General features: G+C 45.6%; 1 protein-coding gene across 2 annotated transcripts; it reads left to right on the top strand.

Annotated features, from left to right (window-relative positions):
• Positions 1–22,724: 22,724 nt before the first annotated feature.
• On the top strand, positions 22,725–133,777 carry Rhobtb1 (Rho related BTB domain containing 1). Of its 2 annotated transcripts, XM_041656357.1 has the most exons (12): positions 22,725–22,869; positions 26,292–26,384; positions 70,976–71,026; positions 94,042–94,243; positions 95,022–95,125; positions 111,542–111,727; positions 115,243–116,213; positions 118,236–118,354; positions 123,717–123,867; positions 128,153–128,241; positions 130,949–131,054; positions 131,565–133,777. In XM_041656357.1, exons 4-12 carry the CDS (start codon positions 94,052–94,054, stop codon positions 131,732–131,734), a joined length of 2,088 nt encoding a protein of 695 aa, XP_041512291.1. In that variant the 5' UTR covers positions 22,725–22,869; positions 26,292–26,384; positions 70,976–71,026; positions 94,042–94,051; the 3' UTR covers positions 131,735–133,777. The 2 variants fall into 2 exon arrangements, with proteins under 2 accessions (XP_041512291.1, XP_041512292.1); XM_041656358.1 differs by lacking the exons at positions 22,725–22,869; positions 26,292–26,384 and adding an exon at positions 68,907–69,036.
• Positions 133,778–144,179: the final 10,402 nt, after the last annotated feature.

The following is a 144,179-nucleotide window of genomic DNA, read 5'->3' as shown; positions in this document are numbered from 1 at the left end:
GAGGGGGAGGGAGATGGGAGGCTGGGAGGAGGTGGAAACTTGTTTTTTGTTTATGTTTTTTTTCTTCTTTTCTTAATAAAAAAATTATTAAAAAAAAAAAAAAAGAAAACACTATCCTAAGTGAGGTAAGCCAGACCCAAAAAGAGGAACATGTAATGTACTCACTCATATTTGGTTTCTAGCCATAAACCAAGGACATTGAGCCTATAATTAGTGATCCTAGAGAAGCTAAATAAGGAGAACCCAAAGAAAAACATAGAGGCATCCTCCTGAATATTAACCTTCAACAAGCGATGAAAGGAGACAGAGACAGAGACCCACATTGGAGCACAGGACTGAAATCTCAAGGTCCAAATCAGGAGCAGAAGGAGAGAGAGCACGAGCAAGGAACTCAGGACCGCGAGGGGTGCACCCACACACTGAGACAATGGGGATGTTCTACTGGGAACTCACCAAGACCAGCTGGCCTGGGTCTGGAAAAGCCTGGGATAAAACCGGACTCTCTGAACATAGCGGACAATGAGGACTACTGAGAACTCAAGAACAATGGCAATGGGTTTCTAATCCTACTGCACGCACTGGCTTTGTGGGAGCCTAGGCAGTTTGGATGCTCAACTTACTAGACCTGGATGGAGGTGGGGGTTCCTTGGACTTCCCACAGGACAGGGAACCCTGATGGCTTTTCGGGCTGAGAGGGGGGGGACTTAATTGGGGGAGAGGGAGGGAAATGGGAGGCGGTGGCGGGGAAGAGACAGAAATCTTTAATAAATAAATAAATTTTAAAAAAAGCAAACAAGAAAAGAAGGTCATAGAAACATTCAGAAACTTACTAGCTACTCTATAATCAAAGAGGAATATTGGATGATTGTTTAGTTGGTTCATTGATTGATATCATCTTTTATCAGGAGGGCTGTTATGTTCTAATTATTTTAATTCATGTGTTTCTAAGTCAGTGATTTCTGAACATTTCTGAAAGGAGATTCCATCACTTTGAAATGCTTATTATCTATCTTCAATATGTATTCTCATTAACTCATCAACCAAATCTCTTATTGCATTTACCAGTGTACATTACAAAACACATATGGATGAAACTGCCTAAAAAATCATTTAATGATGACATAAATCATATTTTTCAGTCTCTGACTCTTTCCTGCTTCATATTCTCTTTCGTGCTTCTCAAAGTACAACACAAGGATCACTGTTGTTGATGTAAATCTATGTTTTGAATGTCTTACTCCAGTGGAAAGGGATTCCTGAATTCTCTTTAAACCATGTTAGGCAGACAGATCTTCAGTGCTGTGCCTTCCCAGTATGATTCATAATACAGATGTATCTACTTCGCCAATATCCTATTGGTGTTTATTTTTGTCTTGGAGTTAGCTTCTCCACCAAAACACCCTTAAGATCCTTTCTTGCTCTGTGACCTCCAAGGTAGTTAAAACTAGGAAATAGTATTTTCAGTTCCTGAAGTGGACACACATAGACATCAAGGAGATACAATATAACAAAAATGAATGACTCATAGAAACCACATTAGCTGCACCCAAGCCAGTGTGGCAAACATCCCAGCATTCCCCTAGGTCAGCTGACCCTTGGCTAGCCAGGCTGCTGGTGCCCTGGTACATATTTGTGAACAAATCTTTTCAATAAGAAATAAAAACGGCAGCGCTGGTGTCTCTCCCTCATAGCCTGCTTTAGAGGTCACAAGTACAGGTTCTCGTGCGAGATAAGCAAGGCAATTACCCAAAGCATCTCACCTGTGAGTGTGGTGGGTCAGGGTGATGGGCTAGGCACACAGGTGCATGTGAGTCCTTCCATGTGACCAGTGAGATCTTCTGGGGAACTTCTGGAGTGAACTTCGTTGGAAAATTCCATTTCTCGCCACGGTGACTAACTCAATCTTCGTCCTCTGAGCACCAACTAGCCGTGACCTCAGAAAGCACCACCAACAGAATCTGCACGATGGAGTAACATGTTCAGAGCGAGCACTCGTTCCAGTCTCAGGTCGAGATAAGATTAATCTCAAAACTTTAGTTATCCTGGGAGGCACTGCCAAGACCTGATTGATGATTAAAGGTCACACCACTGTGCTTCTCAGCCGCCCTGGGGACCTTTAAATGATCAATGATCCTTCCGCCTGCTGTAGTCTGGATGCTAATGGAAACAGCTGAGCTCCTTGCTGTGTTTTTTCTTTATCTTTATAACTTGTCTAGTACCGCCTGAGCTGCCATCACGAAACACCAGAGGTGAGGTCCTCAAACTAATGTCTCTTTACATAGGGTCCCACTTTTACGACCTTCTACAATCTTCATTACTTCCATAAAGGCTTTATCTCCAAACATAGCCATATCTAAGGGCTTAGACACAGGAATGTAGGAGACACACATTCAGCCTGAAGCATAGTTGACAAGATTTTGACAAGTATTAGAGTACCTTCTCTGTAACTGGCATCGCAACCAGATCACAGCTCTTCAAGGTGATTTGAAAGAAAATGGCCCCCAAGAGAGCTGCACTATTAGGAGGTGTGGCCTTCTGGGATAAGCATGACCTTGTCAGAGGAAGTGTGTCATTGTGGTGGCATGCTTTGAGGTTTTATATATGCTCAAGCCATGCCCAGTATCTTAGACCACTCCCTGTTGTCTGCAAGTCAAGAGGCAAAAACTCTCAGCCTCTTGAACATCATGCCTGCCTGCTTACTACCTTGCTCCTCACCAGTCACTAAACATCTGAACTGTAAGCTGCCACCTCAATTAAATGTTTTCTTTTATAAGAGTTGTTGTGGTCATGGTGTCCCTTCACAGCAATAAGAACCTTAAGACATTCTCATTCCTAAGAATACAGCAGGTGTGTGTTTACATAGGTGTGTATGTGCAAGTGTGTGTGTGTGTGTGTGTGTGTGTGTGTGCATGCAAGCACAGTTCTGTCTGTGTGTGTTTAAATTCATATTCTCAGGCACATTAAAGGGAAAGCTAAACTGGGTGTGGTGCCTATTGAAACACAGACAGGAGGATTTTGAGTACAAAACCTAGCTGAGATATGAAGGGAGTTTGAGGTCAGAGGGCACCGACAGACATAGGAAGGGGTGACAGGGCCATCTTGGTCAACCAATGAGTTCATTAGGGTAACTTACAGGAATGTGGGTGACTCAAGGCAGCTCTGCAACTAGAAATCTCTCTGAGCAATTTATAGGCAAGTATACTACTGGGGGATTCCCATGGAGAACACATGATAACGGAGTGATAAAAGAGTCCCAGAGACAATTTGCAAGTCACTAAACCAGAGAGCCTTACTCATAGCAATGGCCGGCTGTTGACATAACTTTGGGGAAGAAAGGGGGTGTTTAGACCTCATGAGCCTCCTCCTCCAGCCTCACTGAAACTTCTTGAGGGAAAGTGAGCAGGCCCAGACTCCTGAGGCTCCTGTGTTCATGATCACAGTCACTCCAATTCCAGATGAAATTCACAGCCTGTCCAGAGGACACGGCTACTCAAAACGGGGCAACATCTATCTCAAATTGGAAATGGGCCTGGAGATACAGATCAATAGAAGAATATTTCCCTACCATGAGCTACCACCAAACTAACAAACAAAAATGAGGAGGGAAATAAAGTGAGTTGGAAAGGCACAGGGATGTGGGCTCTTTCAGAATACGGCAAGATACCTTTCTTTCTTTCTGGAAAAAAGAAAAACTTAGAATGGATGGCACTAGACACCAAGAAGCAGGGGCATGAAGACTGAAGAGGCTGGAGGAGCCAGAAAAACTATGGCAAGATGTAAGAGGGGTCAGAGGGACACTGCTGTAGAAAGGGGCAGAGGCCAATGTCATCTGTATCATGTCAGAGAGCAATGGGAGACTGATGCCTGTTCCTTAGGGCAGAGGAATACATAGAGTTTCAAGACATCACCCAGTCGGATATCTGACCTGCAACTGGAGGACAGATAACAGGAAGCCAAGAATAGCTAAAGATGCAGCCCAACACGGGATCACAGACGTCATTGAAATGTTACGAGAGTTTGGGAAATGTCTACATCCATACCACCCTGAACGTGCCTGATCGTGTCTGATCTCATAAGCTAAGCATGATCGGACTGGAGAGAGTTTGGAGTGTTTCTGTGTTGTGTGGTTCCTAAGATGGACTTTGTAGAAGACACCTGTTGCAATGTAGAAAGGTTGGCCACACCCACGTGCCTGCTGCATGAGTAACTGACCGCCAGGACATGACCAAGAGTAAGACGGCTAAAGGAAGGGATAAGGACCTTTCCCACATACCTGAGTGATTCAGAGAGGTTGAGAAGACAATGGTCTTCATGAAGCTGGGATTTAAAATTCCCTCTGAAGCTGGAGTCACCAGGCTTTCCTTGATGTGGGATGCCCCTCTGTATGCTCTGAATATGTTTTATTACCATTGGTTAATAAAGAAGCTCCTTGGCCTATGGCAGAATAGAATCTAGCTAGGTGGGAAATCCAAGCAGAGGTACAGGGAGAAAGAAAGTGGAGTCAGGAGATGCCAGCAGCTGCTGGAGGAGTAAGATGCCAGAGCATCCCTGGTAAGCCACAGGGCACATGGCAATACACAGATTACTAGAAATCGGTTAATTTGTATGTAAAACTAGCCAGTAATAAGCCTGAGCTACCAGCCAAGCAATTATAATTAATATTAAGCCTCAGAATAATTTTTAATAAGCAGCTGTAGAGATCAGAGGGCAGGAGAGAAACCGGTTCAGCAGGACCTGGGTAGGACACAGAAAAAGCTTCCAACTACATTTCCTGATGAAATTGCAAGGCCAGTTTGGGCTACAATACATCAAAACCCTGACCCCTCCCTCTTAAAAAATGCTAAGTATTCAGAAGATGAGCTAAAATGTGTGACATGCATATGATGTGGGATCAGGATATATATGATATCATAAAAAGGATTCCTCCGCCTCCAAAGGCTGGGGTTGTAGGGATACACAGCTTCAACTGGAGGTAATTCTTGTAAGGGTCTTACTGTTACTGCAGGAATGGATACACAGGCACTCGTTATACCGATGAAGATGGTAAAACTGAAGAACACGTGTGAGTTGACATAATTTTGGAGGCACCAATGACTGCAGCTGTGCTCGCTCGTAAACTTTTACACCGGTTGTTAAAAGCTCTTCAGATTGGTTATCTTGCATCTTATTTCCACCTCTCCTTCCTACAAGAAAATGTCTAAATATAAAGAGGTGAATAGTGTCACCTACGTAAATACTTAGTCTCTACACCAGACTGATAGCGAAGCAGAAGATTTGCATGGGGGTCCATTTCTACTTGTTTTTCATTTTTGCTTTTTTTTCTTAAGATTTTTTTTTCACTGATTGAACCAGGTCCCGTTTGTTTGTTTGTTTGTTTGTTTGTTTTATTGAGCTCTACATTTTTCTCTGTTCCCCTTCTTTCCTCTCCCCTCCTCTTCTACTCTTTACCATGGCCCCCATGCTCCCAATTTGCTCAGGAGATCTTGTTTTTTTCTACTTCCCATGTAGATTACATCCATGTATGTCTCTCTTAGGATTCTCATTGTTGTCTAGGTTCTCTGGGATTGTGATTTGTAGGCTTTATGTTTAAAACCCACTTATTAGTGAGTACATATCATAATTGTCTTTCTGGGTTTGGGTTACCTCATTCAATGTGATGTTTTCTAGCTCCATCCATTTGCCTGCAAATTTCAAGACATTATTATTTTTTCTCTGCTGTGTAGTACTCTATTATGTAAATGTACCACATTTTCCTTATTCATTCTTCAGTCAGTGGGGCATTTAGGTTGTTTCCAGGTTCTGGCTATGACTAACAATGCTGCTATGAACATAGTTCCTTATCCATTCTTCAGTCAAGGGGCATTTAGGTTGTTTCCAGGTTCTGACTATGACAAACAATGTTGCTATAAGCATAGGTGAGCACATGTCCTTGTGGTATGATTGAGCATCCTTTGGATATATACCCAAAAGTGGCATTGCTGGGTTATAAGAAAGGTTGTTTCCTAATTTTCTGAGAAATCACCATACTGATATCCAAAGGGTCTGTACCAGCTTGCACTCCCACCAGCAATGCAGGAGTGTTCCCTTTACCCTACATCCACTCTAGCATAAGTTGTCATCAGTGGTTTTAATGTTGGCCATTCTTACAGGTGTAGGATGGAATCTCAGAGTGGTTTTGGTTTGCATTTGATTCTCTGATGACTGAGGATGTTGAGCATTTCCTTAAGTGTCTTTCAGCCATTTTGGATTCCTCTCTTGAGAGTTCTCTGTTTAGGTCTGTACTCCACTTTTTTTATTGGATTATTTGTTCTTTTGATGACCAATTTCTTGAGTTCTTTGTATATTTTGGAGATCAAACCTCTGTCTGATGTGGGGTTAGTGAAGATCTTTTCCCATTCTATAGGCTGCTGTTTTGTCGTGTTGACCGTGTCCTTTGCTTTACAGAAGCTTTTCAGTTTCAAGAGGTCCCATTTATTAATTGTTTCTCTCAGTGTCTGTGCTACTGAGGTTTTATTTAGGAAGTGGTCTCCTGTGCCAATGTGATTAACAATATTTCTTTTCAGATCTTACATTCTAAATATTTTATTTATTTGTGGTCATAAAGAATGTTCAGACCTTTCTTAATTTATAAAGATTTTATAGCATAAATAAAGTATATTACTAATATTGCTGGAACTTTCTTGCCCTCAAGGGAAGTGTGGTTCTTAACTCCACCAGAACTTTACCCAGACTCACTTTGGAAGGAACCATGTACCTGCCGGGTTCCCCTGGAATCTTACAAATGGACAGTGGACACCAACATAGGTTGATGTCCAAGGGCCTCAGGGAATGATAGCAAGCCTTAAGCTTGCTGGGTCAGAATCTGGGCTTATAGGTCCCAGAAAGGACTTGAAACATGGTGGAGAGGGGCAGTCGGAGGAGAGGAACAGGCAAAATGGGCCACGATCCAGGGGATTCACTGATTCGAAGATGGCAGGGAGTGGGGGTGGCAAAGGCAGATGATATTAGGAAGCCTAGTGCCAGTCTCACCTCTGAGGTTTGAGACTTGAGGTCCCGGTACAGCGGGGCCAGAGCAGGAAGATTAATATGGCCGTCATGGGCTCTGCCCTCAGCCCACCCATAGGCACTGCAGAGTCTACAGCTCACCCCACGTGTATTCCCTTGTAACCCCTTGCACCCTTGCTCATCCCTTCACAGCCTTGCACACCCCCATCCACCCCCAAGCACACCTTCACACACCCTCGAACCTCCTAGTATGTATACCATACTATACATAGTATGCACCCTCTTCGCACCACCTTGAACCCTGTGCACCCCTGAGGCACGCAGGCTCTGTGAAATCTCCATCCAGGGCCACTAGATCCCCAACAGGGGGACTGTTGGAACTCCAGGGATGAAGTTAGCGTCCCTGGGAAGGGATTATTGTCTGGACTGCACATGGGCTTCCCGCACTGGGCAGAGCACTTGCGTGGCTGTGGCTCCTTTTGTCAGGTGTTCAGGTGACCGTGGGGAGATTCTTCTTGATGTATTTTTTAAATTGTTTTTTGTTTTGTTTTAGCAATGGGCTCTTGTGCTGACTGGTTTTGTGTGTCAAGTTGACACAGAGGAAGGAGCCTCAGTTGAGGAAATGCCTTCATAAGATCCATCTGTAAGACATTTTCTCATTAGCGATCAATCAAGGAGGGCCCACTTCATGGTGCGTGGTGCCATCCCTGGGCTGGTGGTCCTGGGTTCTATAAGAAAGGAGGCTGAGCAAGCCATGAGGAACAAACCAGTAAGCAGCACCCCTCCATGGCCTCTGCATCAGCTCCCACCTCTGGGACCCTGCTTTTTGAGTTCCTGTCCTGACTTCCTTCAATGATGAACAGAGATGCTACAGTGTAAGCCAAATAAACGCTTTCCTCCCTGCCTTGCCTTTTGGTCATGGTGTCTCATCGCAGTCATAGAAACCCTAACTAAGACAGCTCTATAAAGATTTTGGTCAAGAACTCGATTTTGATTCCCTGGAACCTGTGCCCTGCTATGAAGAGGTTCTGTCTAGTATCAGGAGAAGAGGTAGGTGCTGGGACTCATCAGAAGTTGGAAGTCCGCTGGGGATACAGCACAGTTGATATAGTACTAACGTAGCACACAAGACCACCAGCCGGAGCATCACCAGTGCAGAAACTAGGTGTGGCAGTACACACCTCCAATCCCAACACCTACCACACCAGGGGTAAAGGCAGGGAGAACAGAAGACCAAACACATCGTCAGTCACATAGTGGGACTGAAGACAGTAAGTTTGTGATACATGAGACTCTGTCTCAAAAAGGAAAATAAAGGAAAAAGGAAAAAGAATACATAAAAGTGAAGTGGCATTTAAAGAATTTATTTTTTTAAACTTGTGACTATCTGTGTATATATACTTTTGTGGGTATGTGTACAGGCTTGCTATTTATGTGAAGGACAACCTCTAGTCTCAATCATCTTCCCCCACCTTGTTGTGGACAGTGTCGTTTGGTCTTACTTGCAGCTGCCTAGGCCAGGCTGTCTACACCTCCCATCTCCTCTTAGGAGCGAGCACTTGAATGGCAGCTGTGTGCAACAGCATCCTACTTCATATGGGTACCAGGGATGCAAACTCGGGTCCTGACCTTTGTGATGCAAGATCTTTACTTACTGAACCATATCTCCAGTCCCTAAGCATGAAAATTTTCAAACACAGATGATAGGAACTCTCTTTGTTGGAACAAAGTTTGTATTTCCACATAAATGCAGATATGAATTTTAAGAGGCTGGGCAGTGACTGATTCCATAGAAGTTCAGCAGGTATGTCATTGTTAAAATTAGGAGAGTAGACCTCTTGATCATCTGTGTTTACCTGGGTTGTATCCCTAGGAACTGTTGATGTTGGGATACCCATCAATTACCTTGATGGTGGTGGGGTTGTCTCCTTTGGTGTTGTCACCTGGCTTGTGGCATAACCCAGTGTATACCTTTTTAATAATTGTTTGGGGCATATGTGATCCCTGTCCCTTCACAGTCCTCTCCTTTACCCTCTGGCTAAAAGGTAACTTGAGAGAAAGGAAAAATGGGACAGCCCTTCTCCATTAAAATCTCCACATCATGGCCATTTAAAACTCATAGCACTTCTTTTAACCACCTGTCAGACTCTAGAGATTAATGAATAAAAGCTTTGTAAAATGCTTCCCGAATCTAAAATTCCATAAATATGCTAAGCAGTAATAATCCACCCACTGTTAAATTTCTGTCGTCTCTTCTGCTGTGCACACGAGACGATTTAGATGCATGCTTCTTCTCAATGAAACAATGAGTTTAAAGAAAATAATGGGACCCATTCAACGTATGAAAGTTGAAAGTAAACTTCTCCCATAGGGCAGCTGGGTGGGGAAGCCTGAAGTAAGCAGCATTGCAGAAAGCTAGAAGGAGCAGCGTTTGCATTGCGGATGGGAAACCCAACTTGGGGACCAGTCAATCCTAACTCATACGCACCTACCTCGTGCCTAGATTCTAAATGTTCCTCCGTATTAGGGGTAAGCCAGCAGGAAACACATGCAGTTGTGGGACAACCCAATAGCTCTTTCACTTAATCTATGAAATATGCCTCTTGGTATTTCAGAGCTAGAGTTCAATCGGTGGTTTTGCTTAGAGGCAAGGAAGAAAATCTCCATAGTTCCTCTGATCAATTATTTATTCTTCCAATAGCATGGGATGGGCTTTTAAGCATCTTTAACACCAAGCTATTATTTTAATATCCTGGAGATAATTGCCTTGTTCCCAGTGGACTGAGTGACACGTTAACATAACATTTCTTTTCTCTCTTAGCTTGTTTTTAATAATGAAGTGTGTGATTGTTTGCTGCTGTGGCTCCATGAAGCCTGTTTCTCAGGTGCTCACTTGAGGTGTTAATCCCGACATGACTCATCTTTTCTGATTTGTGAGAAGCTCTAAACTTCTCCCCAGTAGCCTGGGCTGTGAGTGAAACTGTGTGCACTTTCCAGCAGCTTGGCATGGGTTAGAGCTCAGCAAGGAGCAAATGACCCTGGGTTTGTTGGGGCAGCCATGACCCACACAGCATGGTGCTACATCATCTCACGATACATCTCCCATGGCCTCATGAGGTAGAGCATGCTGCTTCTGTCCCACCAAACAAAATCCAAGACTCAAGGAAAGGTTTAGTGCCAAGAATAGAGGCAAGGCTTTATAGTGATTCTGCATCAAAATCTCTCCATGAGAAGAGTTGCCGTTCTAAACTGAAGCTTAGCTGAGTTCTCCATTCACTAACTTAGTCACTGTTTTACCCATAGTTCCTGAATTTTTTTCATGCCTCTGGCTTCCTTCCTCTAGTTTTAGAATAAGTGGTCTCTTGGTGATGGAAGGGAATGTTCCAGAATGTTGGTACCAAACATGTAAGCTTGTTCTTTGTGGCAGTTTGAATAAGAATGGTTCCCATAGGCTCAAATACATGGAATAGTTGGTCGCCAGTTGGAGAAACTTTTTGGGGAGGATTAAGAGGTGTGGCCTTGTTGGAGGAGGTGTGTCACTAGGGGTGGAGTTTGAGGTTTCAAAAGCCATTACCACTTTTCTGTCTCTCTGTCACCCTTGCTCTCACTGTCTGTGTGTGTGTGTGTGTGTGTGTGTGTGTGTGTGTGTGTGTGTGTGTGTGTGATGCCTGTGGATCAAATGTAAGCTCTCGGCTATTGCTCCGGATCCATTCCTGCCTGCCTGCTGCCTTGGTTCCACCATGGTAAGCATGTCTCTCTGGCAGTGTGAGCTCCAATAAATATTCTCTTCTGTAAGTTGCCTTGATCCTAGTGTCTTTGCAGAGACAGAAAGTAACTAAGATACACTACGGGATTCTGGATTATGTCGTCTTGCACATCCCTTCTTCCCCCACACACCCATGACCTTCTTTTCTTCCTGGATCTAGGCAAATCTCACCTCCTTCCAAAGCTTCCTTCTGCTACTTGCTGCCATCCCAACACCCATGACCCCTCAAGGAACTGATTGTGAAGGGATGCTGTTCTCCTTGTATCTGGGTGCCCAGAATCACATTACACTCTTCTGAATGAGTAGGCCTGGGATCACACCCAGATGCCTGCCTTCTCAGCACACACTTTTTTGACCTCTCAATCAAGTGGCTGATGCTCTCACCTCAGAGTCCTCTGATAAATTTAATATGCTTTTAACATCTTCAGTTTACTCCTAAGGGGGGTATTATAGAAAAAAAACGCATGAAAAGGAATTCAATGTATTTGAATCTATCAAATAGAAGAGCTCATCAAACTGATTTATTAGATGTAACAAGTATGTTTCCTTAGTATACACTAATAAAAGCTCTGTGTGGGGGGGTGTGTGATGTATGCAGTATGTGTATTGTGTAATGTATATGGGATGTGTGTTGTGTAGGCACTTCATAGAACACACACGTATACGTGTGTGCTGGTTAGCTTTAATTGTCAACTTGACACAACCTAAAGTCACCTGAGAAAAGGCTTAATGAGGAATTAGCTAAACCAGATTGGCCTGTGGCTTTACCTTGATTCTTAATTAATGTTGGAAGAAAGCAGTCCACGGAGGGTGGCACCATAGTATATGCTGGTCCCAGGACTGTAGTACCGTAAAAAAAAAAAAAAAAAATTAAGAAGCAAGGATACATTCATCTCTTTGCTCTTGGCTATGGATGTGATGTAACAGTTGCTTGTGTTCCTTCCTTAAAGCTGTAATCTGGAATTGTAAGCCAAGTAGACCCTTTCCCCTACCCCTCTTTGTTGCTTTTTGTCCAGAATTTTATCACTGCAATAGGAATTACACTAGGACAAGGTGTTACAAAGTCACAACATAGCCCTGGGGTGACAGACCTAAATGAACAACATTTACAATGTTTCTTTTCTACAGAAAAAAAAAAGCAAAACACCAATTAGCAGTAAGAGTTGAGCATGAAGTTCATGAGATAGCAGTGATTTTCCTCAGCCTCCAGCTACATCTGTTCCGTATAATAGATAGAATAAATATCCAGGAAACACACAAGGGCGAGTCTGCAGTGCCAGTAAAGAATTTCCAGCGCACAGCAGTGGGGCCACAATGTGCTCGAGTCTTTTGTGATGTTCTGTTTGCTAATTCTGGCAACTAGGCCAAGCAAACATTGGATTGAATGTCAACCGTACCCAGAACCAAGGGGTGCACAGCACTCACTTCAGATGCTGGTAAGGGCCCTTAAGATGCACAGGCTGTTCTTCACTTGAGCCCCATGTTGTTGAAGCGCTCAGGGACAGGGCTCATCTGCAGGAGTGGGCACCCAAGGCAGAAGTACAGCTTGTGGGTAGGTGGCCCACAGGGTGACTTAGAAAAGAATCTGAAATGGGCCTATAAGAAGAAGATTAAAGTGGATATGGACTAGCTGAAGCTTTGGGAGGCAGACCCAAGCTCTCAGACCTCCAGGGTAGTATTACCTGCAGAATATGCAGAAATGATCGTGGGCAGATTAAAGGAACAAACAAGGGCCAGATGGTTGACTGTGGCATTTCCTACGGAGTGTGCAGAAACTGTGGGCAGATGAAACAAACAGAGGCCTGAAGAGTTTAGAGTACCCGTGTTGGAAACAGCATATGCTCTTGAAAGTGTCAGTTAGGAGAGAGGGCAAGATTAAAGGGGAAACTGCGGGGGACCCAGCTTCAGTCCCAAGGCCTGGTACCAGCTCATCTACTTACAAGCAGGGAGAACATAGTCCTGGAGGCAACCTTCTCTTGTGCAATGAACTGGAAATAATCTCAGAAGTTATGATTACTCAATGACTATTTTTAATTGGTGATATGTTTTTGTGATCCGACCGAAACTTTGTACCATATTCTTCACTTGTCTCTGTAGCAAACCTAGAAGCTCTATCAACACTACGTAGATACACACACACACATGCACATATACAAGCACACATACATGCATACACATACATACACACATACACACACACACACATACATGTGTTTATGTGAGTTACAAGGTGCTTGTCATTACATGAGACTGGCAAAATATTTAATTGATGATATTCAAAGCTACCATTGCTCCTATAATTATGAGAGGGGTCTCTGGCAGCATCCATCATGAAGAACTTCAGAGGGGTGAAGAGAAAGAAAAAAATGAAAGCTGGGGTGGGCAGTGGTGGCACATGCCTTTAGTTCCAGCACTCAGGAGACTGAAACAGGTGGATCTCTATGTTCAAGGCTAGCCTGGTCTACAGAGAAAGTTTCCGGACAGTCAGAGCAGTTACACAGAGAAACATGTAACTTTGTCTTTAAAAAAAAAAAAAAGAAGGAAGGAAGGAAGAAAGAAAGCTGAACTTGGGATACATGCTTGGCATCTAAGCACCCAAGCATCCAAGCACTCAGAATGCAGAACCAGTAGAATTGCAATTTCAAGGTCAGTCCAGGCTGCCTAAGATCCCCCTTCAAAAAAAACAAAAAATAAATAAAACAATCATTAAAAGAATGAGTTAGCAAAATAATGTTTGTACACCCGAGACATTTAAAACAAATCTATTCAAATTCTGGTCTCTGAGAGAGAGTACTACAGTTATTGCAATAATTTGCTCTAATCCAAAATCAACTACAGTGCTTTTAAAAACTGGTATGTGTTACTTTTGATCACAGATAGTTCATCGGATTTGCTTTATTATATCTGATATTTAATTTAATTGACATGCCATTATCGCTCACCCTAGCCTTTAACCATTGAAGGAAGGCAAGTTTATCAGAGATAAAAAGAACCAGGCTTCTGCAACGTACCAGCAGTGTTAACATCGGTATCTTCAGGGTTCTCCCCAGAAGCTTCCTGATTCAGACCATTTACTGTGCGTGCTGGGTTGCTCTCTCTTACTGTGACAAACATCATGACTAAAGCCACTTAGAGGAGGGAAGTGTTTCTTTGGCTTACACTTCAAGGTCACAGCCCATCATTACGGAAAGTTGGGGCTAGAACTCAAGCAGGAACCCCAACGTTGCTTGCTGACTCATGCTCACACAGAACAATGTGGCATGCCTGGAGAAAGTGCCACCCAGGTAGGCTGGGCCCTCCCACATCAATCAAGACAATGCCCGTGTGGAGGTAATTCAGCTGAGGTTCACTCTTACCTGATGGCTCTAGGTTATGCCAAAATAACAATAAAACTGACAAGCCCTTGTCCAGTCTCCCTTTACCCTGTCTGGAAGAACAGAGAAGCAGGACCAATCCTTCCCTCCAAGGCTGTGAATATCTTCGGGCAGGTGCTTAGTACTCTGTATGTACAGTTTCGTGACCTCAGCCACGGTAGTATGGCTAGTGCGTGATTTCCTCAATATTCCCATAAAGAATTTAGCACAGGGAAAGATCTAAGAATGTGGAAGCAATTTATGGCCTTCCGTCACATCATAATATGTTGATTTGCACGACCAGAGCTACTCAGCACTTTCTCAACCATTAGAAACAGGCAAGCTGCCTATTTCAAGGAGGCTGTTTCTTCCTCCTGTTAATCTACCTTCAATTTTTATGCAGAGGAAAGCATGGCACCTCTCTGAAGAGTTTTGGATTTGGGTTCATGCTGTGTGTTAAAATATCTGGAACTAACTCATAAGCACGATTAGCTCATACAGGAAAAAAAAAGTAAAGGTCAATTTAAGGTAACTTGTGTTTTATGTATATAGTGTATACTTATACCTTCAGGGCATCTCCAACAATGTCTTAAAGATGGTAAACTCTCAGGGCTGGCAAGATGGCACCTCAGGTAAAAATACACAGAGAAAGCAAGATGAGACTGCCTCGCTGATAAACGGTACCAAGTCACGTGGCTGACACAGGCAAGAATTGTGGGCTAATTTAAGATGTAAGAATTAGTTAATAAATGAGGACTACTGAGAACTCAAGAACAATGGCAATGGGTTTCTGATCCTACTGCACGTACTGGCTTTGTGGGAGCCTAGGCAGTTTGGATGCTCACCTTACAAGACCTGGATGGAGGTGGGTGGTCCTTAGACTTCCCACAGGGCAGGGAACCCTGATTGCTCTTTGGGCTGACGAGGGAGGGGGACTTGATTGGGGGGGGGATGGGAGGGGGCGGGGAAGAGACAGAAATCTTTAATAAGTAAATAAATAAATAAATAAAAGAATTTGTTAATAAGAAAACTTTGCCAACATTTCCAGGTAAACCCAACCTCCTGAAGGCTACCTGAGTGTGATTTCCATAACACATGCAAAGGTGGAAGACTCCACACGGTTACTTTCTAACCCCCACACATCTGCCAACGTTGCCATATGTATGTATAAGTATAACATTACTGAATTTGTATATAATGTAAATAAACTGTATATTTACTTACAATTATATAACATAATTCTTTTAATTTTAAGAATGGTAGACTCCATTTTATTGAATTTAATGTATAACGAAGATCAATGAGTTTTAAGACTGAAATATTGATAAGGCATCTGCCATATACACATTTTCCTATGAAAATAAAATTTTTTTCATGCTTCTGGCTCTTATGAATAGAGCAGCAATGAACAAAGATGAGCATGTGTCTCTATAGTAAAATACAGAGTCTTTTGAGTATACGCCCGAAAGAAGGATGGTTGGAGCTTAAGGTAGGCCTCCAGCAGCTCTTTTATTTTTCAGGATTGTTTTAATTACCCCATTTTGGGATTTAAAAAAAAAATAAATGAAGCTGAAAACTGCCATTTTAATTTCTGTGAAGAATCTTGTTAGAATTTTGATAGAGTTTGTGTGGAATCTATAGAAGGGTGGCCCTTTTCATATTAATCTTACTGGTCCTTGAGCCTGAGAGATCTTTTGATATCATCTTTTGATATCTCCTTTGATATATTTCTTCGATGTCATAAAATTTTTATTATAAAAGTCTTTCATTTTCTTGGTTACAGTTACCTCAAGATATGCTTTGAGGTTATTGTGAAAGGTGTTGTGTCCCTGATTTCAGTCTGTTGGTCAACTGTATACAGGAGGGCTACTGATTTGTAAATTTTGTATTGTGCCACTTTGCTGAGAGTAACCAGAGAAGCTTCCGGTGAGGTTCCTAGGGTCCTCTGTGTATTTATATTCCCTGCTACTTGCAGTCTCTTGATGTCCTTCAGTTGTCTCACCACTCTAGCTGAGACTTCAGTTATCACATTGAACAGGTATGGAGAGAGTGGCTAACCTTGTCTTGTTCCTGATTTCAGTGGAAGACCTTTGAGTTTCTCTCCATTTAGGTTGACATTGGCTGTAGGCTTGCTGCAAATCAAGTTTATTGTGTTGAGATATATCCCTTACATCCCCAGTTTTTCCTGGACTTTTATCATGAAATGATGCTGGATTTTGTCAAAGAGTGTTTCTGTATATAGCGAGATTTTCATGTGTTTGGGTTTTTCGTTTGTTTGTTTTGTCTTTCAGTCTGTTTATGTGGTGGATTACATTTATCAATTTATATATGTTGAACCATCCCTGCATCTGTGGGATGAAGCCACCTTGATCATGGTAGATGATCTTTTTAAAAAAAAAAAAAATGTGTTCTTGGATTCGGTTTGCAGGTATTTTATTGAAAAGTTTTACATCTATGATCATAAAGAAAATGGGTCTGTAATTTTCTTTCTTTGTTGGCTTTTTGTGGTTTAAGTATCAGGATAATTGTACCCTCATATAAAGAATTAGGCATTGTCCTTTCTGCTTCTATATTGTGAAATAATTTGAGGACTGTTGGTATTAATTCTTCTTTGAACCCATAGGTCTGGGTATACTGTGTTTCATTTTCAGTCAAGCCTAAAAAAACATTTATAAGTTCTTTTTTAATTTCTGTTTTGGCCCATTTTTCATGCAGTAGTGAGTTGATCAGCTACTATGAGTTTGTAAACTTCCTGTTGTTTCTGATATCCAGCTTTAATCCATGGTGGTCAGATAGAATGCGGTGTGTTATTTCCCTCATCTTGTATCTGTTGAGACTTACTTTGTGTCCAAGTATGTGGTCAATTTTGGAGAATGTTCCATGAGGTGCCAAGAAGAAAGTGTATTCCTTTGTGTTTGAGTGAAATGTTCTGCAAATATCTCTTAGGTTTGTTTCATTTATAACATGATTTAACTCCAGCATTTCTTTGTTTAACTTTTGTCTGGATGACCTATCTGTTGGCAAGAGTTGCGAACTGGAGTCTCTCCGTATCACTGTGTGAGGGTCAGTATGTGATTTTAGCTGTACCAGTGTTTCTTTTATTAACTTGGGTGCCCTTGTGTTTGTTGTAGATATGTTTAGAATTATATCATCTTGGCGGACTTTTCCATTGATGACTATGTAGTGTGTGTCCCTACCTCTTGTAATTACTTTTGGATTAAAGTCTATTTTGTTGGATATTAAAATGGCTACACCTGCTTACTTTTTGGGTCAAGTTGCTTGGAATATCTTCTTCCATCGTTTTTACCCCAAGGGTGTATTTAGCATTGATGGTAAGCTTGGATGCAACAAAAAGGTGGATCCTGTTTTTTAATCCAATTTGTTAGTCTGTTTTACTGTGTTTTTTTTTTAAATTTATTTATTATATATACAATGTTCTGCCTGAAAGTATGCCTGCAGGCCAGAAGAGGGCACCAGATCTCATTACAGATAGATGTGAGCCATCATGTGGTTGCTGGAAATTGAACTTAGGACCTCTGGAAGAGCAGCCAGTGCTCTTAGCCACTGAGCCCTAGTCTGTCTTTTCATTGAGGAATTGAAACCATTAATATTGAGAGTTATCAATGAATGGTGTTTGCTGATTCTTATTATTTTGTTGTGGTGGAGTCGTTTTCTTCCCTCTCTTTTGATTTGCAGGTCTGAGATAATTTATTTCTTCTGTTTTCTTGAGTGTGGTTAACCCTTCAGGTGGAAGTTTTCCTTCTACCACCTTCCATAGAACTAGATTTATAGATAGATACTGTCTAAATGTGGTTTTACTGTCAAAGAGTTTTCCTACTCTGACTATTGTGAATTATAGTTTTGTAGGGTATAGCATCTAGGTTGGTATCTGTGGTCTCTTAGAGTTTGAGAAAGTTTATGTTAAAGCAGGCCTGGCCTTCCTTGGGGGTCTTTGAATTATCATCTTCCTCTCATAGAATGTTCTTTGCCTAGATCCTGAATAATCTTATTAAAAGTCAGCTCCTCAGAGAACTCTTTCCTGACTATCCAACCCCACTTATTTATTTTTCTGCTTTTATTATTTTTATTTTTTTACTTAGTCTACAAAACCATGGGTCTCTAGAGACTTTAGCACGTACTTGTCATGTCTAGCCTGTCACTTTATTATAATATGTTGTCATCTGATTAATTCCTACCCTCCTCTCCACTGGACGGGAAGTTCCCTGAAGCCATGGGTCATACTGGCAAGCTTCCTTCTATCTTCCCAGCACGTCTTATAGAACCTAGTACCTACCCAACAAACATAGGCCAGTCAGCTGAATGAGAAAAGCCGAGATCAGAAGGTCTTACAGGGTTAATGTACTGCAAAGCATTTTTTTTTAACTTTGGGGGTCAGATTTGCCTTTCAGAATTGGATTAAAAATTTGAAGCCCTCTCATATGACAAGTTGAAGTACACGATTTTTATAATAAAAGTTTAAAGGGTCCGTGGAGCTTTAGTTAAGAATTAAATATTAAGAACATCTAATTGTACTTGGGAATAAAAAATCACAAAAATAATTACTATAAGTAGCAGTGTTTTAATGTTTATGTGCTGATGGTAATCAATTATACGTTGCCCTTGGAATATTTTGCGAATCTCCATAGTGGGAAAGGAACTACCTATAAATGTTATATATTTTATTTATATCCAGGAAAGGATTTAAGGCCTGCAGAGAAGGACTAATAAAAACACATACTGCAGTGTAATATAAAATATATTCCAAATAGGTAGAAAAAAATGAGTCTAAGGAAAAAAAAACTAAGGCTAAGAATACAAGATAGAGCCAGGGGAGAGATTCATATTCAAAATTTATGACAAGAAATTCAACACCCTTTCTGGAAAGATGGTAACAAATTTTATTCTCAGGTTTGCAGCCACCAATGTAGAGGAGAAGAAAAAGAATCAGTTATGCCTTACAGAGAATCGTATTTTATGTATGCGTCAGTATGAATACATGTATGTGTAATTTAATAGAAAATGCTCTAAGAAGGGGCCTGCATGCCATGCTAAAAAAGCAGGGAGGTGATAAAAAGTAAGAAGGCTATGTTTGGGCGTAGCTTCTGCTCCTGCGCCTCAAACAAAACATACAGATGCCGAGAATGACCAGGATTTGAGGCTTTGATAATTAACAGGTCATGATTTTCTGTGCTGTTGTCAGCAGTAGATATTTGGAAACTCTTAATTAAGCCAGTGGAGTCAGACATCCGGTGTTCCCAAACAACCAGGGGTCTCCACATCTCCATTTATTACAGCCCCATCCTTTAGCATTTGATTTGTTTTATGGGTGTGTGTGTGTGTGTGTGTGTGTGTGTAGGTGTATAAGTCGCAACACGTAAGAGTGTGTGAGGTCAAAGGACAAGTCTCTGGTTGTCTCTCTCACCCCCTTGTGGGATTTGGGGGTCAGACTCTGGTTGCCAGCCCTCCATACAGAAAGCCTCCATACATACTTTGTCCTATATGCAGGTACACTCTATTTCATGAAAGCCTTAGGGCTCTTTCTCCCTCCCTTTAAAGAGAAACACACCTTGGATGCTGACTCTCAGGACCTCGCCGGAACCTTCTCAATCAGAGAGACAGTACAGTCACCACCCTTTCCTGACATGATACTCATTGGTGGCATTGAGGTGAGATACTGAATGGGTCACACCAATGGCTTGGTTTCTTTCTTAAGTGGAATGTGCTTCTCACCAGCTCCTTTGTACTAAATTCAGATCGGGCCACATTTCTTGTTTCACTGTGGTTTTGACTCCCGTCATCCCAGAAGTGCATTCAGGACTTGTCTCCTTTGCAAAAAAAAAAAAAAAAAAAAAATATGTCTTTTCCAGGCTGGAGACTCAGTAGGTTTGCATCTCGGATGTAACGAAGCAAAAGTAATTTATGCAAGGTTTCAGTTTTGCCTTGTTGTTGAGATGCTTATTCAGTTACTAGAATTCCACCACCATATGGAAGTGGAGACAATTATATTGCATTCTGTGGGAAGGATGGTGGAAGCGAGGAAACAGAAAGACATCCCCAGAAGAGCGACTTCAGCACATTTGAAATCACTTCCCGCCTTTCTCTCCCTAGCAGCTCTCGGACCCAAGCCGTCCCTCTTCACCTCAGAGTGTCTCTAGCCCGGTGAGCAATGACGAAGATTGCCTTGCTAGGACTGGAGAGTGTTCCTGCATAAAGGAAAATTTTGTTTAAAAAAAAAAAATCTCTACCACTCTTACCCGAGTGACAAAGGGAGCCTCCCACCTTAATTCCTTAGGCACATCCAAAGCCCTTAGTGGTGTTGTGTGACCTCAGAACTATGCCATCTTTGGATTGTTTAAATTTGAGATTGTAGTAAGTGGGCCTTTCACACTGAACCTATATATCTGCATTGAGTTTTCCTAAAACATCTTAGTAGATTACCTATTGCCTGCCAGACCCCCGTGGGAGGAAATAAATTGCCCTAATGTCTCCTGCCTTCATGTAGCCTGCAGTTTAGTGAGGAGAAATGACACAAATTCACATGAAATTGAATTGGTTCCAAGTGTGTCATGAGGGGTGGTGGGGGTAATGACCCTGTAGCATAGCTGGTAGAGGAAGTTGATAGCCCAGCATGCAGGGGACTCAGGTTCAATTACTCAACAACACCTAAACTGGATGTGGTGGTGTATGACCATTATCCTAGCACTGAGGAGCTGGAAGCATGCGGGTCAGAAGTTCAAGGCCATCCCCCAATACATAGTGAGTTCAAGTCCAGCCTGGGATGATACGTAAGACCTTGTCTTGATTAGGAAAGGAAAAGAAAACAAATGCTTCTGAAGGGATAGAGGGTCCTGGGACGTGAGATGAAAATGGCACATAAGCAAGCATCTCCAGACCCGCGCGGGTAGGCAAAGGGCCTGGTGCATGGAGGTTGATAAGACAGCAGCATGTGCAGTATAGGAGCAGAGAGGCGGAGCTGAGCTGCCTGATTCCAGATGTACTCAGGGGCCATTGCCATGGAAACCTCTCCAACCATATGCAGTAAACTGTGATGATGCCAGGACTAGTGAGCAGGTTGGGGCTTTATGTACTTGTTTGTTCTTGGTGGGAGAAGTATACTTAGGTACCGCTGTTTTGTATTATGAAAATGTCTTTCTGGCTACAATCTGGACTTTGAGTTAGCAAGGGGCTAATGTTATATAATGTGGTTGACTGTTTTCAGTGAGGATGTGATGGTAACTGGGCTTGTCCAGGAAGGGGGTGAGGTGGGTGAGTTTTCCAAAATGATTAGAGTCCAGGGGCTTGGGGACATCTTCTGCAGCGGTTATGTGCAGACAATGAGGAAGTGCCAAGCGCTGAGGGCAAGGCTGGGTGTGTTGATGACATCACAGGTCATTCCACGCAGACAGACGATTGTATTACGGGCGTGGAGTTTACTGAAGATGACAGGATTTGGGGGCATGATGATGTCACAAGACACCACACACAGACGCTGGATTGTATTATGGTCGTATGATGGGTGTGAAGTTTGTCAAGGAGGATGGGGGCTTAGATATAAACTTATGAGTCATCTTCCCACTCCTGAGTCTGGTGATGGATATGATTGGCGAGAGGGAGATTGTAAAATGAGTCAACAGGAACACTAGGACAAAAGTCTTCAGGAAGTCAAATCGACAATGACCCTGCACAAAAGGGTGGCCTGAGGAAACAAGAAAGGACAGCAAAAGAAACAGAAGGAGATCCAAGAATTGACTGTGTCTGTGTCGTAACAGACTGGGGGAAAGGTTTTCTGAAAGGTGGGAGTGGTCAACTTCCTCAGATGAAGAGAAAAGATACAGAGTGTTGTTGGTTATGGTGACTCACACCCAGTTCTTGGAAGACAGAGCCAAGAGGATTACAAATTCTGGGCCTGAGCCAGTCAAAGGAAAAAAGAAAGGAAGGGAAAAGAAAGAAAGAAAGAAAGAAAGAAAGAAAGGAAGAAAGGAAGGAGAAGGAGGGTGGGAAAAAGAAAGGAAGGAAGAGAAAGGAAAGAGAAAGAGAAAAATATCAACACTTTGTATAGTTGAGAAACTTTGGCGTTATTATTTATTTATTTGGTTTTCTCTTAGTGAAGGTAGATACCCCTCATCAGTACATGACTGCCTTTGAAATAAAAATAACTGTGAAGTAATATGTACCAAAATTATAGCTGTAATTTATTCCACCTGTGGTTCTTTTCTGTTTTATGATATTTTTACCTAATCAGTTTTACATGTTGTCTTTAAACTGTACTCAGGAAGGAAGCATGACATAAACTTGTGACATGTTGGTGACCATGAGAAAAGGAGAGAAAGTGTGCGATGTGTGAGTGGAGGGACACTATGAGGTTGTGTGAACTGAACTGGCAAGAAATTCTGAACCTGAATCCAGGGACCTTGGCACAGCCCCACCTGCTTCTGCTATCACTGACCTATTTGTGCCCAGTGTCAGTAAGCCAAGGCCCGCCCACAAAACACTGCAGACGCCTCTCCTGCTGGCTGGTGTTGCTGTGTCGGGGGAGGTACCCACGGGCTGACACGTGGGAAAACACATGCTCAGAGACGTCTGTGTGGTGAGTGGCCGTCTGTCTGGGTTCCCTCCCTGCTCCAGATGCCACCCAGACATTTGAACCCTCCCAGAGAGAAGATGCAGTGGAGGTCAGTGTCTCAGCACAGTGGCCAGGTGGTGAAACGGATGTTAAGCTGAAACAAAGCGAGCTGCTGATGGGAGGTAAGAGAATGGAGGTGAGCCCTGGGGATTACTTCTGTGTTTGGGAGAAGAAACCAAAGTAAGAGGTTGGGATCTGGTTGTTGGATAGCTGTGTGGGTAGGTGTGCAGTTGTCCAGGCAGCGGTCAGTGCACTGTCTACACTTGTGAGCACTTAGGGGAAGGAACCAGCAAGACATTTTCCTGTTCCTTGTGGGAGATCCATCATAAGTCATAGATATATTTACATGAGAATCTCATGCATGTTGTGATTTACTAAGTTCAGCACTTTTCCCCATATGAACACTTTTTTTTTTTTTTTTTTTTTTTTTTGCTGTGGTTTTTGAGACAAGGTTTCTCTGTGTAGCCCTGGCTATCCTGGAACTCAGCATGTAGACCAGGCTGGCCTCAAACCCCAAGATTCACACCTGTCTCTGTCTCCCGTTAGCTGTTATTAAAGGTGTGTACCACCATGGCCCAGCACCGTAAGTGATTTTTTAACTTGACAAACCAATTTGTATTTAGAACAAAGAGAAATAAGATAGCATGCCACCCCAAGTATTTATTTTGGTTTTTTTCATGTCTCTCCTTTCATTCTTTATGTCTAACCAACTTAAATAGTCTTACTGTTACCACTTAAGAATCAGAATGCAGCCGGGCAGTGGTGGCACATGCCTTTAATCCCAGCACTCGGGAGGCAGAGGCAGGCAAATGAATCTCTGTGAGTTCAAGGCCAGCCTGGCCTACAAGAGCTAGTTCCAGGACAGGCTCCAAAGCCACAGAGAAACTCTGTCTTGAAAAAAAAACAAAAAAAAATCAGAATGCATTTTCTAAATAGTATCCTGAGCTACATCTTCACAGTCTTCCACGGGTCTTCTGACAACCATGGAATTGCCTACATTATAGCGTGCCCACAATACTTAAGCAGATTGTGACCTCCATGGAGGGCAGAAATCAACAGGGTGTCCCCAGTGGTGTTATAAACTTCTTGATAGCAAGGGCTTTGCTGGGTTAGAACCATCCCATGCAAAACCAGAAACCATAAATAAGATCTTCATAGTAAAATGGTTAGGGTGGTTTTGGTTTGCAGAAGAGGACTTACCCAAGGATTTAAGAAGATGCCAGAAAGTAGTGACAATGAATTGGGGTAAAGGTAAAAGATGGGCATTTCAGATGGAAGAATGTTAGTAGCATAGGTTTGAGAAAAAGGAATCAACCTTTCCAGGAGGTGGTAGCAGCACGGGAAGATAAATCAGTGACACCACAGATGTTCTTTTTCTTCCTTTCCTTTTGGAATAGCCCCCACGAAGTGGCTATACACAGCTGTCAGTACCATTTCATAGCTGAGACACATCTTTCCAGCTCAATGACCTATTTATTAATGAACAGTGATTGCCCTAGAGTCCCCAGCAGTCTCCCCTGGGTGCTGAGAAAGGGATCTCCTAAGAGGAGTCCTCGAGGGCCTGAACTGAGAGCTCAGTTGATAAACACTTGCTGTGCACATGGGAATACCCACATGAAAAGCTAGCTGTGGTACCATGTGCTTGTAACCCAGCTTTGAGGAAGGCAGGAAGATCATCCCTATGGCCCACTGTCTTTCCAGTAAGCCAAACCTACTTGGTGAGCTGCAGGCCAGTGGAGATCCTGTCGCAAAGAAACAAGGTGGATGGTCCCTGAAGAACCACAGCCAAAGTGGTTTTCTGGCCTCCATTCATATGCATATCACACTCACACACACACACACACACACACGTGCACACACTCACATGCACACACACGTGTACACGCACAGAGACTCCACTTCTTGTCTGTTCATTAGGAAGACCCAGAGAATGGAAAGAAAGACAATGATTTACTAATTGAATATTTCTGGTTTATATTTATGATGCTGACAAACCGAGCTTCAAGCTCATCTCTATGAATAACACCCTTTTTATAGCAAGAACCACTGCCTCCATGAAAAAGTGCTTTTTTATCTTTCAATTTTCATATAGTTATTCCGACTTCTAAATAGTCCATTTTATCTCAGGGTCCCTGTACTGTTGCACATGAAAAAAAAATATCTCTAGGAATTTCATGCCAGAAGGATGAAATACTTGCTTTCTCTAGAGAATGTGATGAAGTGACATGATTTCTTCTGAAGGATATTAAAGTTTTATGCTTTCCTTTTCCCCAGAGTACCAAGAAATTCAAATACAAATTCTACTGTCAGCTACTTTGACTGTGTTGACCAGTGTGCAAGTGTATGAGTGTGCATGTATGTGTGTACATAAATGTGCAGTATCTGCGTGCATGTTTGTGTGTATGTGTGTGTGCGCATGTGTATGTTCTCCTTTTTATTCTCCGTGATGTTTTCTAATTTTTACTCCTATCCAACTACTTCTGTTTTGGAAACCACATCAACTCCTGAAGGCGAAGCATCAGCATCCAAACATTCTACTTATCTCCTAAAAGAACTGAGACCAGTTGGCTCTAATAGTTTGATTTAGCCTTGTTTTATCCCTAGATAAAACAAGAATAAAAAAAAAAGAAATGGAAAGAGGTTCTATGACCTGACAGCATTCTGAGCCAAATATGTCCAGAAGATTCCATCATTCCTCGTGGATAAGTTACATTATAACCAGAGAAGAGAAAGGAACAAACCAAAGTCACCTGACTGGCTGCAGCTGGCCCTTGTCTTACGTGATCATATTTTGGTAGCGCTGAGTCTGGAATAGTCTGGAGGACTGATGGCTGTGGTTGGCTAGACCTGTAAAGATACTCTTAGGTGTGCTTGTCATCTATTTGTATAGCAGCTTTCAGTCCAGGTCCCTACAACTGGGCCTGCTTTGGGCCAGCCATGAAACGGAGGCTAGTTTATAGTTTAGTTCAATCTTAGTTCAGTGCAGCAGTCCTCACAGTATAAACCGGGTATCTCTCCACTTCTACTGAGTAGCTGAAGGCATCATTTCCACCCAAAAGGTGAGAGACCTGAGCATCGGGGATGTTGAAGCATTAATAACACCTGTAAGGGAGCAGGGATAGAACTCGGTTGGCACAGACTGGCCAAGTACAACCAAAGCCCTGGGGTCCATCCCCACCACTATATAAAACCAGGCATGTTGTTGATGCTTGCCTGTAATCCTAGCGCTGGAGATGTAGAGGCATGTGACTCCAACATTCAAGGTCATCCTCAGCGACATGAGGCTAGCCCAAGCTACCTGATTCAAAAACAGAATCCTTTAAATAGGATTCATTCTAGTACCCTGCTTCCAAAGGAGACCCTTACCCCTTTGCTCCAACTTTTACCCCATCTTGCTCTAACTCTTTGGAAGATTTCCAAACGGCATGTCCGGCCTGAGTGGTTCTCGTCCTGATGAAGAATCATCGCTGACATATGGAACTAATATTGTTTTCCAAAGTTCCTCCTCGTGATTTTGTGTCTCATGAATCCTCCTCCTTCTTAGGTCTTACAACAAAGAGGCATCTAGAGGCACGCCCTTCACCAGACTGCCTTCAGCAACGAGAACGGAATTGAAGCTTATTCTCCCTTTCGCATGGTAAGTACTAATTTGAGTAACTGAATTAGTTTCTCCATCCACAGTATTTAACAAAAAAAGGAAAAACAGGAGAAATGCGGCTTGCGCGTAAAGATGGCACGCCTTATGAATAGCACCAGATTTGTCCTAAGGGTGTTTGCATTTAAAAGGAAAAGAAGAATGTTCCGTTTTTAAACATTACATTGTGGGTTTTATAAATCGCAGTTGAACATGTTTCCTCTGATCTAGAATTTGAGTTATTTTGACCTACATAGGAGTTGGGAATCATGAAAATAACATGAGTCTTCCGCGCATATTTTATAGACAAGTGGAGTTTTGTGCATAAAACTGACATGTGGTCCCTGCGAAGTCATGGCCACATCACAGGGAAGATTTAGAAATGGACAGATTGCTCTTGAGTAGCACTGCCTTTCTTCCCAGATGCCCTAGCTTGGTGCATCCGCTCCTCTGGGCCTCAGCACTGGCTGGCTGTAACTGGAAAATGCATCAGCACTCTGCAAGTGGCCAGAACAAAGGTCGGCCCGTAGCTTCAGAAGAAATTGCAATGTTGGTGGGGCTTTATCCCCCAGAGTGACTCTGCTTCGTCTACCCACAGAATCATGTGTTAATTTTGGTTCACAATGTGGTTTGTTTTTATTTCTATATTTAATATTCTAATGTGTCGTTTAAAGAAAAGCCTTCTATGTAACTATGAATATTGGAAGCGTTTCATTTAATCCAGGCTTGGGGAAGTGAACATAACTAATGTATGTGAAGACTGAATTGCAGATAAGTCTTAAACAAATGTGGCTTTTATTACCTCTAACTATACAGAGCAACTCCAACAAAACATTACAAAGCAGAAGTCCTTAAGGGGACCCTTCGCAATAAATCATATGAACATTCCGCTATTAGCATATAGATTGAATGTATGGAGGAGCTCGAAAAGGGCCAAGTTTCCTTGAAAATGGTTTATTCTGTGTCTAAAAATTGTACGTAAGGCTGAAATTGCATGAAATTTAAAACACCGTATCTTATCTACCCATAAATACAGCATTTGCAAAGCAAAAGTAAACATAAGGCCAGGCTGTAAACAAATTACTGAAAGGATTTTAATGTGCTGGGGCCCCATATTAGGGCATGAATAACTTAAAGAGCAGGTGAGGGGATGTTTGTTCCTACGTCTCAGATTCAGGGGCTTGCACTAATGGGTCAGGATCCTATTTACACTACTAATCCCCAAAGCAATTGCTCGTTTGAAGAAGTTCTGTCCTTGGAGTTTCCGTTAATTAAATCCATCTGCAGTGTATACACACTTTTCAAATTCTCCGGCCCTGTTTTTGGTAAGCCATACTCAAAGCAGTTCATGTCATAATGCCTTTCTTAAGGCATCAACCTTTCTGTCTTAAGGACATCTCCGAACGGTTATGTACATAAAAACTACTAAATCACGTTCTCCTGTATTTTAGAAAAGTCAGCCTACTCAATGTTATTATGTGAAATGATCTCTTTGCGATGGTGAGCCCAGTTTTCTGCTGAACGTACGTCTAATTTCTAATGTTTCAGTGAGTTCCATTTGTTCTATTGGTTTTCTTTTCCTGCTTTGACTCTGCGAGTCTATTTTTAACTGGCACTGCGCCTTTAGGATTTCAGGCAAGCTTTGCAGGGCACATGTACTTAAAATATATTCTGATGAATTCTTTGGGAATGTCACCCATGTCTGCAATGTATTTAGATCACATTCAACTCCCCATAACCCCCATCCTTTTCCAACTCCATGTACTTTTTTTCTTTTATAGATTATAGATAAGGGAAAGAGATGGGGAGAGGAAGAGAGAGGATGTGGGGGATGAAGTGGCACAGCAAATTTAGAGGAAAAATAAGAAAGTACAAGAACAGGTATACTTAGATTCTAACCTCATCCTTCTTCTTCTTCTTTTTTTCAATAATCCACTGAGTCCAGCAGATGCTGCTGGTATAGCCCTGGGTTTGCAGCCATCCACTGGAGGATGGTTGACCTACCTGGGGGGGGGGGGCTACACTCTTAAAGAGAACTGACTCTCTCTCCCCCAGCAGCCATCAACTCTCAGTAGCTCCTCAGCTGGGGTGGGGACCTCATGAGACCCTCCCACTCCATGCTAGAATGCTGACTGGCTTGGTCTTGTACAGGTCTTATGTAGGCAACCACAACTGCTGTGAGACCATGAGTGCCTCTGTCCTGTTGTAACAGGGTTCCAGACCTTAGCACAACTGACTCTATGATGGAAGTACCACTCAGATCATAAAACTCAGCGTGTAGATAGTACCACCAGCCAAAATGAAAAACAAGGACTAATCCATCAAAGTCCACAGTTCCAAAGAAGTTTCTAAATGTCCTAACCTTGAAGTTTGGTTTCTATGGTTCTACTTCTGGATAATTGTCCTTGTTAGCTGAACTGTGTCAATCCAGAATACGGGTTTTTGTGCTTAAAAACTCACCCTGAAAAGGCTCAGTGATACACTGGGATCCCAAACACCTGGTTTCTATTGACTTAAACCCATGTTTAAGCATCTTCTCTGTTGCATACCCCACAATACTGTCATGTCTATTCTTAAAAAAAAAACTCACCTATCTTAAAAGAAAATAAATTTTATTCAATTAACTCTCCTTCATTTAAGCAATGATCTCTGTAAAACTTAATGCTAGTGGTTTCCTAAGAAGATCCAAGTTTCTTTCTTGCTGGAATCATGCTAAGGAAGCATTTTCTCTCACTCAGAGAAAGCACTTGTGTTACCATTTGTATAAATTTTTAATACTGAATAAAATATTAGTGTTTAGCTTAATATTGATTCTCAGTGTAATATTCCTCCATAACGGCACACTAATTGGTTAGGATTAAATCAGACAGATTCAAGAACCCGGAGACTATACCAACTAATATGTGTAATTCTTTTTCATTAGTTTCCAGATTCCATTTAAAATGGAGTTAATGTGTTGAGTAAAAGATCATAGGACAATATAAGCTCTGTGTAGTAGGTCATGTACAGCCACTTTCTTCCCACTCCTCCATCTTAATATAGAAGTGGAGTGGGGAGAGAGAGAGAAAGAAACTCTGAAGTCTAAATAATTGAGCAATCCATATGCCTTGAGATGGTGTACATGCACTCAAGTGCCAGGCAGGCATTGAGGTAGCCTACTGATTTAGGTGTTCTATGGTATTTGGGTGGGCCAATGTGCATGCACTGAGGTAGTCTAAAGTGTTGAGGTGGTCTATATGTATTGAGTGAGTTTACATGCATTGACTTGATTTACTGTCTTGATGTGGTCTACATGCTTTGAGGAAGTGTCCATGCATTGGAGTGATCTATACTCAATTAGATTCTATGTGCATTTAGGCGGGGTATATCCATTGCAGTGGTTATATACATTGAGGCAGGATACACATATTGAGTTGGTCTACGTTCAATGAGGTAGTCTACATGCATGGATGCACTGTGCATGCATTAAGGCGACCTCATGCATTGAGGCAATCCATATGCACTGAGGTGTTCTTCTACATTGAATCATCCTCCATATGCTTTAAGTTGCTCTATGGGCATTGGGCACTTTAGCTGACAATCATGGTGTATTAGATGTGTTCCTTGGACTTTCTGGAGCCACAGCATTCCCTTCACTAGTACTGGGCCAATAGCATTACCTCAGACATTCTCAGTGGGTGGGTACTTTTGGTCCCCAGTGATACTTCATAAGGATTAGAATCTTGGCTGTCACCATAGAGAATATACAGCTGGTACTAGTGAGTGAGCACAAGCCTCCAACACTGCTGAATATCCCAAGACAAGCAGGACAGGCTCCCACAAGAAAGCCTCCTCAGCCCCAAAGGTCTAGGTAGCAAGGCTAAGAAACACTTAAAACCATGTGTTGAATGAGCATGGGGCCTGATACACCAATACTCATAAAAATACTCAGACAGGCTGATGTTCTTGTTACCATAACGGAATTGAGAAGGAAGAGCATCAAATACATAGTCTCAGCTCTGAACACTGCAGACAAGGTAGGCAGCCCTCTCAGGGACATCACGCTGACCAGTCAGGCACCTGCTTGGGGGTGGCTTGTTTTTAGATGCTGACCCACTTAATGCTTAACTGTCTAGAAAGCCTACGGATAGGTAGTATCAAAGTTCGCCAGCTGTCATATGATGTCTGTGTTGTCAGAAAGTGGAATGAAATAGGACCAATATGACCAATGGCGGGTCAGGAGTCCCCTGGTGGTCATGCTTTGGGTTTAGAAAAAGGACTGGTGTCTGGACAGGTGGAGTTCGGTAGAGTTATCTCCTGCCTAGTGTAAGATACATGGCTTTGGCAACCTCAAATCAAGTTGAATACAACCACAAAATATGTCTGTCTTAATGGTAAGCTGTTTTACGTAGAGAAGATTCTTCACACAAGAATCGAGGGTCTCAAGGTCTGAGCTTACATTTCAGGACTGGAATCGTGGAGCTGGATGCCCTTGAATAATTTACATAACTTCTCTGAGTCATTTCCTCGCCTATTTAATGAGTGTATCATTACCTCATAAGGGTGTGGGGAGAATTAAATGAGACATAAAGCACTTGGCAGATGTTAAGCCGTTAATAAATGATAACGGCCATTGATTTCATGTTTTTCCTTTGACTCAAAAGCAATCCTGGGTGTCTTGTATTGACTTGACATGGTGGCTGTTGTGACCTTCAGTTGTCATTGTAAAGGATGACCCTGATGCTTAGGGACACTTCTTTATGAAAATAAACTCAAAAAACATCCCTTGTCTCCATAAATAAAATCTTCAACTCAGCCAGGTGGAGTGGCAAACGCCTTTAATCCCAGCACTTGGGAGACAGAGGCAGGCTGATCTCTGGGAGTTCAAGGCCAACCTGGTCTACAAAGATGTGTTCCAGTTCAGCCCGGGCTACACAGTGAGACTCTGTCTCAAAAACGAAACAAAACAAAAAAAACTTCAACTCACTTCACTTACGTTAATCTGAAAAGGAAGTGCCAATCATAGTGGTTGGTACACACCACTAATGCTACCACTTGAGAAACTGAGGCAGGGAAATAAAGAATTTGAAGCCAGTCTGGGGAACTTAGAGAGACATTGCCTTTCTCTATTTTTAAGTGAGGAGGTAGGAGAAGAAGGGAAGGAGAACAAATATATTAAACTCGTAATTTCCCAGTGAGAATTTTTCTAAGAAAAAAAGGTGGATTTTCAAAATTAAAGAATAAATGATGTGCCTCTCTTTATGGCATATTTAATATAGCTGATAATCCCCTTCTTAATTAGCCATGTAATTATAACTCAACAGAAAATTTCCCTGATGAATGTGGTAACCTACTTCAGAGAGGAAATTGGCACCCTCTGGCCACTCCTACCTCGAACTGTGATGCTTTTTCAACTCTAATTTGTTCTTAACCCGGAAAATCTCAGGAGAGATGAGGAGCAAGCTATTCATAATCTAATCATTCCAAGGCCTGGGTATCAGTCAAATTCACCTGTCACTGGTGGGCTCAATATCCCATCTCCCTTATTCTTTGGAGGTTGTTTAATCTTTTTTGTGTTCTGACCAACCACCTATATGGTTTCAGTTTGAAAATAAAAACAAGAGTAAGCCATTCGTGAAGAAATAAATTAATCATTTACTGGTTCTTCTTAACTAGCCAGGTGTCCCTCGTTTCCAACTCTCAAAATGCGAAGGCCTGAACAACAGTACAAAAGATTGCTTCGCCATCTTATGGGGCACTTATTTCTGCCACACCCTACACTCTTATTCTAGCAATAGATTTTTAAAAATTCCCAAGCATAAATGATGCATTTATTTCTGTTTCTTTGGTCAGTTTTTGGTTGGGTTTTTGTTCATTTGCTTTTATTTTGAGGCAGAGTCTCATGGAACCTAGGCTGGCCTCAAACTCATGATGTAGCTAAGGATGATCTTGACCCTGTGGTCTTCCTTCCTCTACGTCCCCTGCGTGCTACCACGCCTAGTTTTAAGCAGTGTTAATGACTGAACCCAAAGCTTTCAGAATGCTCCCAGCCCGAGTGTCTTTGCTTTGGTTTGGTTTGGCTCTTCATTTTTATCATAAGTTTTATCCTTAGTTTAAAAAGTGTCCAAACTTAGGGCTGGAGAGATGGCTCAGTGGTTAAGAGCACTGCCTGCTCTTCCAAAGGTTCTGAGTTCAATTCCCAGCAACCACGTGGTGGCTTACATCCATCTGTAATGAGGTCTGGTGCCCTCTTCTGGCCTGCAGACATACACACAGACAGAATATTGTATACATAATAAATAAATAAATAATTTTTAAAAAAAAGTGTCCAAACTTAGTACCTTGTTCTGTGGAAAGTCATTGGTGAATTCCCACTTGTGACAAGTTCTGTACTTTTGCACCATTACAATATTTGAATTTGCTTGCATCTAATTGCAAAGTCTTTGGATAATTTCTGTATCTGATCCATTCAAGGTGGACAGACACATAATTATTCATGCTAATTAATTTGTTTGCCCCCACCCATGTCGCTGCAGCATCTTTGCAATAGCGAGTGCTCATCATTTCATTCTTGGACTTCAAATCCTCTAGCGCTTCCCTACGCCATGCAGACTGAACAGCTGTGGCCTCCCTGACGTCATTGCCTCTCTCCTCCCCCATTCTATTCCACTCCAGTCACTCCGGATCCTCTGAGTTTTGCCTTCCTCAGGATCTTTGCACTCTTCTGCACTGTGTCTGAAACTCTGTTCTCCAGGAAGTCACATGACTTGATCTCATGGCCTTGCTCTACTTGCTCTCAGCTTCTAGTCTTTGTTCAAATGTTGTTTCCTATCCAAGACCCTTGTTGTCCACTTTCCTTAAATGTTCACTCTCTCCCTGTGTGTTCTCCCTTCCTGATTCTTTTCTCTCTGTGTTATTTGTCACCCTCTGATAAATTTTATGATTAAATACCTATTTCTGTCTCCCTTACTAGCACATGAACTGAAAGAGGACAGCGATTTCTATTGGTTTTGTTGTTGAATCCCAACTGCTGCTCTCATTGATAGATATTAGTGATGTTCGTTTAGACCTTTATTAACCTTATTTCTCTGCCCTCAGAGATTTATTTTGCCGTCTATTGATTTTTTTTTGTACCAGTATTCTACTTTTGTCATGGTTGCATTGTGTTAAGACCCCCAAGTTGCCTAAGTAACCCTAAACAGAAAGAATAATTCACGAGGTGGTAAAAAAACAGATCTCAAATTGTCTTTTACTACAGAGCCGTAGCGGCAAATGCAGCATGGTACTGGTACAGAAACAGACACTTTAGCAGTCCTGCCAGGAACACTTCCTTCCCTCTGAGGTTTAGGAACTAGATGAAATTCCCTTTTGCTTGCTTTTACCCCTGTTGAGTTGAACAGGACAAGCTTGCATTTCAGCCATGTTGCTCGCCCTAATGTTTTTCCCTCTCAGACAAGGACACAGTTATCACCTAAATGGTGAGTTAGCTGGGACGAATTAGATTCCTGAAGAGAATACTCAGGGGTGAATCATGAGTCACGGGTGTGTGTGTGTGTGTGTGTGTGTGTGTGTGTGTGTGTGTGTGTGTTGGAAACACCAAGTCTACAAATATTTAAAGGAAAGAAGACATGAAGATAAGTTTTCTTTAACGACGAGAATATTTTTCCGCCACTCATAAAACAAATATTGGGGACTTAAGCCTGATCCAAGGAAATACCTCCTTCCCACAACAAGGAAGCTGTAAACACAGTTCATGACCGAAGATTACTCACCGCTCATTCCTAACAACGGCACATGACACACTGGAAGGATTAGCAGCGTCTGAGACATCTCTGGCCAGCTGCTTAGCATTTGGCAGTGGAGGAGGAGGAATTTCTGTATCTATGTCCTCCATTAAGAGAAACGAGTAGAGCAAAATCATTTGAGGTGCTTTATCATTTAGCCAAGGGACCTTGCAGATGTTAAAGGTGTGCTGAGTGGACTCCAAGTTTGCTAAAGTCAATCTTCTTGATAATAAGCCTCCATTTGTAAGAAGAAGAAAGGAATTCAAGCCTATGCTGCTCGGTTCTCTCTTGTGCCCTCGAGTGGCGTTTCTCAGCATGAGAAAAAAAGGAGCAGATTTATCTCAGAAAGCCTACAGTGTTTTGAGCAGCTGCACAGCTAAAAGACCTCGATTCACCTGGACAGGGCCTCTGCCCTAGAGGTTAGCACTGCGGGTCCGTTTAATGCAACTATGCAGAGGACCCGCCACCCCCAAGTTCACATCACTCTCCACCTCAATCTGTAACTTGCAATAAAGCAAAGCCCAGAGTGTGTTAACATATCTTCTCCCTAATTAGAGAAAACCTCCACCCCATTTCCTTTGCGAAACTGTGTCCCTACAAGTGAGAGATCTTGTGCCCTTTGAAGGAAGCCTTTTAGAAATGTCCCTAGGGATAGAACAGCTAAGAACTTTGTCTCCAAAAATGGTGGCGTGAGCCAGGAAAATGTTTTAACATAACCAATTGCTCCCATGAAGCTTTGAAGGATTCTGAAGACACCATTAAAAATTAAACAAAAAGCCTCAGCTTGAATTTGTGCATGCTTCAATAGGCAAAAAAGTTATACTTAATGCAGAGGGTGTTGAATCTGAATTAGTACAAATATTATTAATTTAATGTTCATACTGCATTTTATGGTTTATAAACTGGTTTGCCATAATTTTATACATTTCCCTCACAGCGGCCCTATAAAATATATCAGCATTTTATTTTTTCCGCTTGATGGATGAGGCGAGCTTTAATAAGTGATTCATTTCCTTCCTGCGCATATTGGTTAACTGGTAAATGATTAATTTATGTCTCCATGAACTTCATCACTCAGAGTATTTATTTAAGTGTGAGTTGGTATTTATTTTGCCTGCAAAGCATCACAGTATCCAATTATATATGCAAGCTTTGAAGGCAGCAAAGCAGCCACCGAAGGCTAATGCAACATTAAGTCAGGTTTTAAATCCATAGTAAATTCCAAGTTACAGGATTTAAATCAGCCCTCCTCCTTCCTCCCCACTCAGGTTCATGTGGGTGAGAAATGGCTCCTCTATTAAATAGCAAAGGGGCACCTGGGCAATCACCCCGGGACCAAGGAAAGATGCATTGAGGTTCTTCAGAGTTCAAGATATTAACTAAAGACAGACCCCCAAAGACTGATCCCATTGCATTCAGTGAGGACAGAAGAAAAAATGGGCTCCTTTCATTTATATCTGCCTGCAGAATGGGTTTGCAACTGATGGGTGGGGGCCTCTTGGTTTGTCCCCCTTTGTTCTTCTTTAAGTGATCTGCATCAACTTTGCACCCATAAAATTGCTAATCCTGTTTGTGGTCTTTGTTTCTTTTGCTATTGCTGTGATAACGTCTGACAGTCGCAGTTAGGTGAGAAAGGGGTCATTTTAGCTCAGAGTTCAAGGTACCTAGCCCAGCGTGGTTGGAAAGGCAAGGTGGCCTGAGCTCAAAGCAGCTGGTCACATGGCATATGCAATCAGGGGGTAGAGCGAGATGAACACATGCTGTTGATCAGTTAACTTTCTCTACAGTCCTGGATCCCAGGCAAGGAACGGTGCCACCCACAGTTATAATGGCTGTTCCCATATCAACCCAGCCATCACCCAGAGGCATCCCAGAGGCCCACCTCCCAGATGACCAAAGATGCTGTCGAGTGGACAATGATGTCACAGACTGCTGTGTAGGGACAGACGTGGGGGTAACCACATGCAAGTGATGCATTGAGGTTTCCTTTAAAAAGCAGACCTGTAAGTTCCTTTGCATCATCCTCAGCATCATCCAGGGCCGTGAGTTAAAATCTTTCCCAGTGGATGAGGTATGCAGGCTCCAGGATTCCCAAAATGCTCCCTCCCTAAGCACTTACCGGCTGCTGGTTCTCCTACCATGCTGTTCCTGATGACTCTATCCTGATACTTCTACCATGATGTCCGTATGGTGATGCCCCTGTCGTGACACCCCCGAAATGATGTCCTACCACGCTGATGTCCCTCTCATGTCGCCGCTACCATGATGCTCCCATCATCCTGCAACCTCAGTCCTACATTTTAGAATAGAGGAGCACCAGAAAGTTAAAATTTTATTGTGTCAATCTTTTAGAGCCAAATAGAAATGCGCTTTCTTTACATGATCGTGTGTTATATGTTATTCTCCTTCATCTACAGACCTCAGGACTCTTCAACTCAGCCAATAAGACTAAATTTAAAAAAAAAAAAACATTTATTTATTATATATACAGTGTTCGGTCTGTATGCTTGCGGGCCAGAAGAGGGCACCAGAAGTGAGCCACCATGTGGTTGCTGGGAATTGAACTCAGGACCTCTGAAAGAGCAGTCAGTGTTCTTAACCTCTGAGCCATCTCTCCAGCCCAAGACTAAGACTTTTTTAAATGCATTGCCAAGAGTCTGTGTCCTAATCTCATTTGCAAAGAAATTCTTGAAAAGTAAACACATTGTGTGGGCAGGATACTTAAACTCTTCCAGGATCCAGGAATCCTCTCTCAAGTTTAAAATGTACTTTTGGAATCTTTCAATTCAAACCCAGGAAGTGCTCTGAGGTAGATTTAATGAAAAGAGTTGTATTTTTTTTAAATTTCTGTACATATGGAAATATAAATTCCATCATCTTGGGTGCACCAATGAGACATCCTGTTATAATATTTCTAAGTTAGTGTACTTTGCTATGCAGCTTTTCAATCATAGCATAGTAAAAAAAAAAATTAAAATTAAAACAGGCAGCATTAGTAAAAAGAAATACCACTGAAATATTCTCTGTGGGCTTTTGCTTAAGGATTAAATATAGCAGCAACAAAAGGAGTCCAGAGTGCAGCTTCCTAACTCAGAATTAGCTAGCCGGCTTTTTCTGGATTATTTATATGACAATGACTGCACATATATAAATATATGTATGGGGAAAGAAGATATAGATACCCTAGTCATTTTACTCTCTGTTATAAAAATAGAGAAGAAGATACATATGCAGTGAAAATAAGTGTTCCAAATATAAGTATACAAAGTATATCCCATGTTTTCAAAAACCCCTTCAGCTGGCGAGAAAGCCGATAATATGTTCTCCCAGTTCTCCCAGCTCCCCCTTCCAACTCTCCAACTATCCCAGCATTCCTTGGGAAACAAACTGAGAATATTTGACAGTGCCTTGCTATCCTCATGTCCTCTCATTTGACATGTATTGTAACGTCCACGTTGGACATATCATTGCCCCTTGACAACTCCATGTCCTTGACTAGCCTGACAAGAGAGTTGTGAGCTTATACACTCTCCAGTACACCAATGAGCAGGGTGAAGAACCAGTTGAGATTCTTCTCTGCCCTCCTTTCCCATCATCCTGCCTATAACGCGAGACACAAGTGGGCATGGTTCTCCATTCTCAGGTGCTCTGCTTGATCCCCACATTCTCAGTTTTGTAATACGAGAACTCATTATTATGGCCTTTTCTGTTTCGTTGCTATCTTTGTTTATAATTCAGTTAATTTTTGCCTAAAGGAAATATTTCAAAGGCTTTTTTTCTGATTTATCTATTTTTAGGGTTCCGTAAAAGCATGTGCTGTATGTTGGTTGTGTTTGCCCTCCTCTTTGTCCTAGCTCCTCCGCTCATTAGTCCCTGCTTTTCCAGACCCTCTCCCCTCTGTTTTCATGTCATGTATGTATATGCGATTTTAGGTGTCTATATAAATTCTGGGAGCCATGAATGAAAGAAACTGTGATATGCATGTTTCTGAAACTGACTTAATTTACTTACTATTCTTTTTTTTTATTGAGAAAATGAGAAAAAAAACAAGTTTCCACCTCCTCCCAGCCTCCCATTTCCCTCCCCCTCCTCCCACCCTTCTCCCCCTCCTCCCACTCTTCTCCCCCTCCCCCCACTCCTTTCCCCCTCCCTCTCCAGTCCAAAGAGCAGTCAGGGTTCCCTGCCCTGTGGTAAGTCCTAGGTCCTCCCCCCTCCGTCCATATCTAGGAAGGTGAATATCCAAACTGGCTAGGCTCCCACAAAGCCAGCACATTGCGTAGGATCAAAACCCCTTGCCATTGTCCTTGGCGTCTCATCAGCTCTCATTGTTCGCCATGTTCAGAGAGTCCAGTTTTATCCCATGCTTTTTCAGTCAGGACCTCCCTTGCTCTTGGATTGGGAGGATCAACATAGTAAAAATGGCAATTCTACCAAAGGCAATTTATAGATTCAATGCAATCCCCATCAAGGTCCCGTCAAAATTCATCACAGATCTTGAGAGGACAATAATCAACTTTATATGGAAAAACAAAAAACCCAGGATAGCCAAAACAGTCCTATACAATAAAGGATTGTCTGGAGGCATTACCATCCCTGACTTCAAACTCTATTATAGAGCTACAGTGATGAAAACAGTGTGGTACTGGCATAAAAACAGAGAAGTCGACCAATGGAATCGTATAGAAGACCCGGATTTTAACCCACAAACCTATGAACACCTCATTTTTGATAAAGGAGCCAAAAGTATACAATGGAAGAAAGAAAGCATCTTCAACAAATACTTACTATTCTTATGTGGAAATGTTGAAAACTAATGGCGGTCACAAGGGAAAGCCCTGTGCTCTCTTTGAAGGTGAGCTAAAATCCAATCAGTTCACCATGACTTATCAGAACGGCACGTGGAGAAGTCACTACCCCTCGTTTGGCCACAGGAGAGAGAGTGGGACATTTACAAAACTGTTGCCTAGAATGTTCCTTTCAGCTTAACATGCCAGTGTTTAATCCATGTGTAGCTTAAAAGCTCTCATGAGTAAATATTCCTATCCCGCAGAAGTGGGTTTATTCCTCAGTGAAGGATGGAGATCTAAAATGGAGGTAAGACTAATATCTTAATATGGACAGAAGACCAAGAGAAGGTAACACCAGGCGATGAGGAAGGACAAAGAGTAAGCGAAAAGATACATGGGCCAGGAAAGAGAGAGAGAATCCAGGCTAGGAAGGGCTGGGGGTGGGGACAGGAGAAGAAGAGCTGCAGGAAATGGAGGAAGGACGACCACAGAACAGTATTAGTTCAATTATGTCACCAAGGTATCTAACATGTTATATGCTGGTTTCCAAAGATATTTTACAAAATCTATCTTATCTTTCTGGCAGTTGAAAAGAGTGAGATTCCAGACTAATATAAGAAGCCCTCCATGGGAGGAGGGGATGGCAAAAAGAGAGAGGAAGAGAGAGGGAGAGGGAGAGAGAGAGGGAGAGAGAGGGGGAGAGGGAGAGGGAGAGGGAGAGAGCGAGAGAGAGGAAGAGAGAGGGAGAGGGAGAAAGAGAGGGAGAGAGAGAGAGAGAGAGAGAGAGAGAGAGAGAGGTGTATTAACCTCTCATGGCTCTAAAACACCGGCTGTTTCCTCCTTCCATCTTATCCCCAGACTCTGAACTCAGACTGACTGGTAACCAATTCATTGATTACAGTTTTCCTCCTCACGTCTGTCACTGAGCAAGAAAACACAGCAATGAGTCAGCGCCGCTCATTAGCTTGAGGCAGCTTCGCACTAAATAACGCGCAGGCATTCTGCTGTAGACACAGAGGCGGTGTTGTCAGCGAGATCATTTTCAGAGGACACAGCTCTCGGACCCTGTCGTACAGACAGGGAAGTCCTGTTTCGGGAACATGAGGCCAGAGAGCGCGCTCTCATTATTTCTGCTTGTAAAATCTAATCTTCCCCATATACGCTATCATCACGCCTTCCATCCAGCACAAAAGAGAAGCATGCTTGTAAGCAGTTACCGCCAGTCCACCACTGTCCTTCGAGAAACAGGTTCACCTAGCCAGTGTAACTCCTCGGGTCTTATCAACTAAACAATCTTTACTGAGAATCTACTATCAGCAACACAGGATGAACCCAGGAGACCTGAACTTGAAATGAACCCTGGGGCTAATAGACAGCAAATATCCCTCCCAGTGACTTCTTCTTAAATATATATATTCAAATCTCACGGCCAGAAAAACAGGAATTCTGTGAATGAATGACCCTATTCTTTCTTTAGACATACAGAGAAATTTTGTATATATACACACATATAAGTAAACTGATTACCAAGACGCGGTTCAGTTAGTTGAGTGTTTTCCTAGCATGTGCGAAGCCTTGAGTTTGATTACCAGCACCATATAAACAATGTGTTGGCTCTTGCCTCTAATCCCAACACTTGTGAGGTAGAGACAGAACTTTCAAGGTCTCAGCCTGAGCTATTGGAGACTGAGACCATATATAATAAACAAATAAATAAACAAACAAACAGAATCCACTGAATATTCCTTATTTTGAGAAGAAAGGGAGGAAAAGGCAATTGGTCATTGCCTTCCTTGTCTACTCCCAGCTCCTTATTTGGCACAGGTATATAATTCATTAGGAGCCCAAGTTCTGTCGTCACTTTTGTTAATTCAGTGATAGTTTAACTAGTTTCCAGGTTCACGGTCACTCCCTGTAACTAATTCAGCAGTGGTCTTATGCCTGCCTCATTGGAACTGGTGGACTAGGAGTGAAGACATGATGCTGAGAAGCTCTGGGAGCTCCTCAAGTGAAGCCTTGTGGCTTCTGCTCACGCAATGAGGCATTAGGAATATTATATTTCAGGGTAGGTATAAAGAGAGTTCTGGAGATTGCTTCTCCATTTCAAGAAACAGTGGGCACCAAATGACCTGCATTTGGTCACTTTTATTTGTTTCATTAAGATCATCCTTAAGCCTGCTGGTAAATTATTTCCCTAAACTAGTCCAAAAGTTTAAGAAGACATCTCCATCAGAAGCCGAGGCTTTACTCCCCGCATCCTTACCTTGCGTCAGCGTGTGGTACCCCTCCCTGCATTGAAGACATCCTTATTAACGTATAGGTCAATCCTATCCCCATATGTCCCAGGGCTCCTCTTACGCAAGTCACACAACACCAACACAACTTACCTGTTTCTCATCTTTAGCATGCTTGGCTTCTTAGACCCTGAGCTTCTCAGGTCCTCCCAGGCTCAGGGTTCCTTCTCATCGGGAGTTTCTGTCCAGTTTCTTCTCCATGTGTTCCCCCACATCTCCGACAGCATCATCCAGGTCTCTGATGCTGTTTTGCTTGAGCACAATGTTCAAATGATGAGGCATGGGGCTCTGGCTCAGCTGCAGACTGCTTTCCAAAGATGCACAAGGCCCTGGGATTTGGGCTCTGCTGTTTTTCGTGATTTATTCCCCAAACAACATCTCCGATATCCCTACAGGAATGAAGTATTCATTCAAAACAAAAGCGACGAGAAACCTCCATACAGGAGCGAGGAGAAGGGATGGGTTTTCTCTCTTGGGTGCTATTCTGAATAGAGACAGGAAGATGGGCTTCATGACCCCCACGATGACCTGGAAGTTGTGAAATTTTGTGATCATCGCAGCTCCTAGCATCTCATTTTCATCAAACGCCAGCATCTAATCTGCTCTAAGCTATGAGCATGTCTAACAGATGAAAGCGTCTTCACAGAGGATTCCGCTTGCTTGCTCGGCAGTGATCTCCTTAGCCATGGCTTACATTTACATTCGAGAAAGCCACTATAACACCCATAGGAAACCATAAAGGAAAAAGTCACCGGTCATACCGTGTAATGACCCGCAATCTGTCCTCGACTCCTGCCTTAGGCATCGCTAAAGGATTCATGCGCCACTTTCTTGTTGTTATTTTGTTTTGTTGTTGTTTTACCTACAATGATTCTTGCTTTCTACTTAATTGTTTCTACTTAAGCACGATCTCTGTTAACATCAGTGGCTCTTCTGCTTCCAAATGAGGCTACCTTCCACAGAGCAGACTGAATCTGCCAAGGTTATCCGGGGAAGATCAGCAGAGGCTGTGTTAACCAGTACCAGCCCTTCCCAATTAATCCACCAGCACTGGGTTTGCATATTTAGCCCGGGGCACAACTTAGAACACTGCAGTTGGGTTATTCGTTTCCATTATGTGGAGTCAGCTATTTGTTAACGTGTTCATTTTTATCACGTGTGTAATCTCAGTGTGTCTCATATACATGAGTGCAGTGCCCGCAGAGGCCAGAAGAGGGCGCAGGATTTCCTACAGCAGGACTTGCAGGTGGTTGTGTGCCTCCCATTGTAGGTGCAGTGAATCAAATTTGGGCCTTACGTGTTCTTAACTGCTGAGGCCTCTTCCCAGGCCCTGGGCTGTTTCAGAATCTGTAGGCAAGTTCAGGGATTGTTTCCACAACCCAGAATGAATTACAGAATCCACTTGTATCAGTCTGAGAGGTTCTAAAACTACTCTTTATTAAATTATGGCTGTGAATGAGGCTATGATAAGAGCGCCCCTAAAACCACCTACCCTGAGGTTGGAGAGATGGCTCAGTTGGTAAAGCTGTTGTCATACAAGTGCAAAGACCTGAATTCAGATCCCTAAGGATCCACGAAAAAAGCTGGATGTGTTGGTACATGCCTGTTAACCCATCCCTAGGGGAGGAGGGGGAAACAACAGGGTTGTTCAGTAAGAACTGCCCAGCCAGTTTATCCAGATACATAATGCCTGGAATCAATGAAAAGACCCTTGTCTCTAAAAAAGAAAATAATAAAAAGATTGACCTCTGACCTACACTCACCCGTGCACACATGCACCCACACACACAAAGAGGCACACACACGAACAACTACACACACAAATACACCTTACCCTGACCATCACAGGTTCTTTTCTTACTGAATCACTGTAACAATTCTTTGAAGTTCTACCAAATAAAAATAGTGGACTGTGTGTATATTCTAGGACATCTCTTTTCTGATACTGGCTTTGACGACTCGTGAACATTTTCACAAGCAGTTGTTCGGTATTGAGTTTGTTATTGTGTTGTTGTTGTTGTTGTTGTTGTTGTCGTCTGTCCTAACTGTAGTTTGGATGCTAGGGAGAAGCACAGTAAGGCACAGCATTCATCTTAAGTTGCAAAAGCCCCATTTGTATCGTGACACACATACAAACATAAAGCAAGCAGGGAAACAAAATGCTTCGCAAGCTCCTTCCTGAGCTAGCTATTGTTGGGAAATAATGGGCTCTTACATTATTTGGTGACATCCTGGAAGGGCAGAAAGAATTCTACTCGCGTCAGAAATGATTCCAATGTGGCCTAGTGGACTATTGTTAACCAGGAATTAGTTCCTTAGGTAAATATGTATCCTTGAACTTAACACAGTTACTAAAAGTGATAAAAAAAATTGAATTAATGCTCTGCACATATCCTAATGGAATTATCAACAAATACCTAATGCTCAATAGAAAAATTACACAATAGCATTCATAGTCCTGTCTCTTAAATAAACACAGGACTACTGGGCAGAATAATGAGTTTCATACCTGCAGAGGGAAGGGTTGGTCCATACTGACTATAAATAGCTTCCCACCTTTCGTATCACCTAAACCATATGTGCTCAAAACGACGGGGGGGGGGGGGGGGAGGGAGAGCTCAGTGGTAAAGAGCACACACTCTTCTTGCAGAAGACCCCAGCTCAGCTCCCAGAACCCATGCTGGGTGCTTCACAGCCACCTGGAACTCAAGTTCCAGGGGATCTGCAACCTCTGGCCTCCACAGGCACCTGCACTTGTGCACACGCATGTGCATACACACACACACACACACACAATGCAAAGATGAAATGATTCCAAAAGAGGACTAAAAGGCATTTCTAATGCAGCGAGCTATCACCCCCAACAAACCCTCTGTGGCGGGCATGGACATGCACACAAAGTCCTCAAATCAATATTAACTAATACAAGCACTGCTGACCTTTGCCATGCTAAGTGACAGTCCCACAGGATCATCGTAGGATGTTCCCTCAGACAGATACACCAGGAGATGAAACAGACAGCCAAGTCTCTAATGGTGATGGAGGTGGTGGTGATGGTGGTGGTGGTGATGATGCTTTTTTTCAGTTGACCTCATCTCTATCAATCAGGCAGTGACCCAGTTTAGGTTTTTATTTTTTCCTTGCTAATGTCAAAATTGCGACACCTTAGCCCAGCATGGTGGTCCATGCCGTATTCACAGCACATGAGAAGCAGAATGAAAAAAGAATGGAGGGTTGGAGGCCAGCCTGGAAGACATTGTCAAAAGAAAGCAATGATGTGGGCTGACCAGCTGTAAGTCCTGTAGCCCCCCACCCCCAGCAGTCACCTTGAGGTCAAGGGAACTGTTCTAAGACCTTTCTTGTCCTTTATTCCCCCAGCTCCTAAAACTACCGCATAAAACTCACCCTCAGACTAATCAGAAATAAAAGGTTAGTAAACAACTCTCAAACTGATGACCTGGGATGAGAAGAAAGCCCAGAGGCCATGACTGTCCTACATCCTCTCCTGACATCTGTCAGGCGATGGAAACCTCACGAACAGGAGGAGTCAAGAGATGCCAGGCTAGCCTCGTTCACAGACCATCCAGCATTTCAGATAGGGTGCAAATGCCCTGCAAATGCCACGTCTTGCTCTTAAACTTAAGCTTTGGCACTGACGCACTGCCGACTTCCTCCACGGTGAGCGCCTGTCCGTGCCACTCCCACTCTCGGGCTGATTTCCTGTCAGCATCTTAATCGCTTTCTGTAGACTGTTCTCTGAGTCGCTGTAATGTGGGCAGGCACGGGTATTGTCTACAAAGCAGTCTTGTAGAACCCCAACAGCACAAACTTCTTTTCAGCTCGGTCGACCGCTGAAGTTACATTCATGGCTGCTCCATTAGACCAATTGTTCCCCAGTGTGTCTAGTGCCAGTCATACATGCCCCACCCAGTGGCTTCAGGGTTAGAACCTGTCTTCTGGAAATTTCTTTCCATGGATTGAGCTCATTAAGTCTGATCAAAACTGATAGGTATTTTTAAGACACTTCCTCTTTATCCCTTTTGAAAGCTCAGAGCCCAGTTGCTGCACCATCTTCCTGCTCCCCTGCTTGTTCCCAAAGACAGAGGACAATGGACCCCAGTGGAAACTTCAGTTCGTTCATTGTCCCAACTGCCATGTTTGGGACATAAGGCGTTTCCTACTTTTAGAATAAAAACACTCAAAACTTGGTAATTTGGGTGTATATTACTATTTTAAGACTTAAGAAATACTCTATCTGGAGACAAAATTCCTATTTATACACCAGCCACTTCTGAATTGAATCAGGCCACATGTCACACCCACACGGCCACCCTCCACAGTAGCTTCCTGTGGCTAAAGTGGCAGCCTCCATGTTTCTAGAACCATCATTCGCTGTCTGGGGAAAGGCAGAGAGTCTGTTTCCTTGGTGAATAAATGGAGTTACATATGAACTGACTGTGAGAGGAACGGAAGCTAAACAAGAAGAGAACTGAGTGAGGGTTGAAAGAAGGAACCTGAGAGAGAAGATTTAACTCAGGCCCTTGAGATCTTTCTGTGCTCCAATGCTAAGAAATCCTCTGTGGATTTCTTATTCCCAAATTCTCCAAATTCTCTTAGGTCCTGACCTCTTTTCCATGAGCCTGGAGACTTCAGGAGACATCTTTGGAAATTGAAGGCAGAGAACAGGGGGATTTCAGTGGAGTTACTTTTGACAATTCAGAGAAAGTCCTCATGGCCACATCTCACACTTAATAGAAATCTGGTCATCAACAGAGATTCTGCAAAATAACTGTTCCAGGGTTGAAATCATTTCTACAGAATGGAGACTGTATACCCACAAGTTCCCACCAGTCAGATCCTGAAGGCAGAGAGCACGGAAGCTGTCCTCCTAACTCCCACCAGTCAGATCCTGATGCAGGGAGCACGGAAGCTGTCCTCCTAACTCCCATCAGTCAGATTCTGATGCAGGGAGCACGGAAGCTGTCCTCCTAACTCCCATCAGTCAGACCCTGACGCAGGGAGCACAGAAGCTGTCCTCCTAACTCCCACCAGTCAGATCCTGATGCAGGGAGCACGGAAGCTGTCCTTCTAACTCCCACCAGTCAGATCCTGACGCAGGGAGCACGGAAGCTGTCCTCCACACTCTCCTTACTCATCTTAGTCTTCCAATCATTCTCAAGCCAACATCTTTGTCCTTGGCTCTGTGTTCTTTCTTGTTTTGTTTTTTGTTTTATTTTGTTTTGTTTTGTTTTGTTTCTGAGACAGGGATTCTCTGGGTAGCCCTGGCTGTCCCGGAACTTACTATGTAGACCAGGCTGACCTCAAACTCACAAAGATCCGCCTGCTTCTGCCTCCCAAGTGATGGGATTAAAGCTGTGTGCCACCATCACCCAGCTGAACCTTCTTGTTAAGCCTTCACTATCACTGTGGTAGAGATGCCTCTCTTTCAGACCAAGTTGCTTTCTTGGACCTTAAGAAGCAAGAATGAACACAAACAAGCATATACATAGAGAGAGATAGAGACAGAGAGCTCAGAGATATTTTATTTCTAATCGGCCCCCAATCATCATGCAGAAATTTATTTTAGTTTCTGCCTAGCCTGGACGTCACACTTGTGGATTTTCATAAAACCCATCTACACTGTGGGAGCCCCTAGTTAAGACTCCTACATCCCCTTGGGGGCTGCACTCATCACCATGGCATAACCAACCACACTGCCCAAGACCCTGCTTGCCCAGGACTCTTTTGCCCAGGACTCTGCTTGATTTTTTTTCTAAGAGGCATCCTTATTATCCACCTCATTATTGCCACTACAACATCACTTAGAACAAGAATAGGTACCTGTTTGTGCCTAGATGATGTTGACACGCAGAACTTTCTCAATAAGCAGATCTTCCAGCCATTGGGTGAAAATAGAGTGGAAAGCAGGGATGCCCACGCACGGGGAAGAAGACCAGAAGTCCCAATGAGTGTGTCTCCTCACTGGAGACTCCTGAGTGAAGTCAGGACAGAACTGGTTGACGGTCCCCTTTGTTTGGCTGTTTACATTATGATCAGAATTACCCTGATCTACTGGAAAGAAAACAATTACTTGACAGGAATGGCAGGATGGCTCAGCCAGCAGAGGGTCTTCCTGCCAAGCCTGAAGATCTGGTGTGATCCCCAAAATCCGCATAATGGAAGGGATAAACCAACTTCTGCAATTTTCCTCTGACCCCCATGTGTGCCCCCCTGACACACAATAAACAAATAATTAGATAGATAAATAAAGTCAATAAAATAGATATAAATCTTAAGTCACTTGATACACAACTTAAACAGAGAAAGTTTAAACACAATCACTCAATGTTAACACCAGAAAAAGCTAAAAGGTTGATTTTTTTTCTTTTAAGGATGTTTGGAATTTTTGCCAACTTCTCTATCTTTTCCAGGCATTTTCTCTCTCACATTCTGCACTGTAGAATCCTCTAGTCTGTTCTCTGAACTTTTAAAAATCTGTTCTCAGAAATCTGTCATATTTGTCTGATATTTTTTCCAGATATATATCTCATCACTGCCTCAAAAGGAAAAAAAAATGTTTAGTGTTCTTTAAAATTCCCGTTTCTTCTGTGTGGCCAACTACTAACTCCAAGGGAATCTAATACCCTCATCTGGCTCCTGCACACATACACATATATTTTTTTTAAAAAAAAGAAAGAAAGAAAGAAAGAAAGAAAGAAAGAAAGAAAGAAAATCTATTTTGTGCCAAACAAAGTCTCAAGCAGTCGAGACACTAAAATGAAAGTGAAGGGTACACCACCCATGAAGAGTTAATAATTTTTCACGTATTTGTTGACCACCTATTATGTGTCAGCATTATGCTAGGTATGTAAACTGGAAGGAATATAATTACAACAATATAAATGGATACTTTTGGTTTCCAGTCTACCACACTCCGGCTTATAAAATGCTGACTCATCTAGGAGTAGAGCAATAATGGCTGGGGGGGGAGGGCTAATAGCCCTTGTTGATCTTCTAGAGGACCCAGGTTCGGTTCCCAGCACCAACATAGTGGCTCACAAACATCTGTAACTCAGTTCTAGGGGAGTAGATGCCTCTCCTGGTCTCTGTCATCACCAAACATGCATGGGATACACAGAAATGCATATAGGCAAAAACAGTTACACACATAAATAAAATCTTTCAAAGAAAACAGTTCTGGGTCATTGTACTGGCTAGTTTTATGGCAACTGGACACAAGCTAGAGTCATCTGATAGGAGGGGGCCTCAATTGAGAAAGTCTCCGAGAGATCAGGCTGTAGGCAAGCCGGTAGGACATTTTCTTAATTAGTGATTAGTGGGGAAGGCCCAGCCCATTGTGGGTGGTGCCATCCCTGGGCTGGTGGTTCTGGATTCTGTAAGAGGCAGGCTGAGTAAGCCATGGGGAGCAAGGCAGGGAAACAGCTCCTCTCCATGGCCTCTGCATCTAGGTTCATGCGCTGGGTAGCTGTCTGCCCTGAGTTCCTTTGATAAGGAACTCTAATGCGGAAGTGTAAGCTGAATAAACCCTTTCCTTCCCAAGTTTCTTTCTGAAACGTTCATGGTGTTTCATCACAGCAATTGAAACTCTACCTGTGACAGGCTGGTGCCAGGATAGTGGGGGAGTTCTGCGGCAGGCCCAACCATGTTGTTTGGGGGAGGACAGTGCAAGAACTTTCGAACTTTGGACTAGAAAAGCCATTGAGCGTTGAGAGCTCAGTGGGCTGTTCTGTAGGAGCCTGGAAGATGAGACTGTTGAGAGAGGTGCAGGAGATGGGGGCCTGGCTCATGAGGTTTCAGAGAAAAACAAAGATTCTACGGGGCCTTTTGTGTGAAGAATCTCTTCTGGGAAATCTTTCCTCAGAGTCAGCACACAAAGCTGTATTCCAGAGCAGGCCAAGCCGGGACCTTGTGCTGGCACCAGGACTTAGTAGCCTAAGAGTCTCCCAGGAAGTGCTGGTTTTGGAGGCATGAAGGATTCTTGCAGAGTAGCTGAGGCTTGGCTCTGTGAAAGGCCAGGAGAGGCCATTAGTGAAGGTGCAGCCTCAGTGGCAATTGAAGGCCCAGGATTGAAGGGGTCATGCAGAGAAGTTGAGTCTTGGTACCATAAGAAGAGACTAGAAGAGGTTATTGGTGAAAGTCCAGCCCAGTTACAGCAGAAGACTCTGGCAATTTGGAGATACCAGTACCATGGGATGATCACCAAGAACAGCAGAAGTCTTGCATTAGAGCCAACAGAAGCCTAGGAGACAAGATGCGGGTGTCACAGAGAGGGCAGTCAGAGAAGCGAGCCAAGCCCCTTGGAGGAGCCCAGAAGATGGCGAGTGAATCCCAGACAGCTGGACATTGAGCTATTGATACTGTTGGAATTTGGTTTTGCAGGGGAGATGGCTCAGTCAGTAAAATGCTTGCCGCACTAGTGTGTGGACCGGAGTTCAATCCCTGACACCTACATAAAACCCAGGTGTGACAGCAGTGCTGGTAATCCCACAGCTGGGGAGCTGGGGAACTGGTAAAACCCTAGGGCTTCATGGCCAGGCAGCCTGGCTCAGTGAACTCCATGTTCAATGAGAGACCCTGCCTCAAAAAATAAGATGGAGCCCTGAAGTGTGAACCCCCAAAAGTCTATTTACCAATTTCTTAAAGGATGCAATGGGAAAACAAACTCACAAATACAGAACCAGGTAGACACTGCGATCCAGCTGCTTCCGTTTAGTTGGTCTCCCAATGACAACGAGGAACAACACCAAGGCTTACTCCAGCTCCAACCACCCAAGAGAGAGAGTAGCCCTTCTCCTCTGTCTTCTCTTATATCTCCAGAGAAAACCATGCCCACGGCAAATCACTCCCCAATGTCATTGGCAAGCAGATTGAGCTACCACAGCAGAGACCAATGGTGGGAGGCAGTGAATGTTGAACCTTGTCTTCCAAGGGCACACGTGCATTTGCACACACACATGCATCTCACAGCTTCGCAACTCAGTACTGTGCAGCATGGTGCTTGACCTCCATGACTTCAGAGCCAATTGGGCTCCTCACTGTCAATGTCTGCCATTGTAAAAGAATGACATACTGAATGTTGCTAGCCCAGAAAACCACCAAGGTTCAAAAAATGTGTGGTTTCTGTTTAACATACTTATCACTTTCACATCAGATTAAAGACCAAAAATCCAAACGTCCTAAAGGGTACCTTCTTTTTCCTGAATGCTGGGATTTTCCTGTACACCTGGCACCCTTAACACGGTGTCTATTGGGCAATGACAAGCTCAGCAAATGCTAAGTGGATGAGCATGGAGTTGCCCTCTGAGTAGCTTGCTTTCCTGAAGTTCTAAAGTTATCCCACAAAAAAATGCAAGTTTCATTGTGTAAATGATTTAAACCCTCCACAAAGATTTATGGGGGTAGGGGCTGGAGAGACAGCTTAGCCATTAAGAGCAGCTGTTCCTCTTCCAGAAGACCCTGGTTCTGTTTCCAGCACCCACAGGTCACAAATATCTGTGACTCCAGTTCCAGGGATCCAGTGCCCTCTCCTGATCTCTGAGGGCACCAGGCATGGAAGTGGCGTGGACACACATATAGACAAAACACTCATACATGTAAATATATAGAGAGAGATAGATGTAGATATACACTATATAGAGAGATAAGAAGAAGATTTAAAGGAAGGAGCAGAATGTATCCGTAGTTTTCCAAGTGTTTTACAAAAAAAAAAAAAAAAAAGTTGAAATTGCATGCGCTGTGTAAAGAAACAAATCCTGAGTTGATGTTTTCCCTATGCGTGAAATTAGTAAAGCTTCTTGCCCAGAAATAAGTATCAATTTGGCAACTGGGGGAATGTTTGCATGGTTTCCTCAGAACGAGCTGACTTCATAAAGTGGGAAGAAGCTGGGGTTTCTGGTTTCTGGGGCCCTGGAAGCTAAGAGCTGAAAGTATAAACAATGACTAACACATTAGTCATAGTACACAGCTGTTCCTAGCAGGGCAAGCAACAGCAGGCTGGAAAGGCTGCAGGAGAAGGAGGCTTGGCAGGACAAAGAGCATTTTATCCGAAAGAGTCAGTCTCAGTTAGGTGGCCCTGGAAAAGCATGTGGCCCGAGGGATTTTACTCTGGGTGGTTCGGCTAGATATCCACGAATCTATTTTGATTAGTTTTTAATTGTCTTCCTTCATAAAAGCTGAACGAACACAAGGAAACTATTTTCCAGAAACTTGACTCATTTCTCACATGTCCCCTAGAGGGCAGCAGTGGCCCAAAACACAGGCCGGTACCAAAATCTTTGGCGCCAATCTGCCTCCTCGAATCAAGATGTCAGTGATGTGTTTATTTCTATAATAGTGTCTACATAGGAAAACCATTAAACAGTAGAAAGCAATATAGTGAGTTCATAGTACAAAGTTTGGAGAGGCGTTCTATGTTTACATTCCTTTTTCTGTATAGATCCTACACACACATAACCTAGGTGAGTGGTTTTCAGCCCTTTCCCCGTGCCCCTAAGATCACAGAAAGCACAGGCATCTACATTACCGTTCATAACCGTGGCAAAATTACAGTTAAAAGGTAGCAACAAAAAATAATGTTATGGTTGGGGGATCACCACAACGTGAGGAACTGTATTAAAGGGTCGCAGCAGTAGGAAGGTTGAGAACCACTGGCCTAGGTCATCCTGTCCCTATGTGCTTTGTGCGTGTAGAGAACAGAGATGGTATGAAGTGGTTGAGAAAGGTAATATGAGGTGTGAACTCAAAGCTTCTGCTCTTTGTGGAGAAATCAGAACAATCCCCAGGTATGACCAAATGTCTATTCATTCCTACACTCGCTCCGAAGTTAGTTAGCAAATGTTGAAGAACAGGTTGGCTAGTGCATTTCGTATGGTGTATAAAAAAGTGCTTTGGGTGACTTACAATAGAGAAAGGGGAGTAGAATGATTTGATATAGGAAGGATGGCCATTCAATTTGGAGATCGTAGTAGCAATGTTAATTTTAAAAACATTTCTTTTATAAGCTTGGATTTCTTCTGGAGAGACATGGCTCTGGAATAGTCTTCCTGTCCTGGGAGGACACAGGGCTTTGTGCACAGCAGGTGGTAGCGAGCCAGCACTGGGTGCATCCCAGACACACAAGGGAACGAGAACCTGAGTGTGCATTTTTTGAATGTTGAGGTCTTTCTTAGCTGATGTCACCATTTAAATATTTCATTGTGCTCAGAGAGGTTTTTATGCAAAGAGAGCAACTCTTAAAAGCCGGCACCTTTCGGCAAGGTTAATGCCAGAGCCTCTAAAATCCCTGTGGATCTGTCTTCCAGGATCTCTCTTGATGTGTTCATGTCGTTTGTCCATTAGACTCCTTTATTCTCTTTCATGTTGTGAAATTAAGGGCAAGATGGAAACCACAAGGAAGGGACACAAGGTGTCAGAACTGTGACTTGGTCCTTTTTGGTTGAGTCAGGTGGGTTTCTAGACAGAATGCAGGGCAAGGAAAGCCATCTCCCCATACAACAGTGAGTGGCTCCGAGGATGTTCTTGCCATGGTCTTCCCTCAAATTCAATGGTGTGTCCTGTCCCCACATGATGAATTCTCTGTGCGGCTTGTCACATGTATGGCGAGATATTGCGTGTGTGGGAAATTACCTGGGAGCATTCAGCCACCGTGTTCCTGCCTGCCATCCCTGCAACAGCCAGAACTTTATATGTGTGCTAGGAAATGATCACAATTAAACAGTCTGACTGGTGTTTGTGAGGTCTAGAGCTAGGCTGAGAATGGCAAGCCCTAGTCCCTTGGGACTGGTGGCCATTTTAAGTGGCACTGACTCTGAGGAGTCAAACAGAATCACAATGTAGTCAATGTGATACTCAGGACAAGCCTGAAGCCTGACTGGGGAAGAGGCTAAAATGGAGAAGTGGAACTATGGCTTGTTGCTGTTTTGCTTTGTTTTCATTGTTTTGTTTTGTTCTGACACAAGGCCTTAGTCTCTAGCCCAGAGTGGTCTGGAACTTCCTATGGAGTCCAGACTGGCGCTTAGGGCAGTCCCCTTACCCCAGAAACCCAGGAACTGGAGTCATAGGTCTGAATTGACACACCCAGAAACCATACCATTTAAAAATAAAATTACACTTGCCCCAAACTAGCCAGTCCAGAGAGTCGTGCACTGTCTAAAGACCACCAGAGAAGCCCTTAAATATTTCTAGGCATGAAAACTTCTCTAGATGGAAAGTTAGAACATAAAAAGGGCCAGACCATTTACTTAAGAACTATTTTATTATTTGTGTGTGTGTGCACACGAGTGTGCATGTGCGTATATCGTGGGGATCCTCAGAGGCTAGAAGAGGGAGTGGCATCGCCTGAAGCTGGAGGTAAAGGTGATTTTGAGCTGGCTGACGTGGGTGCTAAGAACTGAGCTCAGGTCCTCTGCAAGAGCATCCAGTGTTCTTAACTGCTGAGCCATATCTCCAGCAGGTATCACATTTACTTCCATGGAGGGAGGGAAAAATAACACTGTACATTTTGATTCTTCCTGAAGTGGGGTTATTACATATTAAATATAAAAGGAAGTGTTTTGTATAAAAACTAGGCTAAGACAATTCACATCCATCTGTAACTCCAGCGCCAGGGAGTCTGATGCCCTCCTCTGGCCTCCACAGATATCCCCACCATACACACTGAGGGAGCAGGGAGAGAACTCCTGCAGGGAGAAAAGACTCTAGTTGCTATAGGTAAACTGATGAGGACGTTAGTCAGTAAGTTGACTGTGTGTTATACTTGTGACACCAAGTGGCTGCCATAAAGCCATCGCTCCTGTCTCCTCGGCCACAACATCATCACCGTGCATGTTCCAGTCCTATGGACTAGGACAGCTCTAGGACAGCGTCTCTTATTCAGTTGGGAAGGGTCAGACTGGACATCACCAGAGAAGCAGATCCCTTTAAATTCCATCCCAACAAAGTGTTCTAGGCCGCTGCCCTCATGGCAGCTTTGTAACCTGGCTGCAGGTTAATTTTCTTCCTTATGTCTCATTTTACTTGTCTCCATAATGGTTCAACCAAAAACAGCATGAGTGACTATGATCTTCTCTCTCTCTCTCTCTCTCTCTCTCTCTCTCTCTCTCTCTTTCTTTCCACAGCTTCTCTCTGTAGTGTAGCTCTGGTTATCCTGGGACTCACCACGTAGATAGAACAGACTGGACTCAAATTTACAAAGACCTGCTTGCCTCTGCAGCCCTGGAATTAAAGACACGTGTCGCTACACCCGGCTTCTCTGCTCATTTCTATTACAACGCTCAGTCCAACTCCAGAGTCCAAACTCTCAAGGGTAGGCTGTGAACATTACTTTTGAGAGGAAACCCGTCATTCAGTTTTGTCCCTATGAGACTCTGATGTACAACGGGCCAAAACCACATCTGACTGCAGGCATCAGACTCCTTTGGTGTGACTCATGTAAACATGCCCTTTGATTGAATTCCTGGCACAATCAATAGGGTTTCTAGTTGCCACATCGGTTGCATCTGCAGAAAGTCTATGGAAGCATCATTTAATTCTTACTTGCTACTTCTGACACGCCAGCATCTCCCTTTACATGTGGTAACAAAATCATGGGTATATTACCAAGATTAAATCTCACAAGAATGTCTGCCCTTCTGATTTGCTTCTTGCTAAAATTAGCAGGTTTCTTGCAGTGCCACCTGTGAGGGTTCTGTGAGATGTGAAATTTCAAAACTTTCCACACCTACCAACTGCCCTCCCATTAGAAAAAATTGGTTTTTCTAGTCTCTTTATTGTTGCAGCATTTTGTAGCCTAATAGCTAATTTTTGAGAACATTAATGCATCTACCTATAATGAGTGTTTGATATGTGTAGGGAATGTGTTGATTTTTTTATGTGCAGAGCCTTGTTTAATCTTCCAAGAAACACTCTGAAGTTTCTTTCCATGGCACAACTGTGGAAACTGAGGATAGAGCTAAGACTGGCTTCTAGTACTGATTTGTTCCTAATCCTACTGGAAGTAAGAGGATCAGAGTTCAAGGCCATCCTCAGTTACATAAAGACCTTGAGGCCAGCATTAGATACGAAGTTGAAGAAAGGAGGAGATTTTAGCATTTGGGGCTGTTGCCATTTTATAAAACCAGTGGACAAACAACGGGTGGATGGATGGATGGTGGAAAATGGGTGGAGAGGAGGATGGATAGATGAATCAATGGATAATATAGATAGACAGATAGAAGGATGAATGGATAATGGATAGATGGATGGACAGATAGGACAGATGGATGATTGATGGATGGATGGGTGGATGGCTGGATGAATGGATGGTTGAATGGTGGATAATGGCTGATGGATTAATAAATACTGGATGTATATATTTAAATATATAGCAATTGCTATTTTAATTCATTTATTTGACAGATATCAAAATAAGCTCAGACAGGTAGACTATCTCTCCAAAGAGCATGGCTGCAAAGCGGTAGGGACAATATCAGCACGTGAGCGTGGTGCATCCGCCTGCTAACCGCTATGAGACACACTTTAGGCCTGGGCTGCTCAGCCTTTCATTTGTTTGTGCCCGTTTTGTTTCAGCATTTAGAACCAGGCTGAGAGACACGTCCGCAATATCCCTTTGCCCAGCTACCTGTACCGTGTTCGGTCGTCATATAGTAATCACTCACTGTCTGCGTCCTTGCTCACTGCATAGCTTTTGAAGTGATCCTGAGTGAACATTGCTTACTTGGCAACCACCATTTGGCATTATTCCTCTGATGGTAGTTATAGATTCTGTGAATTTTGCCTTCTCCCATATCACTGGGGAAAAAATTCCCCCAGGAATACCATACGATATTCAGCACTCAGAGGCTGAACGCAGGAGGGTGAGAAGTTCAAGGCCATCTTTGGCCACATAGAGAGCTCAAGTTTAGTCTTGGATCTGTGAGATCCTGACTCAGAAAAACAAAACCAAAAACCAAGAATGCCATAAAGCGTGAGTATCCATTCTGAAAGCAAGAGCTGTGCCTGGGCTCTAAGCAGCCTTCCACTCTACAGAGCATGGTTCTGTCATTGCCTTCCCCCTGCTTTAAAGCCTCCTGTGAATCAAGGACGAGTGATGAGCTTCATCCGCTGCTGGTGGAGATGTCCTGGGGTGGCTCGTTGTTTCTGCTTCAACTTAGGCAGTGGTTTTACCTTATTGGTGTTTGAGAAGGAGTCATGCTGCCATTACAGCCTTCCAACCGTGCATACGTCCTACTGCGGTAAACACCCACATCACCAGGTTTTCAGGTGGTATTTATTATTAATCATTGCGTGTTTGAGCACATGCACGTGCGTGTGCATAAGCAAGAGAGGTGAAAAGAGAGGGAGGATGGAGGGAAGGCAAGACGAAGAGGGAGGATTGTGATGTGTGTCTGTGCCACCTTCAGAATTCATATTTTCCTTCCACCAAGTTCCAAGAATTGTACTTACGTCATCAGGTTGTATAGCAAGCGTTTTTACCCACTGGGCAGCCCACAGTACCATTACTAGAATGTTGGCTCAGTCTTGCACCATTCAGCAACCCTTGCTCTGGATATACTCTGACATGGATCGTGAATTTTGTTTGCTAACATTTGGTTAGGATTTGTAAGCTTGTGTTTGTGATAACCTGGTCAGATTTTATCAAGAATGATTTGAGTATCATATTAGATAATGTGTGTGTGTGTGTGTTCATTTTATTTTAGATGTGTAAGTGGTACCTCTAAATTTAAGTACAATCTTCAAAGCAAGCCTTGCAGAAGGAGGCTGGGGAGATGTCTCCATAGATGATCATCTTGACATGCCAGCATGAAGCATGAGTTGAGGTTCTCAACATCACATAAAAGCCATGCACTGCAGCAGGCCAGCCTCCTCCGAAGACGGGAGGAGCTTTGGTGCTTGCTGGTCAGCCAGTGTAAACTCATCAATGAGCTGCGGGCTCAATGGGAGACCTGTCTCAAAAAACAAGGTAGACGGAGAATAACTGAGGAAGAGACCTAATGTCAACCTCTGGCCTCCGCAGGCAGGCAGCCACATGGAGAAGTATTTGTGCTATGTAAGGAGATCTGGCAATTATCTGAGGTATGGAGTAACCTAGGACAGCCACTCCTTGAATAATTGACCACAGTGACCCATATGTCTTTCCAATCGGAAGGAGCCATCCTTGCTATGAGTGTCACGTGACTGGCCCATGCTGGGCAGTCTTCTTATGTCATTTACTCTGACGTTCACAGTCTGCTCAGCTGAACATTCTAGATCAACGGTAGATATTTTAACCACAGATACTCTTTCACATAGCTTACATTTTACATGACGGATAAGAAGCACTTTAGAACCCACTCCCTCTCCCATCTTTCTAGAGTTATTTTAGAAGGAAAGTAGCATGCTCTGGAATGCTTCTCAGCTATAAACTCTTCTGAAGTCTGAGCCCTTTCATTTGGCTGGTGAGTTAACTGTGTTCTGGCTAGTGACACCGTGCAACCAAAAGAGTTCTCCCATGGGGGACCCCAAACAGTCCAGATACGTATCATCAACTGTGTGCAGCCCCAAGGGTCAGGTCTCTGTTCTTCACTAGATTGAACAGGTTGAAAAAAACTAGCTTCTCAAAACAACGATAATAGGGAACTAGAACAGAACACACTAAATTGAAGGAAACAATGTTTCTCATAGCAAAGCCCTCCATCTGTCAGGGCCTCGGCCCCCCATTAATGTAGAGAAGGGAAGAGGACACATTTCAAGAGAATTCCAGAGTGTATTTCATCTACCCATGTCTGTCTCTTTATAAGTTCTTATACACCTCATTTTCTTCCTAAGAATACACAGCCACATCAATACATAAAACCCAGAAGTAATCACACAGCTCAAACAACACTTAGAAGAACAACAGTGGTCAGGCGGTAATGGCACACTTCTTTATTCCCAGCACTCAGGAAGGCAGAGGCAAATGGATCTCTGTGAGTTCAAGGCCAGTCTGGTCTATAGAGGAAGTACCAGGACCACCAGGGATACACAGAGAAATCATGTCTTGAAAAACATAATAATAATATTAATAATAATAATAATAATAGTAACAGTTGTATAGGTCCCTTTCTTTCAAAGCAATAGTCTTTAAAATCACTGTGTGTGTGTGTGTGTGTGTTAAATTACTTACTTTGATATTATAAGCAATAGAAACTTTTTTGGATTCAAGAGTTGAAAACTTCTCCCAAAACAAAAGTAAGTTGAACACTGACTTTGGTTTGTCTCATTTATACAAATACCTTTAGCTATTCCAGTGCCAAGAAACTCAGAGGAAAAAATATAAGAGTTGGTATCTTTAGCAAGGACATTGTATTGGAAGAGATGTCACTTGTAAGCCCGTGGTCATCACACATTTGTATAACTGGCTCTCCCACCAGATAAATATGGATATTTAAAGAGCAAGAGATGCTCTTTATTTGAATACACAAGGGTAACTGACATAATCTCCGGAAGCCCAAGTCCCTACCTCACCCATCTTGCCCATTATAGATAAATTGGACATCATAGCCACTCCATCTGGTGAAGCAAGCTGTTTCAGCTGTGTGGCTTTCCCTCTGGATCAATCTGGTGCTGTTGGCATGATGCGCAACACTGCAGTTCCTCTTGTCTCATGGGAAAGTGGAACAATGACTTGATATCTTCGGGAAACAGCAAGAAATGAACTCAAAGCCAAGCATCCTCTTTGTCTTGATGACAGGGGGGTAATATCATTCGATGATACCTGACCAATAGGTGTTGGCTACTTGTCAAGGACCATGAGGCACTTCAAGTTTTTAACCTCATAAATACCAGAGCCCTTTGGCTCTCTCTGGCTTCAAATATAACCTATGATGCACTATAGACTTCTGGCAAGTGGCTTTGCCTCTCTGAATCTAAGCTCACTCATCTATAAAATAGGGGTTTTAATGCTCCCTTCTCATGAAGCCACTGTAAAGAGTTCATGACTGTCCAATTCTTGGGCCCCACACCTAACACAAAGCAGGTGCTTACTAAATGTTAACTGGTATTACAGATTACAAAATCATGCTTGCTTGTGGCATGTTAAACTGTGTGAAATGTGTTTTCCGATCTTCAAGTGCCCCTTCATGAGTAATGTATGTTGGCAGTGGCTACAGCAGGACAAATGGACACACTCCCTTTACAGGCTCGGCTATGTTAAGTAGAAGGTCTGTATATATGATTAGAGAAAATTATAACTAAGGGATCCTGTTAAAAAAAAAGATTGTTGTTTATCATGACATTCAAAATGCTTGGGATCTGAAACAGTTCAGATTTTTGAATTTTGTTGGCGTGTAGAATTTATTATACTGACATAATTAGTTATCTTGGGTATAGAAACAAGTCTAAATAGGAAATGCATTTGTATTTCATAAACCTTATACACATATCTGGAAGCTATTATATATTTTTTCGTTGATTTTGTGCACAAAACAATCTTCTAATAGGAAAATTTCCACTGTGATATCATGTCAGCACCCAAAAGTGTATGGAATTTGGAGTATTTTATATTTCCAGATTAGGAATGCTCAACCTATGTTTAAAACTATGGCATCTTGGGAGACAGCTCAGTTGCTAACGTGCTGGCAAGTATAGGGCCCATATTCAACACACATCACCCATGTAAAAGACTGAGAATCGTGTCTTGTGTTTGCAATCCTGGCACGGGGATGGGGGGCAGAAACGGACAGATCCCTAGGGCTCACTGGCCCACCAGTCTAGCCTATTCTAATGGATGAGCCCTAGGTCTTACTGAGAGTAGAAGAAGTAAACAGCTTCTGAAGAATATCCCTGAGGGTGACCTCTGGCCTCCACAGGCATGTACACACAGACACACACATAGACACATACACATGCATGCCTGCTTGTGTACACAAGGGCACAGAAACACTAAGATACGGAGAGACACAGAGAGAGAGAGAGAGAGAGAGAGAGAGAGAGAGAGAGAGACAGACAGACAGACAGAAAACTATCGGCTTCTCTACCCATAGTGCTGTTTGAATGACTCTGGGCAGATATGAAAACCGAAAGGAAACCTTCCATGCCTTCTCCTCAAAACCCTAGGCTCCTTGAGACTGACCCTGTGACAGAAGTGTCCTGGCCCCTGGCTTCCTTGGCTCACATGCACAAGAGAAGAAACACAAAGCTGATCCCGACATGCTTAACTGATCTTGTCACTCAGAGAGATGCAGTTAACGGCTTGCCCGTGAAAGGGAACTAACCAAGTGATAAGCGGCCTGTGAAATAGTCAACACAAATCTCCTCGGAGCTACGGAGAGACTCTGGTGTTGTCTGCCCAAACTGATGTTCACAAGTCCCAGGGAGGAAGACTGGCATCTGCTCACTTGTACTGGGGGCATGTTGGAAAGGCTTTGCACCAGTTAAAGACAAGCGTCAGGGTTTAGTCTTTCCCGGGCCGTGTTAGGTGTCCTTCAAGGGAACGGCGCTTCTTTGTGTACTCATTTTAAGGGAAATCTATTTAGAACTCAGTGTGATATGTATCAAAGTACTTAATATTTGCTTACACATAGCCAACAAGCAGGCATGGAATTCGGGGTTAGCCAGGATGGTTTCCCTCTCACAGAAACAAGTCACTCAGCCTCTGGCAAACCTCACTTCTCAGTCTCTTATGTTGGAGACAGTGTACTTCAGGGCTGTCCTGAAGATCAAATGACCTATGCATTAAAGATGCTGAGTGAACAAGCATGATACGAATATAGGCTGTAGGTGGAATTGTTTTTCTGAAGTGAGGGTTTTTGTGCACATGTATGTATGGCATCCTTACTTTTCCGGTTTCTGCATGGAGAACAGTTCACTTCTATGGGTGGCTGGAAGTCGGTAACAGAGCAAGACTCCAGGAGGTGGAGTTACAGGCGGTTACAAGTCAGCTGACGTGTGTGCTGGGAACTGAACTCAGGTTCTCTGCATGAGCAGTTGTGTGCTTTGAAGTACTGAGCCCCATCCATGGGGCTTTTAAATGGCCTTATGGGCCCATTTTCAAACTTGTAGATCTGTGTACGCCTTTACCTTTTACATCAGCATTCCTCCACTTGCCATTAGCAACTGTTCAGTAAGGAATCATTCCTGCCTCCCTGCGGCTTTCAGAACACACACACACACACACCCTGAATAAAATCACATGGCCTTACATGGCCACTTAATGGATGGTCAAAATGTAGTTTTCTTTTCCTTTTCTTCTCTCTTATTCCTTGTTCCTTTTAATGTGTGTTTAGGGTTTGTTTTTGTTTGTTTGTTCGTTTGTTTTTGGTTGTTTTCCTTGGTGGCGGTGGTGGCTGTTTCAGCTGCGGCAGTGGCGGTGGTGGCTGTAGTTGTAACCCAGGTGGTGGTGCTGGGGTTGATGCTTATTTGGTGAAGATAAGCAGATATTATGTCTAGCAATCGGGCAACAAAGCTTTAAACATGCCATGTCACAGAAATGATATTTATTTTTAATTAGGTAAGACTGTAAAACAGCTCTAACGTATTTTGCAATATTGACAATGAATGTACACATAAATTTGTCCCTGAAATAAATGTCCTTTTCAGATGCAAAACTGTCATCAGAGGCTGTTCGTTGGTTCCCGGTCGCTCAGACCCGAAAAAAAATCACACAGAAATCAGTATCATTTGCAAAATTGTTTGGCCAATAGCTTAAGCGTATTCTAGCTCTTATAGCTTAAATTAACCCATGTCTATGCATTCAGTTTAGTTCCCCCCTCCCACCTAGCTCTATTCTGCCTTAAAACAGACCAAAGTAGCTTTTATATTCATTAGCCAATAAAAGCGACACATACACAGAAGGACTTCCCACATCACAGGACATTTTTTCCAAGCCAGAACCATATTGTTAACTGTAAAAAGCTGACGACACACACGGGGACTCCGATCTTTTCCAGTCTCTACTTCCCTAACAGAACAAAGGGCAGACGGCTCCTGCCTCTTGAGCGTGCGGAGCTAAGTCGGGAGGAGCTCTCTTGGCACAAGAAACTTTTGACTAGAAGAAAAATGTAGTTAGGACTTCCGGGCTTACAAAATCACATATTTTAACAAACTCATCCAACGCCAACAGGAAACCTAAAAAACAATGCATAGAGAAAGGAGATCATGCTAACCTCCACGCATTCCGTAGTATGTTGTGCGGACTCAGTCTTGACGGGTTTCATTCACCAATATTTAGAAAAATAGAAACTGTGCTGTGAATTTTATCCCCCCCAAAAAAGCAATAAGAAGTACAGAACCTTTAATACAACCTTTAAGTGGGTACCCACTCAGATCCCACGACCAGATCCACTAGCTCAGCCTGAGTATTCATCTGTATCTTTTTCTACAACTACCTTTTAAAATATGAGTTTGTCCACCCAACCGCCTAAGGATGGGACAGAAGGCACACAGCTCGACAGAAGTTGCTGATGCTGTCCACCTGCAGCCCTTACAAAAACAGGGTAGCTGACGATGTCTGCCACAAACCAGCGAAGCTCTAGTGTCCTCCAGACACATGGCAGAGAGCAGGAAGAGCTGGGGACCTCTGAGTTGCAGGGTTGACTTGAAAAACACAGCCAGTTCATTTACAACAGCTGGGTCGCTCGGAACCAAGGGTTTTTATTCTTATTCAAGCGAGTGCAGCTTCAAACAAAACCTTCCCATGGTGCCGGAGACAAAAACAATTGTTTCCTATGGCAGATATATCAACCGCACAAGAGTTGGGAAAATGGCTCCGAGACAGGAAGCTGGGAAATACCTGGCCTCGTTCGTTGGTCTGGCTAGAGCGACTCGTAGATGTGTTGCTGCTCCAACATCTGGTTACTGGGTGAAAGGGTATCTGCAGAACGGGGTCCCAAGAGCTCATTTTCTCTTTGGACCATCCACACACAGCATTATGGGAGCACACAGACACACATCCCTGTCCCTTGTCACTAACCAAAGACCAGGCCTGTGGATGGAGCAACTCAGATCAACCCTACGACTTCTGAAAGCCTGGCAGCCAGGGTCATTTAGATAAAGCTGCTTATAAAGGCTTATGACATCCAGGGCCCTGTCTTACCCTGGCTCTAGAGCCGGGACCAGTTCCTTGGAGTCAGCCACTCAGTGAAGGCAGCCTGTTAGTCCGGGTGCCACCAGCCACTTCATTTCTTAGGTGCCACAAAGTTCTTGACCACTGCCACAACAGCTGTGTCAACCTAGCAATCTCCCCAACAGCTGCTTCTCGATAAACCTTTTGACCAAATGCAGCTGTTCTTTAAAAACAGGCACATTGGCCGGCTTACTTTCTCCCGTGCCTTTGACCCCGTAAGCGCTTATCTGAAATGACTCCCTAGCACCTGCCACGCAGTCTTCCATACTACCAACCTGGCGTAGATCTAGTATTCCAGACTGATGGGTGGGCGGTGGAAGCTTGCACGCCTCAGTGGTCCAAGCTGCCCACAGCTATTGCATTGATCACTGGAGGAGACCATTTGCGCCTGCGCAGGAGGGAGGGGCGTTGGCGCCTCTGGCTGTCGGTTACAGACCGCTAAAATGAGGACTTAACACTACATAACTGAGAAAGCCCTCTCCATGGGAATTTTATGTAAGTAATTTCCCACATCCACGGATATACTGGCAAAAGATCTGAGCAATAGAAGCCCTGAGCACTTGCAATTGAGTTGATGATAGAGTTTTCTTGAAGGGGGGGGATTGCATATTTAAGTTGCAATTTGAAAATTATGACCCTAGAATATTTTTCCATTTAATTCAACAATGCGGAGCTGGAGGGTTGGCTCAGCAGCCGGGAATCCTGCAGCTCTTGCAGAGGACTGGAGTTCAGCTCCCAGAACCCACTGGTGGGCAGCTCTCAAGCACTTTCAAACTCCAGCTCCAGGGATCTGACGCCCTCTTCTGACTTCTGCAAGCACCTGCACTCATATGTGCCTACCCCTAGGAAGCCATGCATAAGGACACATACTTAAACATAAAAATAGATATTAAAATATAAAAATTAAGAATACTCAACAAAAGAAAGATAACCCACCTATATAAAATAACTAAAGACAAAAACATCTCTTTCGGCAATAAGAGGATAAGTGTGGTCAGTTTGCCCAGGATGTTTGACAGTGTTAGTCATTAGAGAAATGCAAATGAAAACCACAATGAGGTCTTTTCTCAACAGTTATTGTGTAACAAACACACACACACACACACACAAGTGATGGTACCAACCACTGCTGGTGGGAATGCAAAACATACAGCCATTCCGAAAATAAAGTCTGACAGCTTATTTAGCATTTAATTCAGGACTTGGCATTCTTTAAGCATTCCTCTCAAAGAAAAAAATATCCACGCAAAAACGTGTGTACAAACGTTTATGGAAGTGTTTTCTCATTGTAGCAAAATGTTGAAAGAACTTAAATGCCATTCCATGGGTGAATGAGCACGCTCTAAAACGCCCATATAATAGACCCTCAGTCAGTAATGAAATGGAATGAATTATTGATGCAGACGACACCCTGGCTGGACCTCGAAGGCAGTGTATGCAGTGAAAAATTCAGTCTAAAAATATCACACATTAATATGCCAAATAGTATGTCTCATAGTGGTAAAAATCTAGAAATGGGAGGAAGATTAATGGTCGCAGGGGAATCGTGAATGCCGAAGGGTGAGTAGCAAGTGGTTTTATTGGTAATTAAATAACACTTACATATGCAAATTGTGCTGTTTAAATTTTTAATTTATTATTATTGTGTTGCATGTGCAAAAGCACACACGTGTGAGATGGCTGATCTAGAATGGTTTTGGTTGTTGGTGTTGGTTGTTGGGAGGTGTTTTATTTTACTTTTGGGGAAGTTTTTTGTTTTGGTTTGGTTTTTAGTTTTTTGTTGTTGTTCTTTTGGCTTGGGATTTTTGGGGGATGGGGGAGCAATAGCATTGGTAAAATACCTACCATAAAAATTCTAACATCACTTTTGGGGAGTAAAATACATAAAGGGAGAGAAAAATGTTGGCTAATTTCCACTGAGGCCCCAATTTTTGTTATGTGTGGTGAACGGTGTTGATCGTGTAAGTGAACAATAGTTTTGACTAGAAAACTAGGTCATCTGTGGGTGGTGTGGTGATATTTTGTTTGGGCTTTAACAAATAAAGGCCTGAAGGTCAGAGAAGCGCAGTAGCCAACCACTCGTTCTTACCTCTACCAAATCCTCAGACCAAAAGGGCAATCTTATTCCTATGAATCCTCAGACTGAATGCGTTGCTCTCCTGTCCCTCCTGTTTTATATTCCTCTCTCTGCCAGCTGATCACTTCCTGTCTCCACCTCCCTAGTGCTGGGATTAAAGGTGTGATGCACCACCACTTGGCTCTGTTTCTCTTTTAGACAGATACAACACAGTGTATATCCCTGGGCGGCCTTGAAACTCACCGAGATCTGTCTGCCTCTATCTCCCAAGTACTGGGATTAATGGTGTATGCTACCATTGCCTGGCCTCCATGGCTAACTAGTGTGGCTAGCTCCACCCTCTGATCTTCAGGCAAGCTTTACTTGTCAAAGCACAAACAAAAGACCTCCACAGGCTGGAGCACAGACAAGGTCTCGCACGGTGCGGCACGCTGTCTGCTTTGTTCCTCTTCTCTCCTTCCTGTTGGTAGACACAGCACGCGCAGCATGCCCAGTCCTCCACCTTCACGAGTCGGAAGTTGTGTGTGTGGAGTTTGGGGCTGTGTGGCCCTGGATGTAGATAGCAGTGTCTTTTTGAGATCCCCGCCCTCGCTTGGGGAGAAAAAAAAAAAAAAAAAAAACCAACCATTTTTTTCTTCCGCTGCATCTGAAGTCACAGTTACTAACAATGCATTTTCCTGGGACTTCCTCCAAGCATTTCCCCTCAGGTTCAGGTACACCGTGAGGCTCATTTCAAAATGGCTAGTAACCATTCCGGACCTTTACAGGGATGGCGCTTTGGGAGTTCAGGAAGAGGGGCAGGCAGAAGAATCCAAGAGCAGGCTTAGTACTGGGTGTCTTCCGACTCTTGGCCCTGGCCTGATGCGTCAGAAAAGCATTCTCACTTATCCTTTGGATTATTTGTGTCCATGTGCAGGTGTGTGCGCATGCTCACGTGGATGGGAGTAATGGGTGGTACACAGCTGTACTCTTATTGTGGAGTTCAGAGGTCAACCTTGGGGTGGTTCCATAGGAGATGCCCCTCCCCCCCTTTTGAGGCAAGGTCCTCTCACTGGGTCTAGGGGCTGCTGAATCAGCCAGGCTTTTGAGTCAGTGAGCCTCAGGTGCTTACTGACGTGGGAAATCACAAGGACATACCATGACGCCGGGCCTTTTGAGTGTGCGCTGAAGATAAGCTCAGGTTCTCAAGCTTGTGTGGCCGGCACTACACTGAGCAATCTCACCACGCTCATCTTTTTGATGTATGACTGAGGAAGTGAAAGACACCGCAGAGGACCGGATGTTACAACGAAAGTTAGTGATAAGGCCAGCCCTGAGTGACCCAGGCACAAACGTCAGCACCTAACAACATGAACAATTTACATTGTCTTTGCCTCGGTTACCCCATCTTGTAAAATGGTTCTGATGGCAATAGCAGAGGGCCTCCTCCGCTGTGGTGATCTGATGAGAAAAGAAAGGTATTTGAAGCCATTCTCCACTTCACTCAGGGGCCACGGTACATATTGCTTTCCATTTCTCAGTTACTGTCCCATTCCTCACTGCCCAGGGTGGCTTCAAAAGAGGTGACTTGCCATGAAGTCGAACTTCTCGCTAATAGCGACAGGTTCAATTAACTTTCCCTGAGAAATACATTAATGGAGAGAATGTCTACTTATTCTTCAAACATGGCGTCCTTTTAAGACAGAGCGAGAGACATCTCTTCCTTGCCAGGCAAATGACTGCATACCTTCATGGGTCCACCTTAAACTTCTCCTCTACCAGCCTTCCTTCTTTCTCTTCCTAGTATCAAAAAGTTGTGTTCTTGATGACCCCATTCCCAGCAGCAATGCATTAAGGATTGCCTAGATTACACAGGTTGCCCACACTACTTTTCTTGTGAAAACATTCCATTAACCTCGCCATGCTGGTGGTACAAATCTGCAGTCACTGTGCCTGGGAGGTGGAGGCAGAGGAGTCAGGAGTTCAAGGCCAGTCTTGGCAACATAGGGAGTCTGAGATCAGTTACCTTACAGGAGACCCTGAGTCTAAGAGGGAGGCAGGGAATTGCCAAAGGGACAGGAATTCATTCAGGACTTGCAGGGAGGAAGAGAGATCCATCTAAGGAAACCAAAGGTGTTTTCCTGAAAGGTGGGAGGGGTGTTAAGACGAGAGAGGTTTGTCTGTTGTTCTTTCTTTAGGGGAGACTTGGAGACAACCGCCCTTACATTAAAATGTACCCTTCCCACCCTCCCGAAATCTTGCCAGTGTCTTACCCAAGAGCTGGTGGAGGCCAAGGTTGTTGCAGTGGTCATCTTTGTGTCTGCCTTGGCGCTCAGCCGTTACAAGGGTTTATAAACATAACACATGCCTAGCTGAAGGCATTCACACCCTAATCCCCCCCAGCTGTCTTTTTGCAGGACCAGAGTGAGAGGATTACACAGTTGAGCCCAACAGGCAGTTGAGAAGTCGGACTGAAAGTTCCCTGTGGGCAGGAGCCAAATGAGTTGTGTCCACGGTCACCTCTTTAGAGCATGGCAGGTTGCCTGCTATCCCTAGGCACGTAGGCAGTTCTTGTGTGTCTACATGAAAAATAGACATGAGTCTGCCCTCGGAACTCACAATCAGCTTCAAAGTCCAGAATGTCCCTGAGAAGGGCTAGCTGGCTGGCTTCAGTTTCCAAGAATCCCTGTCGACCCTAGAGAGGCGGATGTCAGTTTTCCCAGCCTCTACAAAAGGAACTATAAAGAGACTGGTTTCTGGGGTCTGGAGTAGCAGGGCGGTCCCCACCCTCACCCCCCTTCCCCGCTCGCGCGCCTCCTGCAGGGACCCCTCAAGCCTGGTGGAGGGGAAGGTGACCAGGAGGGGGAGAGCCAGCCCGCACGTGCAGCGCCCAGGGGAGGAGGCTGGGCCAGCGCAGCGCTTAGTCAGCAGCTGGGCTCGGTTTTGAAACAAAAGCCAATGTCCTCCCTCGGAGTCTGCTGCCGGTCAGTTCCTAGGGGGAAGAAAGCTATGCTGCCCAGCCGGTTAGTGGCCCAACTTACTTTTCCTGAGCCCCGGACTGAGGGCCAGCGGATGTTCGGGAGTGGGTGGGATGCTGCGGGGAGGGGGCGCGGGGACAGCTCGCACACACCCTGCCCTGCTCCGGTGTCCGCTTGGCCCGAGGCCGGGTTCTCGGGGGTACCAGGCACACGTTGGTCCGGGCCAAGCACCCCGGAGCTCAGGCCCCTCCGGTGTGCGTGCAGCCGAGGCACCTTCGCCACCTCGCGTCCCACAGCTCAGACACACCAGGCCCTGGTTTCATGAATGAAATCCAATCGTGTGGTTATAAATAGCCGCCAAGGCTGCTCACGTCACGGCGGAGAGAGGGAGCGATCGGAGGCCGCCACCGCGTTGCTCGCTCCGTGCCGGGGCTCAGGGTTCCGCCCGGTGCCCCGCCTGGCCGGGGACGGGGGCGGGAGTAGGGCAGGGCTGGAGGCGACAGAGCCCCGTGGCCTGGGCCAGGACGCGGACGCAGCCGGGCGCGGCTGTGCCATGCTGCCTTTGTGCCACGCCGGGCGGGTGGCGCGCGGCGCGCAGGGTCCCCGCGTCCCCGCGAGCACGCGCGGTGGGGGCCGCTGCTGAGCGGCGGAGGGAGCCGGGTCTCGCTCGGCTGCAGGGTAGGTGGCTGTGTCGTGCAGAGCCCCGATGCGTGCAGAGCCCCAGCTCCCGATCGCCCCGCGGGTGGCAGGTGGGGACCCCGGCCCATGTGTCCCAGCGACGTTTGCGGGAGCGAGTTGATGGGAGGCAGGGGACAGTCCCCTCCCAGGCGCGTGAGCTGAAGAGATACCCGCCGCAGCCGCACCCCTAACTTGTAGCTGCTGAGAACACGTACAACAGGCACCTTAGGAGGCCGGCTGCACCAGGGCAGGTGCTGCCGCGCCCCCGGGAAGGCGCCTTTTCCTCGAAGGACCGTGGCAGGGAACCCGGGACCGGAGAAGCGAGGTGCTCTGATCCCCTGGGCACTCGCACTGCCAGGAGCGGTGCGTTCGGATCCACGGCAACGCCCCCGCCCTTCCCCCACCCCAAGCCCTGTGTCTGGGGAGTCAGTTGTGAGTTGCTGTGACAACCGGCACACGTTGCCTGTGAGGGGCTTGCACACACCTGAACTTGTGTGTGGGCTTCAGCTTACTGGGTTAACAGCCAGGTATAGGGGAAGATGTGCAGAAGAGATCCACACCCACCCACCCACACCCCCTCCCACCAAATAAGAAAAAACAAACGGAAGGAAGGCAAGGCTGTGTAAAAATATATCATTCGATCCCGCTGTTGGCCGTGCGGTTTCCATCCCGTATCAAACTACTCAACGGAGAAGCAAAGTCAATATTTAGACTTGGACAAGCCAGAAAGTTAGGAGGGAGCGCCAAGCACAGGGTTTTGACTTGGCTTTGCACGTCAGCACACAAGCTGTGCCTTTGGAGCTGACTGCGCTCAAGGGTGGGGGTGGGGGTGCATGAAAGTTGATGCAGACACACCCGCACAGAAAGCCGGGGCACTCTAGAAAGTAGCAAGCAGAGGAGCCATCCTGACTTTGAGCCTCCCTGGCCTGTGCTTTTAGGGGGAGCTGCTGAGCTTTTCTAGGATACTTAGTGTGGGCTTTCGTTGGTTCTGGAGGTTCTCCACCCCAGGTGCCGGACTGCCTGCTATAAGAAACATACAGGGGACTCAAAACCCTCCCAAGCGTCCCGAGACTTTGCCCTTTGCCAGGAGCGAATAGTAACCCATCAACAGGCTCCTAAATTCGCTTACAAACACTACTTTGAGACTTGGTGTTGTGTTTCATCTTCAATGATCGTTTAGACACCTATGAGAGCTGGTGGTTCCCATAAGATAAACTCGAGCTTTTAGACTGTAAAGACCATCTGCATGTTGCTCCACAGGTGGAATGAGCAGTCGGTTATTATATTAAACAAGGTTCTCCCAGAGATACCCAGATCATATCTGAATGTTAATGGGGGGTATGGCTTTGACCCATTCCATCCCAGGGCGAAAGGCTTTGGACCACCATTGGGGGTGGGGAGTGTTATCAACAGTCTTTTAAGCTTGCCTGCTCTTAACCTTCCAAGATTGCGACGGCTGTGGGCATTTTAAGGCACAGGGCTATGTGTAATAATCACAAAGAGGCACAGAAACACACAAACTAGTTGGTGTCATTGCATGAATTAATACTGCTACAAAAATAAGAGAAGACGGAACACTTGCTTGCTTTGGGATTAAGGTGATTTTAAAATGACATTTTTGAAGAAAGAAATCTCTTGCCCCTTCTTTGACTTCTGCGTCTGAAAAAGTCTGGGAGTTTTCACTGCATCTCCCATCGGTTTGTGGCTAAGTGCTCTTTCTGTACCATCCCCAAATGCTCAGGAATATACTTCTGTGGATGCTATAAAATGTTAGCATAGCTATTTCAGGATATACTTGACCTGAAGAAATGCCAGTGTACGCATAACATCAACCAAAATCGTGTGGATGCGGAGAGCGATACAGAGCGTGCTCGAAGCATGAATGCCATGGGCTCCTGGCAGCAGTGAGATTTCAACAGTGTCTCTTTGTGTCCTCTAGGTGAGTCCAGCTGCGTGCAGGGACTTCTGTTCTTCACCTCCAGCGAGCCAGGTCAGTATCTTTGTGTACACTCATAGACACAGATGGATGATGTAGCCTGTGGACCTGAAAGTGTGTTTTAGAACAGGTCTGTCAGTCGTGTGTCCTGAAGGAGCTGGGTTTCTGCTGTTTCCATCGTTTATTGGAACCAATGCGAGTTCGTTGTTGGTTGAAACTATTCTATTTTCTCTGTGAGGAAAATAATGCTAACTGGACCTTGTGCCCCTCGCTCCTTTCTGTTTGTTTGTTTGTTTGTTTGTTTGTTTCACTTGATGACCAAATTAGTGCAAGGCAGGGCAGCTGATCCTGGGAATCCAGGCGTCAGTAATGGAGATGACTCAACTTCATCTTAGCCAGCAGGACATAGAAAAAAATTTAACAGCATAGTAGTGGACATTTGTTGGCTATGAGTGAAGATTTGTGTAGTGTTTGGTTCTGGACGTTTATGTTTTTATTCTACATATATGTGTGTGTTCATATAAATGAACAAACATCGTATTTATGTCCTTACATATATATATATATATATATATATATATACATGTAACATATGCATATATAATCCTATGGTATGCAACCACTTTTGATTAGTTTTTAGAATTTTATTTTACTCTAAAACATAAACTCCTATTTGAAAAATTCTTCTTCAGCAGGGAGGCTGAGGCCAAGTGAGGTTAAATGATTGTTTTTAACTCAGTAACTACAGATCACCCAGTAACACTCAACGGTGCAGCTGTCGCCATAGAATAGATTCCAGTCTCTTAAGTGAAAGTAGGGTTTCCTAGCATGGATCTGTTAACGATAAGAACTTCTATCATGGGAGGTGGGTAGTTTCTGACTCTTGAGAAGTTTCCAAGCAGATTTAAGAGGCAAGACATTAGGCACTCCCATATGAAAAAACGGGAGAATAAATCGTGGCTGTGCAAATTTAAAGGCTGATTGGGGTGGGGAGATGGGGGAGTCCATAAAACTTTCATGAGAAATTCAGTATTTTCTGCTCTGTAAGGTTACTTTGAATTCCATGTACCAAGTTTTCATGTACAGAGTTGATAAATGAGCGTTTGGGAATAGGCAGGACATGTAATTTCAAACCATCAGAGACTACACAGTTATCTGGAGCCATGGAGTTACAGGACCCTGGAGGCAGAGACACTGTTTCTTACTTCTTACATTGTATCACAGCCTCAAAGCTGTAAGTCCACAGAACATCCTTGATAAAGCACTACCACAATACGAAGCCTCAAAGTAGAGTAGCCCTTCAAGAACTCCTTGTGCCTTAAATGGTCTACTTACAGCAGATAGGTTTGGATACATAGTAGCTAAACCCCAGCCAAAGTTCTGAAAAGACCCAGGATCTAAAGTTATGGACACTTTCAGTTTGCACCTGCATTGCCAGCCTTTCTTACCTCTATGTCCCTCCTCACAAATTATTTAAATTATTTACAAATTATTTAAAGAATATTTGTAACAGTTGTTAATCATTCTCTGGAAATTTTAAATACAAAGTCATTAACAGTGAAGTAGAGAACAGGTTACTAAGAAGACCTCTAGGTGTCATCTTTTCTATGATGGCCTCAGCTCACCTGATAGCATTATAAGAGTACAGTTAGCTAAGGGGTGTTTTTGATCAATTAAAAGGTAGTTATATGCTGTTCTGTAAGAGCTTGATCTATAAAGGATGTTCTACCCTAGACCATTACAAGACAGATCATATTCCATGGTTTGAGTTAAGGAGCTCCCATTACAGGCCAGGACCTCGCCATTAACTGATATATAGCTAGCTGTGATAAATGATATGCCATAAAAAATAATCAATGTGACAATCATAAATCTATAATTTATTTAAAAGTAGTCAAATTACATAATGTTGGAACCAAAAAGAAACTTAGAATTAGCATACTATCTCGAATAATTGTCCAGTTAGCAGCCAGCTGTTTGTTTGCTTTCTTGAACATAAGCAGGCTTTGGTTACTGTGCGTGGCTTGTCTCCTGTAAAATGGCTAGAAACCTTTGGAACATTGCTGGTTCACTTGGTAAACTGACAGAAGACAGAAAAACACCAGCCCTGGGAGATGGTGCAGTCTGTAAACTGCTTACTCTATATACGTGAGGCCCTGAATTGGATTCCCAGAACCTACCTTAAAAAAAAAAAAAAAAAAGCTGAGCATGCTTGTAATTCCACTGCTGGAGAGGCAGGGACAGATGGATCCCTGGAGCTCGAAGGTCAGATAGCCTAGATCAGCAAATCTCAGCCTAGTGAAAGGTGCTCCCTCGGGAGGCGGGGAACTGACAGTATCTGGGGAACAAGAACAGGAGGCAGAGGTGTTGTATGTAGCCTCCAAGTGTGCCTGTATGCGTCTGCGCATGTGTACACACACACACACTCCTCACCTCCTCTGTTGGTATTGTAATAATAGAAGGCCTCTGTTTAGCTTCCCATAGTTGGTGATTTGAATCTGGTCTTTGTTCTTACCTTCTTTTTCCCACCAAGTTTCTCTCTCCATCAGCCTCACAACACTAACACAAAACTCGGAGAAGGAATTTGAAATCAGTTACAAATAGCTACGGAAAAAAAACAAAAACAGAGGGCCAGGAGTGAAATAAAGTGTGGGAGTGTTGGATGGGGGAGAGAAAGAAAGCTTGGAGGCGGCAGGAGACAGTGCTCATACAACAGTCAGAATGGCTACAGAATGGTTATCTGGGAATTGTTCTAGCTGGGAAACCACATAAAGGCAGTGACTAACATAAAACCAGCCACTTCTCCCAGCCCCTTTGTTCCCTTAGGCACCTTAGGGCAGAACTTGGGAAATGGGCTAGGCAAGACCTGGGAAATGAAGGGAGAGCATGGCCTTGGTCTTCCTAGATGTTCCTGGCGTTGCCTGTCTTCTGACTCAGACACGTCGGCACGAACGGGTGAATTGCCAGAAGGTCTAGACAGAGCAATTACGCTTCTCTACCCTGCTCTTGAGTTTATTTCTTGTGCAATGGCAAGTTCCCGGTGCGGATGGGTTCTGATCTCAGGCTCTGTCTGTCTGCGGAGAAATCTTTAACTTCTTAGCCATCCATAAGGTAAACCAGGTGGCTCCCGGCTATAACAACAGCTAGGGCTTCTTACATTCTTCCGAGACACCATGCATTTGACTGCTCTGTGACTGGTATTCATTATCGATTTCAATTTTACAGAAACAAAACAAAAGAGGAGAGAAGGGCAGAGAGCTAAGAGACCTTCAGTAAGGAGCTAATAGGAGGCAGAGCTTGGATTGATTGGACTTTAGTCTGAGCAAGGATTTGAATACATTCTTGATGAACTCCTGGAAAGGGATGCTTTAACCTACTTCATTCCAGGTTGCTCTAGCAAGGGGAGAAACACAGGGGTTAAATGGCACCATCTATGTGTGACAGAACTAACAAATGTATGATTTGAGCTACCTGAACATCTTGCCTATATGAATCTGCTGACTGCAGGTCATCCCTAATGTATGTTGATGGAAGTTTCAGACATAAACACTCAAATTCAATGAGTGTTGAATCATGGAGCCAGGAAAGTCCTTATAAGGTAACTTGTTTCAGCCTCCGTCTGGTGACAAAGCCCTGGCTGGCACCAGGGAAGTGATGTAACTTGACCAACTCTCATAGTTAATAAGTGACTTGTCTTGAACTCAGCCCAGGTCTCCCCGTCCAACCCCGGGCTCCATCCCGTTACACAACACCATCTAGAAAGTGCCAAGGCTACTGAACCCTCCAACTTTGCCACCGTTCCAAATAGTGAGTCCAAAATACACACACGACCTAAGTCATGTTCAGCAAAGAGTGATAAGTGGGTGCCAGCGGGATACTAATACGGCGGGCACCGGGAGCAGCCCCCCTTTTATCGGCTGAGATATCAACACAGAATGTTCCTTTTTCTCCTCATCAGAAGAGAACTCTCCGAGCTCTGATCCCATCCAGGCCGTCTCAGCTGAGCAACCCATCCGGGGCTTTGTAATTTTGTCTCGGCCCTGGCTGCTACTAGCTGGGTGCTTTGGGTGAAATATGTTTAGGCCTTCACTCTCCTTGCCTGAAAATGGCAAAGGTACAGCCTCGTCCTGTGGAGTACGAGGATGTGCTGAAATCACAGGTACAGACCATGTAGTGCGTGCTCACCAAGGTTAGCTGTCTTCTTGGCCTTCCTGGACTATCTCAACAGGAAGCCCTGTGACGTGTTTGGGCATTCATATCATTTGTCGCCAAGCTCACTGGTGCCGCTGTATGCTGTTGTTACAAGAATAGTTGCCGTAACATTCCCTCTCTGTCATCTCTCGAGTAAAGTCAGAGAGAGTGTTCTCTCTCTCTGCTTCCCCCTCCTTCCCCTCTCTCCCTCCCTCTCTCCCTGTCTTTCTCCTTCTTTCTCCCTATCTCTTTCTCTCTGTCCATCTCCCCTCTCCTCTCTCTCCCCTGATTCTCTCCTGCCTCCTTCTCCCTTTCTCCCCCACATCTGTCTCCTGGTTCCCCTGCCACATCCACAGCTGTGTTTCTTTCTCCTGTAGTCTTGGATCACCAGGGTTCCCATGCTTGATTCTAACGTATTTTTCACATAGGCATTGCATTTCCAAGCAGCTGCGATATTTCCAACCAAGCAACCAGGATATGTACCCAGAGACGGTCATTGCCTGCAGAAAACTTCCACTTTCAATTTAGAAACATCTCAGAGTTCCCGGCCTCCTTGGCAATTAGCGGCGCGTTGAGTATTATGGTCTGCTGTTTTGTTTCTCTGTGCCATGTGTTGCTGTTAGGTGACTAGATAGGAAAACACCACACTGCAATTTCACCCTTACCCCTCTGTGCTCGATAAGCCTGGCCTAAATGACACCTCTGGGAAGCCACTCAGCACACGCCTCTACCCAGCTGCCACTTTGTCATGTGGTTCTTGCTGCTCAGCTCTGGACTTTTGGAACAGCATCTTGGCAACACATCCTGTCTGCCACACAGCAGAGGGAAGCTGCCGGGACTGTGTTTTACCTTTGCTCATACCTGTTTGCTCCTTCTGTATGAATAATTCAGCAGCCGCAAATGGACTTCTTTTCCCTGATGGCACAGTTACCGCTTAGTAGTTGACGCGTGTGGGACAAGATGGGCGTGGCCGCTGTGTGTTTCCCCAGTGCTGTGAAGCAGCTAAACTGGGTCCTTGGGCTTTCCTATCTCCAGTTACTGCGTTGTCCCTAAAGCTATTACTAATCAGGTGAGTTGAGCTTTGGTTTCAGTTCCAAATAAGGAGTTAATTGCGCTTAAACCTGGGCCCCGGTTTTATGAATGTGCTTGAAGGGGAATGAGAATTTCAGGGACTAGGTAGTCTGATTTAGGAGTTCAGCGCTAGGGCCTGGCGTTTGGGTTTTCCAGCATACGAGAGAGATTTGCAGGTAAACACCTCAAGGAACCCATGAGCTTGACCTGGACAGGCTGTGGCTGAGCCCTCGTCTAAGTTTGACTGCTTGAGTCTTAGACGTGGGAGGAGACGTTGGTGTGCAGGTACAACTCACGCCTCAGCCATTCTCATCGCTGGGATTAAACTCCTGACAGGAGTAACCCAAGGGAGGAAGGGTTTATACACGCACACAGTTGAAGGGAAGGCAATACACCTAGGGTGTGAGGCGGCTGATCGCATCGCCTCTGCAGTCAGGAAGGAGAGCAGGATGAAAGCTGGCATTCAGCTCGCCTTCTCCCTTTTATTCAGTCTGAGACCCCAGAGCATAGGATGGTGCCATCCACGTTCAGTCAAACCTCACTATGACCGTTCTCACAGACATACGCAGTCCTTTTGAAGACTTAGTATAGTTTATTTAATTGTAAGTTTCTACAACTCTTTTTTTTAAACACTTACACTGCTTTAAATGACTTGTCAAATTCTGCAGTTTGCTCTTGTGAGCTAGTGGAGGGCTGGCCCCAGAATATTGAGAGCTCCATGTTCTCAACTTCAGCGTTACCTTGATTGGGTTACGCAGAGGGGCTTCCTCCCTACATTTTTAGTCTTAGTTACAGATGTTACCATGTGGGTGCTGGAAATCTGAGCTCAGGTCCTCACTTTATTAAAAGCATCTTGCCTGCCTACCCTATATGCTTTGTATTGCCTAGCTTCTTCCCTTCCTCCCCAGGGTTGTGTATGTGAGATCCACCCGTAAGGAATGTAGCAAGACTTCCTCCGCTTTTAGCGGTGTAGAATATTCCACTGTAGAAACGGAGCTCAGCTTATTATTGATGTATTCCGTCTACATGTAATGGGTTATTTCCAGCAGCCGGTCCTTATGAACTGAAGTGCCAAGAACATTCTGGTATAGATAGTAGCATTATTCTAATCAAAACAAATCCCCCACAAATTCGAGCAGGCATCAGATTGCTTCCCTGACTTCTGTCCAGCCACCCTCCTCTCCTCATACTGCACAGACAAGGCCATTGGTTCCTTCTTGTGCCTTTACTTCTCTAAACCCGGAGACCATGGCTTCTGTCGATCATAAATTGTCCTCCTGACTCTTGCATGCAGGGTTCCCAGCTGCCCCTCTCGTCGGAACATCTGCACTTATTCTAAAGGGTCATGATATCTGGCTCCACATTGCTAAGCAGGGGGAGGGTGACGGACATTGTGGCGATGAAATCAAAGGCTGAGTTTGGCAGCCAGTCAGTAAGGCTCCTAGAGAGAGTTCAGGGAAGCGATTTCCTGGCGTGTATCAAACAAAGATCAACAGTGGACTCCCTTAGCTAGAAGTCCACCAGGCGCTCTGCCCTGACGTGACTTGGTCTGGAGAGAGGGCTGCTCTTCGGTTGGTCAGCCGGTGACCCCTGCTTTTAAGATATCATTTGGGGAGATTTGTGGAGAGAGGAGAGGAGCGGTAAGGAAGAAAAATAGGGGGAAAAAGAGTGAGATGTTCTTTCCATCTGCTTGGGTCTGAGCACATCCTAACCCTAACTGGCATAATGCAGTTTTCTCAGAGTTTAACTGCAGTTGGTCAGCTGTACTGCATCTTCCGCAAATGTCTGTGCTGCAGAGAAATTGCCCTCCAACAGCTCTGGAGACTGTTTGCAGCGACCTGTCTACAAAACACGCCAGCCCCTCGTCATCTCAGCACCAGGGTTATTCATGGCTCCAAGTTGGAATCTCGCTCTCTCGGAGAAGCACTTTAGAGCCTGCTCTCTCTTTAAAGAACTGATCAGCATGGCCGTTATTAACTCTAGACCAAGGTTTCCCAGGCTGCTCTTTGCTATAGCTCAGCCATACGGTAACTCTGGAAGGTGTCTGTAAAAAAAGAGGCTCCAAGTATAACATATATGTAGAGTCCGTGGAAAAGTATCTGAGGATCATAAGTGTGTATCAGGGTACATACACCCTTTTAGACAACACAGCCACAGGACTTCCAGATAGACAGGTTGAGAGCCAGAACACCAGGCAGGCATGGACGTGAAGGCAGGAGATTCAAAAGTTGAAGATCATCCTCAACTGCACGTCAGTTACAGACTAGCCTAGGTTATGTGTTACCTTTTCACAAAAGCGAGTTGGGTGAGCTAGAAATTGAACGTGTCGCTAAAATACTTGTCATGTGAACATGAAGACTTGAGTTGAGATCTCCAGGATCCCCACAAAAAGCTGGGTCCCACAATGTCCGTATGAAGATGGGGGCAGGAGTGGACAGGCAGGTTCCTGGAACTCGCTGAACTAGCCAGTCTTCCAACTCTAAACTTAATGAGAGACCCTGCCTCAAAATAGAAGATGGGAAGTGGCTGAGGAAGACCCTGGCCTCTAGCCTCTGTGTGTGCACATACATATACTACTCACAGAAGAATGTTAGAAATACAATTTTAAAAATCAACAAGAATGCCTTCAACACTGGCCTGTGCCTGCCACCCCACCACGCCTTCCAAGGGGTTGAAGTGCTTAAATCCCACAGCCAAGGTGAACCATTCAAGAGACCCTGACTCTTCATTCTCCTGTCACCTCATCTGCGCTAACTAATGATGGTTTCAGGTGCAATTCTGTCACCCTTGGCTCTGAAAACTCACGGAAGTCACCCTTTCCAGTGCAATAATAGCGTATGAAATCTGTGTATGAACGTGCATCCGTATTTACATGCCCAGGACTTCAGAAACACAGACATGCGCACTGCATGCCAACTGGGCAATTCAGGGTTGCTTTCCTCTTAACGAATGCCAATTTCAGTCATATTGCATAGCTGATCCATGCTTGGAAGAGTGTAACGGTGACTGATTTCCGCAGAGCGCATTCGCTTTCTAACTTCTTCAATGTGTTCATTTCTGTTAGCGTAAATATTTTCTTTGGATGCCCAGATTTTCAAAGCAAAGAATTTTTCCTCTTCTACTAGAAATAGAATTGCGTGTGTTTGTTCTGAGTGGCCTCGGCTGTCTTTTTATTTAGTTCAGTCTCTGTGTCTGGTACTCAGCAGAAGATCGTTTTGAGTTCTGGTTGGTTTTTGGTTCTTCTTTTTTATTTTTCCATTTGAAAGCCTGTGTCAGAGGGAGACATGTTGGCTGCACTTTATGAGCATGCTTTTTTAAGCAACTTAGGCATCCTCAAAAACTCATTTTTAGGGATCCAGGGAGATGACTCAGAGGCTAGGAACACTTGCCACCTTTGTTTGCTTTTGCAGAGGACCTGAGTTCAGTTCCCAACCCCAATACGGCAGTTTCACAACTGTCTAAACTCCAGCTCCAGGAGATCAGACACGCTCTTCTAGCCTCGAAAAGACCAGGCACACACAGACAAGACGCCCATATACATAAAAATTAAAATTAAAAATTAAAATAACCTTAATGCCTTTTTAGGGGCTTGGTGGGAAAGAGCATTTGCTGTGCACACGTGAGGACCTGAGTTCACATCCCAGGACCCCCATGTGAAGCTGAGCATGGCCACTTGTGCCTGTATCTCCAGCGCTGTGGCTACAAAAACAGGAAAGACCTCTGGGTTTGCTGGCCAGCAGCCTAGCCCCAGGTTCATCGAGACCCTGTGTAAAGGAAATAAGGGAGAGAATAATAAATAGATAATAGAGAATAATAAATAGATAATAGAGAATAATAAATAAATAGATAATAGAGAATAATAAATAAATAAATAAACACACACACACAAACCTTCCTCTGGCCTACACACCACACACACACACACCACTAATAATAGTAATGGTTTTATAACTGGTTTGTGCCTATACAAACCAATATAAATTATATCAATATAATTAGCAATATGTGGTTACATTATATAGTCCTTATATTTTTAAAACCCCAAATACTTCTTTTATAAAAAACAATGCCCACTGAACACGGTGCTCCACACCTTTAATGCCGGCACGGGTGGAGGCAGATGCAGGTGGATCTCTGGGAGTCCAAGGCCACACGCGAACCCACACACACATGCATCATGTGCATGGAAAGGAAAGACAGGAACGAGCCATCGCTGCTTCACTCAGCAACAGTTGTTGCTGTGAGTTCACTGTTTCCGTCCAGAATGTTCTCTGTGTTACTGTTACAATTGAAGAGGTTGATGCTGCTTTCCAAGATGACAGGGACGTCATTTCCACAGTACATTTTAAGTGGTCATGTATGGAAATCGCCACTCACTAACGAGGCTGGGGCCCAAGGGAGGTCCATTAAGTTGGCAGCAGGTCTTCCATAATGGATGGGAAGGACAAGAAGCAAGCAGATGGCAATGGCTACTCCTGCAGGAGGGAGAGAAGTATGTCCCAGGGAAAGACAGTGGGCCTAGTGGGCAGAGAGGCAGAGAGACACTCTGGGGGCGGGGGGGGGGGGGCAGGAAAGAGGGAGCCCTAGAAACAAGCACTCTGAGGAGAAAGCTTTTGGAGTTTTGTTGTGAGACTCACACATTGTGTGGAGCGCTTCTCTCTAGCACCCATCTCTCACCCGCCCATTATGGCAGCCATGCCATTTCACTGGGATGGGGCTCCATCAAGGGAAGGACGAGCCCCCTGCTTTTAGACTGCGTCTCCTTGTGCATTTGATAGCGCTCTCGTCTGTGCTTCCAACTCTCGCACGGCCCTGCCGTGTTCCCTGGGATATTTGCTTTTCCTCTCCACTCGCAGAAACACACCTTTATCAACAGCCTGAGATCAGGCTTCCCGTGTCTGGGGTGTGTATAAGTGATCCAAATACGTCACAAGCACATTCTAATTTAATCTCCAAACAGCCTCTTGAGTGGGGCTATCCCCAGTTTATGGAGGAAATGGAGGCTTGGCTTAAGAAATATGCCCATACTGTCTGTAGTGGTGAGTGCCTTTAGTTCCAGTTGAGAGGCAGATGCAGAGACAGGTGAGTTTGCTGTGAGTTCATGGCCAGTCAGAGCTACACAGTGAGACAGGTCTTGAAAGAAAAAAGTGAGGGCAGAGAAGAGAGGAGGAAAGAAAGAAAGAAAGAAAGAAAGAAAGAAAGAAAGAAAGAAGGAAGAAGGGAACTCCCCAAGATCACACAACAAACTCCCTTGTTGATTCTCTCCCCACTTGCTATTGATTGCTTTGTCGTGTGTGTGTGTATTCATGCAGTGTAGCATATCATACATGTGTGTGTGTGTATGTGTGTGGAACCCAGAAGATGACAACAGTTATCTTCCTCAGCCTCGTTACCTTTTAAATCACCTTACTCAGGGTCTCACTGGACCTAAAGTTTGCAAATTCCACTAGTGTGTCTGGCCAGCCAAGTTCCGGGGATTGTCCTGCCTCCTCTTTCCTAGTGCTGGGATTATAGGCACTCACCGCTGAACCCAGAGTTTTGGTGGGTGTCCATGATCCAACATGGATATCTTCCTGTCTATGCAGCAAACTCTCGCTGCATAGCCAATTCCTCAGCCCCTGACTTCTGCCATTCTTAATAAAGACACAATAGATACATTTTTTGAAAGCGTTGGACGTTTGTAGAGATACTTCCTCAGCTGGTTATTCCAGGAAGCAGTCCTTTCACGGCTAAGAGGTCAGGGGCGGTGGTTGTAAAACTTTCCCCTTGGATCTTTCATTAATTTCTTGATGACCAAAATACTTGGTTCATAGAATTGGCACTTTGGGCTGGTGGCAGGGGAGTTACTCTTTATGATGTCAAGTGTGCTAAACACACCTGAAGGAAGGTTGGCTGATTCCTACAGATCTGAAGATGCCCAGAATGCCTGTCCACTCTGCTGTGTCAGTCACTCCAGCCCCATGCCTGCTCCCTTCAGTTTTCTCTCCCACTCTGGCGCTGATTGGCTATTATTTTTCAGCCCTCTTGCTTCAATTACCACTGCGAGCTTTCCCTTGAACTCGTGGTTTTCTTCCTGGGCACTGTGTGCCCTTTGATTCACTGAGATTTGTTACTGCTTTGATGTCTCTGGTAGGAACTGCCCTTTCTTTGCTTTCCAAGTTATCCTTCGGAGATAAGTTTCCTATACACACGATGTTATTGCCTGATTCAAACTGATTAGGCTGCCCGGCTGTTTTTCACGTCTCATGCCGCATCCCGGGCCGACCTGAAGCCCCCTCATCTGCCTCTCAGGGCTGGGGCTTGTCATTCATGACTCCGCGCCTGGCTTTTTCTCCTCTCCTCTGGTCTATCTAGCTGCTCTCTGCGTCCTTGGATCTTCAGAACAAACACTACCTGGGAGATGTGCTTTGGCATCCAGCCCTTTCATTATCTGCCACCCCTCCGCAGTTTTCAGTTCTGTGTGCAGAAGGGTTTCTGGTTCTGCCTGTCCACCACAAGCCCAGCCATGTTCTCCCTTCTGCTATTTAGTACCACCCAAGTTTGGTCTTGGTTTTAACGTGGAACCCTCTTGTGTTGTTCACAGGCTGCCTTTGCTTCTCTTGCTTCATGAAGTGCCTCACCTCATTTGCTGTTTGCTTACACGCATTTTAGCTTCATTGGTATTGGTCACAGCTTTAATTTTCTTTTCTCCTGTTCTCTCTCATAGAAAATCCGCTCCAGGGTTTGTAACAGGCCTCATGTGTCTTCTTCCATCCAAGAGGGGGGGGGGGGGAGGGAAGGAAGGAGAGAGGGAGGGAGAGAGAGAGAGAGAGAGAGAGAGAGAGAAAGGGAATAAGGGAGGGAGGGACGGAGGGACGGAGGGAGGCTGATGGTTGAGGATTGACATATATGCTAAATCCCTCTGGTTGTCCTCAGCTCTGTCAAAGTCCCCAACAGCCATCCAGTTCCAGAGAAGACAGAAGTTAATGAATGTGGTACAGATGGAGAGGGACTCTAGGCGCAAGGTTAGGACAAAAGTAAGCAGTATGGAAGCCCAGGAGTCATCAATGCTGGGTCACACTTGGAAAGTGCCCCTTAATCCACCCCTCCTTACCCTTGTATTACAACCCGGCCCTCACTGGCCCTCACAGCATCTAGATAGAGAGGCCTGGGCAAGCAGGTGGGCGGACGCTAGGATAGTACAGAAATCCCTGTTCCGTGCTCAGATCTCTCTATCCGGCCATCTTCAGCAAGAGGCCCTGGGGCTGCTCCCTGCTCAGGGCAACATGTCCATCTCTCAGAGGCCCTCCACTGGCCCCACAATCTATTTTTCCATCCATGTTCCAAGTCACCCCAGTCCTCATGACTCCAGTATGGTTCTGTGTGATGAGGAGCACGCTGCTTACTGCTGGGACCAATTCTTTCCCTTTGAAAATGGGCAGGCCCCGGGCCACAAGTAAATTCCTTGCTTGGCTCCATGGACGAGATCTGGCAGGCTTCCTTCAGCTTCTGGCATATGGCTACTCCTCCCCCTTCTTCCTGGCACTGTTGTTGAAGCCAGCTAGCTGCACTTTATGGTATAGCTTCTATATCTGTTACAGGCCATCTCTATGTCTCATGGGTTCATGTGCCTCTTCCTTCTCCTTTCTAGCCAGGTTCACAAGACTCACAAGAAGAGCTTGGGAACCCTTTGAATCGGGTTGCTAATGTCTGAAAGGAAATGAGAATTCACTGTACCTTTATATGTAATTATTCTTAAGGTTTATAAGTTAGCGATAGGTGTTGGAGTACAATAATCACCAAGTTCTTTTATTGTTCCCAACCAGCTAAAGCCCTTAGTGCCTCTTGCCTGTATTTGTGGCTGCTCTTCCGTGTTCCTTGACTTCCCATTTGGTGGAGGAACCTGATCTTGATCCTCATGGTTCCCTGTGGCTTTGCTTCTTCCTCCAGTTCATTGGCTGCTTTGTTCCAGGAGGGAGGAAGGAGCAGAAATGGAGAACAGGGTTTTCGACAGCTGTGGGTGTGACAGAGAGAGACCTCAGGGAGACAGACTTTGGTGACTCAGCTCAACTTATTCCAGAGTATAAGGAATATATAGGATTGGGGAATCTGGGGACAAACCCTCCTTTGCATTACAGGGCATGGTCCTATCCTAAGGCTCCTAGCACAGGTCTTAGTTATATGTGCAGCAGGGGAAGCTTCTAGCAGGAATCTGTGCCAAGGGTCAAGCTAAAGATAAACCAGGCATCTGCTTTAGGGACAGCTTTCAGATAAGGTCAGTTCCTCCCTGAGTCCAGGGACATTCTCCAGACAAGGACAGGTAGAGAGCAGGAAGTTTCTCTGGGGAGGGAGGGAGTCTCCCTGTCATCGAGCTTTTGGAAAAATCTGCCAGGCCACAATAGACTGTGCCCTCTTATAGTGCACCATGCCCGTCTGTGCTCATACCATACAGTTCATGAACCAGGCAAGGGGCTAGAGACTGAAACACACAAAGACACACAGGCAAAGACACAGGACATCCTTGAAACAGGAATGCCCCAAGAATGCCCCTTTAGTGTGTACCAGAGCCACTTATATAGACCCTTAACTGATAGCCACACCCCAGCCAAACGCACCAGAAACCACTCCCCTGCCATCAGGAACTCCTGAGGGTCTCGTGCTCAGAGCAGCTGCAAGCTGTGTCAGAGCAGAGGAAAACAAGTTGTTTATAAGAAATTCAGGATCTGGGGGTTCACAGCTCCCAACATCCTCTGACCAGCCAGCAAGGCCTTCCAACAGTTCCCTTCTCGCTGGGGGACAGTAGTGGGTATGAAGCCACCTACCAAGCACTGCTCTCATGATGGGCCACAGCAGACTTATCTTAAAGTGTTTCTCTCACCCACCACTGTCAAGGTCACTGGGTTTACTAATCCGTCAGCAGAGGCAGTTCCTCTGCCAATCCCAAGGGCAAGGTCTCCTAGGGACAGTAGGGTGTCTGAACTTCTTGTGTGTGTTAGTAAACTTAACATTTACTAAAAGGTGCATATGGACCAGGTACTGTGGAAATATTTAAAGAGGGAAAAAAAAAACTTCTGACAGCAAAATTGTGTAGTCTAAAACCAGAAATGTGGCTCAGTCAGTGGAGTGCTTGCACAAGGCACACCAAGCCCTGGTTCAATCCCCAGACACTTAAATCTGTCACTGGGGAGGTAAAAGCAGGAGGTTCAGAAGTTCAAGGACACCCTTGGTAAGGAGGTAGAGACCAGCTTGGGTTACATGAGACCATGTCTCAAAATAATAAGGATAAATACATGACCCTGATGGGGTATAAGCAGAATATACAGAAATGGAATTATCTGTTTTACAAAGAAGGCATATGTACAAGGAAAGGCCTTTTGATTCATCTTCTTCCAAGATGTAACGGGGGCCTATCTGCTTGACTACCTCTGTGGATCCCACCCTGGTCGAGAGACAATGCTTTCTCTTATGGTCCCCTTGCCCTTTCTTTTCTTTGTTCTTGTGGCAGCCTTATGATTCTGGTGGCCCCGAGCCACCAGAACCTGCTGCCCTTCTGTGGAAACACCATTCTCACAGCCTTTGGAGTAACTCTGAAGTCCAGACGCCTATGAGCTACGGAGAAAAGAAATGGTGTGGTCTATGCCTGCCCATCACCACACACACACTGAAAAGGAATGGCGTGGCCTATGCCTGTCATCACCACACACACTGAAAAAAAAATACGTGGCCTTGTCTGCCATCATTACACACACTGTCCTCTTTTGGTTCCATCTACAGAGAGCTCCTGACATTGCCTTGTGCCTAGGAGCCTCTCAACTCCAGACAGCAAGAAAATGGAACCTCTTTATAGAGGCCTGGTCTGCAGGCCTACACTTCAGAGTCTGTCTGTCTCTCTCTCTCTCTCTCTCTCTCTCTCTCTCTCTCTCTCTCTCTCTCTCATAGCCTTTCACAGTCTTCAAGGATCTCAGCACACCTGTATGCATTTGACTCCTTGCTCTTGACCCAGTCCCTCCCACCTACCCACAGGCCTGCATGCCTTTCTGTAGCTGGCCCAGGAGGAGACTGGAAAAGGATGAGCTGTGATGTAAGCAGAGCCATCCAAGGGAGCATTGTGTGGCCTGCTTGTAGAAGAGAGTAGGCCAGCCTGCCTAGAATGGAGCACACGACCCAGCTGGGGCGGTTCCATGCTTGGCGGGTAGGCCAGGGGCTCCCTGTGTACCCTGTGTAGCCTAGGCTGGTCTCAAAGCCGAGATCCCCCTGCCTCAGCTTCCCGAGTGGTAGGATTTACAAGTGCACACTACCAAGTCCAGCATCTTTATAATCTTTCAAGTTATTTTTTTTTGTTTTCATTTTTATTACATTTGTTTAGTGTGTGTGTGTGTGTGAGAGAGAGAGAGAGAAGGGGGGGTGGGGGAGACTTGCACACGTCCATGCCATGGCTCAAGTGTGAAGGTCGGAGGACAGTGTTTGAGTTTGCTCTCTCCCTCCACTCTCCACATCCCAGGAATTGAACTCAGGTCATCAGACCCGGCAGCCAGGTACCTTTACCCAGGGAGCCATCTCTCAGGCCACATCTTTTAAGTTTTTTAATCCTTTCTCTTTTCTTCAGTGGAGACAACTTGAGTGTAGCTGAGGTAGAAAAGAAAGTGTATGTCTGTTGCTGGCTCAAACCTCACTGGCCTCGAGTTTTGAAACAACAGAAAACATGGCCTTGCTGTTATCACAGGACTCGAGGAGGGCCGCGAGAGGGTGTGTCACGAAGCACCGCTTCATTCCCAAGAGGCAGCTCTGGGTTTCCTGGCACCCCGGGCCTCTACAGAGCATCCTGTTATTTAATCGAACTTAAACTGTCATGGACGGGTGTGACAGTTCTGCTGACTTAGACTTCTTTTATCCCAGAGATCCAGTCTGAGCAGGCTTGACTGGAAGGGCCGGCCTGACCCTGACTGCCCCTTCCCCAACCCTGGAGTACTCTCCAGGACACTGAAGATGTTTAATCTTATATGTAAATCAGACCCTGCCTGCCCACATTGGCAATTATGTAGCCTGACACCCTCGGCAAAAATGGAAATAATTGGGCTGTCTACAGTCACTATTGTGCAATTTCTGCCATTTCTTTTTTGGTTCCTGTCAGTAGTAGTAGTAAGTTCTCAATTTTTCTTCAGGACAGACTCCTCAAATACCAGAATCTTTGTTCTGCCATTATCTTTGCTGATCTCCAACCTAAATGATGTCTTACATTAGGGATTATTGGTTTCTCGTGGAAGCAAGAAACTGAAGCTGTGGAAGCTAGCCGTGCATGGGGGCTCCAGCGTCCACTCTCAATCAAACTGCTCCCAGGGCCTTGATCAGAAAAACACATTCAAGAGAGACAGGAAGTGATGACGGGGGAGGTGGCACACCCCAATAGTGGTTGCTCCAACTTAATTAAGGACCTTGCCCCATACTCCCAAAGACCTGAGGAGCTGAGGTCATATTCCAACATAGTGGCTGCTTTGACCATGACTGAGAGAGAGAGAGAGAGAGAGAGAGAGAGAGAGAGAGAGAGGAACTCTGGACCAGACAGCACCATTAGGCATGGCTCATGGAAGAGGAATGATTCACATTAGCACACAACTGGACTCTATAGATGTGTGATGTCACTGGGTAAATGAGATGGGCATTTGGGGGATGTCAGCTTTAATAAAAAGTAGCAGTAAAACTCAAGACACCTCTGCTCCAAGCATCTGTCAGTCAGATCAAACTGGTCCATGGAGAAGAAGGGTAGCTGGGAAATCTTCTAGAAGTAACCATATCTGAAAACAGTTTTAAGGAATAAATAGAATTTTCCAGATGAGCAAGAAGTGGGGGAAGGATGGAAGAAGGCGTAAGACCTGTAAAAATGTCTAGTCAGGTCCCAAACAGCTCTTAGAATTCAAGGAAGCCATTGGGAGACTAAAGCATGCAGCACTGATGTCAAGAACAAATTACCAAACACTACGTGACATGAAACAACACACCTTTGCTAACCTTCAACCCTGGAGGTCAAAGGTGCTTCGGCTTAAAGCACTGGTGGGTTTTGTTCCTCCTGGAGGCTGGAAAAGAAAATGGCTCCTTACCCTTTTTCGTTTCTAGAGATCACCTGTTTCCCTAGCTCTCTGACACATCTCCTTCCTTTTCAAAACCAGCAGAAAAGCATATCCATATCTTTCCAGCTTGCTTCTTCCACATTTAAAGCACACTCAAAAGTACATTGGGTCCAGATAGCCAGCCACTTTGCTTCCTTCTGTGACTCTAAGTGCCCCCATGCCGTGGAGCAGATTACAGGCAGAGGGACTAGGAAATGGATTTCAGGTGCTATTACTCTGCATATGATAAATGCCGTACGGGAGGCAGAGGGTGGTGGCACAGGGGAAAGTTGTCAGGATCCACCATCACTGTGTGGAATAGATCCAGCATCCAAGGGAGGCTTGTGTGCCCATTTATATTGATTGCCCACCTGAAAGGGTCTAGAACCACACTCTGGGCATGGCTGTGTATAGATTCGGCTGATGTCGAAAGACCAGCCTGAAAATGTAGGCAGCACTGGGCTGGAGTCTCAAACAGACTAGAAAGGAGAAAGTGAGCTGAGGAGGACCAGCATCCATTTCTCTCTCTCTCTCTCTCTCTCTCTCTCTCTCTCTCTCTCTCTCTCCTTCTTGACTGCGAATGTACTGCACGCAGCTTCCTCTACCATCCCTGCCATGACTGATAGGACTCTCAAACTGTGGTTCAAAGTCAGCCCCTTCTCGCTCAAGAGGTTACTGTCAGGTGTTTTGGCAGAACAGTGACATTGGCGCAGGCATCGGAGTTCTGGGGATTCTCCTAACAGGGGTGTTTCAGGTCACTGCTACTATATATCAAGCCAACCCAAAGCTTGCTGTCTTTAAAACAATAAGATGCTTCCCCTGCTGGCCTCGCCTTGCACATTCATAAGACTAGAGGGTCAGTGAAGCTGGAAGAGCTGCATAACCGTGGGGACAGCCACCACAGGACTATGTCGATGGTTCCTGGGCTCTGTTCAGCTGGTCCAGCAGCCTTAGCTAGCATGCTCAGGGCAGGGTCCCCGCAGCATGGCTGTGGAACTGCAGGACCCTGGAGCCTGACCTCATAGGACAACAAGGCTAACCCGCCATCAAGGGGAAGGGAAATGGATTGGCCCTGCTGCTGGGGGCTGCTGTACTGTCTCACATCCTGAGGGGCTGGCTTTAAAGACAGTAGTGTTGCATTCTGACATTTGAGATTAGAGAGGCAAGGTGTTCCTGGTGACAGCAATACCCAAAACTCAGCCAAAGGGATGAACGGTCTGAGTGTGATAAGGACCCTCGATACCAAAGGGAGGAAGCTACAAGGCCGGGGCACAGAACGCCTAATCTTGTGGCTACAGAGTAGAGATGGTGGCAAATAGAGAGGGCTGGCCTGTGGTCCAGATCACGATAGTACCAGCAGGCAAAGTCTGGGATGACCCCACCAATGGCATGTTTGTGTCTGAGCATGAGGACCATGACCACAGCACGTAGGTCGTCCATCTCGTGAGCAACGGACACGCAGCGCCGAGAGCCGCTTCCTCTCGTTCTTCAATCCCCAGCCACCAAATCTTCCTGTTTACTTGCCAGTCGTGAAAGAAATTCACCATTTCTGACACCCAGACAGGGTGAGTAGATGCTTCAAGGCATATTATAACCCTTAGCTTCCGTGTCCTCCAAGTTTGCTCAAATTGGAAACGCAGCTAAGAGGTCCGGTCTACAGCTCCCATTCCTGACTTCCTCGTCTCCTCGGATATGGATATTTATCTAAAGGCAAAAAGAGTGCTCACACGGCAGGGAAAAGTATTAACTCTGTCAAAGGGAGAACATTTATCACTCCTGTTGTAAGTAACTAAAGATCAGAGAGCAGACGGTGATCACCCAGGTGGTCATAAGAACGCACTCGGCCGTGTGCGGGTAGCTGTGAATGAACTGGAGGCCGCTACAGTCAGAGAAGGATGAAACCGCTCGTTCTTACAATCACTTCCAGGATTGCGTGCGTGGGTGCGTGGGGGCGTGCGTGCGTGCGTGCATGCGTAACTTGTGAGCACTGATTTGCCGGTACTTTGGAAAGGCCTGAGTTGGCCTCACTGACGGTAGCTTTGAATTCTTGCGTTATTTTTGGATTGTTGTATACACAGAAAAAGAAATGTTTACTCTGAATGAAATAGTGCGGGTGTGAGGGAGCTCGGCAGTACTCACTGCAAACTCCACCTCCACAGCCGGGTTTTCTGTGAGCGGTGAATCCCCACCCTGCTGGTTACTCCCCTCATCCATTATTTCCTCCTGTGACTGTCAATCAGTACGCTCTGATCTTAAATCGGTTGCTGGGATTAAAACCCCTATGGGTCTTAAAAGCAACCTTTGACACCCGGTTGCTTTTTCTTTTAAAATATGTCATAAACATTTCCTAAAAATGAGAACAGTTTTTATAGTTAGAACCTGTCTTAGTCGGGGTTTCTATTGCGGTGGAGAGACACCATGACCACAGCAACTCTTAAAAAGGAAAACATTTAATTGGCTCTGGTTTACAGTTTCAGAAGGTTAGTCCATTATCATCATGGCAGGAAGTGTGGTGGTGTGCAGGCAGACATGGTACTAGAGAGGTAGCTTAAAGTTCTACATCTTGATCCACAGACAGCAGAAGGAGACTGTCCCACTAGGCCTAGCTTGAGCATATATGAGCCCTCAAATTCATATCCACAGTGACACACTCCCTCTAACAAGGCCACACCTCCTAATAGTGCTGCTCTCTGTGGACCAAGCATTCACACACAGGAATCTGTGGGGGCGTTTCTAACCAAACAACCACGGAGCCTAAATAGGAAACGTGAAGGGTTTGTGACCACCTCAAAGGCATGTAAAGGCACCATGGGTGTTTATTTCACCCCAAGTATTATTGATCCACAGGACGTGAAAGCTCCTCTTCCACATCTGATGTTAGAGTTAGTTTGCTGACTGACAAGAAAACCAATTCTCTATTTTTAACGTCTTATTTTGCAGGTCCCTAAATTCAAGTATTCTTCCAAACAATTTGTCTTTCTAAACAATCAAGTCTTCCAGCAAAGACTCAGATTGTCCTACCACTGAGAACATTCAAAGCAGTGTGCCTCACTTTAATGAAGCCAGTGTACTGGCTCACCACCCCCCTCCTTGGCAATATCATCAGGATATTGTCAAATAAGCACTATCCTTTTGGTTCCTTTTTTGAGTCGTTGGGTCAGGTCAGCAATTCCTTGTATTGTGTTGATTTTCTTCAGTTCTCAGTTGAGTTATCCTTGAGTTAGCTCTTATAAAACCTGTTCTTTTGGGGAGATCTCTGCCCGTATTAACTTTGTGGGTTTACCTCTGAACTGGCTTCCCGCCTCACTCTGTTTGGAAGTCCTCTGAAAGCATCCATCTTCCTCAAAATGGAGTCACAGACTACACTGGAACGCAAACTCATCTACTCAGCTCTGTCACTGGCTGGAGGAGATGGATGTTGCCATGATTCTCTCTGAACAGATGAAAATAATGAAGCCCAGAAAGTAAACCCCACCCAGTGTCGGGGGTCAGGAAGGAGCAGCCAGGATTCAGACTCACTCCATCTGAGGCACCACTGTGAACACCACTTTGAGAATTGGGTCATATAATTCCCTTTTTCAATTTATTCGTCTCTCAAATATCACATCCTGACCACAGTTTCCCCTCCGTCCTCTTCTTCTAGTCCTCCCCGCAACCTCCCCCCTCCGCCAGAACTACTCCTCTGTTTCTCTTCAGAAAAGAACAGGGTTCTCAGAGATATCAGCCAAACATGGCATAACAAGACATGGTAAGACCAGGTACAAGGCTAAGCAAGGCAACCCAGCAAGAGGAAAATGTCCCTCAAGCAGGCAAAGGAGTCTAGAGACAGCCCCTCCTCCCACTGTTAGGAGTCCCACAAGAAGACCAAGATATACAATCAACACTTATATGTAGAAGGCCTAGATCAGGCCCATACAGGCCCCCTGTTGGACATCAGTTTAGTCTCTGGGGTCACATAATTCTTGATCATGGGTCTGTCCTAGCCATTGGGTACATTTAGCAGTTTTAGCTTTAGTCTCTAACATAGGTGATATTCCCTAGGGGAAGTATTGAAAAAAATCATTCTTCCAATACCAAATTCGTGCTTCCAGCACACTGTTCTCGGTCGGTTACTCAAGGAAATGAAAATATTGTATCATAAAATTATAAGACAGAATTTGTGTTAAAGAGAACAATTGCAGGAGCCACCACACCTGACTGACCCTGACCATCAGGATTAGGCATTTGTTTTTGTACCAAGATGTTTTTAAACACACACACACACACACACACACACACACACATACACACAGCCAAATGGGGCACTGCTGGCTATTTTCAGCATCCTCGTGCTACCCAAATCACAGGTCAAAGCCTAACCAAACCACACATCTGCCCCCACCCTCAGACTGCACAGCTGCCTGTGACAAGCTTCTGTGGCTAGCAGACAGCGCTTCAGAACGGCTTCACCTTCGGGCAAGGCCTGGCTGTGAGAAGGCAGCCTCTGCCCTGGTCGGAACTCTGCACTACTGTCTTTGCATCCAGAGGATGGCTCTCCTCAAGTCACTTGAGTTCAGCTCACCTGGCTCCCAGTTAGGTGTAAGGCTCTTTCCTCTAGACATTCGTAAAGTCATTACCAACTCTCAAAATGACCACCTGACCAATTTGCTCAGGTTAGACCTCCTGGAGGGGCCAGTGATGAGTCATTGAAATCTGACAGCATCCTGTAGGCTGCCCGCAGCCAGGCGATCACTTTCTGTTGTGTGGAGGGCCTGGTTCCAGAAAACATGACCGTAAACAGCAGTTTCTCTTCCTCTTTCTTTTGAGACTCTGATCTCTTGGTGTGTTTGTTTGTTTTGGTTTGTTGAGACATGATATTGATATGTAGCCCAGGCTAGAGTGGAGCTTTCACGCTTCCTCCCTCAGCCGACAAAAGCAGTCAGGGTTAGGAGTATGAGCTACCACACTAGGTCTGCAACTATCTTTTAACCTCCCTGGTATTTCAGGAAGGTCTCACGTGCTTTGTCCTTTTGGTAGCGTCCGCCTTTGCCCTATGTTCCAGATTCCTTGATGAAAACACTGAGCAAGGAAGGGGGAATGCTTTTGTATAGCTAGCTTTGGTGAGCTCTCTGGAGAATACTTTGTCATGTCAATCCGGATGGTGACTATAACTAGTGAATGAACGGATAATGCGTTCATCTCATTAGTGTGTCATAATTCGAACCTGGATCTTCCTGTTCGCTCACATGGGGCAGTTTTTCAGCTTTGGTTCTCTTCCAGGCCACCGTAGCTGTTATGAACTTGCATGGGACACGACTGTGCCAGACCCTGCATAGTTTAAAGACTGTGGCAGGGTAAATGAAGAGTATTTCTTGGGCAGCCAAGGGCCAGGCATCAAAGCTCAACCCTGTAAGCGACCAGGCTCACTAGCTGGTCAACAGGCGTGGCTGGGGGCTATGTCTGTGTGCCAGCAATGCCTGGACAGGTCTGCAGTCGGCATATTACGTTTAGAGAAAACCAAGGAGAAAATAACACGTTCACCGGAATAAACCGTTCAGGGTCAAAATAACAGTGTGGTGTTTTTGTTCTAGCGTGAGATATAAAAAGAAAGCTTAAGTTTCACTTCCAAACTCCTTGCCGGTGCACAGGCACCTCCAAGGACGTGGCGGAACAGAGGCAAACCGTTGTGGGCAGCCGTGGAAAGCCCCCGGCCTCTCTAACGCGGCGTCTGCCGTCTTCTTCCAGAGCTTTCTAAATGGACACTGACATGGACTACGAAAGACCCAACGTTGAAACCATTAAGTGCGTGGTCGTGGGCGACAACGCGGTGGGGAAGACTCGCCTGATCTGCGCCCGGGCGTGCAACACCACGCTGACCCAGTACCAGCTGCTGGCCACCCACGTGCCCACCGTGTGGGCCATTGACCAGTATCGTGTCTGCCAGGAGGTAAGGCACATAGGTTTAGCCTCGGCTACATAGCCGGCTCCAGGCCAGCCTGAACTGCTTGAGACCCTGCCTCAAGAACAAACAGAAAGCTGGATCGAATAGTACTTTGCCTGGCATGGTGGCCCAGGCCTCTGATCCCAGTGTTCAAGAAGCCAAGGCAGGAAGATGGGGAAATTAAGGCTAACTTGGGCTGGGGGGGGGGGGAGGAAGGAAGGAAGAAATGAAGGAAGACAGGAAGGAAGGAAGGAAGGAAGGAAAAAAGGAAGGAAGAAGGAAGGAAGGAAGGAAGGAAGATAGGAACAAAGGAAGGAGGAAGGAAGGAAGACAGGAAGGAAGGAAGGAAGGAAGGAAGGAAGGAAGACAGGAAGGAAGGAAGGAAGGAAGGAAAAAAGACAGGAAGGAAGACAGGAAAGGGAGGAAACTTTAAAATAATACATAGGCCATCACTCCTGTTTGCTATTTATTAGTCTGATTAAAAAATAAAGGAGGCAACTGGCTATATTGCTCATCAAAAATAGAAGTGACCTGTTTGGTACCAGGAAAAAAAAAGCAAAGTATGGTACACCAAAGGAAGCCTAAGTCACATGATGGGGAAGGTGAGCTAGGAGTTGTCTCGTGTCCCACGTGATGGTGAAAGGGCCTGAGGAACACCCCTGTGGAAGAACACTTGAGCATACCACCTCAACCCCCCACACCCTCCACACTCCCCTGTCATACTCCCTCCCTTCCATGCCCCCTCTCTCACACTCTTCTTCCTCTCCCCCCCCCCCCCCCACAGGTACTGGAGCGATCCAGGGATGTCGTTGACGAAGTGAGCATTTCTCTCAGGCTTTGGGACACTTTCGGAGATCATCACAAAGACAGGCGTTTCGCATACGGCAGGTAAAACAGGGCCAGGGAAGCCCGGGGTTGCACCCAGTTCCCTATCCCCATCCTCAGCGGGTTAGGAAAGCAACAACAGGCAGACCATGCAGCCTTGCAGTGTGCCGGGCTCTCAGCCGTGCCTAGGAAAGAAATGAAAGGGACAGCATTGTCTCCTGGTACTGAGGATGAGCAAATCCTCTTCGTCATTCGTAAAGTCTGGTTTTGAAACACCCAGCTACAAAGCCGGGCAGTTTGCGACCCTAGTATCCATCTGGTCCTCCAGTTCAGAGTCTCCTTACCTTCTGCCTCCTTCCACAGCATTGGCTTCCTTTTAGGTGTTTCCTGAAAAGCATTTCTTACTTTCAGTTAAAGGTCGCTCGTAAAAGAAGGAAAAGCATCTGAAAAGCCCTTCTCAGGGCATGATTCCAAAATGAACAGAAGCAATCTTGTCTATTATTTTTTTTCATTCAAAGAGGGAAGGAGAAACCCAGTAAGGGGAGGTAAATCCGGAAGGATACTTACATGAGTAGGACCAGAGTCAAAGGGCCTTCGGTGTTCAGCACCGTCTTCTTGTGGCCATCTGTAAGGTCACTCTGAGAACTCATCACAGGTATCTGGACCCAGGGCGACTCTTCCCCCATCATTGTAAATTGACCCATGTCACTTTAAGATAGGATGGAGTAGCGCTGTTTGGTCATCCTTTCCTAACCTCCAGCACCACGTGACCTTGGAGGGCTGGATTGCATCCTCCGTCCTAGGGCTAAAGGTGACCTTCTGAAAGATTCCCCACTCTTCAGCCCTGGGAGATCTCTAGTAAGCCACGCCCACAAGGGTGCACCTCGCTTTTCCCCTGGTGGCACAAGACAGGTTCATTTTGTGTGGAATGTGGAATGTTTTCTTCAGTTTTAATCAGACCATCAAACAGCAGCGATATCCTAGCATTCTTCGACTTTATTTCCTTTCTAAATTGCATTGTATTAATGAGTTAACTGTGTGTGCGCGCACAACAGGGCAAATCATGGAGATCAGGGCATGCTAGGCTAGTCTCGGTTATCTCCCGCTATGTAGGTCGAAGGCATCAAACTCCAGTCATGGGACTTGGCAACCAGTGCCTTTATCAGCTGAGCCACTGTGTTGTTTCTTTCTTGAGACAGAGTCACACTCTATAACCCATGTTGGCCTTGAATGCTTCATCCCCCTGCCTCAGCATCCTGAGTAGAAGTATTCCAGGCCTGCTGACTATATAGGTGTGTCTGAAATAATGGACAAATTGCTGGGAGCATTTGCCTTGCTCCTGGGAAGTTCACGTAATTGCGGGGAGGGGCAGGGAATCTGCAGTTTAGACCAAAGGAGACTCAAAAAGAAAGGTATGGAAGCAAACATAATTTTCCATTAAGTTTGTTCTTTGACAATATTTATACATATAAAACGTTCTGATTATTCTCATCCCCACACGGTCTTTTATCCTTCTCCAATTCCTGTCAACCTCCCTCCTTCTTTTAATTCTCTTTCCCAGAGCCATGGCTTATGTGTTTTGTGACCCACTGAGTTTAGCCAGGGCCATCTACCTTACCATGGGTCAACATTCGAGGGCCGAGACTCTGAGCACCTTCCCCCTCCATGTCTGACCTTAGTGTAGGCCCAGCGCCAATGTATGTATGCAGGCACATGCATGTCACCACGTACCTGTGGAGTCTTGGGGGTTGGTTCTCTCCTCGTATACCATGTGAGTTCTGAGGATTGAACTCAGGTCATCAGGCTTAGAGGCATGAAGAGCTTTGACTGACTGAATCACCTCCCTAGCCCAGCCTTCTATTACACTCTTCCTGCGCCCCTCTTTCACAATGATCTACGGACCTGAGAGTGGATGGTGCGAATGTCTTGTTCGGGGCTAAGCAGTCAGAACAATTTCTCTCAGTGCTTCAAGCAGCCTAGCACCTCTGCATTCACAGTCAGAAACCATGATTTTAATGTCCCGTCAGCAGCAGAACTTTCAACTTAGTAGCTGGCAAAATAGACTCATTCCTTTGAATGTCCTAAAAGTTTTGACACTGTTTGGATTTGGTTTGGGTTCGGTTTAGAGTCCTGTTTGTTTGTTTTCCCAGTAATGTTTTTTATTATCACTTGGGGGTTTTTCTTGTGGGTTTTTGTCTTTTGGGGGGCTTTGCTTGTTTCTTTGACCTCACATTGCTCTACACATTAAAACTAATAAATAAACCTGCTTGCACTTCCCAGACACTCAGGTTTACATCTGGGATATTAAAGACACATCAGATGAGAATGAAGCATTTTGAACAGAGGAAATATGGGTGTGGTTGGTGGGAAGGACTCGTAGACTGAGACAGTGCCTTGTAGGGAGAGGGACAGATACCCTCATTGAAGTGTTCCAGGTAGACTAGACGATGCTTCGGCAGCACGGCGCTGTGTTGCCACTAGAAACATCTGTGTTTGAGACACAGTGTGATGTGGCCCACTTCACAGAAGTTGCAGAGTCTCAATGGGAGCTGTTTTGCTCCCGTGAGACTTTAACAGCCCCACAAGTTCACAATGTACAACAGACCTTGTCCTGCCCCATGACAGTGCTGGAGTCGCCTGTTTCCTCACTCCCAACAAAGCAAACTGCTCTTTCCTGGGACTCCATGGGCTCAGGGTTCACTGCTTTCTCTGTGTCCTTGCCCTAAGTTTCTGTCACTTGCACTGACCTCACTGACGCGGCAAAAGCAAGTGCTTCCCCCCACCCCAGGCAGCAGGCTGTCTTCGGGAGCCTTGATTCCTGTGAGGAACTTCCTACTGCCTGCCTGTTTTCACCTTGTCCCTTCCCATCCCACATCCTCCAGGCCTGCTGCCACAGACCCATACAAAGGAGAGACTAGAACTGAGAACTACCCCCATCTCAGCCATCAGCTTCGTTCTGGAAACGCTGAATGTGCGGTGCTATATTAATCCAAGGCCCAGTAATCTACACTTTAAAAAAAAAAAAAAAAACAACTTGGTGGTGGTAGGCGTTCCTTTCAGTCTGTGGTGGCTTCAGCTACCTCTTTTCATTGCTCTGAGAAAGTCGTTTAACTTCACGATGGCTTCCCCTTTTTATCATTTGTGGAGAAAGAAGAGCACAATTGCAGTTTCAAGTAATCACTTTGGTGTGGAAACCCTGTTCTGGGTGTGTGTGCGTGTATGCGTGTCTGCATGTGCACATGCCTGAGTGTATGCAGGTGCGCCACACATGTGCAGGAGCACTAAGAGGTCAGAAGAGGGTGTCCAGATCCCCCTGGAACTGGAGTTTCAAACTATTGTGAGCAGCTACACGGATGCCAAGAGCCAAACCTAGGTCCTCTGCAAGAACGAGAAGTGTTCTTGAGCACTGAGCCATATTCCAGGCCCCATGCCTGTTTTTTGTTTTGTTTTGTTTGTTTTTGTTTTACTTATTTTTACTGTCCTCGGTGTGGGCCACTCAATAGTGACCAACCAGCGTAAACGTCGAGGTACTCAGGGTACATCCCAAGGCATTTAGAACCTTGTTAAAGTAATTCACTGGATTCCTAGAGTGACAGTGAGAGAAACCAGACTCATGTCAAGATGTCTTGGGCCTCAATGCTGGCTTTCTCTGCTTCTGGGTGCAAAGGAGTTTCACAATGGTCTGTTTTCCGGAGCATTCCAGCAGATCCAATAGAAATCAATGGCAGGCAGTTGGCCAACTTGGATTTGAAAACTTTCTAACACGGTCTAACTGTATGCAGAACACCATTGCTCTCTCTCTCTGTGGCTTCCTGGAGACTGTTTAACCTCCATCTCCACTCTGCCTACCAGAAAAATAGCCCCAGTGTATCAAAGGTCTTCCCAGACCTCAGCCAACATGGCAGGAGCTCAGCCAACATTGTGCAGCGCATCCCGTGAGGGACCCTAAAAGGCAGGTGGTCCCTACACTACAGGTGACAACTCCCTCACCTGTTTCCCAGTCCTGAGTTTTAAGGTGCAGCCTCTCCTGCAGCTCTCCAGGACTTGGGGCTCCCCGCCTCCCCAACTGATGTGCACCTCCACCTCATTTTAGATAGGATGCAGCCGAAAATGACCCCGCATTGGGGAGCAGAGTTTCTGTTTGTTCTTCCGTGTTTGTGCAAAGGCTTAAGACTAGAGTCCCTGTCCATAGTTTCCCATCTGGATCCTTTGTCCTCAGGAAGGCAAGTTACCCATGCTGGCACAACAGCTGGTTGGGTCCTAAGACCGCCATGCACCATCCACTTTTGGATGAACTTTTAAAGCTCTTCTCTGGTTCTTCATCAGCTTTTTTTTTTTTTTTTTCAAGAAAGAGCCTTTTCTTAAAAGAATATCACTCATCTCTGAGAATGATCGGTCACACTTTGATCCTGGGCACCCTAAGAAGGTTGGCAAATGGGATGGGCTATGACTTTAGAAGGACACACGGGATGCTCAATCCCTCTCCTCTGAGCCAAGCTCGTGTGCACCATTACAATGTCACTGTTTCCTTGACTGATCTGCTCCGAGGTCAGACACAAAAAAAAAAAAAAAAAACCTCTGTAGGGCATGAGAGCTAAGCAGCCCGGGAGGCCGTCTGAGTTCCTGCCCCGCACCCTCCATATCCTATCCCACCTTGTTGTTGTCTTGCTGACCTCATGAAGTAAAATCATTTCACAGTTGAGGAAGCAGCTACAGGAAGGGCCAAGGTCAGGCGGCTGAGACAGAGCTGGACTGAACTTTCCTTCCTGGTCTGGTGAACTGCAAAGTTCACGTCCTGCTACGCCGCCTCACTCATGGCTAGCCGTGTTGCTAGTGAGCTGCAAAGCCCACATCCTGCCACACTGTGGTTAGTGTGGCTAGCAGCGGTACTAGGCGGCAGGCATAATTGACACTCCCTTCTGGTCTCACGCTCTCTGCTGGAAGAGTGAAAAACTAGCATTCCCCATCTCCCCGCTGTGGTGTTGCAGGGCTCACCACAGCAAATAATCCAACGCTTTGTATGCATCCCTAAGCAGTCAAGCATGAACCTTTTCGCTGTGAGTAGAGATGACATACCCAAAACTTAAATATATATATATATATATATATATATATATATATATATATGGCGTGCCTACATGCGTACATGTGTGTGTACATGTGTATGCAGATGCATGAGCACAAATGTGTGCATACCTGTGGAGGGTGGTGGTGGGAATGTCCTGCAATCATTTTTGCCTTATTCTTTAAGGCAGGGTCTCTCAGTCAAATCCAGAGCTCCCCAACACGGCTCTTCCTGCTAGCCAACTTACTCTGGGGATCCCCGATCTCTGCTTTCTAAGGGCTGGGATTACAGTCAAGCCACCACACCCATGTGACCCATGTGCACTTACATGGGTTCTTTGCTTTTTGTGGCAAGCACTTTAGCCACTGAGCCATCTTCCCAGCCCTCAAAAAAGCATCTTGAGAGCAAATGGAAATTCTGGGTAACTGGGGAGAAAGGAATATTTTCCTTCCAAAGCAGTCAACTGAACAATGCAGAACCAGCACAATTGCCCTCCTTGCCAGCAGTTCTGTGCATATCTACAGTCTAATTGGACTTGTTTAAGGCATGCTATAGTCTTATAAAGATTTCTCTCCGGCACTGTTTGCCCCGACAAGGAGTATAGTGCATGTTACGTTAATCAGGGCTGCGGCTTCTGCGTGTCTGTTTAGATAAGATGGTTTGGGTTTCGTGTTAAAAGTCCACGAAATCAGATACGTCACGGCTACACTTAGTTTCCAGTGCTTTACGGAGGCCCCTTTAAAATATTCAAGATTCTGGTCGCCTGGTGTTTGTGTCTTTGCCTGAGCTTATGGCCAATAACAAGAGAAAAGGAAGAAACAATGAGTGCATCTGTTAGAGTCTTTTCAGTTTGCCTGGCCCATCCGGGAACATTCCAGATGATTTCAGGGTGACAAACAGCCTCTTCTACCACAGATACGCCAGGAGAAGGTTGGCTGAGGTCAAGACCAGATAAAAACGAGTGAATACCTTGGAGTGCAAATGTAAATAACTTTAAAGATAGAGCCATCATTGGCTTGATTTTTTTTTTCTCTCCCGCCTCAAGCTCACTGATCTTGCCTTTGCTTAAAATGCTGCTGTCTTACTTGTCATGGGTTGATTTTCAATTTTTGAAAAAAATACTATTTATCTAGATGGCTGAGTATTTTGGTGCCTCCCTGCCTTTCGTCCCCAACACAGGTGACCTGCACTCTTCTCCAGCCCCCAGCCATGACAGAAGGTTTTACAAACGGACACGGGAATGCTACCCAAAGCATAGCCTCCGTGTGTTAGTACTAAGGGGCCTAGGAAAGTGAGCACAGGTTGTGCCCTGAAGACACCAGGTCCTACAGCTTCTGTAACACAAGGAACTGGCTGTGAACCTAGATGCTGGTGCTCACGGGGAAGCTATACGAGAGTGTTAGCGTTCGTGTTTGGGTGCACCTCGATGTGGTACTTGCTCTAGAGTTAGAGATCTGGCATGAGATCAACCAGCCAGTGCTGGCCCGTCTTTTGATGGTCATGAAGCAGGTGGCCCTCAGCCACACACAGGTGACCACTCCTCAGGAACGGTAGTGTTTTACTTGACCAAACCTCAACAGAAGGGACAATGAGAGTGAGAACTTCAGATGAATGGGCACTGGGCAGCAAAGCACACATAGTGTGTGGCTCCATTCAGACAAAATTCTAGAAAATATAGGCCGCTTGCATGGAGATGATGGGTTGGTTCTGTCTTTCACCGCTGAGACAAACAAGCTGACCAAAGCGTCTCAAGGAAAGAAGAGTTTAATTTGGCTTACAGTTCACGGAAAGATGCAACCCACCACGGTGAAGCATCATGAGAAACGTGGGAGTATTGGGCAGCTGCTCATAGGAAGCAAAAAGCAAACAGAAAGTAGGGCCTAGCTATAGGAACTTGAAATCCCTACCCCCAGAGACCCACTTCCTCCCCTGAGGCTCCATCTCCTTCCAAGACAGCATCACCAGCTGGGGACCAAGGGCTCAAACACAAGCGCCTATGAGGCACATTTCCTATTCAAACCATAAGGCTGGGTTACCTAACTATACGAGAGAGTTTAGGAGTAATGGAAATGTTGTCTTTAATTGTGTTCATGGTTTTGGGGGGAATAGAGATGTCAGAACTGATGAAACGAAATATGCTACAGATAAACATTGAAAGTTTAACGTATTTTAATTTTTATCTCCATTAAGTTTAAGATGGGAAAGTGTAGAATTGGAGCCTCGGTAACTGATAACAGAAAATGGAATTTACAGACTCTCAAAGCTAATGCTAGACCACCATCCTCCTGCCACACAAAGCCATGCTGGTTCTCTTCTCCTAGAGGGCCCGCCCCCCCCGCCCAGTGGCTAGCTGTCTGATCACAGGGACCGTGCTCAGTCTGTGTTTGTGTTCCTCTCATCCCAAAGGTTCATTTCTCTACGTACCCATGACAGTGAGGTAGAGGACACTCAGTTCCATGAGAGGGTTCATCTTCCACAGCTGTCTGCTCAGGCAATAGAGTATGTAGCAGAAACCTCTGGAGTACGTGTGTGACCAGTGTGGTCTAACTCGCTGCCCTGTCTGGGAACTGGAGTGCAGAGCTGAGGGGTGGGGTGTACCATTGCTTGTCTTTTCTTTTTTTTCTTTTTGTTTTTTTGGTTTTTTGAGACAGGGTTTCTCTGTGGCTTTGGAACCTGTCCTGGAACTAGCTCTGTAGACCAGGCTGGTCTCGAACTCACAGAGATCTGCCTGCCTCTGCCTCCCGAGTGCTGGGATTAAAGGCGTGCGCCACCACCGCCCGGCCATTGCTTGTCTTTTCTGTCTTCGGTCTCATCTTCTCTTCCCAGCTTTATCTTGCTCGAGATAATCAAGCCACATCTCCAGAGCTTGCCTTTCCTCACTGTTTTCCTTGAATTTCAGTGTTCTCATGAATAGTCTTAAATAGAAGATTTGTATAGATATGGATGATTTTCCAATTAAAAGGTCACTTTTTCTCTGGGTATCATTTCCCTGAATTTCGTTAGAATCATTTTTATAAAAGTTCTCTCTCTCTCTCTCTCTCTTTCTGTCTCTCTCTCTCTCTGTCCCTCTGTGTGTGTGTGTGTATGTGTGTTCGTGTACATGCTAATAGGAGTCTCATACTGACGCTGCTGGCCTAGGCAAAGGGAACAATGACTGCCTTCTTCTGACTTTTTTTTTCTCCTTTACCAACTGTAAGCTTTACAAATTGAGTTAAATTCGCAACGTTGACCTTTCAATACAGGGTGAGAGGAATTAAAAGCAAAAAGGAAAAAACAGCCATCAGTGTGTGTTGTTTCTGTAGCGAGATCTTCTGGTGGGGAGACAGATTCCAGGCCACAGTGCTTTTCCTTTCAGATTAGGTGGGTCAGAGGCAGGAGACTGTTGAGTAACTCTGTGGTCAGTCATTCTGGAACCTGCTTCCAGAAACTCCAGACCAAAAGGCATAGCTTTGAGCCAAAATGAAACTCGATCTCACTCTCACTGGCTGGAGCCTCCAAGGTCTTTTTCTGGGTGGGTTCTGAGCGAGTCTCCATATTTGTCCAGTTGGTCCTGTCTGCTACAGAGCATGTTCTCAGCTATTCTTCTTAGGAAGTTTAATAACCCTGCCAGCTGCTCCTAATACCAGCCACCCATGACAAACATCTCTACCGTAAGTCTATAGCTGCACTCTTTTCTCCAGACTTCTGCCCCAGCCCAGAAAACTGTGCAAAGGACACAGCTCTAGGCTACAGGAAGATGAATGAAAAAAAAGAGAAAATAGTGAATTGTCTCTCAAGTCTATCCTACTGGCTTCAGACACTCATTAAGTTGGTGTGTGTGTGTGTGTGTGTGTGTGTGTGTTTCTAAAAGCAAGATGATCTTTGTAATCAAAGGCATCCCTGAACCTTAATCTAGCTGGAATCTCCTAGAATTAATCCAAAAAGCACCCTGCTCTCTTTCTTTACCTTTCTTTTGCTTCTGGAGATAATCTCATTCCTGGAGGGGAAAAAAAAAAGTTGCTCCTCTGCAGTTAGGAAAACGGTCAATGGATTTTTAAAACAATTTCAAATAATTTTTAAGAAAGCGTTTTAACTGGTTAACCTCTGCTCGTGTCCCCAAGACATCAAGTGGCAGCCTTCCAGAAGCAACAGTCTGAAGAACTGTCATGGCTCACAATCTGTTCTCATTCCTGACCTCAACTCCAGCCGATCCCCTGCCTGACTTCATGTAGCCCAGTTTCGTTTCTTTTAGATTCAGAGTCTGCAGACATCTGGGGCCCCTTAGCCTTGTACGCTTGGACACCTCACAGGCCTTTTAATGGGATAAGAGCAATAGAGGAAACATGGGGAAGAAAAACAAAATCCTGAAGATGTTTTCGCTCCTGGTACTTGCGGGCAGTTTGCTGTATCCATTATAGCAGTTCCCTGGGGACCATGCTGAGCACAAGTGAGACGTCTTAGGTACCTTCTTGTGCCACTTGGTCCCATCCTGGATATGATCGTTCAAGCTCTGTCGGCACACCCTGCACCTGTCTCTCCTCCCAAGATCAAGCAAGAGTACCACCACCCCTCTTAGGTGCTGTCTCTTCTCTGGTCCCCTGCTTCTGCTGGCTTTTCCCCTCCCTGACCCCTGCTCCTCGACCACTCTGTCACCAGTTTAATCCGATCGCGTCACGACAGTAACATCAGCTTTTGAAACTAGAAATTGCATGTTCCACTCAGGAGCACCACTCAGGAGCCTGCTGGCTCACCAAAAGCCAAAGCCACACTCCTCTGAGAATCCTCCCACCTCAGCCTCTTTGTGGTTCTGCTTCTCCTGTCCTCCTCTTCCCCGCTGTGCTCCAGCAATGAGCCTCTTCCCTCGGGGAGGCATCCTAGGCATGCCTGCCTCTGGGCCTCACCTTTGCTAAGAGTCACTAGTTATGGCTTTGAACTCTTTCCCCACACACAGCTGGCATGTCTGCCCCCTCCCTTCCTTCAGTTATTCCCTGAAATGTCAACTTCAGAGAGGGCCTCCCCAGAGGGCCTCAGTTCTATCCCCTGATACAGCTGTCCCCTTTCTCTGTTCCACGTTCTGGTTGGCTCTTGACGTAGCATCACCAGCTCTGCAGGTTTCTCTCTTGTCTCTTTTCTCCATCCTCCACTGGGCAGGCATGAAAAAGAATAGCCAAGGTGAAGACAGCTGTCCCCAGTGTCTCCAAGAGAGCCTTGCATGCCGTGGGCTGTTCCTGTTCTGTATGAACGGAATAGCTAGATGAGTGTAAACTGAGACAGGATGCAGGACAAAGCAAGCCCTGGTGACCTTCAGACTCCAGAGAATTGCTGAGAAGTCTGGGCGGAAATCTCTCTTTCCCATCAAGCTCAGAAAAGGTGTCTAGTTGACAGTTTGGCTTCATAAGAGTCCTCCTGGGCATTAATCCCAGAGGCTTCCCACCCAGCAGCACTGCTAGAGACATGCATGATTTCCTGGATCTGCAGCTGGCCTCGCCGCTCAGCACGGAAAGCATGTGTCTCTGGCATTTTAGCTTTGAGGAAAACCAAAGAGGACCGAAGCACCAACGTCAGGAGTTGGGAGAGTTTTTCATGTCTATCAGCCAGGCATTCAATGAGGCCTTTCATTTGTTTCAATAAGTCGATGGGACACCACTCAGTTTTGCTCTTGTTCTGCTTTCTCCTGGTAATGACGGCTTGAAATGGAAGACCCTAACTGTGTAGTGGTGTGGGAGCAAACGGCCTGGGGCTGCCAGATGACAGCTGTGTCAGTTGCTTTCCCACAGCAGGCACAGAATACCTGACAGGAGCAACTTAACAGAGCAAGGGTCTGTCTGGGCTCATAGTCTAGAAACACAGCCGGTCTCAGCTCTATGTAAGAATCGGGTCTGTGGGTCAACCTGTGGCGACCAGGATAACCACTGTCAGGGAACAGAGAGAAAAGAACGTTGGTGCTCAGCTCTGTTTCTCAGGTTTATCCGGTTTGAGGCCTCAACCATCAGTTATATTCAGGGTAGGTCTTCTCTCCTCAGATAAACCTTCTCAGAAACCTGCCCTAACAGACGCGTGCAAAGGTGTCTATCCTATGTGATTCTAAATCCCTGTTAGTGATCAAGGTCAGCCATGGCCACAGCCCACCACTTTGGTTGGTAAGGCCGCTCACTGCTGTGGCATCTGTGCTAGAGTGGAGGGACCAGCCATTGTGAATACTCTACTGTTGTCTGCACTCTCTGGTGGCACTGGCAGGCTGTCATGGCCACCTGCCGACTCTTAAGAGCGAGGTTTGCTTTGGCCAGATTTCTGTTGGGTGGAGGGAGCCGGGTCTAGCCTGTCACTTCCTGGTGAAACTGCATTTACAATAGTCACGCATGCTAATCACTCCCAAATCTGGATATATTTCAGGATGTTTTGACAGTTTCCCCCACATAACATCTGTACTTAAAGAAGCCTCTCTGCTCTTGGTAAAGTATTGGCTTGATTACTCCGCTCACATCCGGGGCCCTGCATGGTTCTTCTGCCCTGCTCTCCCCAGAGCTCCCAACCAGGCACCCCCACCTCCTACCCCCACAGGCCTGTCCTGTCCATCCTCCATGAGTTCGAGCTTCCCCAGCCATCCATCTCCGACCCAGTCGTGTGCACCATCTCTGACAACTTCCTCCACATCTCATACACCCAGGCTGCTCCCCTACTAAAACCCAGAGCCACGCGCTCTGACCCTCTGCCATGCTCCCAGCTGTCCTGTGCTGTCTCAATGTGTCTGTGTGCGTCACACGGTCAGAGTACGGTGCATGAGAAGTGTGTGGTCGGCGTGAATGGTTTCGAAAGGTTTCTGGGAAGAACCTACCTCAGTGATCAGCAGGGAGAGGGAACTCGAAGGCCCACAGCTGGAGGTCAGAAACTCCTTGCTTGAATCTCGGCAAGAAGTGGATGCCCGGGCACTGGCAAAGAAAGCCTGTTTGGATATGACTATGGCCCCTACCTGTATACAGCTCATGGGATCTCCCCTAGAAAAGTTAAAGTAGGTGTAGGTAATGATGGTTTATAAAGTAGCAGGGTCTGAACACAGAATGAAAGTTTTAAGAGAAGATATGGGTAATTAAAAAAAGGCGATCCCATACAGAACTTGGGGGAATATTGCACAGGCTTCTTCTGCACTTCAGTGTTAGTCTTGCATGTCCACGCTGAGCCAGGCACCCTGGAGAAGGGCATGCAGCCAGCCACCCGACTCCCTTCATTCTGAAGGCCAGATAGAATACGTTTTCATTCGCATTGCCTGTCAGAGAGGTCTGATGTGAGGTTTTTAGATAAAAGGTGACTTCGGGGTTCCTTCTTGACTTAACAAGAGATAAGGTAAAGAAACCTAGGTCCACAGGCCCTTCAGCGTGACGCCCGTGGCAAGGCCGAGGGGCCCAGCAGAGATGGGAACGAATATAGAAATGGCATTCCTAACAATCAGTGCCTTTAAGCTTCTGGTAGCTTCTCCAAGCTCTTTCCACCAATAGCCTGTGCTTATAAAAACAGCCTTGGAGACCCCTGCTATTTGGTGTTGAGTCTGGCTCCGGACAAGGTATGTGGAATGGACGACCTTTCTCGGATTTCTTTAATGTTCCAACAAAGATTAGCCCTGGCCTGGCACAAACACTTCACATTGGCATCTCTAACAACCCTTCACATGCTGTCTTTGGCCGGTGTCTCCCCCGAAAGATAACAGGGAAAGTATGCCTCTGGGGTTTATTTAATATACAACAAAGAAAAACAGACACAGTTAAGGTTGACCTGGGCCCCTACAGTCTTGGGTGACCTGGCCCCTCTCCCACCCCTGCCTCTCTCTTCTGATGCTGGACATGCCCAATGGCTCTACCATTGATTCCAGACCAATTTTAACCAGTCAAAATATGTTACTTTGTAGACCTGACTTGATAGACACCCAAGTGAAACAAACTGATAATTCTCCCTTAGGAACAAGCAATCATTTTTCTCTTAAAAAAATTGCACTCGCCGATTCTATGTGCTAATGGACAAAAGGGTGCATTCTTAGCCCCTGTGTGTTTTTGACTTTGTCTAATAAGCCCGTTTATCCCAGTCATGATTTTTTAAATTAGAAATCAATACAATATGCATCCCAACCTTCCTCCTGCGCCCCTTCTCACTCTTGAAATTCTGAGGTTTAAAGTCCCATCCACCCAGGGCTTGGTCTCTGAGTGCTCCTGGTTTCTACCCCGGGAAGCTGCAAGAATTCCATTTAAATCCAACCATTCTTTTCACAACTGAAATGGAGCCTGAGATCACTTCTAGACAACCCTTACCGCCAAGCCTGTGGAGACATCCTCCTCACATTGTCCACGATTATTTTTAAACCCACTCTGCAAAATGAAACAAAACAAAACAATAACAGAGCCATGGAGACCGAACTTCTAAAAGCTGCTCTCCCCTATTTGTCTTCCCTGGGAGTGGCATTTTTAAATACGGGTTTATGTCAGACACTAAACAGTCCCTACACAAGAATGCCTATCTCCAAACTCCTTGGAATCCTGCCCCAAACTGGAGATATTCTTAGCTGCGAGTCTCCTGCCTTGAACTAGGTAGAAAGAAAGGCTGGCGTCTAAAAGGAATAGATGGAATTCTCTAAATAGTTGCTTGATTTTTTTTTTTTGAAATGTTCAAATATTTATACGCTATTTACTTTCTGGGTTTTTTTTTAACTCAGTGAGGTAGTTAATATTATTTGAGTTTTTATTTTTTGTTATTAGTTAAATTTATCCTGGCTATAGTTCCCCCTTCCCACTCTCTTCCCATTCCCCACCCCTATCCATTCCTCCTCTGTTTCTGTTCATGTTGTTTGATTTTAATGGGTGTGAGACCACAGAGGATGCTGGCATACTGCCAGTTAGGAAAGGGCATTTGGAAGGGGGCGTCACGGGCATCTCTGTCTATAGCCCCGTCTCTTTGACCATGGACTCTCACAGCCTTTGCTGCAATTTGCCCGTTGGATGGCAAGACCGGAGGAGAGCGCACACCACACGGCACACACCAGGCTTCTCCCACATTTGTATCTAATCAACGTGGTTGAAACAAAAGCGAGTTAGTAGTTAGTATATGATCTTACTATTAACTGATTTCACTCTAAAATAAGTTCTCTTAGCAGCCAGGTAAGAAGACAAAAGAAAAACAGTCTGGGATTTTTAACTCAATGGGTTATTTGAACATCTATAATAGTGTTCTCAATGCATATTACTCTTAAATCCCGAGGCAACACGGGCGCAGAATGTTGGCTCTTTTCCCAGTTCCCCCACAGATTTCAAGCATTTAGACACGGAAGCGACACGGTAGGACACTGAGGCCTCTGGACCTGCACCGTGTCATTGCCATGGTGCTGCTGTGAGAAGACCCCATTGGTCCATCACCCCTCCCAGGTCCTGGGCTTGCTTGCACATCCTCCGGCTAGAAACTCCCATGTGTTCCGTGTCATGAGTGGTATCACAGTTACCTTGGCAACCAAGCCAGCTCTGGTTTCCAAACCTCACTTGCTACATGATAAATTTAAACAGCAGGATTGACACTTAGTTACGTGTCTGTCATAGAAATGAAGTTCTTAGAATGAGTCTCCTCACAGCTGCATGCCTTGGCAGGGAGACTGAAGGCACCGACTAGAACAAGAGAGCATGATATGCATTTCACATACGTGCACGCACATATGTGCGCACACACAAAGTAGTCCTCAACTTGGACAAGGGATGTATTTGCCGAATTCATTGTCTGAGAGGCTGAGCCACACCTATTATTCTCACCATGCCAAAATTCTGTGGTAGCTTTATCTTACGATCAGAACAGAGCTTATAGGACGCCATTACCTACCCAATATAAACAGGATGACGAACGATAGAAAACTAAACTTGTGAGGAAAAAAAAGTAATATTCAAAGACGTCTTGGCTTTACTGGATACTGTTATTTACGCTGATTGGAAGTAAGACTTGATCACAGAAATGTTCTAGTAACTAAATCAGAATCTCAAAGACGAGATACGCCTGCTTCTCACTTACGTATTTTTGCATATTTTTACACAGATTATTTACATATTATTCTAGCCTCCAGGAACCTTTGGTAATACCTTCACATTGAGATTATTCTCACCATGCAGAACAACACGGTCACCTGCTTTGAGTCCTGGGTTTTCTTTTGCAATGTGAGGACATCTTAAACTCAGGAATTTTGCCTCTGTGCTGCTGCGGTCTGATGCAATTCTTTTTCCTGCAAATACAAGGAAAGACTCAACTTGAGAATTACATTTAATGCGAGCACCCTGCTGCACTCGGCATCAGAGGTGACTATCCTCAGAAATTCGGTGGCCGCCTGCTTATATTTGTTTCCATTGATATGTAGGAAGAAAAGCTCATTAATGATTTAAGAATAGGTTTTTTTTTTACTCATAGACTTGCTTCTTCCCAGTACATAAACAATAAAGGCAATAAATTAACATCTCATAAAATCACGAGTTTATTGCTGAGTTTATTTGCAAGAAAGTCTTGACTCCCCGAGCATAAACAGTCCTGCTTTCACTTCCCCTGCCTGGCTGTTCTAAAAAGGATCACTCGGCATATTTTAGCCTAGAAGGGAGGTTTGTTTTCCTGCCTGCCAGCTACCACCAAGCACCATATTTGAGCAACTGTATCATACAGCGATTCTTTGACTTCTAGAATGGTAAGTTATACTATAAAAATGGAAGCTCCCAATGTCAAATTTCAGCAGAAGCCTTCCCCTCCCCTTCTTTCGCTGCTGTGTATCACCTATAACATGGGAGGGGCCGAATACCACGTCTCCTGACCGTCTAAGTCCTCCACTGACTTCATCCTCTTGCTTTACACCCAAATTTCTGCCTAGTCAGGGTTTCTCTGTTTGGAAGCAGATAAGGGGACGTGCTTCGGAACTGTGTGCGTGAGCAAGAAGGGCCGACCTCCTTCTTTGTATTTGCTGACGCCGTGCGGCAAATACTACCAACATCTCCACCGGCTGTTCGCTTTCTCTCATGGGGTCGGACATCTCCGCCTTTGTGTTTTATTCAGGGAGTCAAGGGTGGGGGGGGTCTTGATCATTTCCTTTTATCTTGCAACTATTTCTCACGAGCAGAAATAGTTCAGCATGTGGGAATTCCAGAACAGAACCCCTTTGGACAGCCATCTCTTGGGAAAGTCACTCCATGGGGAACCCCGGGGAACATCCGCATTCCATGGCTAGGTGTGAAAATGAGCCACCAGGCCCGGGCAGGGCTGGAATGTGGGGGCTTAGCAGGCTGTCTGCATGACTCATAGATGTGTTTCCTATCCAGCCCCTTTTAAAAATGTGACGTGATGGTGTTAGAGAAGGGGGGGGAGAGAGGGACCATAAAGGAGGGCCAGGGAGACGCGGGGGAAGGTGATGGGAGCTTCATCTTGTGGTTGCCTTTCAGGTCTGATGTTGTGGTCCTCTGCTTTTCAATCGCGAACCCCAACTCCCTCAATCATGTGAAAACCATGTGGTATCAAGAAATCAAGCACTTTTGCCCTCGAACGCCTGTCGTCCTGGTCGGCTGCCAGCTTGACCTCCGCTATGCCGACCTGGAAGCTGTCAACCGGGCCAGACGCCCCTTAGCAAGGTAAGCCGAGGACCCCGCCTGCAGCTGGCTCCTCAGTGAGGAAGTAGTTTACGGGCAGCTTAGATTTTTCAGTGGTCACTGAGACTACACCTATCGGCCGGCCACAGACTTTTGCAAAGTTGGTCAGCCATTTCGTCATGAAGCGAGCATCCTGATGTCTCCCCACGCTCACCAGGGTCACAATCAAAGGGTTGGCCAGTGCTTGAGGGGAATTTCACCGAAAGAACTGGGGCGTGTGGAAATGCTTTGGATGAAGGACTGTATTTGAGTGAAGTCCTATACAAAATGTTAGCCACCCAGGACGGCATCGTTCTTGAAACCATGCCTGATTAGAATAAAATAAACTAAGGCTCAGAATGATCAGCTGCAGTTGTTGGCGAGCAACCTATCCCAACAGAGATGGGCTTTCATTCCCACGGCCGCGCGTCTAGATTGGTGTTGGTGTTGTTGCTAGCGTTTTTCTGGCTTCTGGTGTTTTGTGCAGTACTGTAGAGTGAGCCCAAGGCCTTCCACATTCTAGGCAGACCAGACATTCTACTGCTGAGCCATGTCCCCATTCCTCGTTTTACTGTTTATTTAGAGCCAGGCAAGGTCTCACTAAATTTCTTAAGCTGATCTGGAGGTTACTCTGTAGCACAGCTGGGTTTTGAACTTGTGACCCGCCTTCCTCGGCCTCCTGAACGGATGGGATTACAGGCCCAGACTGCTAGGACTGGGCCAGTGTCCGGTTTTATTTATTTATTTATTTATTTATTTATCTATCAAGACAGGGTTTCTCCGTAGCTTTTTGGTTCCTGTCCTGGAACTAGCTCTTGTAGTCCAGGCTGGCCCAGAACTCACAGGGATCCGCCTGCCTCTGCCTCCCGAGTGCTGGGATTAAAGGCGTGTGCCACCACCGCCCGGCCAGTGTCTGATTTTTAAAACCCATGCACAGCTGTGCCTGATGGCACACTCCCTTGTAATCCTAGCACTTGAGAAGCAGAGGCAGGAGGATCTCCATGAGTTTGAGGGCAACTTGATCTGTGTAGCAAGTTCAAGGCCAGCCAGAGCTGTACAGTGAGATCCTGGCTCAATAAACAAAACAAAAGCAAACACCTGGAAATCACATGGAGTTTTACTTGCAAAAAAAGAAAACATAAGGAGATGGCTCAGCAGCACCAGCTGCTCTTCCAAAGGTCCTGAGTTCAAGTCCCAGCAACCACATGCTGGCTCACAACTGTCTCTAGTGGGATCTGATGCCCCCTTCTGGCATTAAGTTGTCTATGCAGATAAAGCACACATATGCATAAAATAAATACCTAAAATCTTTTTTAAAAAGATTAGCAAACAAGACATCTTAAATGTGTCTAATCCTTATGTTAACAAAGTATCAAAACTTTTTTTTAATTAGGGTGTTTTTTTAGTACATGCAGTGTGGATACCAGTTTCAGAAAGAAATGAGAATTTTTAAAAACCTATGCTCTCAGAAGTTATTCTTGTATAAAACAATTTTGTCTGTTTCACACCCATATTCTCTGCTGAAGAACAAAATTCCCCCAAAGCTCTGATAGCAATGCCTTGCTTCAGTATTTACCTAACTGGCTTACACAAGCCTTCTCCAGTCCCCCCTTTTTATGCTATTACAGTGACAACATAAGAGGAGACAGTTTGTGGTGCTCCCCATACATCCTGGAGGAAACTGTTGAGAGCATCTCCTGTTCGGTCTCCACAATCCCTCTGTTCCTACATGCCTGGACTAGAAATGGAATGTTCAGAATCATCTGGGTGTGGGGGTGGGTGGGTGAGTGGAGAGGGTGGCAGAACAGGCCAACAGCAGATAGGACCATCCCTTACGTAGAGCGACTTGGATTGTTTATGTAGGGCATTAGAGCTAAACTTTAGGTTAATCAATTAGCAAATTTCAAGTCAGCCCCCAGGACAAAGATCACACAAGGCCCACGGGAAGAGGCTTAAAGTCGAACCATTTTCCCTGGATCTTTCCATCCTTGTCAGCACCCTGAGGTGTGACCTCCCTCCCTCCCTTTCTCCCTCCCTCCCTTTCTCCCTCCCTCCTTTTCTCCCTCTCTCTTTCTCTTCCTTCCTCCCTCCCTCCAGGTCTTCAAATCCAAATTCCATCCAGTTTTATCATTGTTCTCCTGAACCAGGGCCTAGGAAGCATATGACTTTTGGTGTCAAAGTATTTAAGATCAACTTCTAAGAGCTTTTTTTTTTTTTCAGAATCCAGCATGTGTTTCTTGAAGATTTGTAGCAAATCACATCTTGTCGGTTCTGGAATCTTTCCCTGGTTATGTCACAAGCCCAGCACTGCACTGCTTATATTGGCCTTCCTGGGTTTGATTAAATTGTAAATGAGTTTTGTGTGCCAGACCAAAAGGGTGTGGGCTTTGTTCCACCGGCTTTGTGAAAACAGGAGAAACTGACACAGAGTTGCAGGCTCAGCCTTACCCATGCGATTTTAGTGCTTTTCTTGCAGTGATGGAACTCTGAGCTTCAAGCTCGAGTTCTGAAGAGAGGCTGCCTTAGTCAGAGCCCTTGCTGTCAAGAGACACCATGGCCACAGCAACTCTGATAAAGAACACATTTAATTGGGGTGATTTGCTTGCAGTTTTCAGAGGTTCCGTCCATTATCGTCATGGCGGAGAGTTTGATGGTATTCAGGGAGCACGGTGGCGTGCAGGCAGATGTGGTGTTGCCGACATCTTGGCTTGCAGGGAACAGGAAGGCGACTCAGACGCTGAGAGGTATCCTGAGCATAGGAAACCTAGAAGCCCGCCCCCACAGTGACACACTTCCTCCAACAAGGCCACACCCACTCCAACGAAGCCACACCTCCTAATAGTGCAGCTCCCTATGAGATTGTGAGGGGCCAATTACCTTCAAAGTACCACAGAGGCCAACTAAGAGACTCGTGTACCAGCCCAAAGAAAAGATCCGTGAGGGCCTGATGGAAAGAGGGGGGGGACTACATGAAAGAGGATTCATGGATCCAATAGTAGGTTCTAGACGAGCCGCACCATTGTCAGACTGATTGAGCTTCCTGCCTCTGTTTCTTCTTACCCCAGAGTGAGAGCAGAACTTTAGAGAACTCTCAGACGGTGTAAGTGGATACATTATGAAGTTCTAAAACTGAAACACTGAAGTGGAGATGACCATGGCAGCAAGCACCAAGAACAATGCTAGGCATTTTTATTATCTCATTTAAACCTCTCTTTAAGGGCCCGTGCTCTCCAAAGATGGAAAACTAAGGCTTCAAAGAGGTTAAACATCTTGCTCAAGACCACATAGATAGCAAAGGCCAATCCTTTTGTTATCTCAGTTACTGCTAACAGCATATGCTTTTCTGCAGTAATAAATCCTTTATCTTGGAGTATCCATTGACTATGAATTTTCGGGACCCTTACAGAATTTTAAATGTAAAAATTTAAGAAGCAAATGGGTTTTTAATTGTCTGATTCAATGAGGAATCTAGCAATTTAGATGATTAAATGTGTTTTCTTTTAATACTTTTATTTCAGGCCCATAAAGAGAGGTGACATTTTACCCCCAGAGAAAGGCCGAGAGGTGGCGAAGGAACTCGGCATCCCTTACTACGAGACCAGCGTGTTTGACCAGTTTGGCATCAAGGATGTGTTCGACAACGCCATCCGCGCAGCCCTCATCTCCCGCCGGCACCTGCAGTTCTGGAAATCCCACTTGAAAAAAGTCCAGAAGCCTCTGCTTCAGGCGCCCTTCCTACCTCCGAAAGCCCCTCCCCCGGTCATCAAGGTCCCGGAGTGTCCGTCCACGGGGACCAGCGATGCCGCCTGTTTACTGGACAACCCTCTGTGCGCCGACGTCCTCTTCCTTCTCCAGGGTCAGGAGCACATCTTCGCGCACCGCATTTACCTCGCTACCTCTTCTTCCAAATTCTACGACCTTTTTGTAATGGAGTGTGAGGAATCCCCTGGCTGGGGTGGAGGAGCTGGAGAAGAGGTGCCATGCAGGGATTGTCAGGGGCGGGTGCAAAGCATTAGCCCAGCCGAGGAAGGGGAAAAAAGTCCCCAGAGGACCCCTCAGGCTGGCCCAGGGGCCTCTTCAGGCCAGGTCCTGTTGGAGAGTCTGACTTTCCAGACCGAAGCCTCAGGTTCTGAGGCACAGGCCCTGTCCGGCTGGAGCAAGGGGTTTGTCAGCATGCACAGGGAGATGCGGGTCAACCCCATTTCGAAGCGGGTAGGCCCAGTGACCGTGGTCAGGCTGGACTCGTCCATGCAGTCGGGCCCTTTCCGGACCCTGCTGCGATTCCTCTACACGGGGCAGCTGGATGAGAAGGAGAAAGATTTGCTGGGACTGGCTCAGATGGCCGAGATCCTGGAGATGTTCGACCTGAGGATGATGGTGGAGAATATCATGAACAAGGAAGCCTTTATGAACCAGGAGATCACGAAAGCCTTCCACGTCAGGAAAGCCAACCGGATCAAAGAGTGTCTCAGCAAGGGCACGTTCTCAGGTGAGCAGGGCCCCAGTGAGCCATCAAGGCCTTTGTGCCAGGTGGGGGTGGGGGTCATAAATGCTAGCTAGACTGCATGAGACCAAATAAAGTTAACAGAATAAAGATAATTAACGAAGTTAACCCTGGTCAGACCTAAGAGGTAGTCCTTCTACCTTACAGATGTTGAGAAGCAAGGGCCCCCGAGAGGCCAGGTCACTTTGTCAGCTAAGTGGCAGCAGGGAGGACAAGAACCCAAGCCTTGCCACGACAGAGACCTAGTCCCTCAACCTCCAGCACTCAGGGTAGATCAGGTGACTATGAGCCTCTCTCCAGGGGCTTGACACGTGAACTTCCAGGCTCTGGGATCTGTTCTCTGACCAGTGCCCATTGTTCCATTCTTCTCCATTGTCCCTGCAACATTGATCTCTGGTCATAAGGTCACTGAAGCCCCTGGGGAACGTTGTATTACCACTGCCATCACCACTGCCACCCCCACCCCTGCAACTCCCCCGGTCTGTGCCCCTGTACTCCTGAGTCCTGATCTTTCTTCTTTCATCTTGACAAACTAATGCCACGCACAGCCGTTGGTGTCCTTCCAAGAGCAAACTCCCTAGAGACTGCATCCGGTCTGTTTTACTGGCCTTCGCTTTGTTCTGTCTGTGGTACATGTATACTATTTTTATTCTAGAATCTTTGTCTCGGGACGTGGGTGTGGGGGGGAGTGGAAGCGGACTTCACTGCACAAGTTGACTTCCTGAGCTCTGTTTACCGGGCTACCTCTATTTTCGTCTCTGTCTCCCATAATCCCTGCCACGGCACTACGCATTCATATTCTGTGACCTGACACTGAGTCACTCTATTCATTTTAAAGCAAGGAGTGGGTAACATTTACTACAAACATTGGTTGCCATGGTGCAGAAGCAGCTCTGTGCGCGTTACTGAAAAGAATGTGTTGCAAATACGCGCTCCATTAACTGGTAGGCATGAAAGCTGACTAAATCCCTCTCTAACTGCCCAGGTGAGCCAAGCAAAAATGGGGGTCCGCGTGGGACTCCTTTACAAAAGAGAGGCCCCGGCAGGTCACTTCAGGGGTGACTGAGACATCTGAGGTACATAATGGATGGCATCGGAACATTGTTTCATTTTCTTAGCTGCAATCAATCATGGTACACTTCCTTAGGATGTGTTCTTAAGAATTTCATGATGAAGAAATTGGAAATGAAGAGTGTTAGTACCCACACACAGACACACACACACATATACACACAGAGAAACATACACACATATATGTGTGTCTGTGTATGTATATATATATATGTATATATATATATAGAGAGAGGGGGGGGATAGGTATGTAGGGCACTTGAGGTTAAACAGTAACAAGCAATAGATGAACCAGTCTTGTATGTGCTGAATATCCATCCCCACGGCCTGAAAAATCCAAGACCCAAAATGCTCCAAATTCCAACTCTAACTTTTTGAGTGTCAGCGTGTGAAAACTTCATGCCGGTCTTGACAGGACAGAATTAAAGTAACAACATTTATCCCAGTCACCGGTCACGGTGGTCCCGAAGCAACCGTGAATGTTAGTTCAATTGAAAGGTTATCTTACAAAGGTACAGTGACTTCAACAATGAACCATGTTGATTGAAATCACTTACAGGCTGTGTATACAAGGTATCTGAAACATCTGTGAATTTCATGTTTAAAATTCACCTTTCAGCACCAGGATCGTCATTATGTATGTGTAAATGTGTCAACCTCTGTGCAAACCCCAACTCTAAAACACAAAAAGATCATCCTCTCCTTTCTGCTACTTCCTGACCCTGAGAATTTGTGTTATGATCCTGTGGGCAATTTTTCAAGGTACCCTCCTTGATGTTGGAGCTGGATGTTTAGGAAGTACGGATTGGAGCAGGATCTGTAGACCTGGGAGTCGCGAGCAAGAGATACAGTTTGATGGATATATACGGAGCAGAAGACTGGGGTAAAACCCCTTGCAAAAGTGGTTCACGGTTTTGTTTCCTCGATCCTTGGCAGATGTGACGTTTACCTTGGATGATGGAGCCATCCGTGCCCACAAGCCACTATTGATCTGTAGCTGCGAGTGGATGGCCGCCATGTTCGGGGGATCCTTTGTGGAAAGCGCCAACAGTGAGGTACGTGCCTCGGAAGCCCAGAATGTGGAAGCAGCCAGATGCTTCCCTTCTAACAGCTCCGTGAAATAGTCCCTCAGGCTGGGCTTCAGGGTGAAGTCATACTTGCTGTGTGGGGAGCAGGAGGCTGTTGGTCAGTGTAGAGTGAGATCAGGAGGTGCTGAGGATGCAGGCTCACACGTGAGGAGTCATGACTGGCCATACTTCCTTTACAAACATCAACAAGGCAGCCAGGTACCATCAAAATCAAGGACAAGAGCCTGTCTTCTGTGGGGGAAGTAAAAAGATCCTCAGTCAATGGAGAGCCAGCACTGTCCTTAATCAGACAGGAGACCTTGCCCAACTCAGTCTCTAGGCTGGGGGAAATGCCACTGGAGGCTCAGCCCCAATTTTCCCACCTTGCTGGGGGGAGGGGGTAGCTAAGCGTGTTTGTTTGGGGTAAGGAAATGAGAGGTGGTTGAATGCTCGCTGCTCTGGCACGCTTTTCAAAGAGTGTGGGTCCAGCAGAAGCAGAAGGGTCCTACCCTACAGAAGAAAAGACTTAGAATGTCTTAGGCAGTGTCTCAAAGATACTGTCTTTATCTTCGTACAAAATCGCCGGGGAAAAAAAGAAAATCCATTCAAGTATTTCTAACTAAGTATAGGTGGAGGAAGCACTTCTGTTGAGTTTTGCAATATTTCCTTAACATCTCTTTTTTTTTTTCTTTTTTCTAAAAAATAACACGGGGACACCCCATCAAGTTTACTGTCCTTGGAGGCTAGCGTTGCTTAGCTCAGCATCTCTCCCAACTGTCAAAAGAAATACTGAAAACAAAGGGTAACTTTTCCAAAGGGGTGCTCCCAGGGTGCAGCGGAGCTCCCCCACGGTGCCCCGGGAGTCTGCATTGCATCTCCAAGTAGGGAAACAGAATCCTAGAATCACAAGCCCAGGAATGGCTGGGACTGAGAAGGTCACTGGGCCATCCCCCTGCTTCCAGAAAGAAACACAGCTGCTGCCTAATCAGACCCCAGAAACAAGCCCTGCCCTTTGGGGTGGGGGGAACACTTTAGAATTATCCCAGCGGTCTCTTCTGGCATCCTTAAGAAATCAGGAAGTTCTTTGATTTGCTAAGTCTCCCTCCAGTGTGCTCAAAGGGATTGAGAGTTTAAAGGGAGGCTTCTCCGTGCTAGGAAGCTACACAGAAAAGCCATCCCTCCTCGCCCCGCCCCCGCAATCCAAAAACGTAACTCTTCACCCCCAGGCTGGATGGCCTGGAACAAGTGACTTCTGCATTCCAAGTCTCCCTCAGTAAAGCAGTCAGTCATGACCCGGATGTAGTTGTGAGGTGTGAGCTGTCTGTATCTATGAAGTAATTCCTGAGCATTTAGTCCAGCCTAGCCAACACAGATTGGTTAACAGGGATGCGGAAGGGAGTCTTGCTTTCTGACAAGAACGATCAGGGTAGTTACCCCTCCATACGCCCTCCCAGGGTTGGCCTTTTCTGGTGTGTGTCCCTCTCTGTCCAGCCCCACCACACCCGCTGTTGGTGTCATTAAGTGAGTGGAGCCTATGATCAAGGTCAGGACCCCCGGCTTAGAGCAACAGTGTCAGCGCTGACCCAGGGGACACTAATCCCCTTTATCCCTTCACAGAAGGGACCTCTAATCTCTCCAGATTAACATGTGCAACAGAGGTAACCAAAAGAAGAGGACATTTCTATTTTGCTTTTTTTTTTTTCCTTCATTACTTTTTAAAGTACCAGTAGGTCTCGTTCCTTCCTACTGAGGTACTCAGTAAGCAGTTTACTTCAGATGCTTGCCGGGATATGGCCCGCAGTGGGCTAGCTCTCGAATACTCGCTCACCCTGTGTAAGACTGTCTCTAGCTACAAGCCTAATGGTCTGCGCTAATCTTCGCAATGACAATGTTAAACCAACTAAAGAGGAATGCAGGCACTGGTGGTGGTAGTGTTCTCCTCTTTGGGTCACTCCGAGTGTTTTCTGGGGTCGCTTTGAAGGAATAGGTTTGCGGACGTCATGCTCCGTCTCTTGTGGCTCTGCCCTTGGATTGCTATTCTCAAGGGCTGCAAGTAGATCTCCCCATTGTTACATGGTGAACTAAAAGCATGGAGATCACAGAAACAGGATTTGAATTTTGTTTTGCTTTATAAAAAGCCATCAGCACTGAGGGGGAAATGCATGTTATGAAAGTGTTTCGTGTTTCTTTTCATGTGTTGATTACCCCTAAAGGGTCCCTAAGATGATGTGCCAAAATGAGTCATCCCTTCAAAGGTGTTGACGTCATCTTAGCGAAAGGGAAGCAGCTGGCCTCTGGCGATTACACACAGCAGAGCCCTTTGAGGACCTCTGGGAGCCAGGGCCAGTGCTCACTGGACTCTCATCTCCTGTTCCCAGAAACAGCCCCTTGTCACATCTGTGTTTCTGATGCCCATTTACCTTTGCTGAGCAGCCTGGCAAGCGCTCTAAGCACACAGAGCCAAGGGAATCTGAGAGGTTTCAAAACCCAGCCTTTGTGAAGAAGTAACATTGGCAAGCATTCTGAATTCTTCCTGAGTCACAGATGGGGAATCTGAGGGTCAGAGAGAGTGGGTGACTTACTGAGGGCCACACAGGACTGATTGGTGTGCCCCTGGGCTGTGTTTTGACACACCTCTGGGCCAGCCCACACACTCTTTCCCTATCTCCTAAAGACACACTGCACACCTCCATTTCTGGAAGAGCAGATCCCCATAGCTGAGATAGCACACGCTCTCTGCCCTGATGTCTGAGATCATAGTTCTTAACGTTTTATAAAACACGGGTGCTTTTACTATAAAATAGGTCAAATATGAAAGTTTTGCACCTTAGCATTCAAGTATGCAAAAAAGGCCACCTACCTAAAAAAATTCCATGAGTCCAAACACCATTCTAGAGAAAAAATGTCACCATATGTTTACATACATAGAGGAGCCTATGGCTTCTGTCAGCTTGTTGTTAGTACTATATAAATGCGTATGCCTGTAAAGAAAGATGTGTGTGCAAGCAAACGCACAAGCATGCCCAAGGTCAGATGCACAGTGGACGAAATTATTCCTGCGTGGCACAGCTAGGGGAAGGGAACGCACAGCTCTGTGCCATCATGGGCACGTCACAGATGAGCCAGCGTGTGTTGTTACAGTCTGTCCTGGAAACCAAAGGGACAGGAGAGGTGGAAGCGCCAGCGGCGGCCAGCGACAGTCTTAGCTTGGGGCTATTTTAAGATCCTAATATCAGTTTTGACTCCTCGCATTCTGTCATCACAGAGGTTATACTGGGCACTGGAAATGATGAGCAGTACTAACAACCCAGGTGTTTATTTACCAAATCATCATTGGTTTTGATACCTGGGTCTGAGAGCAGGGGATAAGCCTGCTTAATATTTCTAGAAGTTTGTTCAGAGCCTCCCTCCATGACATGTGGGAGAATAACTCTGCCTGGAAGTAGATTCTGCCTCCGATGTGGCCAGTGACTACCCAGGAGGATAACATCAAAAATGGCAATAGTTTTACTCTGGGAAGGTCGTCCATGAGCCCACGTAGAATGTGAAGGGGATACATGTATGCGTGTTCAGGTGCATTTGCAACAGGCTCCCTTTATGTGTGTTTATATATGAAGTGACTAATCCTACAGCACAGATATAGTCATGTATCCAGAAAGACGGAACCATAAGTAATACATACATGCATACATAAAAATACACACACACACACACACACACACACACACACATATATATATATATATGGGGAAGTGTATTTTTATATGCTGTCTTCTGTTTTGTTAAAGCATCAGAGTAAGAAGTCTATAATGATTCATCCTTTCAAATTAGAACTGTAGTTCCCAGAACTACTTGTGAGAGCCAAGGCTTTATTGCTCTGCAACCCAAAGCACTGGCATAAGGAGACTCCGGGTTACGCAACTTCAGAATTGCGCTCCCTAGGTTTAAATCCCAGTCATGTCTGACTAACCCTACAACCCTGGGCATGAAACTTAGCTTCCTTGACTGCCTTGTCCTTGCCCATAAAACAGCAAAATTAATAGTCTTTTCTTCCGAGGACAGATGTAAGAATCATATTAGATGGTGTGTACAGAAAGCTGGGCATAGAATCTTCTATTAAATCTGCATTCCAGTCCAAAAAACAAAGGGCGTCATTCTGTACCCTGTCAGTCCCCACCCTGTAGAGTGTATGGATTTGGGTTTGATTGCTGTGCTGAGACACCATGACCACAGTGCTTGTTATGGAGGAAAACATTCAATTGGGGGTAGCTGACAGTTCAGAGGTTCAGTCCATTATTGTCATGGCGGGAAGTATATTGGCCCACAGGCAGAAATGGTGCTGGAGAGATGGTTGAGAGTTTTACATCCTGATCGGCAGGCAACAGGAAGAGCAGGTGAGCCACTAGGCCGACTTGAGCTTCTGAAGCCTGAGTGCCCACCGCCAGTGACACACTTCCTCCAACAAGGCCACACCTACAAGGCCACACCTACTCTAAGAAGGCCACACCTCCTACTAGTGCTACTCCTTATGAGCCTGTGGGAGCCCTTTCCATTCAAATCACCCCACGGAGTTAGTGAAGATCTGAAACACAATGTGTAACCCCACTGATTTGTGTCCCCCTCCTCCACATAGGACGGAGGCCTCAGGGCATTCCCTGGCCTCTTAGAAAGTACAACGTGTTATAAACAAAAGCTCCACACACGTGGGACAAGAGGTTGTGGGCATCCTGAAGGGGATCATGCCCCGCATCCAGCTCAAACCATGTCTCCAGGTGTACCAGGCAGGGGTTCTGTGGCTACTCCACTCGGCAGAGACCCAGTGATATATCTGTAGTTCTGGCCCGTGTGCTTGTGGGAGAGAATACTGAAGTATAGACACCATGCTGGCAGACACTGAAGGGTCATCAGAATGCAGTGTGTCCCTGTACCGCTAGTGTGGTCATGGCCACCTGAGAGAGGGGATCCGTTATGTCTGTAGCAGTCCAACTAACAGCTCCTCGTACATGTCACATGCCGGAAGATTTCTCGCTCCACAACCGAGTATCTTCAGGTTCTTGGCAGGAAGGGCCCACAATGTCATAACACATTTACGACCCATTTGTCTGATTTATAGGCCCAAATAGCCATTTAAAACATGCCACACCAGGCTCTGTCAGGTAGCAATGCTCTCTCTTGCACCTACAAATCAAACCGGTAGGTTTACAGCCATAAATACCGAAAGGCCCTCTCAGCACAGCCTCAGAGCCAATCAGGTCACGTGGTCGGGATGCTTATCAGCCCCCTAGCGTGCAGCAGGTGAGGAGTCCCCCAGTTTCTGCAGCAGCACTGAGTCTTCTGTACACTGTTGCAGGTGCATCTCCCCAGTATAAACAAGACATCAATGCAGGCGGTGTTGGAATACCTCTACACCAAGCAGTTGTCGCCCAACTTGGACCTGGACCCCCTGGAGTTAATTGCCTTGGCAAACAGATTTTGCCTGCCACACTTGGTTGCACTCGTAGGTAAGGCTGGTGGCTTGGTGTCTGGTAGCCACGTTGATCAAAAAACAAAACAAAACAAAAAATGGCGCTTAAACAAATACAAGATTGCCAAGGTTCAGACTCTAATTTCTATCTTTCCAAACCGGACAGTCCTGGGTAGGGGTGGGATGGGGGTGGGGATCAGTCCAGTCTATCAGTCAGCCTAATTTGATGCAAGGAGTATCTCCGAAACCATTCTCTGATAGGCCCCGTTAGTTTGTTTGGTTTTGTAAATGTACGATGCTGGATACCTGGCTTTGGAGGCACACGCTGAATTTTATGTGGACCACAAAATTTGAAATCAAGCTAGCGGGTCAGTGTTATTCCACGGCACAGTGCTGCGCACAGGCGTAGCCTTTGAGGAAGGAACATTTAACGGAGAGGTAGAGAACAGAGGATCCGAAGTCATCTCCCCCAGGCTCCCCACCCTGGTCCCTTTGCTTCCCGGCTAAGTGACTTGTCCTTTGTGAGACTTGAGCTCTGTGTCTCAGTCTTCTCTCGCTTTAAAATGGGTCCGTGAGCTGCCGCCAAGCTGTGAGGATCGGGTGTGGCGAATACATGAAGTCCTTAGAACATGGGTTGGAACATGGGAAGCATGTATTTGGTTTTAAGCAGTATTTCTTTTTTCTATTATTATTATTATTATTTTCTAAGACAGGTTTCTCTGTGTATAGCCCTGGCAATCCTAGAACTCACTCTGTAGACCAAGCTGGCCTTGAACTCACAGAGCTCTGCCAGCCTCTGCCCCACCAAGTGCTGGGATTAAAGGCGTGTGCTACCACCACCTAGTTGTTTTTTTTTTTTTCTTTTTCTTAAAGCTATTTTTGAAAATGCTCTGACACTGTCAAGTTCATTTCGGGAGGGGGAGAAAAAGATTTGGCTAAACTTCGGAAGTCTTTTCTGTAACTTCTACATTTGTTCAGTGGGTAAGCTGAAGCAAGTCTGGGTGGAATATATGCATTTAAATCCCTTATTTTAAAAATGTTAAGCCTTGTGCGCCCTTCCCTAGAGGTGGGAGTTAGCAGTCAGGGTGCTTAGCCTGATACTTGCCCGAGAACTAATTCCAATGAAAGTAGAGACACACTGTCGTTTACTGGCCTTCCTCGAGCCCTGGGAGAACTGTCTCTGCCCATGAGGCTTTTCACCAAAACTTTCCGAATAACTGAGTCACAAAATGAGCGGAGAACAAGCCAAACTGTGCAATATGTACTACACCCTCTAGCAATGACTTTCGCGATTTCTCTGCCCTCCGATACACAAATTACTTGGAAATAGAGTTCTCTTTTCTTCTTGCTTCTTCCCCAATTTAAAAGGAAGAATTTGCGCCCAGGCATGATGGAGCACACCTTTCTTTAGTCCCAGCGCTCAGGAGGCAGGGGCAGGTGAATCTACTTGAGTTCAAGGCCAGAGTGGCCTACCAAGCAAGCTCCAGGACAGCCTGGGCTACCAAGAGAAAGCCTGTCTCAGAAAAAACAAAAAACAAAAAAACAAACAAAAAAAAAAAGAAAAAGAAAAAAAAGAGAATAAGGAAAAAAAAAAGTCATTTCCCCAATCTGCTAAAGCCGTAGATACAAATGAGTAAATGACTTTTCACCCATTAGCTTCCGGGAGCTGTAATGAGAATTCCCTTTTCAACAATGTGAGTTCCACCGGGCGGTGGTGGCGCACGCCTTTAATCCCAGCACTCGGGAGGCAGAGGCAGGCGGATCTCTGGGAGTTCGAGGCCAGCCTGGTCTACAAGAGCTAGTTCCGGGACGGGCACCAAAGCTACAGAGAAACCCTGTCTCGAAAAACAAAACAAAAAACAATCAAAAATGTGAGTTCCAAGCCCAGGTGACCATCCGCAGATTATACGCAAGTCCTTTGAAGAAAAACTTGATTTTGTTTTTCATAGACCAAAGTCACTTGGAACCAAATCTGCTGAATCTGCTCTGTGTTCTCTATCAGTATAGTTGTGTTTTTACTTAAAGATTAAATCTGACACCGAGAACATGGGGCTGATTTCTACATGAAAGATTTTTTTTTTTAAGTGACCCTCAGAAAGCTTGTGTGGGAACTCACTCCAGTCCTCTTGCATGACGTTATAAAATCCTGCTGGTACTGATCCGCACACCTTCCCTGCATGGCCCTTGGGTTGCCTACGGCATTCGGTGGACACAGTCCTAGCAAAGTGTGGGTTAAGACCCCCTTGGCAAACCTCCACCTCCAAATTTATTTCCTTTACAATTCATAAGAGCAGCAGAATTACAGTCATGGGGAAACAACGAAAACAAGTTCAGGGCTGGGGGTCACCCCAACGCGGTGAGGAAATGTATCCAAGGGTCGCAGCTTCAGGAGGGTCGAGAACTGCTGGTTTAGACCATCTCTGCCTCGTGTTTCAGGCTCTGTTTCTGGGCTGGAAACACTTCACGGTCCAGTGTTAAACCAATTTCAGAAAGAAAAAAAAAGGTGCTGCTGGTTTAGTTATCTCTTATCACTGTGCCAAATACCGGGCACAACCTAACGAACGAAGGGTCTATTGCAATTCAACATGGCAGGGCAGGCAGGACAGCAGGGGTAGCCAGCCAGCTGGGCACGCTGCACCAGCAGCCCAGATACAGGGAGGGATGGTAGGGAATCTGTTTTTCTCATATTCATTCAGTCTGGGCACTCAGCCCATAGGATGGCACCACCACACTCAGGGCGGGTCCTCCTCCCCAGACCTTCCCAAACCCATCCTGAGAGACACACCCAGGGGAGCATTTCCATGGTGAGCCCAGATGCTGTAGAGGTGACAGTCACGATTAACCGTCACACTGTTACTTAGAGAGCCCAGACGACTTCTCGGGGAAATTTATCTCTAAATCGTTCTGCAAATCTGTCCAGCTGAGGACGGCTGGATCAAAGGGAGCACCAACTTGTGCAAACAAGTGTGTGGCTCAAGACCCCAGAGCCAGGTAGGAGGCGGGCATGCCTGGACAGGATAGACACACCTCAGACAGTGCGGGGTCAGTCCCAGGCTGCTGTAGCATGAAATTCCTGGTATCTCAGTGAATTATTAAAATTACATTAACATCAAGCTACAGTCTGTTAAGTACAAAACAGCATTACCGCTAAACAATGGAGAAACTTTAACCAAAATAAATAAAGATGGCTTTAAAAACAAAAAAAATAAAAATAAGCCAACCCACCCTCTCTCTTTGACTTTGCTGAAATATTGGAGTGTGATTCAGGATTGTAAGCCAAAAAAAAAAAAAAAAAAAAAAAAAAAACCACCCTATTCCCTCTTCCTTAAACTGAACAAAAACATCATACACCCATGTTAGCCTGGGGCTGGAAACTACCCAAACAGAGGTGAGAAACAGTCACCCAAGCCTCAGAGCCACAATGTATACTCTAACAGCAGGAGCTGGGCACAGGGCAACAGCAGACACAGCCCTCTCCAACTGGAGTCTTATTACTTAGGACCAATGTTCTTCCCCATCTTTATATTCCAAGAGATGGAACTTGGGGTGATCTGTTTGTAACTATTGAGGCCAACATATATGCCTTCACATTTATGTTTTTCAGTGATGTTTCATGTAGTAGCCCAGGCTGGCCTCAAACTGCCTGAGTAGTTGAGGAAAACCTTTACTTTCTGATTTTCCTGCATCTCACAAACGACGGGATTACAGGTGTGGGCCACCACAGCTGGTCTACACAGTGCTGGGGATCAAATGCGTTCTAGGCAAGCGCTCTACCAAATCACCTTCGTCATCAGTTTTTAATTCCCCAAGTAGACATGGTCCTCTATCATTCAGGCTTTGCTGTCAAAAGAGAGCGAGCCTTGAAGATATACTCAAAGAGGACTGTGTCTGGACTTAGAGGATCCCATGACCATGCTAGACTTGAACCACACTGTCTAGTGTGGCATCTGCCAGCAATGGATCTCTTCTGTGTCTGTACATTCCAAGGGGGTAGGCCTGTGTGACTATTGAGTATTTAACAGGGCTGGTGTGGCCAATGAGCTAAGTATTAATTATCCAAGTTGAAATAGTCGCATGTAGTCCATGGTTCTCATCCCAGGTGGGGTCATGGAGTTCTACAGAATTCTGACTATTCTAGAAGCGCAGAGGCCCTAGAGACATGGATGCCTGGGTTGGGTACTGATAAACCACCCGAGTCAGCCCGGGACTAATTTCTAGCATCTACCCAGAACTGTGTCCACCATCTCCTCTTTTCTCCAGTGGTCCTCGACCAGCCCCTCAAGGCCAAGCGGTTTAACCCTGTCCTGCTCTCTCTTTCCCAGAGCAGCACGCCGTCCAGGAGCTCACAAAGGCCGCCATGAGTGGAGTGGGCATCGATGGTGAAGTGCTCTCTTACTTGGAATTGGCGCAGGTAGGTTTGTGGGCCCTTATCTCCCATCCCTGGTGTGTGTCCCACGAGCCCACTTTAACACTGATAGAAACATCCCACTGTCCCATCCATCCAAATACAGATGTCACAGAGGTGTGCTTTTACACTGGAAAGATCAAAGAGTTTTAGAGTTTGATCAGCGTCCCGCCTGCCGGGCTGCCTTTGAAACAAGGACCCCAATGGCCCCTTCCTCTATACCGGTTTGCCCTCCTGAGGCAATGCTTTCATATGTGAGAGAATCACTGGCTTAGGGGGAAATGGTGCCTCTCTTCCTTCTTTGAGTTCTTGGAGAAGTATTTGGCCAAGACTGGTTTCTAGAACATTCCATAAAGCTCTGCAAGCCCCCCTGCCAATGAACGGTTCACTGAAGGTTCCCTAAGTTTTCTAAGATCAGTGTTGTTAGTATCGGTGTCCTTGAGCCCCACACAAACATCCATGCGTGCATGTAGTAGACACACACACCTCTTCCAGATCCAAGTAAAGATTGGGTGAGATCTGACTAAAGGTTTAGGCACAAAGATAAACTCTACCTCAGTTTCCTCATCCATAAGACAGGAGGATGGCAACCCTTGACCTCCCAACCTTACAGGGGAAAAGGATGTTCAAGAAGAAGCCCTGAAGATGGAAGTTCTCTTCCACTGCAGAATATGCAGGCAGAATGATTTGGGCCCAGCATAAACTTAGCAACAGTAGTTTACACTCCAGAGGCAGGGCATGAAGACTCAGTTCTAAACTTGTTTGTTTTTTTTTTTCTTTTTTCCTTCTGCCTGTGGAGTTTGGCTTCCTTTGTTCTCTCTCAGTAAGGACAGTGCTAATCAAGCCTTAGGTCAGGCAGTTTAAGTGGTTGTTGCCCAATCAGAGGAGAGGAGGTGACCTCAGGAAGAGGACAGTGGAACTATGGCAGGTGTTGCTCAGCCCGGCCAAGTGTGGCCACAGGCGATGGCTCAGTTCACAGGGAGAAGGTACACTGGGACTGAGAACCGCCAGTTGCCTCGGACTTGAGTCCAGTTGCCTCAGAATTTCTGGCTATGTGGTCCCCAAGACCCGGGAACCACCTCCAGTATACCCGAGCAGCAGATCCCCTACGGTCACAGACTCCTAAAACCCAGCTTGAAAATCCATCCAGTGAAGACCAGAAGCTGAGGGCGGGTGTGCACTGCAGTAGAAGCTCCATGCCTCATCAGAACCAGTTGTCCAAAATTTGAGGTGTTTGGAAATATCCCCTCCCCTAATGTGAGGGATAATTTATGACTGGGCTCTATCCATAAGTATCCTGCATAGAAGAAATTGTAATGGCCCAGAATGTTCTACTGGGCAATTCACTGGAAGTAAAAATGCGACCTTTTCCTGTCTTCCCATACACCCATGACAGGCTGTGGTGTGATCGCTCCTAAGCCTTGGCAGACCCTGGCAGGAAGTTAGCATGACGTCTGTGTCTTAGCCTACCTGTTAACTTTCAAGCCAAAGAGGGTTTCACATACAGTGGAACCCTGATCTTTTGCCCTTGCAATTTCTGTGGTTTAAATTCTCCCACTGTGACCAGTCTGAACACCAAGACTCATTGATCTCAAATTGGGGGGAGCAAGTCATGCAACCAGTTCTCTGAGTTGTTGAAAGCCCCGCCCCTTTATGTTCAGAGATAAACTGAACATGAAGAAGAAGCTGGAAGGACCAGCCTCCAACCACCTCCATGATTGGGGTTGTGGGTTCGCGTCTCCCCAGAGTGGCTTTGAAAAGATGAAGAGCCAAGTCTCAGAAGAACCATGTTCTCGTTCCCAGGTTCCCCATTAGCCAGAGAGATGCATAGGATGAGTGCAGAAGGGCAAGGGGGTCCTGACGGGTCAGAGGAGACACAGGGAGTGGACCATCTGGTTTGGGGGCCTCGGGCAGCCACCTTGACCTCAGCTGCCATTTCTCCAGGCACCTACCCAGAAAAGCTTCAGATCCTCCCACCTCACCCCCATGCCTGCTGTTACGTAACCAGAGGACAGGTACAGGACAGCTGTGGCATGCTGCCTTCTTGCCTTTCGATCCTTGGCCCCAGCGAGCCGAGCTCTGACATGTGACACGGAGTATTCCATTGCCGAGTCTCCTTAAACAGAGATGGCATCGTTCTATCTGCCGCTGACTGGTACCTTCCAGAGGGCATGCATGGCCACCTATCACCACAGGGCCAAGGGGGCAGGCAGGACAGGACAGCCAGGCATACTTGAAACTCTCAGTGTGATACGGCGTTTATTTTGGGGACCGTCTATCTCAGTAGGCAGTGAGGGAAGGAACATGAACACTATACTTGGCTGACATCAGAGCCATGGTCAAAGTCAGAACCCTGAGGGCAAAGCAAGAACTTATATTAGTTCTACAGGCTTTTTATATCTCTTCATTCCCTCCCCCGCCCTTACAATGGTTCGCATTTCTTTGTAGACTTGTTTTAAACTTTTGTATCGTTTTAGTGTGTGTGTGTGTGTGTGTGTGTGTGTGTGTGTGTGCGTGTGTGTGTGTGTGCGTGCCTGTGGAGGTCAGAAGAATTGCCCGGGTCAGGCCTCTCCTTCCTCCACGGAGTCCCAGAGATGAAATTCTGTCATCCAGCTTTGGTAACGCGTACCTTTACCTACTGAGCCATGCCACGCGCCCATTGCCTGTCTTCAGCAAACAGAGCCTGACCCCACTTCTGGTTCCCTTCCTGCAGTTTCACAATGCCAACCAGCTAGCCGCCTGGTGTTTACACCACATCTGCACCAACTACAACAGTGTCTGCTCCAAGTTCCGCAAGGAAATCAAATCTAAGTCAGCAGGTAAGGGTCAAGGATATGCGTACGAGTTCCCTACCATCTCTCCTTTACCCTTTCCAAGCTCTCGGGAGGGGCCACACTCAGCGGGCATTATGTGGTCGGTCCCCCTTGAGTGTGGGGTAGGTCACATATTCAAGTGGCAGGACCCGAAGAATTTTAGTTGTAAGGGAGGTGGTTCTCTTTGCCGATTGTCTTTCTTGGAGAATAGGGGAGAGGCTGGAATTAGGGGTGCCCTGTTACAGAGTATTGCTGAGGCAATTGGCCTCCCTTTGTTTATGGATGGACAACCAACTCTGAAGAAAATCCAGTGGCTTGTGGTCTCTATGCCTAGCACAGATTCTGTATCTCAGACCTTAATGTTGCCTTCTGCAGACAGCCCTGCTCATAGCTCCTGCCACCTCAGGGTGTCTGTTGGGAGGTTTATGAGGGACATGTGACTGGACTGAGCGTCCAAGACAGTCAGTGGGCAGCAGGAATCACCAACAGTATCTCTCCTCCCCTCCTTGCCCCCAGACAACCAGGCGTACTTTGAGAGGCACCGTTGGCCCCCCGTGTGGTACCTGAAGGAGGAAGACCACTACCAGCGTGTGAAGAGGGAGCGGGAGAAAGAGGACCTGGCGCTGAAGAAGCACTATTCGAGGAGAAAGTGGTTTTTCTGGCACTCGTCCCCAGCTGTGGCCTGAAGGGGACCAAGGGGATCGCCATCCACTCTGACCACCCCTACCATTGACAGCTCTACTGTAAAAACCAGTCTCAGCCGTTTGCGCAGTTAGGGTTTCGGGCACTGGCTTTTCCACTTGCGTGCGTTTCTCTCCATCAGGATCAAAGCACAAGCTCGCCATCCACGAGCCTGGACATAAAAGGAAGTTGACTAACTCACCGCATTCCTTCAGCCCATACCTGTCTTTTTATATTTTGGGTTTTGTTTTTGTTTTTGTTTTGTTTTGTTTTTTGGTTAGGAAGCTCAATACTCTTTAGTCCGTTCATTATTTGTTCCTTTTTATACATACAAAGACAAGCAAATCCAGCTTTCATGCTTCAGATTCCAATTGGAAAGTATTTTTATATGGTCTCTTGTATTTAGTTAAAATGACAATACTGTGTATTACTTCACTTCAGAGGCCACACGTTGACCACGAAGTTGCCCCGTGATTCTCTCGGCCCCGCATGACCACAGTCAAGCGTTGCTCATAATTACAGACTTATCCTTTTGTTGTGAGGTAAAGGGTTGGGCTGAGATCATCCCCCCAACACCGAAGTACAAGCTGGAAGTGCTTAATCTTTGTGCTGATGAACAACACTGGTATAATTACCTACTTACAAGATTTTTTCTATTTAAGTGCTAGTAATTACATGGTTATCTGTGCCATATAAACGACGGTGAGGGCAAATATCTTATTGTTTAAATTGTCTAGATTCAAGAGGATAATCCTCATAATCACCAGAAGGGCTTATTAACTCCCAGTACTATCAGGGGTAAGACCAGCTGGCGGACCTGGGTACCTAAGACAGAGTTCAAGTGCCACTACCGTTGGATGCCTGTGTCAGAGTCAGTGGCTTTCGGTGTTCTGGTATCTTAATGCGCTTCTCCTGGCACACTAAGTTCCGTAACCTGAACAGAGACGAGCGAAGGGGGAAAAGCTCGCCCCACTGTCTACAGGTCTGTCACCTTGGCCTCGCACCCGCAGCCAACTTCACTTTGTAAGACGTATTTTTTTTTTTAACTCTTCCCAGGGAAAATTCAGGTTACCACTAAAGTAGGCCAAGGCAGACCACCTGCTTCTACGGCAGTACCACGGAGCCTGTGAAAGCCAAGCGCTGGAGGCCGGGTCTTGCTTTCTCCAGCAGAGAAAGGAGCCAAATCCCAAGAGCCTAGGAAATGGTGCTATCGTGTGGTAGTTCTGACCCCGTGTCCTTTGGGGAAGTTCAGTGTTAGAACCGAACGTGGAGAGCAGGGGAGCTCTCAAGAGGCATCAATATCATTGCCCCTTGGCAGATTAAAATGTTACAGTACACACACACACACACATACACCATTAGAGAGTCATAGCACCTCACCTACCACGGGATGTTGTGTGCTGGACACTGGGGCTCATCCTGTTGGGAGGTCACCTTACTGACGCTAAGGGCTATTGATTTTTTTTGTTTGTTTTTGTTTTCTAGGTTTTTTTTTCTAAAGATGGAAAGGAGACAGTTGAGTACAAACTCCAAATGCCATATGCATTTGAAAAATCTGTGTAGACCACAGGCAGATGATTGTTTCTGGCACGGCCATGTACCAGATTCAAGAGCTTAGAAAGGCCTGGGAATGCACCACCCTCTCGTGGCAGAGAGGGAGCAGTGGAAGAGGGAGGCTGATCAAGCCTTCCCCCTTAACTTTGTTAATAGGGCACATAGCTAATGGAAGGAAAGGGTGTATAGAAAGAGAGGCTGTATGTCAAGACTTGGGGAGAAATGGCATATGGCCACCTTAAAAATCCCAGAGGTTGTGTTTTCAGTGGGTAGTCCTAGTCAGATTTAACAACCAAAGCTCCATCTGATTGTACTCTTGCCAAAACCTAACAGACACATCCATGAACATGGGGCGTAAGCAATAATATCCACTCGTGTTCTTCACAGCTGCTGGAACCAAGTGGCTGGTTCATTTGGTTGGCACTGATTAGCCTTTAACCATGGTGGTTTGTTTCATGTTTTTTATTTCACAAAAAAAAAAGCCAATAAAATTGTTTAGCTATAAAAAAAAGTCTCTGGTTCTGTATATTTTTTGTGTATTGTGTAAAATCCACATGTGTCTTTGAATAGCTTTTTAAAAGGTATCAATGTGCTTCATCACCAGAGCTTGGATTGAACTAATGAAGCTTGCATGGCTGTAATTTTTGTTTAGTTATTTTCAGGGAAGAGCCCATTGCCAACGTATAGATGAGGTATGTGCCACTTTGCTCTTTCTTGGACAATGCCATGTGTCACTTGGCATTGTGTGGCCTTGGGGGATGAAGATAATAACAATTTCGTTCTATTGGAATGGTTGAAATCAGAATTCGGAAAATGCTGGTAGCAATTAAATAAAAGGTTTGGATTGGTAGGCCCTTGAGGAAGTCCTTCAGAAGCAAGTCTGCTGAAGCCTCTGGAAGTATCTATGACATCTAGATAAAAGGTTACCAAAGCTTCAAGGGAAGTAAGGTCTTTAAGGAAATCTCACAAAGTGGATGAGCTCTTTGAAACTCTAGGGGAAAGAGTCAAGCTTTATAAGAAATAGTCACAGGAGGCCAACAGTGAGGTGCGTCCACACCTTTCCTACCATTAAGAGGTCCCAATTGTGGCATGTTTCACATAGGCACACCAGGGCAGTCAAAACCTGCACGGAATCCTGCTGAAAACTGTGCAGGGGTTTACACACACTAGATCTCAACTGCCCCCCTCTCCCAGAGAAGCATCTTGGCGCTCACAGATTCTACTGGCCTAGAAGGAGCTTAAACATTCTGTGAATACTCAAACGCAAAAAGCTCAATGAACCTAAAATTTCAAGTTTTACAAACTCAGTTTTCTGTCTCTGACATGGGCTAAATAGAAGGAATTATACCAGAGGGAAAGCCAGACAAATCCCAAGCTTAAGAATTTTCCTGAGTGCTATGTCTCTGAAATAAATGCTTCTCGGTAGCTCAAGACTCATAAACCTTTCCTTTGAATTACTTCTAGACTAGATACATATACATACAGACAGACAGACAGACAGATTCTGGTAGGCAAAAAGCAACAATTTCTTCTTTCTAAAATAATTTAACTGCTGCCTAAAAGTTATTGTTGAGGTAAAGGTTGCCATGAAGAACATACATATATAGTGTGTGTCTTTGTTGCTTTCAGCAATCTATCACGAAGCAACACTACAAACCCAAAACAAAAATCTAAAGGGTCAGAAGCCATTGGCAAAAAGCATAGAAGCTGAGTTAAGCACCATAGACCATGGATGTATTCTCTTCCAAAGTGCTAATTTATAAAGTGACCACATATCTCCAAACTTCACTGATTTCTTTTTAATGAAGACTTCAGTGTTTGTTGCTATAATCGGCTATGGATGACAGAGTGGGCAACTTACAAAGAATGTGAGTTTATCTGACTCAGGGCTCTGGAGTCTGAGAAGTCCAGAAGAATCTGCCAGCACCTGCCAGCATGGAGGGAGAGTCATCCGGCTGTGTCACAACACAGTAGAGAACACTGTGAGGCCAGACAGAGCCAACACACGTCAGTTCAGGACACTCTTCTTGCAAAGCCTCCAGTCTCTTCAGGGGGATAACGCCACTTGCCGCAGCCATGTCCCTCCATGCTTAGTGCAGCTTCGGCCTTGATTGATGCAAGCTTTATCCTTCTCGCATAACTGAACGCTCAATCTCTGCCCTTCAAACATGCGGTGCCCTCCAATACCATAATGCCATAACCATCTTGCCAATGTGCTCCACCACAAACCCCATCTGTCATCTGTTTGGATGATCTGCTTTGGAAACCCAGACACATGGCAATACCTGCGGTCCACCTTTGCTTCCAGCTGCCCCCTAATACTCTAACCCTTCTATTCTGCTGGTTCCTGTTGGTCTCATTTCATGTACAAATTCACGCAAAACCAAGGTGTTAGATCTTGAGCATGATGGTAACAATTTGCTTTCCCAGGCTCTTTCAATTTCATTGATTTGTTTCTTTGCCATACCCAACTGGATGGACCAATGGCTGAACTCACCCCCATTCTCTTTCCTGTTCCATTGGTGATGGGAATACTGGTCAATTACACACACACACACACACACACACACACACACTTCCCCTACCCTGATCCGCTCCTACAGTGAACGTTTTCCCCCATTCCCCCCATGCCTTAGAATGAAAATCCAAGGCATAAGAATTCCAAGTCCCTCTCCAGACATAACTAATCACAGCCTGCAGAGCAGATGGACCTGCATGGAAATGCTGGAGTTGATGATGAAAGTCCTGGCCTCCCACTGCTCCAAGTCAACATGATTCAGCAGACGCTGACAGATTCTGACCCAGCCAGGCGACAGGCTGTCCTCTGGCCAGCAAGAGGAGAAACTAGGTTTAGCTTCCTGCTACCTGAGAAGCTTAAAAAGGTTTTCCTGACAGTGCATATTATGAATTATGAGGATGAGTTATTTGGTCTTGTCTGGCTTTTTTTTTTTTTTTGGTAATCTAACCCTCATGAAAGACAAGAAACCAAGAAGACTACTTTCCCATAATCCCTTGGATGCTGGTTTCCTGGCTTTGAAGGATTCCCCAGTTTTTAATCCATTCACAAGACACACATGTATCAAAACATTATCTTGCACACCATACATCTGTGCAATTGCAACTTTTTTTTTTCCAATTATACCACGGGGCTCAGGGGAAAATAAAAAACAATAAATAAATAAAACAAATAAACCTCTCAGGTCAATTTGAGGAACATCAAAATGTAAGTCCTCAAACAGTTATCCCCCAGGCCCAAACATACATAAGACATCTAAAAAGGCACCTTTAGCTTTGCTCTAACCCGTGTAAAAACTTACCATAATGAATCACATTAACCTAGGCAAATTTCTGCCACTCATTGTCTTGTAAGTCAATGACAGTTTCTGAAAATGTCCAGAGTAGTAATTTTAAGCCTCCCTTACCTTGTCACCCTCTCCCACACATAAACGGAACTAATCCAGAGGACCACAAGAAGCTAAAGCTTTGGGGTGAGCTTCAAAATTTGTGTTTTAGTGGGTCTGGGTGGCAACGCGCGCAGAGGACTGGGGCTGCAGGATTATCAAGAGTTTGAAGCCAACTAAAGCTATGTAGTGAGACCCCCATTTCAGCAAGGGAGGATAAAATTTAAATTGTACTTCTTTCTTCAGATAGTTCTATTAATTCTTTGGGAATCCCACACAGTGTGTCTTTATCATTATTCTCCACCTCCCACCCCTCCTGCTAACTCCTCCCAGATTTTTTTTAAAAAAGTTTCAATACCAATGGCCACTGTTCACTGTCTCGTTCTTATTTTAACTTGTTACCGCTAAAGAAATAAAGTAGCCATTGCTCAGAGCTTATGACTAGAATCTTTATTCAGCTCCAGGTTTTCATAAATAGTAGAGAATTCTTCCAGCTGCTCGAACCCTGAGCAGGTAGCGGTTTGCAGCATGAGGCATCTCTGCCGGGATGGGTTTTTCTGGTTTCCCTCAAATATTTTGATCAGGTTAGGATAGTTGTGTTGATGGGGGCTCTCTGCAATTGCCTGGTGGAGAGAGAAAAGGCAGCCGAGTGCCTTCCAGTGAAGAGTTATTTACTTTTTCTAAGTCTTAGTATTTCCTGAGTGACAGGTACAGTGATGCTCTCAGTGTGTCACGGTCACCCGTGGGAAGGCAGGCTTGGTCTAGAGATGGAACTCCCCTCTCGGTTCTCTGGGTATCATCCTTCAACTATATAGGTTCTTGATGCATGATTGCAATTAGTCTTAATAATAAAAACCCGAAGTCAGTTATCAGGGTAAAACCTGAAATACCAGAGAAGTAAAGGCCAGCCATAGTCACCTCTTACCTCTCTGACTCCTTGAACTGAAAGGGCCCAGCTTCTGTCTACACCCCGGCTTATCACTTCCTCTCTCTGCCCAGACACATCACTTGCTGTCTCTTGTCTGTCCAGACCTCCAGACCTCTATGGTTAACCAGTGGCTAGATTTTCAGACAAGCTTTATTTGTCAGAACACAAACAAAATATCACAACAGGTTCTTGGGCAGAAATGATTGAAAGAGAGAGATCCAGTCTTAGGAACATCAGAAAGGAGCAAGCCTCGGAGAAGACAAATAAGAGAACATGCTTTGGCTGGGACTATCATGACCAGAAATCCACACAGGAGATCGGGGTCTTCTCGATCTAAGGCAGCTCCAGATCTCTTTTCTTCTACGTTAGATTTCCTAGTTTTCTAGCCTGCTTTCTGCTGTTGTGATAAAACAGGCTGACCGGAAGCAACTTGACTCAAAGATTACAAGTCCACATTAGGAGAAACCAAGACCAGAACCTGAAACAGAAACCTGGAGGCATGAATTGAATTGGAGACCACAGAGTGTTGGGGAATGTTATTTTCAGGTGTGTGACTTTTGTCTACGCTGCATTTGATTAACCGTGAAGCTGTGATTCTTTGCCTGCCTGAAACGCCTGATGGTTTTAATAAAGAGCTGAGTGCCCAATAGTGAGGCAGGAGCAAGGATAGGTGGGGCTAGCAGCCAGAGAGGATAAATACAAGGGGAAATCTGGGAGAAGAGAGAAAAAGGGGCCAAAGAACAAGGAGAGGAGGACTGGGGGCCAGCCACCCAGGTACCCAACAGTCACGGAGTAAGCGTGAAAGTTAGATTTACAGAAGGGAAAGATAAAAGCCCAGAGGCAAAAGGAAGACTGGATAATATAAGAAAAACTGGCAAGAACAAGCTAAACTAAGGCCAGGCATTCATAACTAAGAATAAACCTTCGTGTGTGATTTATTTGGGAGCTGGGTGGTGGGCTCCTCAGAGAGAGAGAGAGAGAGAGAGAGAGAGAGAGAGAGAGAGAGAGAGAGGTGTCACACAGCAATGGAAGAATGCTGCTTTCCTGCTCGCTCAGCCTGCTTTCTTATCCAGATCAGGACCATCGGCCTAGGGACAACACCACCCACAATGGGCTGGGCTCTCACTTCAGTCATCAATCAAGGCAAATTCCCCCACAGACATGCCCACACATCAATAGGATGGAGGCAATTTCTCCGTTGAGGGTCCCTCTTCCCAAGTGACTCTGATTTGTGTCAGGTCAACGATACAATCTCACCGGTACACCTGGTAACAAAGCCTTTCTTCACCTAAGCCTGGACAAAATGCCTGCCCCGGAGTAAACCCACTGGCTCTGCCTGCAGTGTGTACACATTGCGGGTCTAGGTGCTAGGGTTGAGAGAAACAGAACACAGCTGGTGTTTGAACGCTACAGCTGCTCAGCCTGAATGCCCATACTCTCAGAGCTCTGGGACTAGAGCTGACTTCCCCAGCCACTCTATTTTTCCAGGAGGTAACTTCTAGAAACCCCTTCTGCCAGCATGGTGTTGATTGTACGCTTCTCATCTCCCGCTGTTGAAGGCTTGGTTGATCAGCTTTCTTTGAGAAACTTCTGATACAAATATCATTATAAATCACTTCAATTCCTCCAGGACTTTTTGAACTTCTACATGTCCAAGACAGAAACAGACTCGGTCTCTGGCATCAGAGATCTGCAGACAGATCTGGTGGCAACAATAAGAACACAGCATATTCACGGTATAGGTCAGATGTGGTAAACAGGTCCTGTTTCACCTGCTAATTCCAGCCAGTAATGAATGGTTGTCTTGTGCAATTCTGAGGTCAAGGGCAGAGAGGCTGAGATTGCTTCACAGTGTGTGTGACAGGGCTCTGAGAATAGGACTAATATCATGATTGGCAAATGTTTATTATCCGCACTGGTGCCGACCTAATGCATGCCAGGTACTCCTCTGGGCACCAGATCACAGAATTTGCAACCCTTGGTGGGAGACACACAATGAAAACAACACATATGCATCTTTACTGTACTACAACTATAAAGAAATAAAACATAAGAGATAACAGGAAAAAGGGGCTTGAGTAGAGATCTGAACTGTGTGGATTGGAATTGGGGAGGGATACATAAGATACAGTTTATCTCAGCTAAGATCTGAAGAGTGGACACGACTCAACACAAGAGCTGGAATCATGTGGACGTGACCACATGCATGTATTTTGAAGTAACACTTCAACAGACCTGTCAAGCTACACAGGACTCTCCAAACAAGCAAAGTAAGCCAAGTCAAGTACATATATGGAGAGAGAACTTCCAAAGGCCGAGGGAAAGACCTGCACAAAAGCCACAGGCAAGAATAGCCTTGAGAGAGCAGAAGTTTGTCGAGAGGATCTGAGGCATTGACGGGAAGCGAGGAAAGGGAAGTGGTATAGAGAATCTCAGTAGCCGACAAGCCACCCAGAGCAGCAGTTACCTTAGACGATTCTGCAGACTCTCGTCTCAGACCTGGTGACAAGCGCCTTTAGTTCCAGCACTTGGAAGGCAGAGGCAAGAAAATCTCTGGGAGTTTGAAGCCAGCCTGGTCTACATAGGGAGCTTCAAGTTGACCAGGGCTACACAGGGAGATAGATACTGTCTCAAAACAAACAAATCCAGACTTCCGGGTACCACATCAATAGAAGGAATATCAAATGAACACATGGAATAGGGGACAGTGTGGCCATCGTCTGCCATGTTTCCTTGAAGGGGAAGAGTCTAGTTTCCCAGAGCTGTGTCAGAATCACAGTTTAGGTACTTCCTAAGGCAGATGATAATCTCTTGAACTTCAGGTTTGTCATCTGTGAAGTGACACTGGAATCCAAAGCCGGCCACAAACATGGAAATGACTTGCTTAAATAAACCCCAGCCTCCCCTCCTCATCCAACACCTCCCCCTTTGCATCAACAATAGGAAGGGATTCATGGTCCAAGCCAAGGTCTTGTGCCAACGATCCCCACACAGGCCTGTGGGTGTCTTCCTGCTTTTCCTTTTCTCCATGGGGTCCAAAGCACTCATGCGGTGGCTAGAAGCAGCGGTCTCCTGTTACAAGGAGAGGCGGCCTTGAAGATCTCTAATTACCTGCTCTTCCGCTGGCTTGTCTATTTTATCGTCAGAACAGAAAGCCGCTCCCCGTGCCTCATTCTCAGAAATCATCTCTTCCCCGGAGACTCGGTGTTCCACCTTCACCCAGCCCTCAGGCCTGCCTGGCTGAGACCCCAGCCACAGGCTCGGCTCTTCCTCCCTGCCCCCACAAAGGCCTACTCAGAAATGTTGAGTGTGTTGGTAAAGAACAGGGAAGAGTTTGACCAGAAAGTCCCAAAGTCCTGATGGGGGCCAATAAAAAAGACCTTGAAGGAGAGAGGTCTTTGCCCTGGGTGACCTTTTGGGGTCATAGACCTCCTGTTTCATTTTACTGAGATCATTAACTCGTATGGATTACTAGACATCTTGACACTCAAAGTTTCAGGTGTTCCGCCACTGGCGTCCAAGAAAAAGGAGATAAACCTGCCTACCTACCTCTCCTTAAAACAGCATCCTCCCTCCTAAGGACTCCACTCCCCCTGACCTGCCAGCTTCCCAAAGGCTCCAACACCAAACAGCAATCACAGAGGAGGTAAATCTGAAGGTAGCAGAGCTCCGGTTCAGGCCACACCTCTGTGCTGTGCTCTGTGCTCTCTCCTGGAATAGACCATTGCAGAGCCCTCTCTTACCCTGCTCTTCCCTTGTCCTAGAGCGTCAGCTGACCTCCGGGTTCTCAGTTCCTCCCCAGCCTAGAGGAAGTATAGGAAGAGGCAGATGCACTGGCTAGGTCAGAACTATACAAGCTTTTGAGCCGCTAGCAAGGTATGAACCATCATCCCTTGCTCTCCCTCATGCTGGGTGTATCTATCTGCTCTACTGTGATATCCGGGATTCCTGCAATGAACATTTGGACCCAGGTCTGGGAGCAACAGGACAATGACACTTGGCCCACTGCTCTAACTCAGGTCTCCCATCCACCTTTACCAGCAAACCCTGAGACTCTTGAATGTCTGAAATCACACAAAATCAAAACCCTAATTAAATTTCGTCACTTGGTTCTTTTTCTCTACCAGTTGGTCCTGGATGCTAAGGTGGTGGGTGGGGGATGGAGGGTGGGGGTGGGAGGGGGTTGGCTTGCTGACCTCAGTCATCCTCAAACACAAAGCATCTTTTGTTTCTCACTTACTAGGAGCCCAGTTCTGTCTTTACAGCCCTCCTACCTGCAATGCCTTCAATCTAGCGCTATGAGGATTTACCCAAGAATAATGGGTAATTTTGATTGTCAGTTTTATTGGTTCAAGCAACAGACCCACCTAGCGGGTTAGTCAAGCACACTTATGGGTATGTCCAAGAGGCCCTCTCCAGAGGCCAGCTGGTCCTGAGGGCTCTGATCTAAAGATGGATTCATTCCTGAATTGATACACGATTGATGACCATATCAGGGTGTGTGAAAGGTAGTTAAGGCGTAGTTAGAGGAAGTGAGTCACTGGAAACTTGTCCTTGGTGGGTCACCCTGGCCTGCCCCTCTACACATTTTCTCTTCTTGCTGTCCCCCACGTGAAGAAGAGCCACCACCACAGGCTCCTACCCACACAAGATGCTCTACACAAACGCATGAAGCCAAGCTGCCATGGGCGGAGAGCCCTGAAACCGTGAACAAAGCAAACCCTTTGTCCCTTCACTGGGGTCATGCACTGGGTCACAATGAGAAAAATAACACGCAGGATCAAAGCGTTAGCAAGTGGCTAAGACTGGAGATCCAGTCTATCTGAGATCTAAAACCCACTCTCAAGCACTCTACTGCACGGCTTTCTGTTTCACAGAAGCAGACCCAGAGAGGCCAACTAACCCACGTGATTAGTATCAAAGTGGGGGCTGAACTCACTTAGGGACTCATTCACACCATGTCCCTTCTGCATGGACTTGCCAGGATTCCCAAGGTCCATATAAAATGGAGACCTCCTCCAGACCACACAGAGCTCATTCGGGGCTTCTGAGTTCAAGGTGGGTTTCTTCCGTGTGTGCCACTTAATTTCAGGCATTTCTGGGTGCAATCTACCCTGCTCCCCGTCCGCCTACTATTGAGTGCTCCTGATGTCAACCCGAGTCTGCGCCTGCACACCATCCCTCTCCCGCCCCAAGCCTCTTATCGCTGTCTGCAGAGACTCTGTGTTAGGTTTCAGGATCCTTTTAACAAAGTGTGTATCGAGTTGCTACCTGGACGGCTGGCTAAAGTTTAACCTAGGATGGGATTCTGAAGTCATCCAAAGTTCACCGGTGTTGGTGTCTGCTGCAGTCGCCAGCAGATGAGCCTGAAGTCAGGCCCACGTGGGCTTGGTGGGTGCATGTTTGCTCCCTGGAGAGGCCCAGGCGGCTGGGTGCAGGCGTTTCTTTCACTAACCCCCGCTTTAAGGGCTGATTGAAAGAAGTTAACAACTTCTTTCTTTTGTGTCTGGGCTATACATGCTAAAATCAGAACTATGGAAGGGACCTTCATCCTGAAACCCACCACTCAAGTAGGTTATCAAGTTGAGCACATGGGGCACAGAACAGCCCCATGGAGGTTCAGTGATCAGGATCCCAGGCAGAGAGACCAAGGCTGCGAAGGAGGATGGGAGAATGTCATTTAGACTCCGCCCCCTAACACTGCCCCTTCCTCCCAGGTGCAGTATTCATCCTGTAAACCTGAATGCTCACCTCAGGGCACCAAGACATGGGAGTGGGGTGGGGAACGACCAGAACTGTGCTCATGATATCTAGATGAGCAGGTCAAGATGAAGATCCGGTCATTTCTGTTAAATCCTTCAGCTGTGAGGCAGAAACAAAAGAGCCCACAGGCACCGGTATTATGGAAACCAATGAGATGCATGGGGTCTGACTTCTGTGTTCTAGATGCAGTGTGGTACAGCGCGCTCAGAAAGGGGCTTCGCCACGTTCGTTTAGCGTGGAGTCCAGCTCAGAGACCAGCCCTCTGGTACCACTCCATCGGCATCTTTCCCAGATAAAATGGAATGCAGTCAGTTTGATGCCACCTCATATAGAGCACCTGTCCTGGGCCAAGTCAGTCCCCTTCACCCAAGAGCATTTGGGGTTTGTTTGGTATAATGACTGGTACCAGGCTCCGGCCACAGTCGCCAAGAGAACAGCTGGTTTTATTTCCACGCAAAAGGATCCTACATGACTTATGAGTAGAAGCTGGCCAACAAGACGAAACAAAACAGGTGTGTCCATTTTAATTACAAGTTGACTGCCCCGTCCACAAAGCTTCACAACTCCTCCTACTATAGGCAGAAGGACAGTCCAGTCACAGACCCAGAAGTCACTACTCCTGTTCCTGAGGACCACTAGGAAAGAGGTTGTGAATGCCAGGATGTGATGACTTAGATGCTTCTGGAAAGTTCACTAAAGGTCATGCCTTCTGATCTTTTTTCCAGGGGAGTGAAACCCTAAACCTTTCAAAATTGGAGTCACCCAAGGAATGCTGAAAATCTCAAGATTTTTCCAATCAGGAGT

Source organism: Microtus oregoni, unplaced genomic scaffold, assembly GCF_018167655.1.
Source record: "Microtus oregoni isolate MIOR12 unplaced genomic scaffold, Mior012 000007F_ref0000211, whole genome shotgun sequence".
NCBI lineage: Eukaryota > Metazoa > Chordata > Mammalia > Rodentia > Cricetidae > Microtus > Microtus oregoni.
This window is presented reverse-complemented; position numbering and strand designations above follow the sequence as displayed.

Bases quoted from the DNA above. Each gene is read 5' to 3' on its own strand.
- Rhobtb1 (XM_041656357.1), top strand. From the start codon at position 94,052: ATGGACACTGACATGGACTACGAAAGACCCAACGTTGAAACCATTAAG. The intron at 94,244-95,021 runs GTAAGGCACATA...CCCCCCCCACAG, and splicing joins AGTATCGTGTCTGCCAGGAG to GTACTGGAGCGATCCAGGGA. The intron at 131,055-131,564 runs GTAAGGGTCAAG...CCTTGCCCCCAG, and splicing joins AATCAAATCTAAGTCAGCAG to ACAACCAGGCGTACTTTGAG.